This window comes from Labeo rohita, chromosome 6 (genome assembly GCF_022985175.1).
Source record: "Labeo rohita strain BAU-BD-2019 chromosome 6, IGBB_LRoh.1.0, whole genome shotgun sequence".
Lineage (NCBI taxonomy): Eukaryota > Metazoa > Chordata > Actinopteri > Cypriniformes > Cyprinidae > Labeo > Labeo rohita.
This window is the reverse complement of record NC_066874.1, coordinates 5,420,280-5,529,757: the sequence shown is the minus strand read 5'-3', so window position 1 is coordinate 5,529,757 and position 109,478 is coordinate 5,420,280. Positions and strand designations below refer to the sequence as shown.

The 109,478-nt window shown below is 36.5% G+C and overlaps 4 protein-coding genes across 7 annotated transcripts; 1 reads left to right on the top strand and 3 right to left on the bottom strand.

The window, feature by feature from the left end:
* Nucleotides 1-5,492: 5,492 nt before the first annotated feature.
* Nucleotides 5,493-34,078, bottom strand: rin2b (Ras and Rab interactor 2b). 3 transcript variants are annotated; one of them, XM_051111442.1, is made up of 13 exons: nucleotides 33,863-34,077; nucleotides 30,990-31,111; nucleotides 30,259-30,330; nucleotides 26,453-26,553; nucleotides 25,977-26,142; nucleotides 24,395-24,506; nucleotides 23,616-23,688; nucleotides 22,790-22,881; nucleotides 18,575-19,711; nucleotides 12,665-12,973; nucleotides 12,407-12,538; nucleotides 8,533-8,696; nucleotides 5,493-7,926 (listed from the first exon to the last, which is right to left on the bottom strand). In XM_051111442.1, the coding sequence occupies exons 3-13, from the start codon at nucleotides 30,316-30,318 to the stop codon at nucleotides 7,630-7,632; spliced, it is 2,643 nt and encodes an 880-aa protein (XP_050967399.1). In that variant the 5' UTR covers nucleotides 30,319-30,330; nucleotides 30,990-31,111; nucleotides 33,863-34,077; the 3' UTR covers nucleotides 5,493-7,629. The 3 variants fall into 3 exon arrangements, with proteins under 3 accessions (XP_050967399.1, XP_050967400.1, XP_050967401.1); XM_051111443.1 differs by lacking the exon at nucleotides 30,990-31,111 and having other exon boundaries at nucleotides 33,863-34,078; XM_051111444.1 differs by lacking the exons at nucleotides 26,453-26,553; nucleotides 30,259-30,330; nucleotides 30,990-31,111; nucleotides 33,863-34,077 and adding an exon at nucleotides 24,599-24,631 and having other exon boundaries at nucleotides 25,977-26,123.
* Nucleotides 34,079-35,512: 1,434 nt separating this feature from the next.
* dtd1 (D-aminoacyl-tRNA deacylase 1) lies at nucleotides 35,513-41,057 on the bottom strand. Its single transcript, XM_051111448.1, has 6 exons — nucleotides 40,923-41,057; nucleotides 40,501-40,591; nucleotides 38,996-39,231; nucleotides 37,443-37,540; nucleotides 37,122-37,289; nucleotides 35,513-35,823 (listed from the first exon to the last, which is right to left on the bottom strand). The coding sequence occupies exons 1-5, from the start codon at nucleotides 40,963-40,965 to the stop codon at nucleotides 37,134-37,136; spliced, it is 624 nt and encodes a 207-aa protein (XP_050967405.1). The 5' UTR covers nucleotides 40,966-41,057; the 3' UTR covers nucleotides 35,513-35,823; nucleotides 37,122-37,133.
* Nucleotides 41,058-45,369: 4,312 nt separating this feature from the next.
* Nucleotides 45,370-54,340, bottom strand: sec23b (SEC23 homolog B, coat complex II component). Its single transcript, XM_051111445.1, has 19 exons — nucleotides 54,175-54,340; nucleotides 52,841-53,072; nucleotides 52,249-52,306; nucleotides 52,059-52,145; nucleotides 51,235-51,471; nucleotides 51,036-51,118; nucleotides 50,771-50,915; nucleotides 50,060-50,218; nucleotides 49,825-49,940; nucleotides 49,548-49,671; nucleotides 48,939-49,019; nucleotides 48,742-48,831; nucleotides 48,529-48,635; nucleotides 48,049-48,202; nucleotides 47,818-47,895; nucleotides 46,785-46,946; nucleotides 46,609-46,695; nucleotides 46,273-46,494; nucleotides 45,370-46,179 (listed from the first exon to the last, which is right to left on the bottom strand). Exons 2-19 carry the CDS (start codon nucleotides 53,059-53,061, stop codon nucleotides 46,090-46,092), a joined length of 2,301 nt encoding a protein of 766 aa, XP_050967402.1. The 5' UTR covers nucleotides 53,062-53,072; nucleotides 54,175-54,340; the 3' UTR covers nucleotides 45,370-46,089.
* A 2,676-nt stretch (nucleotides 54,341-57,016) lies between these two features.
* ccdc85al (coiled-coil domain containing 85A, like) lies at nucleotides 57,017-87,137 on the top strand. Of its 2 annotated transcripts, XM_051111446.1 has the most exons (5): nucleotides 57,017-57,692; nucleotides 58,849-59,851; nucleotides 80,580-80,637; nucleotides 82,763-82,799; nucleotides 86,194-87,137. In XM_051111446.1, the coding sequence occupies exons 1-5, from the start codon at nucleotides 57,456-57,458 to the stop codon at nucleotides 86,197-86,199; spliced, it is 1,341 nt and encodes a 446-aa protein (XP_050967403.1). In that variant the 5' UTR covers nucleotides 57,017-57,455; the 3' UTR covers nucleotides 86,200-87,137. The 2 variants fall into 2 exon arrangements, with proteins under 2 accessions (XP_050967403.1, XP_050967404.1); XM_051111447.1 differs by lacking the exon at nucleotides 82,763-82,799.
* Nucleotides 87,138-109,478: the final 22,341 nt, after the last annotated feature.

Here is a 109,478-nt window from a genome sequence, read left to right as displayed (position 1 = left end):
AAGGCCATGTAGTTTAATTGATTCGGTCATGTCAAATAATAATAAAAGATATTTTTTGCAATAATAATATTTAATTAGTCCATAAAAATAAATGGATAAATAATATTTATTTAAAATATTAATATAAAATAATATTTTACTTATAAACAGCTATATTAATATAATTATTATTTATTACTATATAAAATGGTAATAAATGATCGTGTAACGTCATGCAGTTTCATTGATTCATGTTAAATATTTTTTGCAATAATAATATTGAGTTAATCAATAATAATTAATATAAAGCAATAAATAGATGTAAAACATTTATTTTTAACACTAACATTAAATAATATTTTACCCAAATAGAAATATTAAGACCTTACAAATGTACCTAATATATTACAATATATAATTAATTACTAAATAAAAGATAAATTAACAAATAAATAATTAATTACTATATAAAATGGTAATACATTTTGGTGTAACGCCATGAAGTTTAATCGATTTAGTCATGTTAAATGATATTAAAGAATATTTTTTGCAATAATTATATTTAATTAATCCATAAAAATAAATATTTATTTAAAATACAAATATTAAATAATATTTTACCTATACACAGCTATATTTGTCAGGTGTCGTGTGCGGGAAGGAGGAGTAGGGACGAGGAAGTCATGAACACGCACTTTATTAATATAATCCAAACAAGGGAACAGGAACGAACAGGAGCAGCAGGGAAAGCACACGCTAACACAACGAAAACTAACATTAAGAACCGACAAGGAACGAGGAACTGAATTAAACTTATATAACCAGACTAATGAGACAAGGTGAAAGTGATTAACCAATGACATAATAACTAGAAACGGAATGGGCAAAACAGTCCACAGGGGTGTGACTATTAATATAATTTACCTAATATATAATCAATATTAATATAATTAATGAATAAATGCAACATAAGGCACTGCACAGGTCTGGCTGCGTTGCAGATAAGGGAGTGGACTGGCTAGGCGGTACAGAGGGAAGGGAGAGGCGGGCAGGAACCGAACCAAGCAGACAGTTCATGGCTGACCAGGGAGGAGTTGGTCTAGGGAGACCAAAATTAGGAGACACAGAGGGTGGGAATGGAGGGAAGGGAACTTGACTGGGTGTTCCCATAGGAGCAGGGACTGGTCTTACTGGTCTGGACCTCCAACTGGGCTTAGTGACAGTGGCAGAATCTGAGGGAACAGGTTGCGAGACAGATTCTGGGGTGTCCTTAAGGGTAGCTGGATCAAGCTTTGACAGACTTAGTAAGTTCTTCAGGGGCCAAAGCCAACATTAGGCTGGGCACTGGAGCCAGAGCCGCCACTGGAGCGGCCTCAGGGGCTGGGGCCGCCACTGGAGCGGCCTCAGGGGCTGGGGCCGCCACTGGAGCGGCCTCAGGGGCTGGGGCCGCCACTGGAGCGGCCTCAGGGGCTGGGGCCGCCACTGGAGCCTTCGTGGCCTTAACAGGCTGGGTTAGAGCCTCTGGAATGGCCTCCATGGCCAAGACACTAAGAGCAGGCCGCTCAGGAGCAGCCTCTGGGGACACAACAGCAACCGCAGGAGTCTCCGACATGGCCTCTTTGACCATAACGGGCTGTATGGGAGATGCTTGCTGACCTTCGTGGATAACACCGTGTGAGTGGGCCGTTCAGGAAGGTCTTCTGTGGACATTACTTGATTATCAGTAACTTCTGTTGACTTTTCTTGACTTGCAGGAGCATTCTTAGACTTGACATGACTGGTGAGAATGGCATCCTTGGAAGTTACTGGAAGAATAGGCTGCTTGGAACTGGCCTCCATGGCCGGGACAGGCAAGATGAAAGCCTCTACATCGGCCTCCATGGCCATGACAGGACTGTCAGCCTGCTTAGGAAGAGATTTTGTGGACGTGACAAGATTGTGTTCCTGCCAGTCATTAGACAAGACCAGATTCATTAACATGGCTTCTGTGGACAAAACAGGAAGGGTATTAGATTGCACGGTATGGGCCATCCTCCTCTACTTCTGACGGATTGAAGCTGCATGCTTTACCGCCTTCGTAGTAGCTGTCGCTACCTTGGCCAACACAGGCAGGGAGGCAGCGACCCTGGTTGTCTCAGCAGAGATAGGAATTGATCCGGCCAATCTTGACAAGTAGGAAGCAGACCTAATAGACTGAGGGACGACATTAGACTTGACTGATGCTTGAATAACTGGAGGGCACTTAGTTGATTCCTTGAAGACAGAGGTTGACTTGGCACTCAGAAATGTCTGGTGTAACCATCATTGACCGCGTGATGACTGTGGAGAACAGTAGTGGAGGTGACCAATTCAGGGATTAAAGAGATAGACCCTGGCTTAGAATTGACTGGAACTGATCCAATAACTGCCAACCTGGCCATCTTGGAAGTGATTTGAGCAGGGTTGGCTCAACTGGGCTGGAACAAGCTTACTTGACTGAGGGATAACACTTGACTTGTCTGGCTCAGACATAGGTTTATTCATGGCCGACACTGGGGAAACAGAGGTTAATTTAACAGATTCAGAAGGGACTGGAGCATACTTGATAGGGTGAGACTTGACAGAAGTTGACTTGACTGGCTTAGGGGGAAAATGAGTGATCTCAGTAGACTCTGGGGTGACAGAATCATCAACAGGTGCAATAGACTGAAGAGCCCTCTTCCTTCTTGCCCTTCGCTTCTGAGTAGGAGTCAGAAGAGGATCTTTGTCTTGACTTGACAAGGGAATTGGGGCAGAGTGGTTGCTGCTAGCTGGCTTAGGTGGTGGAGGAGGCATACCCCACTGGATACGATGACCGACATACCTTGAGAAGTCCCAGGAATTCAAAATCTTGAGATTCTTCATCTCCCACTTAGGCACAGGGTCATCCAAGCAAGCATTAAAGATGTCCTTGAGGGTGGTGTCATCATAATAAATAAAATGCACCTATATCCCAGCCCTGTTGACGAAGTGCTGCTAGCCCCCACTGGCCAGCCAGTCTCTCCTGGGCATTAGTGGATGGCTGGATTCTGATGCTCATTCTGCTGAGTCCAGCGCTGGCCAGTTCATTCTGCCATGATATCTGAAGGAGGACTCAAATGCAGAATGAGTTGTGACAGTTTATTAACAGAATGACTGACAGGACAAAAGAGAAGGTGAGCAGTGCACAGTCCAAACAATAGGCGATGACGAGAGACAAGGGCAACAGCAAGAGCGAGAGTGGCTGCTGGGTCCAACTCAGGATGGCAAAGGGCTAGAGAAATGAGAAGGCAGCACAGGTGGAGGCTAGATGTTAGCAATGGCAACACAGGATATAGCCACTCAGGTCTAACTGCACAGGTCTGGTTGCGTTGCAGATAAGGGAGCAAACCTGCAGGACAAGACAGGACTAGATAGGACTAAAGACAGACAAGAGACAGTATTTAGTGAATAACTTGGCGAGGAACAAACAGTATCACAAACGGGAAGACAAGCTAGCAAACATAGACTATAGCACAACAAAGTAGAACAATGAACTGGCAAAACATAAGGGAAAGGGAGAACAATATAAAGGAGCAGAGAACATGAGGAACAGGTGAGAACACTCAGACAAACGAGAGAGGAACACAAGGACCAGGTGACGACACTCAGACAAACTAGAGCTAAACAAGGGGGTGTGGCAACGGGTAACAAGGAGACAGGACAAGGGGAGCACATGGCAGACAACAACAAAGACGGAGCCATGTGCTCAGACACAACATAGAAACATGAAACAAAGACAACACAGACAGAGGTGGGTAATCCAAGTGCCATGAGTAAAAGTCCTCCCCAGTATTTTGTTCCAATCACCTGGATTTGCTAATTAGCACAGTTTTTCAGCCAGGAGGTCTGAGATTGGACCAAGTCATTCCTTTTGAGTCTCAAGCAAGTCTCAAGTAAAATCCCAAGCCCCTAAAGAGTTAAAGTTAATGAGATAATTGAATGATGATTGTGCATTAGTGATGAACACCTGCTGTTAACAAGCAGCATCATTGAAGAAAAGACAAACACAAGAACTACAACTGACTTGAATCAACTGAACAAAACATTTCATCTCTCAAAATCTGATTAAACATCTCCACAAACAGCATCACCAGCTTCACTCATTACTAACCAAACTGACTTTATTTCATATCTGCAGAATCTCTTATTGAGAATTAACAGAGGTTTAGATGTTGATTTTTTATTGGTCAAGAAAAGAAAAGAAAAAAAAAACACAGTGCCACCATAATTGTGGTCAAGGGTTGCTTTAGTTTGTCTCTTGACTCTTGGAATAATTTAAAGTAATTTCAATACTGTTTTATGGCAAGCATTTGTGCATTGCTGACTCAAAAGTTTGCAGCAGCAGATTAGTTCACACTCTCTCCATAGAACTAATTTGGATGAGCATCATGAAGAGGTCTCTCTCTTTGATTTGCTGAATGACAAGTAGCTATTGTAGAACTGCAATAAAAAAATCCTATTAAACAAATGTCACTGTAATGATTAAATATTGGAAGAAAAAAATTGCATTAGCTCAGGCTTTAAGACATGAACACTTATCATATGCTCCTCAACAGTGGTGACAAGTGGAGTTTTTACTATGCTGTTACCCAGCATGAAGTGTTTTGTTGATTGGCACCATTGTTGTGATTCATATGCTGGTTCTTGATGTCTGTGTGTGTCAAAGTTGTACAGATGTTAAAAATGTTTATATGCATTACACAGGTTTTAATTGAATTCACTGTAACTGTTAGAAGAACACTATGCTTGCATGCTGTAGTTTTGCAGATTTGATAGTGCAAAATCTAAATAAATAAGAAGAAAATGAAGTTATTTTGGGCGTGTCCAGGTATGCTCATGATGACCATCTCACCATATAAAAACAGCTATTAGCTGCTAAAGGTACAGCTCTGATCTCACTACTTTACAAAACCTTGTGCATCGTAACAGCAAGATCTAACCCAGGAGACAATGGTCAAGAGCCCAACTAAAGCAAATACTGATCTTCCCAATGGTGACATCATTTTAACCAATAAAACAACAACATCTGATCTGTAATAACAGCAGATGTTCATCACTAATGCTCAATCATCATTCAATTATCTCATTAACTTTAACTCTTTAGGGGCTTGAGACTTGCTTGAGACTCAAAAGGAATGACTTGGTCCAATCTCGGACCTCCTGGCTGAAAAACTGTGCTAATTAGCAAATCCAGGTGATTGGAACAAAATACTGGGGAGGACTTTTACTCATGGCACTTGGATTACCCACCTCTGAACACAGACAAGACAAGTCAGGGGAAAACCCTGACATAAAAGGTTAAAAATGAATAAATAGTTAATTAAAAAGTAATATTAAATAATATTTTACCTATATAATAATAACAATAATAATAACTACATGAAGTACATTCAACAAGTAATTTTATTTTATTTTTTTAACATTTTAAACTATTTGAGATAATAAAAAGAATAAAAAGATAAAAAGATAAATAATAAAAAGAATAAAACACTTTTTATTTCCTGCAGTGCAAATAATAACAAAGTAAATAAAATATGCACAAGTTCAGTGTTTAAATCATCATTGACAGTTCAGGAGACTAGTAAAAATCACATTCTCAACACTAAGTGCGTTGTACATATTATGGGACACAAATATATTACACATTTACAGTGTAGCACATTCAGACATTGGCAGAAGTATAGACAGCAAAGTGTTCCCATTTCACAAGAACAAAGTGAAAAAAAGCTCCTTTTGCAAGATCACACTGACACATCTCTGTGTGCTAAAGAAAAAGCAAAAACATGATCGAGCATGATTTCTAAACACTCCAACACTCACTCGACCTGAATGCAGAAATATCTGACTATATACAACACTCTGTGGTTCGACTAGGGAGAATCCCTGATACCTTTGAATATACAGAACAACGGCACAATATGGCTTTCATTCCAGTCCTGGCATTTTTAGGGACCGATGCTACATTGAGTTCACAATGAATCAAAAGATGAAAAAAAAACATACTCACAGGTTCAAAACCACTGACACTAATACCCAATAAATGTCTTTTATATTAAACATTTCTATTCAAAACATAATGCGAATAAACACCATTTTTTACATGTTGTTTCTACAAATAACTGCAATTATATTAGCATATAAAATGATGAATTATCACATTACAGTTTTAATCTGTGGAACTGATAAATATACAAATATTTGTCTTTTTTTAAACCAAAAATATATATTTAGCATAATTAGCAGTCTTCTGCACTTTTGTATGCAAGCCTTTTACATCATTTTCCAACATTACTGCTCAAAATTGTGATGCCCAAGAAATAACATCATTTAGATCCCTTTAGTAGGAAATACAAGTAAAGTAAAAATAATTATTGTACATTTTCATTTTTTTTTACAGAAATTGGCAGCAATCAACAAGCGTAACTATTCAACCCAGTGACCAAACTAATCTTGGTATCACTTTACAGTAAGGTCTCATTTGTCACCATCAGTTAATGCATTAACTAACATGAACTATCAATTATCAGCTAGCTGAGTCAAGTTTGAGAACAAACTTTAAGTTGGCTTGAGAAAGCCTAGCCTGAAAGTTTAAAGCAAATGTAAAAGTATGAAAGCAGCTAGCATGATTTAACACATTGCTTACATGATTTAACATGTTGTTAACATGTTTTAGCAAGATTAGCTTGTTGCTTGTATTTTAAATGCTGATTACAATGTTGTTACCATTATTAGCATGCTGTTAGCATAATTTGCAGGTTACTAGAATGTTGTTAGCATGATTAGCAAGTTACTAGCATGTTGCTAGCATGATTTAGATAGCTAGATCGATTAGAAATATTAGAGTGGAAGCTTAAATGAGTCTAAATTGATTAGAAATAGTACATAGAAGGGAAGCTTGACTGAGCCTCAAGGAATTCTGGGAATTTAGATTTGAATTTTGTCATTTGGAGTTTGAAGAGTGTTGGCTCATTTGAACATTCCGTCAATGTAAATCTATGGGATTTTTGGTGGTTTTGATAGTCTGGTTTATGAAAACCATAAGCTGGATCAGGCTGAAAAGATACAGCACACGAATCAGACCAGTCTGAAGGTCTGGGCCGAGTTTGGTGGTTCTAGCTTGAAAGCTCTAGGAGAAGATAGATACCGAAATTTGGCTCAGAAGAAGAATAATAATAATAATCTTAAATAGTAGATCAGTAAGTTGGCTTTCTCAAATGTTAGTTATTTCACAGTGCATTAATAAATGGTAACAGACACAACTCTTAAAATTGTAGTAGTACACATTGAGATTATTATTAACCATATTGCAAAGTCTTACCCTAATAATCTACTTAAATTTTGTAAGTTATATCTATAAATATAAATGAGCATTTGGTCCCAGACTAGCTAGTCCCTACTTCACAGAGGCTAAATTTACAACCCTGTGACCCAAGTCTCATTTTAACAACCCAAATGTACTTTCCTCTTGTAAAGTGACAATTACAGAATTCTTTTGTTTGCGCCACTGTGTCTGTGAGACCTTTTCATTTTGCGGTCTTTATACACATTCCCTAAAGTTACACCCTCATTAAACACTTTCCGTCTATTGAGTGTTCAGGAAATGTCCTGCTTTCAAGACGAAGGAGTGGAACAGTTCTTGTTAAGTACTGACTTGTAGACAAAGTAAAAGTGTTGACGGTTCGGTCGACTGTGTAACTCTGCCTTTATCCACTGTGGGTGTGTGTCTGCGGCCAACTGCTGGCTGCTGTCGTCCGTGTAAAGAAACAGGCCGTAGTTTTCTGGGTCAGACACACGGAATTTGACCGCACAAAGGCGGCACACCTCTTCCGTCGTGGCGTAGGGCTGCACCTGAAGGGTTTTAGCCGTGCAGCCGCTGTCTTTCTTTTGCAGAGCCACTCGCATGTAGTTCTTCACATAAAGAAAAAGATATTAGAGTGAGTTTATGGAATGAAAATAGTCCATATCTATAAAACGCAGTTAAAGGGGACATCGGATGCCTGTTTTTCACAAGTTGGTATGATTCTTTAGGGTCTTGGAACATACTTTGTTTGTGAAAAACAACACCTTTTTACCTTGTCAAAAACAGTTCTGTTCACAGTGACTCGTTTTGGTGCATGTCTCTTTAAATGATAATGAGCTCACCCCGCCCCCTCTTCCATTTTTTTGTATTTGGTGTCACGTTACCATCAAAAACAAACCCAATCCATTGCGTCCTGAGTGGCTCTGATGTCGGGAGAAAATCAAGTTATAATATGGGACTGTCTATCAGCTGTTGAGGGCGGGGCTTGAGCAGTATGATGTCACACTGCTCAGTAAATCAAAATAGCTTGATAATTGAGACTGTTTAAGTTTTTGGGGGGTTAAAAAAAAGAAGCGAATGGATTTTTATGATTGTAAGGTTGTGTCCACACACTGCTAAGACATATTTATGTGCAAACAGCAAGTAAAAGCATTCGATGTCCCATTTAACTATGGAAATGTTGACCACAAACTGTTGGGAGGTCAGGATCTTACCTGGAAGTCGTCCACTGAGGGTACGTCTCTCTGCAGCGTGCGACGCTGGTGCCACTGGTGGAGCGTGTCGCGTGTTGTGGAGCTGAGTGCTCGTGCAGCTTGCTCTTCCTGGAAATTCTTAATCAGTGACATTGCTCCGTATGCACTGGTAAGATAATAGCCTCCTGGACAGGATCAAGAGAATAGGGGCATTTTAATATACAGTTCAAAAACCTAGTGAATGTTCCAAAACCTGAAAAAAAAATTGAATAAATAAAAAAAAAAACTTTTAGAAAAAAAGTACTTGAAAATGTATTATTTTATTCAAATGTTTGTGGTCAGTAAGATTTTTTCATTTAAGTTAACGTATTTTAAAATGTAATTTTTATGTATATATTATTATGTTTATATATATATATATATATATATATATATATATATTGTCGTTCAAAAGTTTGAGTTCAGTGGAATTTTTTATGTTTTTTAAATAAGTCTTCTGCTCATCAAGGCTGCATTTATTTCATTAAAAATACAGAAAAAAACTGTAATACTGTGAAATATTATAGTAATTTAAAAAGTGGTTTTCTATTTTAATGTACTTTAAAGTAGAATTTATTCAACGATGTGTTAAACTGATAAAAATGATACTAAAGACTGACATTGTTAGGAAATGTTTCTATTTTGAATAAATACTGTTCTTTTAAACTTTTTATTCAGCAAAACTGTTTCCAACAATGACCATAAATTCAGCTTTGCATCACAAAAATAAATTATATTTTAAAGTGTATTAAAATGGACAACTGTTATTTTAAATGGCAATAATATTTCATAATATTATTTTTTTCTGTATTTTTGATCAAATAAATAGAATTTTAATGAGCAATATATCTAAATTTTAAAATGTATATATATATATATATATATATACAGTGGGTATGGAAAGTATTCAGACCCTCCTAAATTTTTCACTCTTTGTTATATTGCAGCCATTTGCTAAAATCATTTAAGTTCATTTTTTTTTCCTCATTAATGTACACACAGCACCCCATATTGACAGAAAAACACAGAATTGTTGCCATTTTTGCAGATTTATTAAAAAAGAAAAACTGAAATATCACATGGTCCTAAGTACTCAGACCCTTTGCTGTGACACTCATATATTTAACTCAGGTGCCGTCCATTTCTTCTGATCATCCTTGAAATGGTTCTACACCTTCATTTGAGTCCAGCTGTGTTTGATTATACTGATTGGACTTGATCAGGAAAGCCACACACCTGTCTATATAAGACCTTACAGCTCACAGTGCATGTCAGAGCAAATGAGAATCATGAGGTCAAAGGAACTGCCTGAAGAGCTCAGAGACAGAATTGTGGCAAGGCACAGATCTGGCCAAGGTTACAAAAAAATTTCTGCTGCACTTAAGGTTCCTAAGAGCACAGTGGCCTCCATAATCCTTAAATGGAAGACGTTTGGGACGACCAGAACCCTTCCTAGAGCTGGCCGCCCGGCCAAACTGAGCTATCGGGGGAGAAGAGCCTTGGTGAGAGAGGTAAAGAAGAACCCAAAGATCACTGTGGCTGAGCTCCAGAGATGCAGTCGGGAGATGGGAGAAAGTTGTAGAAAGTCAACCATCACTGCAGCCCTCCAGCAGTCGGGGCTTTATGGCAGAGTGGCCCGACGGAAGCCTCTCCTCAGTGCAAGACACATGAAAGCCCGAATGGAGTTTGCTAAAAAACACCTGAAGGACTCCAAGATGGTGAGAAATAAGATTCTCTGGTCTGATGAGACCAGGATAGAACTTTTTGGCCTTAATTCTAAGCGGAATGTGTGGAGAAAACCAGGCACTGCTCATCACCTGTCCAATACAGTCCCAACAGTGAAGCATGGTGGTGGCAGCATCATGCTGTGGGGGTGTTTTTCAGCTGCAGGGAAAGGACGACTGGTTGCAATCGAGGGAAAGATGAATGCGGCCAAGTACAGGGATATCCTGGACGAAAACCTTCTCCAGAGTGCTCAGGACCTCAGACTGGGCCGAAGGTTTACCTTCCAACAAGATAATGACCCTAAGCACACAGCTAAAATAACAAAGGAGTGGCTTCACAACAACTCCGTGACTGTTCTTGAATGGCCCAGCCAGAGCCCTGACTTAAACCTGACTTGAGCATCTCTGGAGAGACCTAAAAATGGCTGTCCACCAACGTTTACCATCCAACCTGACAGAACTGGAGAGGATCTGCAAGGAGGAATGGCAGAGGATCCCCAAATCCAGGTGTGAAAAACTTGTTGCATGTTTCCCAAAAAGACTCATGGCTGTATTAGATCAAAAGGGTGCTTCTACTAAATACTGAGCAAAGGGTCTGAATACTTAGGACCATGTGATATTTGAGTTTTTCTTTTTTAATAAATCTGCAAAAATGTCAACAATTCTGTGTTTTTCTGTCAATATGGGGTGCTGTGTGTACATTAATGAGGAAAAAAATGAACTTAAATGATTTTAGCAAATGGCTGCAATATAACAAAGAGTGAAAAATTTAAGGGGGTCTGAATACTTTCCGTACCCACTGTATATATATATATATATTGGAAACCTGTCATTTTTGGTAATTGCTGAATAAAATATTAATTTCTTTCATATTTGTGTGTGCTATGAAACTATGAAATTTGCATAATTAGTTTAGCAATATTCTAACATTATGTATTTGAATCAATTCACCTGTAAAAACTGCTATTTGTTTGGCGTGATGTTGTTGCCCATGAGGAGAATTTCAAAACAGCCACTTTTGAGGTTCTGTTCTGGTTTGAATGCTGCCTATTATTAGTTATTATTATTATTAGTGCATGCTCACTTTTTCAACAGTGCTGTTTTTGGAAATATTTTCTCTTGCATTATTCCCATAGGGATTTCAGAAAAGTCTTTGTTAAGCCATGAACCAAACCAGCCAACTGAGAATCACAACATTACAAACTTTGATTTGAAGCAAAAAAGTATTTGATAATCAGACAAAAAAAAACTGTGTACTTAACAGCTTTAATGAGGACAAGAACTACAATCCCATGACGCATTGCAAATGACATAATCGAATTAAAACAACTAAGAAATAAAAAACTATTTACTTAAAGGTGTTGGTTGTATCTATAGAAACTAAATATTATATTTTCATGGTCGTGGGCGGAGCTAAAGATCTCTTTTGGTGCGCTTTTCTCACTGCTATACAGCATCGTCCTATATAGCATCGTGGGTATTGTATTTTCCACCACAAATTTTGCTATTAAACATGATTTTAAAAGTTGGATTAACAGAAACAGATGGATTTAATAAAAGGATATGCAATCAATTACAACCTCTGAGCTCATAACAGATCTCTTTTAAAGGTTTATCAATTCAGTTTCCCTAATGAGAAAATAAATGCCACTTTTACTTCTGGAAACAACTGTTGTGCTCTATAGCCAACAACAGACAGCAAGAAATTTTACCAGGTTTTGGAAACAGAAGTGGCCAGTGGGGTTTTCAAAACATGCATTATTCACTGACCAGACTGGAACATAATTACAAGCGGAAATGATTACTATAATTATAATGAGGACGGATCATCCTATCTGTCACATTAGATCATCAGGTTTGTGACCTGAGTGTGTACATACAACACAATAAATCTTTTCCATAAATGGCTGCCACACTGAGCTCAGTACAAACAAGAGGCACACACCCAGGAGGAAATTACTCTGTGGGGAACAGAACTTAGGAAGTTCGTCACACGTGGAAAAAGCTTGCCTGTTCTGAAACTCCTCCTACAGTTTGGATACCAGAATATTGCACAATATCGCAATCACCTTTCTAAAAGAATTCATGTTTATATAACAGTATTACACAAGAATGAGAACATGTTAACGCACCTTCTCCGTGCAGTAATGGGGGATCTATCAGCTCCATCATATACAGGATCTCAGTGTCTAACTGAGGCATCTCACATTGGACCAACACATATGTCAACATGGGCAGGAAATCATCCGCTCCAAACATCCGCACTGGCACACAGAGGAAACATTTATTAGTGACCTTTACACAAACTACTCATTTCATACACACCTAAAACATACATACTTTTAATGCCTTTAAACAAACCCTTGAGACATAACTCCACCCGTACACACCTTCATGGTCTTGCATAATATTGTAGATGAGTTTGCAGACTTTTAACAGCACCATAATCTTTCTCTCAGGTGAGTACACCCGGCACATGGCTCGGAGCTTTCGGCGGATCCTCTGGATAGCGTGGGCGTCTGGTGGCCGGGCTCCATTCACGCCAAGCTCGTGAGGCTGTTTGGTCTTGGCCAGGGCCTGATTCTCCTGCAGCCTCTGCCACACTCCACCAGCCACCTGGAAGTCATGCAGCATTGACTGCAAGCAGCCAAACAGAGGTTTCAGCACACACTTATGCATGGCCTTCTCCAACACTGGATCTGTGAAAGAGATGGAGTTTCAGTTAAAGGAAAAAAGAATAAATAAAAATTTCCTGATAATTTACTCACTCCCATGTCATCCAGGATGTATGTTTTTGAAATAAGGTTTTTGAGGAAGACATTCCAGGATTTTTCTCCATATAGTGGACTTCAATGGTGGCCAATGGGTTGAAGGTCCAAATAGCAGTTTCAATGCAGCTTCAAACGGCTCTACACAATCCCAGCTGAGGAATAAGGGTCTTATCTAGCAAAATGATCAATCATTTTCTAAAAACACACAATGCTTTCCACAAATGCTTGTCCTGCAGTAGCTTTGCAATGAGCATGCACATCTTCACAGATTGCATAATCACGTTGGAAAAGTCACATATGGTTACTTCTTCATTTGTGTACTTCATTTTAAAAGGCAGGTTAGGGCAAAAAACTCCATCTCATTTTCTCCTCCGACTTCAAAATCGTCCAACATCTTGTTTTGCCTTTTTGGTAAAGGGCGTTTGACTTTCTTTGCATGTTCGCTTTGTAAACACTGGGTCGAGGTTGAACTAGTGCAACATGAGCATTTATGGTTAAAAAGTATATATATTTTTTAGAAAATGGCAGATCGAGATAGATAGAGCCTTTTGAAGCTACGATTTGGACAATCAACCCACTGGCCACTGAAGTCCACTATATGGAGAAAAACCGTGGAATGTTAATTTCTTTTCGACTGAAGAAAGAAAGACATACATCTAAGATGACATGGGTGTCAGTAAATTATCAGGAAATTTTTATTCTGAAAGTGAACTTATCTTTAAAGACTTGGAATATATTACATTTAAAAAAATGTAAACTGCAGCAAATGGAAAACAGCAGCTTAGAAGATCAGTCATGGAGCAACATGAGCATTAACAACAAATTATGACAGAATTGTCATTTTTGGGGGGTGAACTATTTCTTTTGATCTCTAGAGTGTAAATGAATTTGTGGTGCATTTTCATTAAACAGCCAGAGCACTTTACGGTGCGGACTCACATAAACTTTAATGCATTTGTAGCTTTGGTGTGTCAGTTACCCAACGGATAGTCTCGCGTAGGCTGACATTCAGACTGACGGCAGAAGGTCTGGGAACTTTGGCCGCTTTAAATGGCCAATGCATGCCCAAGAGGCCATGTGACTGACAGGTACAGCAACCAATCACATTTCGTTTTGTGCCATGTGATGTTTAGGGGGCGTGGAAATGTCGACACAACAACCGACCGGTGTGTAAAACTCTCGGACATACAGTATTCTAAAGATTCTATGCTGCAAACGTTACATTTTTCACATACTTTTAAAAAATCCAGCGTTAGTTGATCATGATAAGCGTTCATCGTCACAGTTGTAAACACGTCAGCTTCTTCTGTGAAGGAGTTTGGGGCCATGGCATTTTTGTTTCCAGGTGGAACGTTAAAAAACACGACACACACATCTTCCGCAAATCCTGTCAATCTAACCAATCCGATGATGACTTCGAAACTCCTACAGTATAGTGTTTCCACTTTTGTGTGACGTAAGCATCAGACGTTCAGCCAACAGTCCATGGGTGTGCCATAAGTAGATGGAAACATTTTGCAGTTCTGACTAAAACTCCTTTTAATCTAAACTGACATTTTTATCCAAAATGAGGAATAGCACAAAATATCTGTTCTGCACTGGCAAAAAACCAAAACACCCAAAATGCTTAGAGAGCGTACAGTGTCTGCTGAGTTTATGGAAAATCTGACACAAGCATTACAAGATATATTAGACCTAAGCTCTTGGTTATCAATTCCCCCAGTGAAATAAGGCTGAGCGCTGCCTGAGATGCAAAGGGCAAGTCAAATGAGGCCAAAAGCAGGCCTCACTTCAGTTTTCTGCACAACATTAAGTTATTAAACAAGCAATTACACTCTATGACAATAACATTTCTATAATGAAACTCTATTGCTCACAGTATACACAAAAGCTATAAATATTAGAAGCTACAGTTACCTGTATATCTGAGATTTATATTGAAATTAATGGCTAGACATGATGATTTGCAAGAAACATTAAATAATCAACTCATCAAATGCACCAAAATCTTATAAACCTGCAGAAATCACCTACAAACACACAAATCACTCAATTCCTGCCACAGTATTTTGTCTCTGAAGCTCATATTCCCAGTGACATAGACATATAAAACTGAGAGCATGAAAAATATAAATATATTAGTCTTTTTTTAAATCTGTAACAACTGCGCAATTTTAATTGTGCAACAAGTTCTTAAGCTAAGTGGTAGACGTCACGCTAGGGACATGTTCCTACCAATATCCAGGGACTACTAATGCCCCTAGCAATACTTTTAAACAATTACATTTCATGTATATGTATACACTGTTGTTGTATCTTGGCCGCATCTTAAATGAGTCATACCACTGACGTTACCTGAGATGTTTAAGTAAATATGCATTCAGACACAGTAAGAATATGAGGTGTTTAAAACATACATGCACATTAAAGCTGAATGCTAAAGTTTATTCTTTACCTCTTTAACTTTGTCCTAATGTTGTTAATTGAACATAGTAAACTGTTAGATGAAATATCCACAAAATTAGAAACAACTTAAACTTAAATTAAAAAGTGTGGGGTTTATCTATCAATTGAATAATTTATATGTTATCAGCAATGTCAAACTCAAACTTACGCTCTTGTTCTAATGTACTTTGACTCCACTAAAAATTACATTGGTTGCTGTACATTAAATATCATAATATTCTTTGATATATAATGAGGATAATCAATCAGTACCATGGTATAAATCAAAGTAACATAGTATTTTCATCTAATTCACTATTTTGTATCCTCAGATAAATATATAAAATATCCTAAACATTTGAAACATACAAATGTGTATGAATTAGGGATCCTTATTTTATTTACTGAGGTTTATTTTTATGACCTTATGTAGTATGTAACCATGGTATCACAACAGAGCTTCAAAACTAACATTACAGTTTAAGAAACAAAGAAATGTCTGGCCTTTGGAAAACATTAATCATTAATGCTGAAAGCATTAGCCTATCTTTAAGCTAAACCAACAATATTGCTGGAATAAATTACAAAAATGTAAGTGTTCTACTCATGAAGAACGTATACTTTAAACACTTTCTTACTTGCCTTAGGATTATTATCCAAGCATTATTTTTGGTATGATTAAAGTAAGTATTCATGCAGAGTCATATCATTTCTGCCTTCAAGCTCTCTTCATTGGTCCTAAACCACCAAACACAAGACTCATTTTTAACTAAAGACACAAGGCTTTTTAAACTTTTTTTTAAAATATTCTTAATATATTAGGGGCTAAAAAACAGCATTATAACATATTTGTCTTAAATGCACTTACTCAATATGTAATCTACTTTCAAAACAACTGCTACTCTGTGTAAATTGTGAAATGTGCACCTCATTTCATTTCTATTTCCATAGCAGTCTAGTCTGAAGCCGTCTTTTTTATGCAAACCAGACTAGTTAATATTATCTTGTTGACCTCACACTTACCTCAAACTCTCAAAATATTTTCATACACTTTTCAATGCAACTGCAACGAGGACAGCTGAACTTGAAAGTTATTTCAGATATCTGCATGCAGATTTAGTGCTTGTGTTTCACTGCTCAGATGCTTTCTATTTTTGCTATTCCTGCCACACTATCAACAACCTTTTACCCTGCATTTTTCACTGTAGCTAAAGGAAATGTAACAAAAGCAGCTCTGTACTGATAAGGGTAGTCTCAAATTCAAAACAAAACATATTTTGATGTCAGGTATATGGCATGATTTCCTAACAAAATATAGCACTTCTTTTCGGAGTATACATAATATATGATTGAACTGTCAGGTGAGTCAAAAGTAATCAGACCTTGAATTAAACTCTGTGTTTGTTTGCAAACTGCACAGACAATGAAACAAAAAGGCAAGCTGAGGATACATATTTAAGACAAAGAAGCTAACATTTCAGAATGCCACAACTAAGGCTGATGATTCACAGGGCATGTTGAGCATTGTTGCCAAACGATGTTGCTTAGGCACTTTCACATTGAGAACGGGCAACAAATTTTTTAAATCTGAACACTTTAGTTTGATCATGGGCCCTGTGTCTCACCTGGTTGCCCACTGACAGCAACATTGCCTAAAAAGTTGCCCCGTGTATCATCAGCCTAAGGCCCTGTTTACACTAGTGCATTTTCGTTTTAAAATTAAAACAAAACCGAAAATGACGGTTTTCAAGTGGCAGTCTACAGAGCCATGGAATAAAAGAATAATAAAAAAAAAAAAGGTAAATTTGATTTCATATTTCAAAATTCTGACTTTATTCTTGCATTTCCAAGATTATATCTCACAATTCTAATAAGGAAAAACAACTTGTCATTCTCTCTTTTCCCCTCAGCTCAGAAAAGGAGTTTATATCCCACACTTCAGTTTTTTTTTCCCCCCCAAATAATTGACAAACTTACTATTTTTTAGTTAAATCAAGTTATACAGTCTGAATTATGAAATATAAACTTGCATTTGCAAGAAAAAGTTGTGAGATAAAATAAATACATGTTATGTAAAAATGTTAATAGTAATAGGTTTAAATATTTCATGCTGTAATGGTAGGGCTAATACAGTGCGTCCCCTACGAACAGCATATGTGAGTATTATGTAGACCTATTATTTAAATCAAATTTATGATTTAAAAATAGAGTATCATAGCAGTTTTCATCCATAGTATGTATGTTTAAACGTATGCGTTTAGCTTCAAATGGTGTCTTTGACGACAGCATTCTATAAAAATCATTTGCATTCTGATTTTGGCAAAGGCACAGTTTTTTTCTCTTATTCCATGGATTTTACCCATTTACCTCCACTTGAGTTTTTCTGCAACCACTATGCACGCACAGCTGCAAGTGACATAACTGTGACATCTACTCCAAATTGTTCTATAGGTAGATGCCTTATTATTTAGATGGCGGATGTGTCCACATGCTTGGAGTGGTTGAATGGGGAATCTACCTTTATTTATCTATGGGCACAACAATGCATGATGTTATCGTTTACACGGTCATCAGGGATATGCAGAGCGAATGTAGGCAGCCATGCCATCGTTTTCAAAAGTCTCAGTTTTAGTCTGTTTACACTGAAACACAACCCTGGAGTTTTCAAACTAAAAAAGGGTCTGCAGCATTTTCAAACGTCTCAGTTTTTGAGAGTCAAAAATGCCAGAGTAGTGTAAACAACAGGCATAATCATAACAAAAAGTTATGCGTTTAAAAACAGCGGATAAAACTATATTATAAGTAAACCAGGGGTGTCAAATCCTCCTCCTGGAAAGCCACCAGTAGAGTTTAGCTCTGTACTTAATTAAACAGAACCAAACCAGCCTAATTAAAGTCTTTAGGATTGCTAGAAGCTTCCAGGCTGAAACTAAACTCTGCAGGAAAGTGGCCCTCTAGGAATAGGATTAGACATGCTTGAAAGTAAGCCATTCGTAGGTAGATCACCCAGAAATGTGCTTTAAAAATCACTCTGGTTCAACACGACTCAAAAAAAAGTGGAACTAAAAACTGAAATCTACTCACCAATCTGGTCCTCAGGTATGTAAGACTCTATAGGTGGGTTCATCTCCGAGCTCTGTTTGAGGTAAGCTTTCATCTGGGTCATGAATTGCCGGATTGTCTGCAAAAGATCCTGGCCGGACGAGTGGCAGTTTTTATTCTCCTGCACAAAGCTCACATAGTCCTGCACTAGACACCCAAAGTAGGATGTTTTGTCTTGGGACAACTCAATGATCCGAAGCAAGATGCGTTTTTCAGGTGTAGCCAGTACACTGAAAACACCTCGGACCTTATGGAAGTGTCCCCTTAGCACTCGTGGGACATCGAGCGATCTCGAACGAGCTCCCACTAGCTCGACCGAAAGGAGTTTCTTTGACTTGCGGGAAGCACGAAGGCGAAGATGCAGATCCCTTTCAAGTCCCACACCGTAGTCATCCTCCTCCTGATCATACTCATCGCTGCTGTCATCCGTGGAGAGGCCTTTGCCTATACTTTGGGACAATCGCAATGGGATAGGATGCGGAGGACAATCCATAGAGTCCAATGAGGAAGCAGACAAGCTTCGGCCACTTGAGGTTCGCCCTTTTTCTTCGGGTCCAGTCCATTGCTGCAGGATGGTGTTGGTGGTCGGGTTTAAAGGAGATGTATGGTTTCGATTTACTTGAGAAAGGGCTCTAGAGATGGTTTCATCATCCAACGCAATGGTGCAGCGGTAGCTGTCAATGTCTGGCGGTTGTGGAGGTTTTGGTGGAGGATTGTGTTTCTGACTTGCTCCGGCAATGCCAGCACTCAAAGGCATCGTCGTCGAGGGTTCACTAGGGCTACGAACCAAAATGCGAGGAGGAGGTGGCCTTGGTGGAGGAGGGGGACGAGATTTTCCGTTTTCTGCGGTTGGGTCCTTTGCGATCACCGTTTCTGAATTTCCAGTGACATCTTGCTTGAGAAAGACAGGGTTGATAAAAGACAAAGCACTGCTTGAGCAATTTCTTTCACCTTCTGAGGTATTACAACAGGTGTCGGGCAAAGGTAGCGCAATGTTTAGCTTCCCAGTTGGGGTGCAGGTTTGATGTAAGACATTAGTGCAGCCGCTATGCAAAGAGATCGAACTGTCCTTGGCAGAAAATGTCCCTTGTTGTTTGTTGAGAGAAGATTCCCAGAACGCTGGAATAAAAGAGAGAATCTGATTAATGGTTAACAACACACACACACACCATCTTTATGCAAACACACCCTCTCCTGCTTCCTACCATAGACCACCACACGTTGTCAACACCAAGTGAATGTCAGTGTGCGCGGCTATATCCAGTTACAGCCAGGCTAATGCGTCTGCTCACTTCTGTTGTCCTCAGGCCCACTGAAGATCTCGGAGAAATTTAGCGAGCTCAGTCGTGCCTTTCAGAAAGCTGATTCACAAACGCCGTACAAACACACCCAACACAGAGCCGGCCAAAAACTGAGTCATTAAACTAAACAGACAGTGTGTATGGGGAGACTGACTTCACAGAGCACACCAAACCCCTCCTCTTTCTCCTCCCCATGCTGTCTGTCTCTCCCCACCCATTTCAGTATGGTTTCTCCTTATGTTGGTTTGATGGGCCATTTGCTATTAGGAATAGAGTTATTCGACAGTCAGCCTCTTTCAAATGAGACTTCAAATTACTGAATCAAACATAAAATTGTTCTGTGGCAACTTTACTGTACATTTTAAGGGTGTTGTGAATGGGTGTTGCTAAGGTGATACGAGTGTTTTGGTTTGTTTTGTTGCTAGCTTCTCAAAAATGCTGAATGGAACTATCACTATTAAGGAAATAAGGAAGTCCTGTATCTGTTTTCTTTTTAGGTGAATATGACTGTGTCTGCACTCACACGCACACACACACACAATAAATGTGGACATTGCACAGACTTTTACTGTTTTATGTACAGCTAGTTATAAATATTGCAACTAAATCCATACCCAAACCTTAACAGAAAACTTTCTGGATTTTTACAATTAAAAAAGGTATCTGTTTTATTTAATTTTAAAACCATGTAAAATGAGGACATCCCCAAAATAACATTTTGACATATTCTGTTCATTTTAACCTCACTTCTGGGTACAAATTTGTCTCCAAAATATGGCTACATACACACACAAACACACTTACTCTTTTCCTCAGTAACCTCTATGCTCTGATTAGCTCACATACTCTCACACACTATCTGGAATGTCAGCTGGACTAATAATAACATGGAACTGAATAGCAGGCCATCACGTTCACAGCTGTGGTGGACTGAGAGATTCAAACACGTAGTTACTCACAAGACAGGCATGGCAAAGGTTCCTTCCTCTCTATGAACATTGCAATATTTCTTCATTATCTGACAAATAATATTTGACACTGGTTCAAAACAGTGTGAGGCATGTAAGAACATACAAACATACTGCATTACTAGTTATTACTTGTACATGCAACATGCTTGAGTATACTGGAAAAAAAAAAACACTTTCGAAAACACTTGGCATCACATCACTCCTGTTTTTTAAGGGAGCACCAGTGGCAGACCTGACTCACTTGGTGCTCTAGGTCAGAGACATGAGCAAAAAAGGCATTTTTACAAATGTAAGATGTGTTTGTCTGTTTGTGCTAGTGCCGTTTTCATTTAGTGTGCAACCAGGGTTCTAATTCTGAAACTATTGTGATTTTTAAAAACAAAATGGAGCAATTCTGTGTTCCAAATTCCACTTGGCCCCAAAATCGTGGAGTGAATGACCCCTGAATTTGAGCGGACATTGGACCACTACTATTTACCACTGAGATACTAATAGTTTAAAAAAAAAAAAATACTTTTAGTAAAATAGTTGAGTGTTTTTGTCTTTTTTTGTAAATGGCTATATAAGGCTATATAATTTTTATTTATCTTATTTCAGTTTTAATTTAGTTCTCTTTTTTTGTATATGACGTTAGACTAAATGAGAATGAGAAATATTGATATATGTATATATTTTATTTCAGTTAATGTTTATTTTATTTCAAGGAACAAAAATATGTTTTAATTGTTTCAGTTTAAGTTACCCTGCCCTGCATTGGACATTTCCCGTCTGATCTATTCTGAGTACATTCGCAATTCATTTGTCACAAATATTACACATAACCACAAGATACAGTTGAGGTCAAAAGTTTACATACATCTTGCAGAATCTGCAAAATGTTAAGTATTCTACCAAAATAAGAGAGTTCATATGAAATGCATGTTATTTTTTTATTTAGTACGGACCTGAATAAGACATTTCACACAAAAGATGTCACACTGAGGCAACTGAGGGACTCAAATGCAACTATTACAGAAGGTTCAAACACTCACTGATGCTTCAGAAGGAAAAACAATGCATTAAGAGCTGGGGGGGTGAAAACTTTTTGAATTTGAAGATCAGGGTAAATTTAACTTATTTTGTCTTCTGGGAAACATGTAAGTATCTTCTGTAGCTTCTGAAGGGTAGATATGAAATTAGGGCAAAATAAGAAACGTACACATCTTCATTGTGTTCAAAAGTTTACACCCTCAGCTCTCAATGCATCGTTTTTCCTTTTGGATTAATAGTTGCATATGAGTCTCTCAGTTGTCCTCTATATGATTTTGAGATCCATCTTTTCACACTGTCATTGTTGGAAAGGGTTCAAATACACAAAAATGCTAAAAAACCAAAGAATATGGAGGACTTTCGTTTTAGTGAACTATCACTAAACAAAAAGAAAAAACAGCTGTGGATCATTCAGGTAACAACACAGTATTAACAATCAAGCATATGTAAACTTTTGAACGGGTTCATTTTAATAAATTCAGCTATTATTTTCTCTTATCTTTTATGTGAAATGCATTTTGTATGATCCCTCTTATTTTGGTAAAATAATTCACATTTTGCAGATTCTGCAAGGTGTATGTAAACTTTTGACCTCAACTGTATCAACATTAATCCAGTCCATCTGACATTTTTCTTTAAAATAAGCATTTTTATCAGGCTACTATGTACAAGTTTCTACCTAAGTACCGGTACTTCTGATTGGGCTGAAGCTGGGATTTAGCAAGTTTAAAGTAAAAGTATTTGATGGACATATACTATGTGTTGAAAGCATTCACTCAGTATCATTATCTATTTTTTGACCGAGGTGGCTTTTAGAGGGTTTTGCATCTGACCTCTTCAATTGTATCTGTACTAAATGCGATATTTTAAGTGGGTTAGATGAGCTTGGTCAGTACCTGCTCCTTGCTGGACCAATTCATGTAGATCTGACAGTGTCTCAGCTGAGTGGATGGCCTCAGGAAGCTTCAGGGTAAACGGCAGAATGTCTCTAATATGAAACAAAGAGAGTCAGACAGACAAATAGTGCGTGAATAAGGGTAAAAAATAAACAATGGGAGAAAACCAATGAGGGGAGAGAATATGCACACAATCCTTCACTCTTTTCCTACATTAATGGTGGCAGGTCAAATGATACATATACATCACATTCAGAAAATGTAATAATTCTGCTATTACTGGGTGGGAAATTGGTATCGATCAAAGAGGTATTGATCAGAGAGAAGGCAGACTTTTAAGTTTCTAGGAGTGGCTTGAAAAAACAAACATCACATGGAGAACTGTTGCAATCTTGTGATTTATGAATGATTTCAAATAAATCATTAGTACTTAGGGCCATTTATAGCTTTATCCTGTTGCTGATAAGGTAATGAATATCATTGGGTTTTATGAGCAGTGGGTTCATACAAAAACACTCACAGATTCTTTCCTCATAAATCTTTCATGTTCTGGCTTTTATGCTCTTAGCACACTTTAGCACTGCATTGCAGGTAAAGACGGCAAGATAGCAATAAAACATTTCATCCATTCCAATATAATAAAATTGTTCATAGTGGATTTTTTATATGCTATAAAGAAAATGTGAGTGGTTGAGTTACATTCACAAAGTATAGCGCTTAAGGTTAAGGATTTGTTCAACTTCCTTTTCATATGTATTAGAAGCCTACTCTTTGCAGTTCAATAACTGTCAAGTTTAATACTTATCAGACATTGAAAAAATTTTACCTGCTGATACAATAAAAGGCCACAAGACGAAAGAGGTCAGCAAAACTGATTCCTGAGCCCTCCAAAGAAAATGCTAGGAAAAAGGAGCAACACACAACAATAAGGATATACAATAAGCATTTTCACAATTTTATCCATCATAACAGCCCCGGGGCATTGGGTGTTGCACTAGAGTCTTCATTTTTGGGAATTTTCTGAAAATGTTTTGGGAAATTTCTGAACTGATTCTGAACTTGGCAGGTAAAACGCCCATAAGCTTCCAGCTCCTCTCAGAACACATCCATTTCCAAGGCACAGAGGAAATTCACAGCTGGATTGTGCCCAGGCCAGAAAACACTAGGGTGTGTCTGATATTTCACATGGAGAACTTCTTGGAACAGCACTGCTGTAAATATCTGAAATGGTGCCAGGCTACTATTGTGACGTTTAGCTGCAAATATGATGCCTCAAACCAAGCCAGTTTCAAATAGCTGTTCAGGTTATTATCACTGATTAACTACGTGTGAAACAAGAGGGGAAAATTCTCCATTTTGACACAAAACAGAGATTTATAAAGTGATAGACAAAGTGCATGTGTGCCGAGCAATCTGTGACCTCATTACTGTGTGCACGTGAAAGTAACACGCCGCTCAGTATCAACAAACAATAAAAAATATACCATAAACTGACATAGACAAACATCCTGATGGTGACACTGTACACAGAAGTAGATACGACTAGATGCAAGCATAGTGTCAACAACAGTTATGGCTTAGTTTGATATATGAGATCTGACATACTGTACTGGCTCTCCTTTACAGGGATGTGAATGACAGAGGAGTCTGAGGTACCATACATGTGGAATGACAGGATCTTCTTTTGCAGGACAGATGACTTCCACACTAAAAACACCTAGACAGAAAAAAAATGTTGTTTCTATGTCTCTAACGCAGTAGTTCTTAAAAGTTTACCCACAAATGAAAAGTCTGTCATCATTTACTCACCCTCATGTCCTTCCAAACCTGTATGAATTACTTCTGTTGAGTACAAAAGAAGATATTTTGAAGAATGTTGGTAAGAAAAAAAGTGTACGGTAGCCATTGACTTCCATAGTATGGCTACAATCAACTGGTTGGTTAACAACATTTTTCAAAATGGAACAATATGAAGGTGAGTAAATGATGACAGAATTTTCACGTTTGGGTAAACTATACCTTTTTAATCTTTTTTAACCTGCCATTTCTAAAATAAAAGTATGACATTAAATTAATTTACCATGATTCATTTTTTGATTGCAAAAGTTTCAAGAGCTGTATGCTTTTCAGTAAAACAGTAACTACTGAGGGGGTGAAAAGTAATGTGATTCCAGTTTACGTCTTGATTTTATGTGCTTTTAAGCATTTTAATTTAGATTGGAATTAGATTATTTTGATTTATTAATAAGAATGCACTGATTACATAGTCATTTTGAGGCCCCCTACTGGTTGGGACGACAGCTATAATGGCAATGAATTTGCTCTTTGAAAGTTTAGAATGTATGAAAGCCCATTACCTCCACTGAATAAAAAAGATCATTGTGACTTTTTATTTCACAATTCTGACATTCTTCCTCAGAACTGTGTGATGCAAACTCACAATTCTGACTTTTTTTCTCAGAATTGTGAGATATAAACAGAATTGCATGATATAAATTTGCAGTTTTGAGTTATAAAGTCAGAACTGCAAGACATAAACTCACAATTCTGACTTTTCCTCAAAATTCTGAGTTTCTGACTTTATTCTTAGAATTGCTCATTTATTTCTTGCATTTCTGACTCCATCATGCAATTCTGAGAAAAAAAGTCAAATTGTGAGATACATTTTTTTTATTTTTTATTCAGTGACGGAAAACAGGTTTCCATAATAATGTGTCTTGAAAAGAATTTAACAAAAACCTCAATTAAAGTCTCTAGTTCAAATTTTCCTGTACCAAACATTTTACTGATTATGAAATTCTGTTGTAAATGCAAATAATTTTTTTAGAATAAATTAATTCTTAACTTTAATCTCTTACATTTTTCCTCTTTATGGAATAATCAATATTCTGTCGTCATTTATTCACCCTTGTGTAGCCACACGGCTGCATGGCTTTCTTTCTTCTGAGGAACATGAAAGAAGAAGTTCAGATGAATGTTCACGCTATTCTTTTTTAGATATCATTAGAATAGTCATATAAATCTATTACAAAATCAGTGGACACCTTTTTTTGTGTTTCACAAAAGTCCAATGGGGTTGGAATGCAACAAGGGTGGGAAAATGATGACAGATGAATAGTTCTATAAACTATTTCTTAAAAAAAATCTGTCTGGTGTGTTTGTGTTCACTCCTTCTAACATCTTTTACCCCAGCTGGTTGCTGCAGTAGGATGCCAGTGGCTTCTTGCTGGTCGATGGTAAGCAGAAGCCAGATGGGGTGTGTGTGTATCAGTTTGTCCAACACACTCACACTTACTCTTGTACCATCAACTGCAGGATACTGCAGACACACAGGGCTCATCTCTCCCTCTATCCTACAGAGAACAAAACAAGGCATGGGTGTAGTGGGCTGTCTTTGTTTTGATAGGAATGTCTTTTATGTCCTTTAAAGGAAGAAATGGCAGTAAAAAAACAGACTAGACACTGGCGCCCTCTACTGTAAAACATAGAGGTTCTTTGTAAATGCAATGCCATAAAACAGATGTGCATGCAATGCATGCATTAAAGGTGCAGATAATAGATTCATTATTTCATTTAAATGCACTGCTATTTTACTGTTATTTGCTTTCTGTACAATGATGGTTTTAACGCATTTTTGATTTGTGTAAAGTAGTGCATACTCACTCTACAAGCATAGAAATGTCTGGATCTCTGTTTTTTTCCTCCGTGGCATGAACCATTTGCTGCTCCAATGCACCCAGTGACAATGCAAATGCATCGACAAGCTGCACAAGTATAGAAAAAGTAAAATCTTACTTGTCCAAGCAGAAAACATTTCAGTGAATTAATAAAGCACCCTTTTTAAACCCACGTTGGCAAGTTCCCCTTTGCTAACAAAGAATCTGAAAAAGACAGAAACTGCCAGGAAACCTGCAGAGAACAGAGAAGGCAAAAACGAAAGCTGGAAACCAAAAAAAACAAGCCGAAAGAGGCTTTTTTGTGACCAAAACAAGAGAAACAGCTTAAGCCTTGCTGGACATCTGTCCATGAGCAGGAAGCAAGTTAGTCACTTTCCTTTGTTCTTAATCTATTTTTCCCGACAGGAAATGGGATTTGTCATGGAAACGCAACCCAACGATCACAGCATTATGCAAGTAATTACTTGTGATTCAGTAGATATGCAAATAAACTCCAATCCAAACAAAAAGCATGTTTAAAATCCGTTTAAGTGCAAGTTATAAACTCATAACTGTGAGTTTATGTTTCGCAATTCTGACTTTTTTCCTGGGAATTCTAAGTCTACACTTTGCAATTGTGCTTTTTTCTTTCCATCATGGAGTAAACATGTTCTTTTAATCCAAACATTACAAAAACGTGTTTAAATTGTGTTTAATTGCAAGTTATAAACTCATAACTGTGAGTTTATGTCTTGCGATTATGACTTTTTTCCTGGGAATTCTAAGTTTACACATTGCAATTTTTTTCATCATGGAGTAAAAAATAAAAAGGTAATTGCTACTTTTTGTCTCACAATTCCAACTTTCTTGCAATTGTGAGTCTCATTCTGAAAAAATCTGAATATATATTTTGCATATTTTAGCACATTTTATTGTCCATCAGGCTATTAAAAAGTAATAGCACATCTCTTTTCAACAAAGTGCATGATTTATTTACTTACGTAACATTTATGTCCATTGCACATATGAACCAGGCCTAATTTGATATGGATTACCAAACCCTCTATATTACATACAGTACATTTACATTTTCTGCATAGAATGAACAACAGTGTAGTTTGTAGATAAAAAAGCAGTGCCTGGCAGGCTCTTAGTGGGATTCTGACCAAAACTACTTTTAAAATGAAGTAATGTTTCCAATATGGCACTATGGTGACTGCACTATGTTGACTCCATGTAAATATTTTGAATCAGTGTGCCAGTTTCCTGTGCTTTTAATGCTGACCTATAATTATAGACTATTTTGGATTAATTTGCAGGCCATTAAATGCAAATAAAAACAGAATCAAAACACAACAGTTCTTTCAGATCTCTATTGTAATTCCTAGCACTAGTGATAAATTCCTGGAGCAAATGTCATAACATACAACATAAACTAGGCAAGATAAAAGATGAGGATGGAACAGACAGAGCAATTGTTTAGACTGAATGATAAAATTATAAAAAGCCCCGGAGAAGAAGAAGAGATGAAGGACTAATTAAGGAGTGAGAGAGAGAGAGAGAAAGAGAGAGAGATACGCTGCAATAAAAAGACACATCCATTGAATGGTCCTGTCTGGGCAGCATGCCCTGCTGCAGTCACACACACACTTTCTGTCCATTGATTTTTACAAGGAACACCAGACAGCCAGTGAATGTACGCAGTGGAACAGAAAATGTTCTGTAGGAGAATGGGGTATTTATACTTATCCAAAAACAGTCCCTGCATGAGTGCATTGGCTAACAAGACTCTGTAGCACCATTTGCGTGTCCTTCTCTTATTAAATTGTTACACAAATGTTTGAGACACAAACTGTTTTAAGCACACAGGCAGCTTAGATTAAAAGAAGATTTACACTACCAGTCAAACGTTTTTGAACAGTAAGATTTTTAATCTTCTCCTCACCAAACCTGCAACTATTTAATCTAAAGTACAGCAAAAACAGTACATTTTAGATTACATTTTTTTTTTTATCATTTAAAATAACTGTTGTCTATTTGAATATATTTTAACATGTAATTTATTCCTGTGATCACATCTAAATTTTCAGCATCATAGTGTCACATGATCCTACAGAAATCATTCTAATATGCTGATTTGCTGTTCAAGAAACATTTTTTATTATCAATATTTAAAACAATTGAGTACATGTTTGTCAGGATTCTTTGATGAATAGAAAGATCCAAAGATCAGCATTTATCTGAAGTAAGCTTTTATAACATTATACACTATGGACCAATTTCGAGTAGACGTCACAGTGACGTCACTTGCAGCTGTGCGCACATAGTGGTTGCAGAAAAACACTGGTAGCAAGTGGAGGTAAACGGGTAAAATCCATGGAATAAGAGAAAACAAAAATTCTCTTATTCCATATAATATCCATCTTATTCCATATAATAATATCTCACCAGAAGTGTGAGATATAAACTCTGAGCGGAGGGGAAAAGAGAGAATGACGAGTTGTTTTCCCTCTGGAGTTGTGGGATATAATCTCTGAATTGCGAAAATAAAGTCAGAATTTTGAAATATAAAATCAAATTTACCTTTTTTATTCTTTTATTCCATGGCTCCACAGAATTGAACCGTGCATAAAAAAAACGTCATCCCTGTTTCGGATCTGTAAGACTATCCCACTATCTAACGTCAGTTTCGTTGAATAACAGTGCTTATCACTGGGTGACAAGCTCCTGTAATATGCAAATAATATTTTGAAAATGACATCTAATCAATATAATCTATACTCTTTTTAAATCTAAGTATTTTGTACCGTATCCTTGTAATTCTCTAGCCGTAAAGGCTATCTCTCCCGGGTTTTCTGCAACCATACTGTGCGCACATCCCGAGTGTTTACAAACAGATAATTGGTCTTGGGTAAAGAAATTATAGAAATTAATACTTTTATTTAGCAAGGATGCTTTAAATTCATCAAAAGCGATGATAAAGACATTTATAATGTTACAAAAGATTTCTATTTCAGATAAATGCTGTTCTTCTGTACATTCTATTCATCAAAGAAACCTGAATAAAATTCTACTCAGCTGTTTTCAAAATAATAATAATAAAAAATGTTTTCTGAGCAGCAAATCAGAATATTAGAATTATCTCTGAAGGATCATGTGACTGGAGTAGTGATGCTAAAAATTCAGCTTTAAAAAAAAAATCACAGGAATAAATTACATTTTAAAATATATTTGTTAATATAAATATATTTAATAATATATTTTTTAAAATATAGTTTTTGTTGTACTTCAAATAAATGCAGGCTTGGTGAGCAGAAGAGACTTTAAAATACATAAAAAATCTTACTGTTCAAAAACTTTTGACTGGTAGTGTATAAATACAAAAACAATAATTTGGAACTAAATATTATGCATGAATTAAAAAAAAACATCCAATGGAAATAACCTTCATTTATTGCCACCTAGAATTCACAACTATGTACATCTATCCATATTACTTTGTCCCACATCATGTATGCTATGAACATGAATGAAGCCTCAAATCATGCAGTTTGTTCAAGAGAAGTGTACTTTTATTCCATTAGATCAGATTTAATAATAGTAATAATATTTTTAAGTAGTTTATAAAAATCCCTAAAGGTCCAGAATAAGCTGACTTGGGAGTGAGTACTTCTTACAAGTTAGGCCAGTAAAAAACTCCTGGTCACAGCCACGAAAAAACACCCAAACATTTTCTTTAAAATATGCAAAAGATTTGTCAGGGTCCTGCTCAATTAAGTGCCGATCTAGAAATGTACAAATAAATCATCCTACCTGAAGAAAACTACCACTTCTGTCCAAGTGGCTGGGTTGCAAAACCGAGTCCATTGCCATGTTGCTCAAATTCTGCAAGTCAAAATAGGCATTAGGATCACTAAATAAAGTGACTCTGATATGAAATATGTTTTTAGTATGACTGATGCATACATTCATAATGTATTTGCCACGCTCTTGTCTCCTTTCACATTCAATCATACTTTGGGCATGTCTGTGGCGTATTATTATGATTACAGATGAAAGATTTTGTCTGTGAGCCTGAGATTAGAGTCTAGAAGCTGTAATCATTTCCTCAAGGAGACAATTACACACTAACGGCGCTGTCTGCCTGACAGTTCTTGAATCTATTAAACAGATATTTTCTAAAGCGATATTTGTTTAATTACTATACACAGCACGGAGAAGTCACACGCACATACAGACAGATGCAAGCATAAGATCTTAAACAGATAATTTCCTCAAAACTGTTTAAAGCACAAATTGCAGAAGTTATTCAAAAGAACATACAGTGAAGTCAGTGGTCAGATCAGTTACACAGCTCAGTTTAAGCTTGTGCAACATTGTGTGGTTAGTATGGGTACCAGATACAGAATGACAGTATAATGAGAGAAATGAAATTATACAAACTCCAGGTCACCTGCAAAATAGTATCAATGAACAGACTGGACTATTAATTACAGCTCTGGGAAGTTATCTTGTTTATGAAAGCTGCGGGTGTTAAATCATACCTCTCGGTTTCTGAATTGCAGTATCAATGGAGCATTGTTGAGTTCTTCACACTATTGATTCTGTCTTTGGGGACAGCCGTAGTCTGAAGTGAAACTAGTTTGTATGTGAGTGTGCAACACAGCTGCAATCAAATAAAGACACATTGGACCAATACATTAAGACTACAAAAAGAGCCAGAGGTTTTTTTTTAAAGGGTGCATAAAATATTCTATGTCACATACATAAGTGGACATTCTCTCAATAAACTTCATGATTTTTAAAAACACTGAAAGAGTTGCCATGTATGCTGCCGGACACAGTACATGCCGGACATATGTACACAGTACATACACTAAAAAAGAAAGACTGTATGTTAATATATAACAGAATTTAAAATGATAAATTATTATAATTTATGTAATCTATAAACATATGTTTAGAAATATTTACGTTTATTACTTTTTTTTGTATATCCTAATGGCTTTGAAACTTGACACAAAGGCCTTGAAAAATAAATAATAATTCACATAACTGATAAATATATTTTTTGGAAATATTCATGTATATATAATTACATTTTAATTTATTGTTATATATACAAATGGCTTTGAGACTTGGCAAAAACGCCTTAAAATAAATAAATAAATAAATAATTTACATAACTCACACACACACACACATAAATATATATATACATAGACATATATATATATATATATATATATGTATGAAGATTTCAGATGCAAAACCAGCTAAAAAAACCGTCTTGGTCAAAAATGAGATAACTGAGTGAATGCTCTCGACACATATCACACGTCCATCAAATACTTTTTCTTCAGACTTGCTAATATACCAGCATCAGCCCAATCAGAAGTACCGGTACTTACATAGAAACCTATACATCTGAGCCTGATAAAAACGCATTTTTAAACGTTTTTAAAGAAAGACGTCAGATGGATTTAGCTGGTTTTGCATCTGAACTCTTCATATATATAATGATAATAGTAATAAAAATATAACAAAAATAAAATACATCCAGTTGAAGTCAAAAGTTTACATACACCTTGCAGAATCTGCAAAATATTAATTATTCAAACGCTCACTGATGCTTCAGAAGAAAAAACAGTGCATTAAGAGCCAGCGGTGTAAACTTTTAAACAAAATGAGGATGTTTACATTTTTCTTATTTTGTCTAAATATCATATTTTTTCATTTAGTACTGCCCTTCAGAAGCTACAGAAGATAGTTACATGTTCCCCAAAAGACAAAACAAGTTAAATTCACCCTGATTTGCAAATTCAAAAAGTTTTCACTACCTAGCTCTTAATTCATACTTTTTTCTTCTGAAGCATCAGTGAGCATTTGAACCTTCTGTAATAACTGCAGTGCCCCTCAGTTGTCCTCAGTGTGAAAAGATAGATCTCAAAATCATACAGTCATTGTTGGAAAAGGTTCAAATACACAAAAATGCTGAAAAACAAATAATTTGTGGGATCTGAAGAGCTTTTCTGAAGAACAGTGGATAGTTTAACTCTTCAGAACAAAGACAAAAAAAAAGTTAGCAACACAGTATTAAGTATCAAGCGTATGTAAACTTTCGAACGGGGTCATTTTTATAAATTCATCTATTATTTTCTCTTGTGGACTATATGTAAACGTATTTTAAGTGAAATATCTTATTCAGGTCAGTACTAAACAAAAAATAACATGCATTTTATATGAAACCTCTTATTTTGTTAAAATTAACATTTTGCAGATTTTGCATGGTGTATGTAAACTTTTGACTTCAACTGTATATACCCCCCCACACACCAACACACAGGAAAAAGGAAGCACATCTTACTCCGTTTCACACACCAGTGACATTTGCACAAAAGGAATCTAAATAAGTTCCCTTATCCATTGTAAGACCATAATTCTTAGTAACACAAACCACAAAAAAGCATGCATACTTCACGAAAACATTTATCAACAGGCAACAAGGTCTAAGGCTAAAAGTCTGTTTTCTGCACAGGAGGGTGAATGCTCTACAGCTCCCTACCCTCTTTCTGTGCACAAACACATTTCTTCCTGTTTGTTCCAGTCACTACAGTGCATGGAAGCAATTTGATGTGATATATGCTCAAAAACTTCCTGGCAAAGATGAACCACATCACTGCACCAGCCCACCAATGCAAAAAAAGTGCATGCTGGCGCCATCAGCGCTGGAGATCCACAAACTAGGACCATGATTACACTTACTGTAACTTTGTGGTGGACCTGGTAAACATTAAAATGCTCAAATGATTTTGAAATAGTTGAATGTAAAGCATTCTTGCAAAGATTACACTACATTGTTTATTTAATGCACTTTATTTTACAATGCCCTCTACATAAATATGATATATAGGCATTACATATGCATATATTCATATGCATGTAAAAAAGTAATATAATCTATCTATCATCTATCTTGCAATGTAGATAGATAGATAGATAGATAGATGCGTGTCTTGTGTTTTGCCCCAGGTAGCTCTGAATAGTTTTACTTTTTTTCTGACAAGTAATTAGCATTATTTATTTCCCTTAATAACACAATTATCATCCGGCACATCCCAAGCTAAATATGGCCAGTAAAAAATAAATATGTTACAATTTGCTACAATTCTCCAACTTTCCGTAATGTTTGACTGTATATCGTTTGCATGTAAACTATAAACACTAGTTTATGAATAAGAAATAAATTAAAGTGTTGACAAACAGGATTATTGCGTAAAAAAACACAGAAAAACAGAACAGCGATTAGAGAAAACAAACAAGCCCAATGGGAACTGAAACAATTTCACTTTTAACGCATTTAATAACTAACTACGCAACACTATTATATAATAAAATGTATATCATATAGGCCTACCTATGAGTGTTCCTCTCCAGCAGACGAAATTGGCTGTAGTTAAAGCGAGTCTCGCCAGCGCATGCTTTTATAATAACTCCAGTCCAGTGATTCTGCTACTATCCGTCAGTTTGACAAACGCGCGTCACCTCAAAAGCGTTGCGGTCACATGATCACATGACTGACGCCGCACGTCATTGTTGGTATAGGGATGTAAATAATTTGATAAGTAATTGATAAATATGGTACATAAATTGTGAGGAAAGTTGAAAAGAATGAAAGGAAGGGGTTAAACTTCTGGCGACTTCCTCAGTTGCTTAATACGCCAACACTGACTGATGATGAAATAGCCTCAGTCTCAGACTGCAACGTTAATGTTCTTAAAATTTGCTAGACATTTTTTTTTTTATTATTTGTAAGAAAAGGAACATAATTAATTAATATAATGAAGAATGACATTAAAGTTTTGTCTTTAGCATGTGTTTATAATGATCTATATTTAAAATATAATTAATTTTTAGGAATGTTATTATTCAGCATTAAAGAAGGGGACAGAAAAAAACCCAAGTCATCTAAAGTATGTAAGAAAAATGACTACTCTATTCAAACTACTCTTACTTCTCATATTTGACAACATCCTCTACGAGTGTAAGATAACCATTATGCTTTTTTTTAAAATTAACTTGGGCAACTACACATCCTTCCTTCACATTTACACTACCGGTCAAAAGTATTTGAACCGTTAAACTTTAAATGTTTTTTAAAGAAGTCTCTTCTGCTTAGCAGGCCTGCATTTATTTGATCCAAAGCACAGCAAAACATTGAAATATTTTTACTATTTAAAATAACTGCTTTCTATATGAATATATTTTGAAATGTAATTTATTCCTGTGATCAAAGCTAAATTTTCAGCATTGTTACGTGTCACATGATCCTTTCATGTAATTAATTAATACTATATTTATAGTATATTAATACTATAATTATAGTAATTCATACTTTTAATTAGCAAGTATGCTTTAAATTGCTCAAAAGTGATGATAAATAAATTTGTTACAAAAGATTTCTACTGCAAGTTCTGTTTTCAACATAATAATAATAATAATAATAATAAAAATAATGTTTTTAAGCAGAAAATTGGAATGATTTATGAAGGATCAAGTGACTGGAATAATGATGATAAAATTCAGCTTTGAAATTCACATGAATAAATTACATTTTGAAATATATTCAAACAGAAAATAATTACTTTAATTAGTAAAAAATATTTTTAAATTATACTGCTTTTGCTGTAATTTGGAGAAAATAAATGCAGGCTTGGTGAGCAGAAGAGACTTCTTTAGAAAACATTAAAAAATCTTTAAAAAAAAAAAAAAAAATTCTGACTGATCCTTAAAGTCCTTTGCAGTAAAGCTGGTTTCCTCACAAAAGCGCCTTTGTCCTTTTGTTGGTTGGTCACACTGTATTGTGGATCATAAACTCAAGTGTGACTTAAATTTCAAATTAGGTCTCTAATGACTGGCACTAGCTCTGTAGTACTAGAAAACATATTTATGAATACTGATTCAGATTTGTATATCTAAACAAGATATTCAAATATGACGGCATTATGTAAAAAACAATACTACTGATCAGCTATGGAATAAGAAATAATAACACAAAATGTTCTGTTCCCTTTTTAATAAAACACATCACAGAGATGTATACATTTAAATAAATTAGATGGCATAGTAAATATTCAGATATTGTGTTTGAAATACCACTGATGTGTGCCTGAGTCTTTTTTCTACTGGTAAATGTGGAGCTGCCACTTGTTCTTGTGTTTATATACAATCAGAAGAAAATCAGACTGGGCACTACATTGGACATTTGATAGGGACAGAAATAAGACAGAGAGTCAGTGGTATGAGCTGTACTGAGAGACGTCCCTGAAGACAGCAGCATTCCACTGGAAGATGGAGTGATCTGCAAGTTGCAGAAACCTTAAAAAAAACAACAAAGAAATACAATAAGCAGTCTGTGCTATTTGGTGTCAGTCTCCAAAGAATAGCCCCTGAGGCTTGATTCAATTCAATGATAACAAAAAACATCTTAAATAAATGTACAGTTGAAGTCAAACGATTACATACACCTTGCAGAATCTAAAACATGTTATGAGGGTTCATATACAATTTTGTCTTCTGGGAAACATGCAAGTATCTTCTGTAGCTTCTGAAGTATAGTACTAAATGAAAATAAATATGATATTTTGGCAAAATAAGAAAAATGCACTCATCTTCACTTCAATGTTCAAATGTTTTCACCCTCAGCTCTTAATGCATCCTGTTTCCTTCAGAGCCCCTTAGTTGTCCTCAGTGTGAAAAGATGGATCTCAAAATCATACAGTCATTATTGGAAAAGGTTCAAATACACAAAAATGCTGAAAGACAAAGAATTTGCGGGACCTGAGGGTTTTTTTTTTGAAGAACAGCAGACAGTTTAACCGTTCAGGACAAACAAGGGACTCATGAACACTGTCACTAAACAAAAAAAAACACAGCTGTGGATCATTCAGGTAACAACACAGTATTAAGAATCAAGTGTATGTAAACTTCTGAACGGGGTAATTTTTTTTTTTACTGAACTATTATTTTCTCTTGTGGACTATATTTGACCCTGGACCACAAAACCAGTCATAAGGGTCAATTTTTTGAAAATGAGATTTATACAACTTCTGAAAGCTGAATAAATAAGCTTTCCATTGATGTATGGTTTGTTAAGACAGGACAATATTTGTTCAAGATATAACTATTTGAAAATCTGCAAGCTGAGGGTCCAAAAGAAAAAAAAAAAAAAATGGCCTCAAATTGGCCAAATGAAGTTCTTAGCAATTATTATTAATCAAAAATTAGGTTTTGATACATTTACGGTAAGAAAGTTACAAAATATCTTCATGGAACATGACCTTTACTTAATATCCTAATGATTCTGGCATAAAAGAAAAATCGATAATTTTGACCCACACAGTGTATTTTGGCTATCGCTATAAATACACCCATGCGACTTACTGGTTTTGTGGTCCAGGGTCACATATGTGAACATCTTTTATGTGAAATATCTTATTCAGGTCAGTACTAAATAAAAAAATAACATGCATTTTGTATGATCCCTCTCTTTTTGGTAAAAAAATCAACATTTTGCAGATTCTGCAAGGTGTATGTAAACTTTTGACTTCAACTATATCAACAGCTGAATTATGATAAATATTAGACTAGAGATATGACTCTGGCTGTAAGTGTACCTGTGAGGTACTCTATGGTTCCCGTTCAGAGGACACGTCTCCCTCTGCTCCGCTGCTGGCGTTGGGGTCCGCTTTCGAACGCTGCATGGCCTTCTCTCTGCTGGACTCGGAGGGGCCTTTTGGCCTTGTTTTTTCTTTCCGCTGCTGTTGCTTCTCTTGTTTGGACAGCTGAAGTATGAAAAAAAAGAAGAGAGGCAAACTGGTTTGTGGGTTATACAGTCCCAAAACAATTCATGCAGCAATCAGAACTAAAGAATTTCAGTTTCTGTAGAAGATCATATTATTAAGGCATGTATTTCATTGCAAATCAAAGCTGGATACCTGTTTTGGGTCTGTGGGGGCAGCAGGAGACTCCAACTGAATGGTCACAGGTCCATCATTTTGAATGTGTACCTGCATTTTTGCACCAAACTTCCCATCTACAACATAATACAAGCTGTGTGAGTTAAAACCAACACTATAGCCTGGTGAAAATATATATATGTGACCCTCGACCACAAAACCAGTCATGAGTCGCAGGGGTATTATTGTAGCAATAGCCAACAATACACTGTTTCAAAAATCATTAAGATATTAAGTAAAGATCATGTTCCAAGATGATATTTTGTAAATTTTCTTTCGTAAATGTATCAAAACTTAATTTTTGATTAGTAATATGCATTGCTAAGAACTTCATTTGGACAACTATAAAGGTGATTTTCTCAATATTGTGATTTTTCTCTTTCAGATTCCAGACTTTCCAATAGTTGTATCTCGGCCAAATATTTCAGTTGCTGTTTATGAAGGGTGAGAAAATTCTCAGATTTCATCAAAAATATCTTAATTTGTGTTCCGAAGATGAAGCCTTGCGGGTTTGGAATGACATGCAGGTGAGTAATTAATGACACATACACCTTTAATTCACAAAAAAAAAAAAAAAAAAAAAACATTGGAAACATGTCTCCTTTTGTGTTCTACAGGTTTGGAACAACATGCATTAAACATCCATTTAATGCAGCAAATACCTTAAAGGGGTCATCGGATGCTAAGTGCACAAATGCTATGTACAAATCTACCTTATAATGATAAAAATCCATGCAGTGGTTTTTAATTAATCTGTAAAAATAAAATCCCCTTTTTCAAATCGAGCCTTTCTCAGATGCCTGTTGTTGTGGCGTCACACCGACAGAGGCCGCTCCCACGATAGTTGATTGACATGAGCGTCTTACCTCAGACCCGCCCTAAATCAGCTGTAACAGTCCGACCTCCATTGTTTCGATGCCGGAGCAGGGATGTAAGTTAGACAAGAATATCTCCGACTGAGTGATTGAGGTGTTGTGTTGCTGGATGTAATAATGAACAGAGTGGTCGTCATTTACACCCGACATCTGAGCCGCTGAAGATGCAGTAGATTACGTTTGTTTGTGAAGGGAATGTGCCTCCTGATATCCGTCTATGTTCACGCAAATCGTTCGTGATCCAGCTTCACTTACAGCAGAAGTGAGTATAAGGGTTTTTTAATGAATCTTTGCGATCACCTTTCCTAATAATGTGCTAGTTAGCAATTTTAGTGGCTAAATGCAGCTAAAGTAAACAGGCTCATCACTCCACAGAGAGAAGAGAGGGGCGGGGCGAGCAGAGCTCATTTGCATTTAAAGGAACAATCCCTCAGAATGGGATGATTTTTGCAGAGCTCATTTTGACAAGGTAAAAAGGGTGTTGTTTTACAAAACCATTGAGAATTTTTAACCAAAGTATATTATATTAAATTAAATTACTTTTCATTAAGACCCTAAAGAATCATATCAACTTGGACATCCGATGACCCCTTTAAGTGACGAGCAAATCCTAATCAGAAGAATAAAATCTTCAACAGTCGGCTGGTCTGCCCTCACCTTTGATGAGATGTGGTTTATATGTTTCCCTCATTTGCTCTAGCATGTTGTTGTAGAAGGGCTGGGACAGTTCAGCTGGCATGGCAGAGTGGTAATCAGGCTTATTTCCCTTGAGGATACACTGCAGAGTGAACTGACTCACACACAACACCTCCAGCTCATTGTCCATCACGCTGCGGCTCCAGGCGCGGCCGTTCTCATCCTCAAACAGACGCAAGTTAAGAATCTTCCGTACCCTGAGAAACAACACCACACAGATCAGACATACAACTTGATATGGCCACTGTAAGCATGCACATTCTTCAAAATATCTTATTTAGTGTTCCATTAAATAAGGAAATACAATAAAAAAACAGGAGAAAATTGAAAGAGTCCTTTTTATGTAAAAGAAATCTAATCAGCATATCAGAATGATTTCCGAAGGATCATGTGACACTGAAGACTTGAGTACTGATGCTGAAAATTCAGCTTCGCCATCACAAATAATTTACATTTTAAAATACATTTAATGTTATTTTAAATTGTATTAATAGTTCCTATTAAATTTTTGATCAAATAAATGTAGCTTTGATGAGCATAAGAGACTTCTTAGACAAATACTCAGAAGTACTTTCTTTCAGACTTTCAAATCTTGATTTTTTTCTCTTTTGAACTTACACTACCAGTCAAAAGTTTCTGAACAGTAAGATTTTTAATGTTTTCTGAAGAAGTCTCTGCTCACCAAGCTTGCATTTATTTGAAGTACAGCAAGAACAGTAAAATAAAAAAAATGAAAACTTATTTAAAATAATGTTTTCTAGTTGAATACATTTTAAAATGTAATTTATTTCTGTGATTTCAAAGCTGAAATTTTAGCATCATTACTGCAGTCACATGATCCATCAGAAATCATTCTAATATTGATTTGCTGCTAAAATAAAAAAACTTTTGATAAAAGTACTAATTTATATATAGACCATTTTGCTAGATGTCAACAACACTGGTCCAGAAGCGCTTCCTGTTTTTTTTTTTTTTTTTAATTCACATATACAAATACATCTTAAAGGTGCTAATGTAACATTTTCATCCAGTCAAATGTTATGTTGGTTGTATTTTTTGTGATGTTTGTGTAAAGTAAAAAAAAAAAAGAAACAGGAAGTGTATCGGGACCAGTATGTTTACATCTAGTGAAATGGTCTATATAAAATATATAAAACACACACACACACACACACACACACATATTTTTACATTTTAAAATAGAACACAGTTATTTTAAATAGTACAAATATTTAAAATGTTATTGCTATTGCTGTACTACAAATAAAATAAATGCAGGCTTGATGAGCAGAAGAGACTTTGAAAAAAAAAAATCTTACTGTTCAAAAACTTTTGACTGGGAGTGTACATGCAGATCAAATTGCACTCCCTTCAGAATATTCACATTCAAATAATTAATAATAATAAATATTACATATGAACTCTGCCAAAACTGCCAAAACTTTTGGCAAGCCATCAGCACTTACATGTAGTCAACATCCTTCTGTGTGTCCTCTACTGAGATGCCAAGTAAGACGCAGAGTCCTCTGCCTATGGAACTGATCTGCTCCTCCCCAACTGTTTCAGAAAGTGCATGAATGACGTCACCGTACAGTAAAGTGAGCGTAACATGAGCTGCGTACGTAACATGATACTTAGTGCTGATCTCAACAGTTAGATCTAATGCATAGTCTTAAACATCTGTACATATTTTAAAACGCACATTTCAAATGTGGTTAATAAGTCAGTAATGTGAAGGTGTTAAACCATGGAGCGCGCATGGCAGCAGTGCATAAAGCCTGTATGCCGCTTTCACTATCATTTTAACAAATTAACCGACAGTATTACAAAGAGTGTCCAGCTGACAACAACATTCACTGTGAAATGAGGAGCTTAGTTTGTGCCATACCTGTTACGCTTGCCTTTGTTACTCTTTGAATGATCGCCTTCATTGTTTTGGTCTCCAGTCATGTGTAGTACTCAACCACTTTGATCTTCCGGGTTTTACGAAGCTCCGCCCCTCTGAGCGGCAGCGCGCACTGACGCTTCCGCCCTCTTGTGAATGAAATGCGCAATGCCGTGAATAATTTCAGATGTTTAGGTAAAATAAAGCATTTTTTTTTTTTAATTTATGATTTTTAATTCCCTTGAAATATATTCCATGACTCTAAGTAGTTTAACTGGATACTGAAAAAGCATTCAAAGTTTGTATTAAATTTAAGTTTATAATTTTAAGGACCTTACTAAAGTAGAAATAGTATGTGTGGGTGCAGTCAAGCATTTGACTGGTAGTGTAATTCACAGCTATGTTAAAACTACAACACCACCCTATCTATAAGCCTGTTCTGGCTCTTTGCTAGTCAAACAAAATTCCAATAATAATGCATAAACATAAAAAAATAATTTTAATAAACACAACAACAGAAGTTTAGAGTTTTCCCATATGTTGTATTTTCCATTTTCTATACCTTTCCCCCACAAAAATTGTATTCTTTTATTTTTTAAATAAAAGAATAGTATTTAGGGTGGTATAGTTACAAATAATTTATTACAAACACACAGCTTTTCATTTTACATGACATTAATTGATGGACGGAGTCGTTTGGATTAATTGTGGATTATTGTGATGTTTTTATCAGCTGTTTGGACTCTCATTCTGATGGCACCCATTCACTGCAGATGATCCATTGGAGAGCAAGTGATGTAATGCTAAATTTGCAGTGAAGAAACAAAATCATCTACATCTTGGATGTCCTTAAGGCAAGTAAACCTTTCAGCACATGTTCTTTTTTGGGTGAACACAATATTCCCTTTTAAACATGTTTCTCAACTCAAAAGACAATTATCAAAATATTTCATTTGTTGCCAGGCAGCTTAATTGCCTTATTTAGACTGCAGTTGAGTTCAGTGTCCCATCACATTCATTTCGCTTTGCAATTTTATTTTAAAATACCACAGTCAGCTCATTTCTCTTCTTCTTGTTTTTGATTCTCTGAAGAACTTCCATATGTAGATTTGAAGAAGTTTAAAAGCATTGTGGTATATGGCACAGAATCCTCCTTGTAGATTACTGTGGTTCGAGTGTGTTTCGTTTCATATATCTTCACATTAGGTTTGTTCTCTTCTTCGACGACCTTTTTTTCAACTAAAAACAAAACAAAACAGTACATTATATGCAACAACACATTACATGCAGTTTTGATGACACAACATTGTCATTTATTTGTTTGTTTTTTCCACACAGTGTTTTTTTTAAGATGCTAGGATTATTTTAAGTCAAAATGTTTGTACATTAATTAAACACTTTTGATGCAAATGCCGGCTGAACATATATTAATAACCTTTTTCGTCTCCGAGCGTGTATTTGTAATATGCGTAACCAAGCATGGTCCAAACTCCAACAGCATAGACCAGTGACGCATTCCGATTCCATTTGGTAGGATCAATCTTCATATCTGCAATATAATGTCAAAAATGTAGGATATTAAGTTAGGAAGATGGCACTGTCCACAAGGACGCTACTCGTGTTGACACTTCCTTCTTCTTCCTTTTTAACAGGATCCAGCTTGGCACATTACCGCCACCTTCTGTTCCGGAGGGTGGGTTCAAACAGTAGGTTCACAATCTAATTCTATACAATGAGAATAGTTCATTCAAATAAATTCAAATATTAAAAAATAATAATTATTATTATTCAGATGAAAATTATTGACCAGGCCTGTGACTGGGTTGAAAATAGAAGCGCGGTCACTTGGTATCTGTTACTTTTCTCAGCGCTGGCCAGAATGAACCAATCGCAGCTGTTGGTGATTACTAGATGAGTGGATGTTATTTAAACATTTCAGAAAGATTTGTTTGCATGTCTTTTAACAATCATTGCTATTAATACTTTTAAAAGAACGTAGAGTTTAGTCACCAAAACGTCCTTAGATTAGAATACGAGTACAATATTCTGTTGTACAAATGCCCAAATATTGTATCCCGTCAGAGTTTCTGTTAATGTCCACTAGAGGACACCAGATTCCATTAAACTAAAGTGTTTGATAAATAGCAAAGAATGTTCCCTGTCCATTTTGTGCTTTCTTCTCTTTAGTTTGAAGACTTTAATTTTGTTATTAAGTTGGCTTGAGAAAGCCAACTTATTGATATGTTATTTTCGTCTGAGACTAAATCTGTCGACACTAACTCCTCCTACCTAGAGCTTCAACTCTACAAACTCCAAACTCAGCCCAGATCTTCAGACTGATCCGACCGAGTGTGCTATATCTTTTCTAACTGATCGGACTTATGATTTTCCTAAAAATGATGATTAAATTTGGGAAAATCCCATAGACTTACATTGACGGAATGTTCAAGTGAGCCAACACTTTTCAAATTTCAACTGTCAAAACTCCCAGAATCCTTTGAGACTCAATCAAACTTCCCTTCTGTGTATGTTTTTCTAATCCATTCAAACTCATTCAAACTCTTTCCATCTATCTATCTATGCCTAGCAACCAGAATCATGCTAGTAATTTGCTAATCATGCTAGAAAAATGCTAGTAACTTGTTAATCATGCTAGAAACATGCTAGTAACTTGCTAGTCATGCTAGAAACATGCTAGCAACATGCTAGTAACTTGTTAATCATGCTAATAACATGCTAACGACATGCTAATCATCCTACAATCATGCTAGCAACATGCTACTTGTTAATCTTGCTAGAAACATGTTAGCAGCTTGCTAATCATGCTAGAAACATGCTAGCGACTTGCTAATCATGCTAGTAACTTGCTAATCATGCTAACAATATGCTAGTAGCTTGTTAATTATGTTAGCACCATGTTAGTAAAATGCTAGTAACTTGCTAATCATGCTAACAACATGCTAGTAACTTGCTAGTCATGCTAGAAACATGCTACCAACTTGCTAGTAACTTGCTAATCGTGCTAATAACATGCTAACAACATGCTAATCATCCTACAATCATGCTAGCAACATGCTAATCATGCTAACAACATGCTAGTAGCTTGTTAATTATGTTAGCACCATGCTAGTAACTTGCTAATCATGCTAACAACATGCTAGTAACTTGCTAACATGCTTTGAAACATGCTACCAACATGCTAGTAACTTGCTAATCATGCTAATAACATGCTAACAACATGCTAATCATCCTACAATCATGCTAATAATATGCTAACAACATGCTAATCTTGTTGGAATCATGCTAGTAACATGTTAATTATGCTAACAACATGCTAGTAGGTTGTTAATTATGTTAGCACCATGTTAGTAAAATCTAGTAACTTGCTAATCATGCTAACAACATGCTAGTAATTTGCAAGTCATGCTAGAAACATGTTACCAACATGTTAGTAAATTGTTAATCATGCTAATAACATGTTAACAACATGCTAATCATCCTACAATCATGTTAGCAATATGCTACTAACTTGCTAATCTTGTTGGAAGCATGCTAGTAACTTGCTAATTATGCTAACAACATGCTAGTAGCTTGTTAATTATGTTAGCACCATGTTAGTAAAATCCTAGTAACTTGCTAATCATGCTAACAACATGCTAGTAATTTGCAAGTCATGCTAGAAACATGTTACCAACGTGTTAGTAAATTGTTAATCATGCTAATAACATGCTAACGGCATGCTAATCATCCTACAATCATGCTAATCTTGTTAGAAACATGCTAACAACATGCTAATCATCCTACAATCATACTAATCTTGTTAGAAACATGCTAGCAACTTGCTAATCATGCTAGTAACTTGCTAATCATGTTAACAACATGCCTAGTAACTTGCTAATTATGTTAGCACCATGCTAGTAAAAAAAAACAACATTCCGTCTATCTGTCTCTGACTGTATTGCCTTCAAAACATCCAAACGTTAACCTTTTAAAACTACTTTAGAATTCAAACTATTTCAGACTGAAAACCATCAAACTTTTTAAAACTTCTTAAACTTCGTAAACTTTATAAACTTTTTAAAACGTTCTGTTCCGGCTTTCTCAAGCCAACTTAAAGTTTGTCTTGACAAACTTTTTTATCTAGTTTTAATTCATATCTAATGATACTGCAATGACGTTGAATTGTAGTTATTAAATGTAATAAATGGAATCATGAGAAAGATAGACAGATAAAATAAGAAGTTTAAAAAAGAAACTAAATTACCCACAAATGTGTTCTCATATATATTTTATACATTTGAAAAATCATTATATGGTACTCAAATAACAAATTCTGAACGTTACAGGTAAAATAATAATGTGCATACGTACAAAATGTTGTCTTTTTAATTTTAATGTTTTCACATTTCATTAGACAAAATCCTGATATAAATAGGTACAAAAGCCTCAGTCGTGTTGATTTCTAATGTTTTATTTTCGATCAAGACCAGAGTTTGCACATTCAAGGTGCTCAACTTCGTCTTTACCTTTGAAATGAAGTAAACCTACTGGAGAATTTCACTATAAATATTATGCATAGCATTAGTTCATAATTGTCGATCAAGATAAAACTGGAATGTGGGTCACAAGTCACATTTAAATTCTTTACACACAGCATTCATTTAAATTACAGGTGTGGAGCAACAGGATTATAATATACTGTTTCTCCCTGCAAATGAGCAGATCACAGGTACAGTTCAAGAGAGTGAGAAGACTGTCGATCTGTGCAATACAAAAAAAGAACAAACAGACAAGAGGATTCTTGGAGACAAGCATTAACAGGAATTTCAGTCTAAACATGCCTGGGAAAGAGCGACAAAAGGCATTTTCTCTTTGGGAAATCAGACGTTATTAAAGTTCAACATGTAACACTTTCTGTTAGACACAAACTAAACTAAATTAATTAAATAAGCAAACAAACATAACAGACAAATCATAATTACTTGTGTAAATGAGAATTAGAAAACATCTAACAACCGTTTCTCTGGAGGACCTCCTAAACAAACACAGAGATGCATTTTGTCGTGTCAAAGTTGGATACGGAAGAAAATTTATCCAGAAAATTAGGTCAAAAGTTCGTTCTTCTTAAACACTCTAAATGTACATCCTTCATTGATCTTCTGCATAAAGTTTATGCTGAACTCGAAACAGCCAGTTTCTTGAGATGGTCCATAAAAACTTGCAGGCTGACGTCGTCTGTGAGAATTGGTGCTCCGGATTCCTACAGGGAGGAAATGTGATATTAAAGATCAGACTTGTCAACACATTTCATGCATTTTAATCATAACACTCTGTCAGAGCTAAAGGTGTGTACCTGGCCCCAGGCGTAGAGATTGTTGTGGGTCTGGGAGGGGTTGACTTTAGAGAGGAGGAAGCGGGCCTGTGAACCTCCGTGCTCGGTGTCGATGTATCTGGGCATGGGGAAGCGTGTCTGCAAGATCTCCTGAGCATCGTCCAGAGGAGCCTGAAGGAGCTGCTTGAAGTTCTCATACTCTGCCATTTCCTGGTATCCAGCCTTCCTCCATTGAGCGATAGTCTGAAGATGAGAATAACACCATCACTAAACTGAACTCTGATAAACTCCATTTAACATTTGAGGAAATTAACTCAACAGTTCTGAACCTGCTGCAACAAAGCATTTGATTCGTACCTCTCCGTGGTAAATGACCAGCTGGAAGAAGGTGTCCATCAACAGAATGCGATCAGGAAGGATGCTGCTGCTGTCCAAAAGAACGGGCTACAAAACCAGACAAATGCAACGTGAGTACAGAGCTAAATTACACAGGATTCTGCACTATAATGCTGCGTGGATGGGTTTCAAATCACCTCTGGTGGGCCGTAGAAAGAGTAGGAGTAGAGGATGGGCTGGATCATTATGAGCGACTGTGTCAGATCCTGACGCACAAAATGATGCCTGTAGTAGGACGACTCATCCGGACTGTTATTGAACACCTGCAGGAATGGGGATCTCCTCAAGTGGAACATGAACTGTTAAGGAAATAGACAAGTTTTAATATTAGAAATATGATATTTCTCAAACAGGGTATTTGCAGAATTTTTAAAATCAATACATGCACAAATTAATATTCTATGTCCATTCTATGTTTAAAACTGCAAGTTGATAAAGCTATAAAACAGGTGTTTAAAGAAAGGTGTTTGAATTAAATGTCACATATTAATGCATAATTTATGTTATATTTGTATATAATGTGGGACACCTAAAGTGGGACTCTTTACTTGAAACGTCTATTGTTTTAGTACTTCCAGGTGCTTCTTTAAAAGGTGAGCAAAATAAAATATGCACTTTTCAACCATCTAAAACATATTGGAATATAAACACCATAATGTAAACATTCATTGTTTCATTTAAGAAACTGAAAACTTTAGGACTTGAACGGAAGACTTTTTAAGGACTCTAACCACAAATCCTGGACCACAAAACCAATTATAAGAGTATTTTTTTTTTTTAATTGAGTTTTATACATAATCTGAAAGCTAAAATAAAAATAAATAAGCTATTTGTTAGGATAGGACAATATTTGGCCAAGATACAAAATCTGGAGGTGCAAAAAAAAAAAATCAAAATATTGTGAAAATAGTCTTTAAAGTTTTAAAATTAAGTTTTTAGCAATGTTTATTACTAATCAAAAGTTAAGTTTTGATATATTTACGGTAGGAAATTTACAAAACAGCTTCATGGAACATGATCTTAACATCCTAATGATTTTTGACAAAAGAAAAATCGATAATTTTGACCCATACAATGCATTGTTGGCTATTGCTACAAATATATCCGTACTACGTATGACTGGGTTTGTGGTCACATATAAGAGTTCATCTGAAGGAGTCTGTGTTTTACCTGTGGGTACAGCGAGAGAGATTCAGACAGTCTGAAGGAGTTTGGATCATCTTTATTAAACTGGCCAAACTTCTGGCACTGAAACCAAACAGCAAACAAAAGTTGAGTGTGATTCAACTTCTTCATTCATTATAATAATAACGGCTCAATGATTATATAGGTCATATCGCCTCTTATGAGGAGAATAAAAGCGTTGACCTACATTTCCATGTACATAGCTGTGATACTCACCAAGCGAATGAGCTGCCTGTCTAGCCAGCGGAGAACATCAGGCCCCTCCTCTGACTCCGCCCTGAAGACGCCAAGCCGGGCCATGAGAACAGCAGAGGCTTCCTGATCAAATGACGATTCAATATGCTGGATCTGAGACTGTGCGTCAGCCCAACTAGGTGTGACAACAGAAAGAACCGGTTTGTAGAGAACGATTGACGCACACACAAGAATTTGAGCTGCCGAAGAGCTATTCAGGGTTTAAACTGCGCAAATTTACGCAGCTAAATCTATTCTGAGCTACAGCAAACACAAATAGCACATGGAAACTTGAGATATGTTGACTTTAGATAACTCCAAGGCCTTTTTGTACCACATCTAAGTTGGTATCAATGAAAGGAATGAGTTATAAATGAAAAGGATCAACAATGACCTCGACTTTAATATGCCATCGACTGATAACAGAATTTCATGAGGTTAAAAGCTGAAACTAAGACTTACTTCCTGGCAATGGTGGTGACACGGATCCGCCGCTGCGTGTTCGAATGCTGGTATTGTGTAACAAACTGAATAGCTCCTCTCCCACCCTGAGGAATCGGGGCGTTGTGCTGCAAAAATATATAACATACCAGTGTTATTGATATAACATTGTAAACATAAGCTCTCACACCCTACTGTACGTACAATAGATCAGATAATTATATAACAATATACCTGATTTACTACTTCAAAGTACAGTGCCAGGGTGGTAGCAGGTGTGAGACTACAAATCTTCCACTGACATGTTCCTCCAACACCCATTTCCTGCAAAAAAACCAAAATGTTTTCACTTATTTGTACACGTGTGAAGTCCTATTGAAATCCAATGCAAAAGCTGGTAATAAATAAGAAGTCACATGCATGGGACTTACATTGTCTGAAACACAGGGTCCTTTGGTGTTAAGGGAAACACATGGCCCGATCGCACCAGACACCTTCAGCTCTCTTGAAGTCTGATAAGATAAAGGCAAATGAGTTTAGAGGGTTGATTATAACTCTGGGTTAATGTTATAACTTACACTAGTATTGAAAAGTTTGACGTTGGCAAGATTTTTCATTGTTTTTGAAAGAATTGATTTGATCCAAAATACAATAATTATTATTAATATATTATTACAATTTTTAATAAATATTTTCTTTTTAAATATATTTTAAAATGTAATTAATTCCAGTGATGCAAAGCTGAATTTTCAGTGTCACACGATTCTTCAGAAATCATTCTAATATGCTGATTTGCTGATTAATAAACATTTCTTATTATGATCAAAGTTGAAAAAGTTTTTTCCCAGGATTCTTAGAAAGTCCAAAAGAAGCAGCATATATTCAGTACAGAATTATTCTGTAACATTATCATGTATTTACTTTCACTTTTAATAACGTTAATGCCTCCTTCCTGAATAACACTATTAATTTATTTCAGGAAAAAAAAAAAATCTCCCAACCTCAAACTTTAAATGGTATTTTTAATCCAAATATTTTACCTTCACTTCCAAGGTACCACCAAAAGCCATACGAAACTCTCCATTGTAGTCTTTGCTGAAGACTCTTTGGAAGGTCTGCTTGAACAGAGAGGTGTTGAAGGAATCACCCATGACAATATGGCCCCTAAAACAAATCAAGAAATAATTTTAACCATACATAATCACCACTGTCATTTCACTTGAATTATTTAGCCTCAATGAAACAATATGTTGATTTTGAAGACATTAAATAGCATGTAAGCTGTATTAAGATCAACAATCTTCAATCAGTGCTCACCCTGTGAGGTTGGACAGACATTTCATCTCTAGCAATCCCGTCTGATCCAGCGCACAGGCGTAGATGTCAACGCTGTGTCCGTTTACTGCTGCCCGGTTTGCCAGAGCCTCGTAATACTAATTAGACGTCAACAGAAACTTAATTAGCTTTTTTTTTAAGGAAAGGAACAGAATTTTTATGCAAAGCCATAAACAGGCGCTCATCACAAGATCATTTAACTAAAATTTGTAATCACCTTAGTTGCTTTCTTCAAATGGCGAGCGTTGTCTTTCTGGATGTCATGCCAGGAGCGGATGGGGGTCTTTAGTTCATCTCCCACCACCATGCCGGGCCCCTGTGTTGGGGGACCACCGGTGAACAGCATCACACGGGCGCCTGTGTTCGGGAAAGTGCCCTACAAATAGAATGACAGAGAATTTGTATTTAATGTTTTCAAAACTGAATCTAAGTGGATTTAGTTCATTGTCACAGTGTATAAACAATATTAGGAAGGTTTTTCCACATATCATGACTTTATTGGTGTCTTTTAAAGGGTATAATGCGTGCTAAAGTTAAATCAGTCATGCTAGACTTATTATCAAACAACTCCAGAGCACAATAGGTAGTCTGACTCTTATCTTGAGAGTTATGTAAGAAAAATGACTGGGTTGAGTACTAGGTACAACTATTCTGATATGACATGACAGCTGAAGTGGACTTTGAATCTCACAACCAGCGTTGCTGACACGTTGCCAATGTGAACTCACAGTTGGACCAGAGATATAATATATATAATGAAAAATCTCTGCAGGAATTCTCTCCCACAGTGTAGTGAACACTGGTTCACTGATGTATTTCTGAATATAATCACCTAAACCTGAGCTTTACTACATCCAGCTTTGGACAAATACAGATTTTATTATGTCATACAAGATGAACTTTTAAATGCACAATGTCCTGGCTGTACCTCCAGCAGTCCAATAGCAATGGAAAGGGCAATGCCTGTGGAACGGAGAGGTCTCTTCCCCTGAGGAACAGGCCAGGGGTCTCTCTGCAACTCCCCTAGAAGGTCAGTCAGGTTCATGTCTACTGCTTGCACAGGCTGCAGAAATCTAAAACAGGTGCAGAGAAAATGAGCACAACTGCCTTCATGTACATAATTTTTTTGCGACTCTTATGTAAAAGCTTGTTTACTTCTAATGTGCATGCTTAGAAAGTCATGGATCTCATACCTGCAGGAAGCAGCAGCGTCATGAGGGGCCAGTGGTTTGCCTTGCTGTCCAGACGTGGCTGGCTTCATCAGTCCCAGCATCTCCTGCAAAAAAATGACGCACGTCGTAAACTTAACTGTCAGTTCGAGATTTATTAGCTATTAGCTGTTTTATAGTTCGAGGAATGGCAAATCAAACACAATAAAAAAAGATCACTGACCTGTATCTGTTTGGGCGTGAGGTCTTTTGTGCCACGGAAGACGTAGCTCTTGGCGATACCTTCGCAGCTGAGTTCATGGACCTGAATCATGCGGCCGAAGGTGATGAGGCCCACCAGGGCATTGGGCGGCAAGAGACTCAAAGACATCTGAAGGGATTCTTTTAGGGCCTGGAGGTCTTCCTCCTCTAGACATGTGTCCACCACATACAGGAAGATGAGAGGGGTTGGAGGTCCACGCTGAAGATAAATACATCAGGTTACATAATGGTACTTTGATTTAATTCATTTATTTACTCTTATTTATTCTAATCTATTTTAATACTAATATTTACATTATGGTTTAAAAGTTTGTTTTTTTAAAGAAATGCTTTTATTCAGCAAGGACGAATTAAAATGATGAAAAGTGTCAGTAAAGACATTCATAATTTTATAAAATGTGTTGTATTTCAAATAAATTCTGTTCTTTTGTTCCTTTTATTCATCAAAGTATATTGGAAAAATATAAGTATAATAATAAGAAATGTTTATTGAGCACCAAATCATGTGACAATGAAGACTGGAGTAATGGTGCTGAAAATTCATCTTTAATATATTAAAAACAAATATTTCACAATACTGCTATTTTACTGTATTCCTAATCCTTCTTTTGAATGTGTCAATCGTCAAAACACACTGAACACTAGTTTCATAGAAACACAGAATGGCAACGTGGCATTTGACAAGCAGCTATCTGTGAGCCAAAGGAGTTGTAGTTGCTCTATATGTTTGTACAATAAAGTATGCCTATGTGCAGTGCAGAGTACACAGAGTAAATGTAAATTTACCTGCACTATGTACTCAATTGTGGAGAACTGAGGCATTAATTCTGCGGGCTGATTCACTTCTGAAATGCCTGCGTATGATGGAGGAAACTGTGAAGAAATAGATTAATATTTACTCACAGTGACAGGTGTGATTGACATTAGACAGCAAAGCCAAAAATAAACATGAGTTTATTTAGTTATGTTTACTCACAGAGTTCCTCTGGAAGCAAAAGTTGCAAGCCCATATCTTAGCTCTGAAGTCCACTTGACTACAAAAGAAAATCAAACATTAAAGGTGCTAAACTAGTCTATGACGAAGCCTTTCTAATGTATGCCATTAGCACATGAGAATCAATTGTCTTCCTTTAGTCGTAGCGTTTAAAGGAAACAATTAGCAGTTAACTAACCTGATCCAATTAACATACACAATGACAATGCTGGGAAATAACGCTCTATAGACTCTTTTAACATTTAAAAAGCTCTGAAATAATGTAATTAACAAGTCTGTGAAGGCTTAGAGAAAAAGACCAAACCTCTACTTGAGGACAACATTATTTTACTAACCCTAAAATTAAAGGTCAACATCTGAGGATATCGGATCCAGGCAAAATCAGGCTCACCATGAGCATTATTGTGTTTTTGATAAAGAGAGCAAAGTTTAATTCCATTAACCGTATGCAGTTACTCAAAATCCATTCCAATTCCAGTCCAACAACTAATCAATAATACAAATACCGTAATCAAATGTCATAATCAAACAAAACACAACTCAACGCTGCTTGGAAAAGTGATTCAGTCCTTACCAGAGTGGGTTGAGTACGGCTTTGCAGTTGGCCCGGCTGCATAGTACCGGCTCGTACTGGACCGGAGGCAGGTCCGGTCTCTCTTTGAGAGGAGTGTAGAGGCAGGAAACAGGAACCACTAGCCGTGTGGCCTCCAGGCGACTAGAAGGCCAGAGGTTCCAACTGCAGCGTATTCCATCACGATCTTCATTCTGTTGGATGAACTCTTGGAAGGTCGCCATGACAGTGTGAACTGTGAACGACCAGAAACAGCCAAATGAGTAAACTGTGAACTGCAAGTCTTTTTAACTCTAAACCACACCTAATGGGTTGTGTCTCCAAAACTGGACAAGCAGCATAGCAGAGCCTAAAATTAACAGCAAATACCTGAGTGACAAGGAATATTTCGCCCATGTCAGCAATGTGAACGGAAATTGCATTCTTTTATGTTTGTTCGTGAGGAGTTCTTTCACGCAACTGTCATCTTTGAACAAAGACACTTGACATGAGTGGATGCCCTCACCAAGCCCAAAACGTCAGTAAGAACTTGTTGATCAAAGGTATGCGTAGATGTGTCGAGGAGATGCTAAAACCAGATGCTATTTTTGAGCTGAATGTACTACTGCTGGGACACACCTGTCGTAGAATACCTACACAACTCCTCCAGGCACAGGTTTGCTGACTAAACACAAAGCACTTCAAAGTATTTAGTCCAGACTTTGACCACTGATAACCCTAAATCAGAGAGTTCCCTAGAAAAATGCCTGTCCTAAACACTAAATCATGGACCAATACCTGTATTGACTGTTTGGTTACATAATGATAGAGTTTCCAGACTGGCACGAAATCACTTTCCCAAACGACACTAGACATGGCAAAAGCCACAAAATAAGAAAAACCTAATACAAAATATTACATGAGCGAGCAAACAAATTATTAAGATATGGTCAGCACAATAGACAACTTAATAACAACTGATGGAAGTTCTTAAATATATTATATTGGTATTAACATGTTGGTATTAATACATTACAGTAACTAAGAACATCGTCGTGACGTCACGCGTATAGCTACATTTCAGTGAGCAAGATTGCGCTAGCTAATTCCATTACACCCTCATTATACCACAGATAAATAAAGCAGGGATGTGAGGCAGTTATATTATTTAAAAATACAGAATATCCCGAGCATTAATGTCAAAACATACTGCTAAACACACCCGTGTAATCCGTACACTCACAGTAACATTTCTGACTTCCGCCGACCTAATCCGGGGTCTGCGGGTTTAAATCTACCACATCGACGAACCCCGATTTCATTAACGTTACTAGAATACAACGATAGACGTACCGTACCTTGTTAATCGATGAGGCTTCAATAAATTAAATATTATAACCGCGGTCACACGACCATTGAAAAGTGAAAATGACTTCGTCGAGCAGGATTCGCCCCCAGCCGGTTCCTGGAGCTCCGAAGAGTGACGTGTTACTACACACTCCGTGCGCCACGATTGGCTGCTTGCGTCTGACGTCAAAGGAACGTTTCGCCGCAGTGTCGAATTTCTGTGCGTAGATGCGCTGAGGAGTTTCTATAGCAGCGTCTGATGCAAATGAGTTCTGCGTAGACACCTGTGACTACAAATTTTTGACATACTTTTAATAGCCGGCTAAACAATGCTTTGACGGGTTGTGAGTCGTAACAATGCTTACACAAGAACGTATTATATTACATTATATCATATCATATTATATTATATTATATTATATTATATTATATTCTATATTTAATAATCAAGTTAATGTAGGCTACATGTAAAGTAAGTTATGCATATTTTGACCAAGCAATATTTTAATTGTGAGTCATAAGACACACTCTCACACACACAGGCTTGTTTTTGTGAATTGTGGGGACATTTCATATGCATAATGGTTTTTATATTATACAAACCGTATTTTCTATCGCCCTACACTCTTAAAAATTTAAGAGGTTCTTCACAGCGATGTCTTAGAAGAACCATTGTTGGTTTCACAAAGAACCATCTCTTTCTTACCTTGTTATAATCTAAAGAAACTTCTTTGGCCACAAATAACCTTTTGTAAAACAGAAAGGTTTTTCAGATGTTAAAGGTTTTTTATGGAACCATTTAGACAAAAAAGGTTCTTTTATGGCATCATGAAGTACCTTTATTTTTAGGAGTGTACACCAACCCTACACATAAACCTAGCTCTTTCTTAAAAAAGACTCATTCTGTATGATTTATAAGCCTTTTGAAAAATGGGACATGGGGTAACGTCCTCATAAGTCACCTATGTCACACCCATGTCATTATGCAAATTTGTGCCCTGATATGTCACAACAACACGCACACACACGTTTACGTAGCTAAATGCAGATATTACGTATCTATTATTTTTATATATAGATAGTTATACATTTTCTAACCTAAACCTACCTCTAACCCTACTATTACAGAAGACTTTCAACAGTTTCAAAAAAAAACTTTGTTTACTTTATTTTTTGAATTTTAAAGTGAGTTTTTGCTTACTTTTGAGTACAAATGTGTCCCCAAAATAGTTAGGTAGGCACACACACACAATATATAGCATATTTATACACACAATATAGTTGATCTAAGGTAATGTATTATATTATATTATTATAAGATAACAAATAAAAATATACATGTAAAATAGTTGTTGCATTAAATTATCACTAAAATCAGTTTAAAAATATTTATAAAATTTCTATAGATAATATTAAAAAGAATGGATGAATGGATAAAGTCTCGATACAAAAAAATTTTGGTTTAATATGTAATTTAATATGGTTTCATTCAGGGTCCAAAATTAGCCAGGTCAAAAAAAAAAAAAGTAATTGATTGTGACAAAATTGTAATTTTAAATGTTTAAAAACATGTTATTTGTAAGTTAATGTATTTATTTTTTTCTATTTCAGAGTGGTTTTGTATTTGCTGTCTCAGAGGCATGAACTGTTGATGAACTGTTTTTTAATGAAAAATTACATACAAATACGTAACTTCTCTAAAATATGAAAGGGTTACATCAAAATGTACAATGAAGGTAGAATACTATAATAATGGCATAAATTATGCTCTACATCTAAATCCTTACCTTAATCGTAACAATGCTTACATAAGAACGAATTATTTAATATTATATTATATATGCTTTAATAATCAAATATAGTAAACATAAATTAAAGTAGGCTATGTATATTTTGACCAAGCAATATTTTGATTGTGAGTCATAACACACACACACGTTTGTTTTTGTGAATTGTGGGGACTTTCCATAGACTAAACGATATTGTCTATCCCCTAACCCAACCCCTCACAGAAAACATGTTTGCATTGTTACACTTTCAGATAAACATCATTTACTATTTTTAATAATTTTTTAACATTGTGGGGACCGCAGGCCCCAAATTTCAGGTTTTACTATCCTTGTGGGGAAATTTGGTCCCCACTACGTAGCAAAAACAAGTACACACACACACATACACTATAACAATATAGTACACCTACACACACACAATGTCTGAGTGGCCTATTAAATTATTAGAAGACAACAAATAATAAATATACAAATATACATGTAAAATAGGCTATGCATTAAATTAATACTGAATTCTGTTTAAGAATATTGATGAAATTTATCTAGATACTATGAAAAAGAATGCATGAATGGATGAAGTCACAATACAAATATTCTTGTTTAATATGGTTTCATTAAGGGTCAAAAATTAGCCAGGTCAAACGACAAAAAGTTAAATTGTAATTTTTAAAAACATGTCTCAGTGGCTAATATGAACTGGTTTTAATGAATAATTACATTTAAACAAATAACACCTCTAAAATCTGAAAGAGGGTTTACATCAATATGTGCATTGAATCAATGAATATGTATGCAGTGAATGGCTTACATTATGCCTTAATTACACAATTACCTTACCTTAAGTTAATGTTTGACACACATTGTTTCAACAGCAGGAAAAATGTTAGCCTATTTATCTGTAGTACCTCAATGTTTCCATGGATGGCGCTCGATACAAATTTACATGCAACTTTGTGCACAGCATCACCTCTTGGCAACTCACACACACAAACATGCACGACACGCAAGCATAGAGAGAGAGAGAGAGAGAGAGAGAGAGAGAGGGGGGGGAGAGAGAGAATTTACTCAGTCGCTGCAGTCACGCTCATTTCTCCGGAGCTGTGGCTGAGGATGCTGCTGTCTCTACTCCTCCATCTCCATGAGGATGCTGGAGCGCGCAGAGGCGGACGGAGGCGAGCGCATCGGGCCGCCTGAAACCACCCATATCTCACCGGCTACCCGTTACCGTCACTTTTCCAAACTTGCAAGAACTATGAATGGGAGTCGATGCTAAATAACCTGGGCGGACTTGTTCTGTATGCCGCCCTTCCTTCTACTCGTCAGCTGCATCAGCTGTTGCTTTGGGAAAAGTCGAGGCGACTCCCACTCTAAGGGCATCGGATACGGGCATCACTTCACGATGCGTCCTCTGTCTCCCTGACTCCTCCTAACACAGCGGATGCTGCCTGCCTCATTAATATTTGATCAGCACCTGGTATCACAGCAGCAGCTCGCCTCTTCTCATGGAGAAAGCGCAATCTCTACAAGCACAGCCTGGATCCAAGGCGCCAGAAAGTCCAGCAGAAGACATCTCCAACCTCACCGATGAAGAGCTCCTCCAATGGAGCAAAGAGGAGCTGGTGCAGCGACTCCGAAAGTCTGAAGCCGATAAAATGAGCGTCATTTTGGATCACAGCAATCTGATTCGGGAGGTGAACCGCAGCCTCCAGCTGCATCTGAACGAGATCCGGGGGCTGAAGGTGAGCAGATGAGATCATGGGTGTCTGGAGCACACCTGCGCTCTCTGAGGATGCACCAGAAGCACCTAGGTGCACATCATTTATCCTGTAGGAATAACGCCTTGAATATTTTCTTGCTGCATTATTTTTTATTAAAACATAAAGCCTCTGAAAAAAGAAAAAACTTAACAAAAAAGCAATTAGTACCTTATTAGGGTTGTTTTTATTCCAGACCAGAATCATATTTTTTCTAATTTAACTGTAATGTTAAAACACCTGTTGTGTGTGAATGTGAGCATTTCCCAATTTTTAACCATGAATGTTGCGTATAAAAAACAATAACGTAAAAATGCACAGATTATCAAAAAAAAAAAAAAAAAAAAAAAAAAATGCAATAACGTAAAAATGCACAGATTATCAAAAAATCTGAGTTCAAGTTCAATCATCATGCATTATGTCAAGTTTGGTAACATTGATGCCAGATGCAATTTCTTTCACTCTAAAAAATGCTGGGTTAAATGCAACCCACCGCTGGGTAAAATATGGACAAACCCAGCGACTGGGTTGTTTCGACCCAGCGGTTGGGTTAAATGTTTAACCAAACCTTCTGGGTAGTGTTATTCAACTCAACTATTGTTTAAAAATTACTGTATGGCTGGCTTAAAATGAACCCCAAATAGGTTGTGAATTAAAAATTCAGACACATAATTACTAAAGGCATTAGCAATAATCAAAAGTTGAACATTTATAGTAATATAGAAATATATATTATATATACTATGTAGAAATATAGTAATTTTTAAGCAACAGTTGAGTTAAATAAAACTACTAAAAAAGAAGGTTGGGTTAAACGTACAATCCAGCCGCTGGGTCAAAACAACCCAGAAGTTGGGTTTGTCCATATTTCACCCAGCACTGGGTGATTTGTTGCTTTAATTGACAGGCAGATGTTTGTCAAATCTGGCACCTATTAAGATCATACATTTAGATTGTTCTGTCTTAAATGAATGACAGAAATACATGAGAGATCTTTAGTCTCATAATGAATTATTAAATCAAAAAAAGATATAGCCTGTGTGGCCTCAAAATGTCTGTCTTTTATTCTTTGTCCTTGAATAGCAACATTTAAAAACATGGAAATACTTTTTTGTAAACATTATTTTTTTGTATGTTGAAGGAGGTCAATCAGAAGCTACAGGATGACAATCGGGAACTGCGAGACCTATGCTGTTTTCTGGATGATGACCGGCAAAAAGGCAAACGAGTGTCGCGTGAGTGGCAGCGTCTGGGTCGCTTCAGTGCCAGCGTTATGCGTAAGGAGGTGACACTGTACCTTCAGAAGCTGACAGAATTGGAGCGCAAGCAGGAGGAGGTCATTCGGGAGAACCTGGAGCTTAGGGAAATTTGTCTGCTGATAGACGAGGAGAAAGCAGGCAGCGGAGGGGAAGGAAGCCAAGGTGTGACAGGGTCCGCTGGATGTCGCAATTCCATTGACAGCCAGAGTGGGCTCCTGGTACCTGGCTTGATGCGGGACGTGGGGGACGGAAGCAGCACTTCCAGCGCGGGAAGCGCTGATAGCTCTGAGCATGCACACCATAAGCAGCCACAACAGCCGCTTTCTAGCGGAGGAACTGGGAGTAAAAGCCCAGAGATCCAAAAGGCTCGTCCTGGGAAAAGAGCGGAAGGAGATCGGGTGGAGATCTCCAGCCCTGACCCTCCCGTCCGGCATAGAAGCACCAGCCTGGAGTATCCCTTCGTACTGCCCCAGCCCTGCCGACCACGCTGTGGCTCCATATCCGTGCCTGACCATCGGCTGATAAGAGGGCTGAGCCCAGAAAAGTATGGGCGATCCCTGGGCCACCGGAGTCCGGAGACTCATCCGAAGCACCATTTGGCTCCAGGACAGCCTATGAGTCCTGAGCTCTACATCCAAAGGCATAGGGGCAGCTTAGGAAGTGGGCCTGGGAGTCCAGAAGCTAGACACCTACTGCTAGGAACGTCAGAGCTCCATCATGACAAAAGCAAGCTGGGAGGGAGTAGTCCTGAGATGTTGAGGCACCAGTACAGCATGAGCCCTGAACATGGGAAGTTTGGCAGCCCTGGTAGAGAGACGTCACCACGGAGACTGGCAGGAGACGAGCTGTCGCCACATCATCGGAGCCTTTACAATGGCGTGAATGGTGGGTCTGACTTGCAAAATGACACATATATGAAAACATTGAAAGTGCGATTTTATGCCTGAGAAATATTTATTTTCTATTTTTATCCCACTTTCAAAGGTTTAGTATTAGGTAATAAGCCATATACTGTATATGATCTGATAAATGGTAAAACGAGAAACAGAACATTAAGAGGTCTGATCAAAAAATAGTATTAGCCACATGACAGCATGTTGTAGTAATTGCTTAAGATTTTATCACGGTATTATCACAACATTGAAATAAAGTATTTAAGTATCCAGTGCTGTGGTGAACACCATAATGAAAAAATGTGAATCAATCTGAATTGCTGTTTAAAGGGAACCCTGGGTATTAAGTTGTTAACTTGTATGGCTTAATATAACGCAAATTATGTAGTAGAAAACCCATGAAAGACTTACGTTATTTTAAAAAATCCACATCTTTTTCTACATATTTTGGACTGTGGTGGTGGTGGGGGGGGCATTATTTCAATGATGTGAAATGCTTGATTTCTGTGAGCTACTGGCGCCTACTGGCGCTACCTGTTGCTATTTTTCCCACAACATAACTGGCATCAATACTGATATGGTGCGTTTAGACTCCTTGGGGGGAAAATTGATGGTATGTCATTTGGTTTAAACCTGTATGTCTATATCCATTGCCACCTGTAAGCTCTTTTAGTAGCTGTGTTTATTGTATCAGTGTTTTGTTTTCTGAGTTGTGTTGTGGTAAAAATAGCAACAGGAAGCGCCGGTAGCTCACAGATTACAACCATTTCATATCATTGAAATAATGGCACCCCCCCATATTCCAAAATATGTATAAAACGATGTGGATTTTTTAAAATAACGTAAATCTTTAATGGGTTTTCTACTTCATATTGCAGTATGAGACATCATGTACGTTATAAGTCATACAAGTCTTAATTCCCAAGATTCATTTAAAAAACAAAAAGTAGCAGCTGCTTTGTTTACAGGGCTACCGGCGTAATAGCTGCATTTCTTCTGTTAAATCAGCGCCATCTGCTGTCAGAGAGTGAACGTGCATTTTCATTCAGCGCGTCTCTGTCACTCGTTCCACCACACTTCTCATTAACACATGCGTCTTTGAAGCAGCATATAGTGGTGTTGTGTATTTTAACTAGCTGATGGGAAAAGTATTGTTAAAATGCATTAAAAATCTGAATAGTTTGTAACAAATAATTATTCAAGGTGTTTTGAAGTGCCCACAATAACACTATCATTTATGTTCATTATCAAATACTGGCACATGTCTAATATCCAACAGATTTTGAATAAAATGTAGCATCCGATTAATTGGCAACCATATAAACATTGCCTGCACTCTAGATGAGAGGTGTCCAGTCTTGTTACTGGCACCGTTCTGCAGAGTATACCTCCGAAACAGCCTGAAACAGCTTACAAAATTAGCAAAATTACTAGATATATCCGAGAGAGTATGTTTTGACAGGTTACAGCTAAACTCTGCAGGACATTTGACCTCCAAAAGCAGGATTAGACACTATGATCATGTATGTTATGTATGTTATGTTATTTAAAAATCCACATTGTTTTATACATATTTCGGATTATGGGGGCACTATTAATTCAATGATGTAAAATGGTTGCACCCAGTGAGCAACTGGCGCTACATTTTGCTATTTTTACTGCAACACAACTCAGAAAATAAAATACTGATAAACCAAATGCCATACCATCAATTTTCCCCACAAGGAGTCTAAACCATCCATGCTGAGAATTTCCTTCAGTGGCTGCAGTGACAAGCGTTGGCATGTTCACATCCTGCCAGGATGGCATCTAGCGTTTCTTGTCTCTGCCATTTGTAAGATCTTTCAGTAGCTGTGGTCTACTAAAAGCCTCAAAGACATCAGGGCTGAAGTGAAGAGAACAAAGACACGGGTCTTCAGGAACTTTTATTCGTCCACAGGCATCTTCCCATTCTTTTCTCCTCTTCTTATTGCTAGGAAAGCAGTGAAGACGTACATCGCTTCTCTTGTTGCCCTTCAACTGAAAATTACAACCAGAAGCCGCACAATGTGGCATCGTATCAGTATTTTATTTTCTGAGTTGTGTTGTGGTAAAAATAGCAACATGTAGTGCCAGTAGCTCACAGAGTGGAACCATCTGACACCATCGAAATAATGGCACCCCCCCATTGTCCAAAAAAAAAAAAGGTTTTAAAAATATGTGGATTTTTAAAAAAACATAAATCTTTCATAGGTTTTCTACTACATATTTCCGTAAAAGGCACAAGTTACATTATATTAAGCCATACAAGTCTTGAAGTTCTGGCTTCTGAGGCCACTCATGTGCAATTTTATAACTCGTATTTGTGATACAATAGCATGTGAAGGCAGCATAAGACATGTGAAATCAACCTTTTTGTCACTTGTTGCTGTTGTCAAGGTCTTTGCAGTTTCCTTCAGACTAGCCTGCCACCCACAGTCAGATTGCCATGGACTCTGCTGAAGTTACTCATGATTGGCTCATCCTTGAAACACAGTTAATTATTTCTCCAGAGACACCAGACCTATGCCTGGCATTATTGAGAATCAAACTGAAGCGACTGGACTCTGTGTTAGACTTTCCCATTCAGACAGTGTCCTATTTTGTCTCATTTATGACATGAATAATTTTTTGTGCAAAATAACGAAGGCATATAGCATCATAGTACAGAATAGTACAGAAGAGCATGCACAGAAATAATATATATGCTTAAGTTAAAATGCTAAAAACCTAAATGATGAATTAAATGTTGCATTAAAAATTGCATACTGTCTGATGAAGATGAAGAACTTTCTTTGCGTCTGTTAAAAAGTATTGTTTGTAATTTAGTGTTTCTGTAAAAAAAAAGGGAAAAAGCTAAAAATAATACTGATAAGATAACAAAACCACTACGAATTCTACTAATAATAACAATATAAAACGCACTAAGTATTAATGAGCTGCTGGGTTCATGAATATTAATCACGTTGTCTGTGTTTACTTGAACTCATTTGCTGAAATCAGAACAGGGATGATAATAGATGAGCGCCAGCCAACGAGATTGCTGTTTGCACATTAATTCCGCCTACTGCTGGAGCAACCGGCAGTTCTTAAAAGCTGAAGAATTCCAAAGGAGCTCCGTTATTTTGACAGAAAAATGTAACAAATAATATCGTTTACATGTAGCGTGCCAATTCTGCATGGTATATAAGACGTATATAATATAAGACTCTCTGCTTTGTATCTTTATTTGCGTGTGTGTGAGTCAAAGTGACGGCTAGTCGTGTGCCTTCACAATAGCGTTTATGACTCGTCAAATACAGGTACACCGCGCATCCATTTCAGATGAACTGAAAAATCTAATTATAATAATATTATAGTAAATTATTGTAATGCCGCATTTTATTGTCAGAAATAGTAATGGTGTTGTAACAGGGGAAATGGTAATTCATTTGATTACTTGTTACTGAAAAAAATAACGCTGTTACTAATGCCGTTTATTTATAACGCCGTTATTCCCATCACTGGTCCTATGTAGTCTATATGTGTGCACTATGAATGTAATTGGGACATGCTACATCTACTATATTGGCTTTGTCATGTGACCTAACGCATCATTTGCATCGCTTCACTGCCATTCACAGCTCATCTCCCATGGCCACATGGGATAGTAAAGTCCATGAAATCTCACAGTTGTCACACTATATAGCAGGGAAGTATTTTCAGATACAACTCAACTTACTTAAAGGAGAAGTCCACTTCCAGAACCAAAATTTACAGATAATGTACTCACCCCCTTGTCATGTTCATGTCATTCTTCAGTCAATAAGAAATTATGTCTGTTGAGGAAAACATTTCAGGAATTTTCTCCATTTAGTGGACTTGAGTGGTGTCCCCAAGTTTGAACTTCCAAAATGCAGTTTAAATGCAGCTTTAAAGGGCTCTAAACAACCCCAGCCGAGGAAGAAAGGTCTTACCTAAAGAAACGATAGATCATTTCTGAAAAAAAACTGACAATTTATATATTTTTTAACCTCAAATGCTTGTCTTGTCTTGTCTCGTCTCTGCGATGCGCATGCGTAGTGTGTGTAATCAGGGTCAATACAGTTAGGGTATTTCAAAAAAACTCCCGTCTTGTTTACTTCTTCAACGTCAAAATCGTCCTACATTGCTGTTTTACCATTTTTTGTAAAGGGCGTTTAATCTGCATGTTCACTTTGAACACTGGGTTAGTGGGTAAAAAGTATATAAATTGTCAATTTATTTTGAAAATGACAGATCGTTTCGCTAGATAAGACCCTTCTTCCTCAGCTGGGATCGTTTCGAGCCATTTGAAGCTGCATTTAAACTACATTTTGGCAGTTCAAACTTGGGGGCACCACTGAAGTCCATTACATGGAGATAAATCCTGAATTTTTTCCCTCAAGAAACATAATTTCTAATCGACTGAAGAAAGAAAGACACAAACATCTTGAATGACACGGGGGTGAGTAAATTATCTGTAAATTTTTGTTCTGGAAGTGAGCTTCTCCTAAGTTCTTTACAAAATTGCTAGTTTATGAGATAAAAGATGTGCTGACTGTACAGAATCCTATGATTTTACATAAACACGCACAAACACACATTACTTCGTTTATGAGAAATGGTGCAAATCAAAGGCGGTAGGCAGCTGTGTGCGTATCCCACAGCTGCAGATAACGATTTCTACAGGAGAACATGCTGAGTAGCCTATAGTTCACACCACCCATAAAACACTCACCTCAAGGTGAAAGATGTGACTCACTTTGCATTCATTAGCTTCAAGAAATGCCCCCTTTAAGATGATATAAGAACCAAGAAAGATCAGACTGATGTCCTCATTTGAATAACTCAAAATACGAAAGTTCTTTAGCTGACTCTTGACGGTTGAATTAGCATCCCTCATTTTTCAGAAAAGATTTAAGCCTATTTGTTACATTTAAGGTGGCACCTGGTGATGAACTAATGTTTTCTCACTTGACAAGGTCAAAATGAAATCGATAATAGTTGTTAAAAAATACTAGCTTTACAAATGGCAAAGAGCCTTAAAAATGGCTTTCAGCTAAGCACTAACAATAAAAGGTAATTGCTAACAAGATGACTTTTGTTGTTGGATGCTGTGGTTTCAGCATTGTCCTACGTGTCTGTAATGCTGCTGTAGACATTTGTCACTGTCACAGCCTGTTCTGGTGTTGGTCCCAAAGGGAAAACCACACGTCCACTGACCCTGTACTCTTCCAGATCATCCATATCTTCCCCTGAACGACCCTAATGCTGCTCTGAAATGCTTTGCGGTGTTGATGAACTAATAGAGTATTGGGTTTTAAAGGGGTAGTACACTCCAAAAATGAAATCTATAAACATTTACTCAGTTAAAACCTTCTGTAGAACACAAAAGAAGACATTTTTTTGTCCATACAATAAAGTCAATGAGGTCCAATGTAAACATGAGGGTTCATTTTTAACGAACTATCCCTTTAAAATTAATCAGTTTACTTTAGCATTTGTGTTTATTGCCTAGATAACAGTTGTTCTGACATCTGTATTTGTTGATGTTCCTGTCAGTGACCGCTTTTATAGAGAATCTATAGCATTGTCCCCATGTACTGTTGAAGTCACGGTGCCCCGACAGCCAGTGTTATTTATTTATTTTGTTCACTCGACTGTAGTGAATTCAAACTGAATTTTGAAGTTATATCACAGTTATATCACAGTTTAACCGGGATTATATCACAATTGGTGACATAAGAGCTTTAGCTGTCTATTTGCTGACTGGCCTGATGGAAGTCATTACCATATTGACATTGCATTGTGTAGTTATTAAAAAATTCATTCAAATGGAGTGCATTGAAGTGTGTGCAGTCACTACAAATCATAAATGTAGTATTTGTTGTGGGAATTAAACTTGTGCGTCGATGTAGGGATGTAGTGATGGATAATCCTGTAAGAGGTTTTCAGAGAATTATTATTATTTTTCTGCTTTCTTAGCGTGTGGCTCTTATTCAAAAAGCCAAATCACATGATTATAAACATCGCAGTGGCTTTAGCCAACAAAGTTCAGATAAATGAGCATCTAAATAACAGCGTCACAAGACAATCCCTCTGCATTTTTCGCCGAAATCCTGCATGAAAACAAGCACCTCTTGACCTCCTCAAAACTAATCTTTATGCCATCATGCTGCTAGCTGTTTTTTCTCCTCTGGTTAAGATGCAGGGCGGCTTTATTTGGACTTTGCATGAGAATCACGTTGTACAGTATAGCTAATGCTGTCAGCTCATGCCGGAAATTTGGTTGGTGGTTTTAGATTTCACATGAAAGCTGTTTTCATACAGGCAGTACAGTATATGGCTACACTGAGCTGACAACATCTGTCAATATCCAGCTTTGTGCTGAAGAAAACGTGTCTTGAAAAGTATGTTCACGTCTGAACGTTAAAATGAGGGCATTGTTTTATAGGCAGAGAAAAATGAGTGCTCTATTCTTTGTTTCTCTCTTTATCTCTTGGCTCAGATTTGTATTTTTTTATTTTTTGCTGACCCCGCACTATGAGCAGATGGAGGGACCAAAGTGTTTTTTTGTTTTTTTTTTCCACAAGGACAAGGTTAAAGGTGCAGTTCACCCAAAACTGAAAGTTCTGTTATCATTTACTCACCAACATGTCATGCTAAACCCATACATCCTGTTTCTTCTGTGGAACATGAAAGACATTTTTAATAATACACAGTCAATCTTTTCCATCCAACTGAAATGAGCTTTCAAACTTCAAATGGACACTAAGCAGCATAAAAAATCATAAAAGTAGTCTATGTGACTCAAGAGCTATATTAGAAGTCTTCTGAAGACATAAAATTATCGAAGCGATTTTCCACCACTGAATACAAAAAAAAAAAAAATTTTTTTGGTTGGTTTTCTCACACTTCTGACTTTTTTCTCAGAATTTTGAGATATAAACTCAATTGCAAGTTATAAAGTCAAAATTGGAAGACATAAACTGGCAGTTCTGAGAATTTCTGACTTCAAACTCACAATTCAGATGTTTTTCTGAGAATTGTGTAAAATAATCTCGCAATTGTGAATTATAACATCAGAAGTGCAAGATAAAACCTTTTGTTCTCAAATGGTAAGTTTATATCTCGCAATTCTGACTTTTTCTGTCAGTGTTGCATTATATAAAATCTAGCAATTGCAAGTTATAAAGTCAGAATTACAAGATATAAACTCACAATTCTGACTTTTTCTGAGAATTGCATGATATAAACTCACAATTGCGAGTTGTCAGAATTACGAGATAACTTTTTTCTTGCAGTTGCAAGTTTAAAGTCAGAATTGCAAGATATAAACTCACAATTCTGACCTTTTCTGAGATTAGTATGATATAAACTCGTAATTGTGAGTTATGTCAGAATTGCAAGATAAAAACTTTTTTCTCACAGTTACGAGTTTAAATCTTGCAATTCTGACTTTTTTCTTGCACTTCTGACTTTTTTCTAAGTATTGCATGATATAAGCTCGCAATTGTAAGTTATAAGGTCAGAATTGCAAGATATAAACTCACAATTCTCACTTTTTTCTGAGAATTGCGTGATATGTCAGAATTACGAGATAAAAAAAAATCTCGCAGTTGCGAATTTATATCTTGCAATTCTGACTTTTTTCTTGCACTTCTGACTTTTTTCTCAGTATTGCATGATATAAACTCGCAATTTTGAGTTATAATGTCAGAATTTCAAGATAAAACCTTTTTTCTTGCAAATGCAAGTTTCAATCTCACAATTTTAACTTTTTTTCTCACACTTCTGACTTTTTTCTAAGTATTGCATGATATAAGCTCGCAATTGCAAGTTATAAAGTCAGAATTGCAAGATATAAACTCACAATTCTGACTTTTTTCGGAGAATTGCGTGATATAAACTCGTAATTGTGAGTTATAATGTCAATTTCGAGATAAAACCTTTTTTCTCGCAAATGCAAGTTTCAATCTCGCAATTCTTACTTTTTTTCTCACACTTCTGACTTTTTTCTCAGTGTTGCATGATATAAACTCACAATTGCAAGTTATAAAGTAAGAATTGCAAGATATAAACTCACAATTCTGACTTTTTTCTGAGAATTGCGTGATATGTCAGAATTACGAGATAAAAAAATTCTCGTAGTTGCAAATTTATATCTTGCAATTCTGACTTTTTTCTCAGTATTGCATGATGTAAACTCGCAATTGTGAGTTATAAGTTCAGAATTGCAAGATATAAACTTTTTTCTCACAAATGCAAGTTTCAATCTCGCAATTCTAACTTTTTTCTCGCAATTGCGAGTTTATCTCACAATTTGGACGTTTTTTCTCGCACTTCTAAATTGCGAGATATAAACCCACAATTCTGACTTTTTTCCTGAGAACTGCATGATATTAACTTAGAATTGCGAGTTATAATGTCAGCATTATCGGTGCTGATAGCCTTGTGGGCAACGCGCCGACATACAGCACCGTTGCGTCCCGAGTTCGAATTCTGGCTCGAGGACCTTTCCCGCTCCCGCTCCCGCTCCCTTCTCTCTCTTCCACTTTGCTTCCTGTCAGCTATGATCTGTCCTATCATAATAAAAGCAAAAATACCATAAAAAAGCATTGTGAGACTTGCAAATGCAAGTTTGTATCTAACAACCCTGACTCTTTTCTTGCAATTGCGAGTTTATAACTTGCAATTCTGACTTTTTTTTGGGGAAGTGTGATATACATGTGCTATTGTGAGTTATAAACTCAGAATTGTGTGAAATAAACTCAGTTTATACTCGCAATTCTGACTTCATATAAACTCGCAGTTCTGACTTTATGACTCCACCAGTCATGAATTAGAAGTACAAAATGAGGATTTGTAAAGAAAGGTTTTCCTTTGTTGTAAACAAAACTTGGTTCTCTCGAGACTAGCATATTCTCACTGGAGCTTATGCTACGCTTACATCCTACATCATCCACTAGAACGCCACTCTCTCATGTACACGTGTACGACAGTTAGTAGCAGCTAGAGACTATGGATTATAAAGTTTTAAATATGGATATTTTTCTTACACAAACACATTGATTCGCTTCAGAGGACTGTGTAGAGTACTTTTTATAATTGGATAGATACAATTTATTTTGCTTCAAAATCTTGACCACCATTCACTACCGTTATAAAGCTTGGAAGAGCCAGGATTTTTTAATATAACTCCAACTGAATTCATTTGAAAGAAGAAAGTCAGTGAGCTTATGAGCCAAATCAGTTAAAGACTGATTTCATGAAGTGATACGATTTGACTTTGGGGTTGACATCGCTACTTCTCTTAGAAACTTAGAGACATGATCATGTTTTCTAGCCTGTTAAATTACATCAGTGTGCTCGTCTAAGCTTTTCTGCTTAAAAACTCTTGAAACTCGTATGCATGTGAGATTTCTTTCTCAGCTACTTTCACTTCAGTTTAAGCCGTGGCGAATCTGAGACCTTCCTAATGCCACAGATAAGAGCGAGGCTTTTAAAGAGGAGACAAAGCGGCCATTACACAACTCCTGGAAAAAAAGCCATTTCCTGATAATACAGAAGTCAGACCTCTTCAGACTCAAACTCTCTGGTCCCCAGGGAAGCCTGTGGTTTAGGCAGACCTGTATCTCAATTGCTCTGTGTGTGTGTGTGTGTGTGTTAGTTTGATTGTGAACGCTGTGTTGTGTGCACTCCTCCGTGACCTTGGGAGATACCCCCCTCTGACTCCAGCTCTAAATTTAGCCCTGAAGCCGATGGCTTTCTCAGTGTTTACCTCTGTACATACAGTAGGCAAAGACCTTTCCCCCACTTCCATTAACACACTGTCTTACAGGTGTCTTGCTGAATAATCAAGTAAAAACTCAAGCCCCTGCTCAATTTCTTTTAATTGAATTTTAGTTTAGTTTAGTAACATTATACTCTTTAATAAATTATTGTATAGTGACATTTATATTTTAGATTTTGTATTTTATCTTATTTTATGGTAAAATTTACAAAATGTTTGAAAAGTAAAGGTTATATTTTAGTTTTTTATTTTATTACATTTTTATTGTATTATTTTATTTTAGTAACGTTTAAACAATGTAACACATTATTGTATCAAGAAGGGTACAATTTATTTTATTTTACATTTTATTTTATTCTATAGTAATGTTTACAAAGTTATTATAAAGTGAACTGAAGTGTAAAGTGATTTAATTAAAAATGTAATAAAGTTTAAACTCTTCCAGAAATAATTGTATGGTAAAGCTTATTTTATTTTATTTTATTTTATTTTATTAAAAGTTACATTTTATTTTATTTTATTTTATTTTATTTTATTTTATTTTAATACAGTTTACACTCCTTAGCAAATTATTGTATAGTCAAGATTATATTTTAGGTTTTTATTTTATTTTATTTTATTTCATTTTATTTTATAGTAAAGTTTACAAAATTATTGTTAAGTGAAGGTTACATTTTAGTTTTTTATTGTTTTATTTTATTAAATATGTACAGATGTTTAAACTCTTTCAGAAATTCTTGTATAGTAAAAGTATTATTTTATTTTAGTAAATTTTTCATTTTATTTTATTTTATTTTTTTGTACAGTGTACATCCCTCAACAAATTATTGTATAGTGAAGGCTACATTTTATTTTTTGTTGTTTTATTTTATATTTTATTTTATTTTATTTCAGTATTTAGTATACACTTTTTAACAAATTATTGTATAGTAAAGGTTGCGATTTATTTTATTTTATTTTTATTTTTTTAAATATTTTTTTAATTCAACTGACCACACTGACTTATAGTTATAAAAATCTAAAAATAATTACGCAATATTAAATCAACTGTGTACAACAGAAATATAGTTTACAAATAAGTATATGCATATGTATATGTATATGCAAAAATATGTAAGCAATATTTACAAAGGGGAAAAAACATTTTATTTTATTTTTAGTAAAGTTTACAAAATTATTGTATAGTGAAGGCTACATTTTAGTTAATTTATTTAATTTAATTTTATAATTTACGGATTTTTTTTGTTCAGCTGACCACATTGACTTCAGTTATAAAAATATAAACGATATATGTGGCCCCCTTGTCTTTAGCAGTGTTTAACTGACGCACAAAAATTCTATAGTGAGTAATAGGCTTACATTTCTGCTTTAAGCAGATAAAGTGAACAAAAACAGGATCTGGAAAGTGAGAAAACATCCTATAATTCTTGCCCTTTGGACCATATTTGAGTATTTTTGTTTCCCCAGGAAAGAATATTACAGTGAGCTCTTAGTCACGGGCCCCTAATGGATTGTCACGGCAGGCTCAGCTCAGATTGTTGAGTCATGGCTTTGTGTGAGGATTGTACATTTCAAAAAAAAAAAAAACTCCATCCACATGTGTTTTTGCATCACTAGCATTACTAAATGTAACTGCAAAAACAACCGTTTTCTGACAGTTTTCCAAAACACTGCACCTACAACACTGCAGTGAGAATGTGAAATATTTAGATTGTATTTCCATGTATTTCATCAGTAGCACACAGCAAAATCCAGTTGTGTTTGTGTTTAATATGAAAATTAGTTGTGTGTGATTAAAGGAGAAGTCCACTTCCAGAACAACAATTCACATATAATGTACTCACCCCCTTGTCATCCAAGATGTTCATGTCTTTCTGTCTTCAGTAGTGAAGAAATTATGGTTTTTGAGGAAAACATTTCAGGACTTTTCTCCATATAATGGACTTCAGTGGTGCCCGGATTTTGAACTTCCAAAATGTAGTTTAAATGCAGCTTCAAAGGGCTCTAAACGATCCCAGCCGAGGGAGAAGGGACTTATCTAGCGATTAAACATTTGTATACTTTTTAAGCACAAAAGCTTGTGTAGCACAGGCTCTGGTATGCATGTTGACGTACTATTGAATCACATCGAAAGCTCATGTAATAAATTAAGAAAGTGCAAGTAAGTCAAATGCTGTTTACAAATAAAAAGGTACAACGATGTCGGACGATTCTGAAGTTGTAGGAGAAAATAACATGGATTTTTTTGACATACTCTAGCTTTTTGAGCCGGAGTACACAGACGATGAACTTGTGGTGATTCGAAGACGTGATTCGTAGTAGTGATGGGAAGTTCGGATCATTTTACAGAGACCTTTAAGTCTCGTTCAGCAAAATGAACAAATCTTTTTTCGAGTCATTTCGTTCATTTTAGCAAAATCAGCATCAAGTGACAGCCCCATAAGATGAACGATCGACTCGAAAGACCCGAAGACTCAAAATAACTATGAACTAATTCCAGTACAGAACCTAATAGGATGTTGCGCATGTGCGACTGAACGAATCAGTTCCCGAGTCACATTAAAGATTCGTTCAAAATGAACGAATCTTGAACGAATCGTTCAAAATGAACGAATCTTGAACGAAACGTTCAAAATGAACGAATCGTTCAAGAACGACCCGTGGACGCGCATCCCAGAGCCTGTGCTACACAAGCTTTTGTGCTTAAAAAGTATACAAATTTTTATTTTTCGAAAACAATGATCGATCATTTGTTAGATAAGACCCTTCTTCCTTGACTGGGATCATTTAGAGTCCTTTGAAGCTGCATTTTGAAAGTTCAAATTTGGGGCACCAGTGAAGTCCGTTATATGCAGAAAAATCCTGAAATGCTTACCTCAAAAACCATAATTTCTGCATGACTGAAGACAGAAAGACATGAACATCTTGGATGACAAGGGGGCGAGTAAATTATTTGTAAATTGTTGTTCTGGAAGTGGACTTCTCCTTTAATACAACAAAATCTGCACCACAGTGGAGCCAGCAGCAGGCTGAACTGAACGTGACTCTGCCTGAAGGGATATGGTTTAACACAGTCATGAGATGCATAAATGTGCAGTGAGCTTCATTAGGCGATGACCTTCAGTTTGCATGCTCTGTCAGGGGCATTGTGGGTATTCTTTGGATGATACAGTATGACATTGTTTTAGCAGTTCTAACTTCAATCACACACAACCAGCAAACCAGAACAGACAAAATGATTGACATTCAGATGAAATTTCCGATTGGCTGTTTTTCATGGGTGGTGAATTTTGAGTTTTGCTGTTTTTTGCTGTTTACAGAAGCTAAGGCGCTGTTCAGACTGGCAGCAAAAATGAGATTAGACAAATTAGATTCGAAAATTAGATTTCGGTTAATCTCAGTCTGATTTGAAAGATTTTTGTGTTTTTTTTTTTGTTTTTTTTTATCCTGCACAGTTGTGTTGCGACAAGAAATGAAAGCATATGCCACCTACATTTTTATTGTATTTTTTTAATTTTTAAAATATTATTTACATTTGGGGCAGGGCTAAGCTGTATTTTTTTAGTACATGCAGAATCTACTATGATCATTAGGAGTGCAGATGTGTGAAAATGATGAACTAAGACAACATCTGTGTTTTAATAGACAAGTATTTATGAAAGTACTTGGAATTATGCCTTTGAATGATGAAATTACACTACAAATATGATGCAGGCAGATGTCCTTGTGTAACAGTGGTGATCAAAACAATAATCTGTTAAAAAACGTTTTAACCTTACGATGCTTGCATCTATTTATTTATTTTAGGTGTTCATTCTAAACTATTGAGAGAAGAGGGAGTAGCTGCTCTTCTCAGTGAAAAGTGAATTTTGTGATCCCCCTCCCGCTGTCAGAGCTTAAGCGTTCCCATGATCTCTAAAAATATAGGACATTCTCCCATAATCCCTGTTTTACGATGATGGAAATGTGTAAGTCTGTCTGTATTTGTGGTAGCAGTCTGTTTGTGTGTATGTGTGTGTGTGTCTGTTTAAGAGATATTCATCTTGACAGAAGTTTTGAACTTGTACAAATATGAAATCGCACATCTTGACCTTCTGCGGCGCCTCTCAGGATAGACTCTATCTGACAGATCGGAGTCGCCCCACATGGCATAAATATCAGACCATGAGCTCTCAGGACAAATTGAACGTTATAAGCTACCAGCCAAAAAGCGCAGTGACATTATAAAAGCCCACACGATGCACTTTCAATATTCAAGCTCAAGAGCTAAACGCATGCTTAGGGCATTATTATAATGTAAAGCCTAGTATAATGATTGTTAATGTTAATGGTGGGATGCAGAATTCAATAACCCAAATGAAAGAAGTCATACTATTTATACTGCTCATACTTTTTAAGCAAGTAAAATGGCCTTTCACTATAATCGTAAAAGTGCTGACCTTCAGGTTGTAGTACACTTGTGTTTTCACTGTGAAATCTTTACTGATCTTTTTTTTTTTTTTTTTTTTTTTTTTAGAAAAATCATGTATTTGATCAGTGTTTAAACTCACAATTAATTGAGCAATTGAGGTGTTGTGTTGCTGGATGTGATAATGAACATAGTGGTCGTCATTTACTCCCGACATCTGAGCCGCTGAAGATGCAGTGGATTACATTTGTTAGTGAAGGGAATGCACCTCCCGATCTACATAAATGCGTCTATGTTTGCGCAAATCATTCGTGATCCAGCTTAAAGTATAAGGGTTTTTTTATGAATCTCTGCAATCACCTTTCCTAATAACGTGATAGTTAGCAAGTTTCGCGGCTAAATGCACTAAATACAGCTAAAGTAAACAATATCTCTGAGCAGCTGGTCTCTCCACAGAGAGAAGAGAGGGGCGGGGCGAGCAGAGCTCATTTGCATTTAAAGGAACAATCCCTCAGAATGGGATGATTTTTGCAGAGCTGATTTTGGCAAGGTAAAAAGGTTGTTGTTTTACACAACCATTGAGAATTTTTAACCAAAGTATATTAGAGACTTTTCATTAAGACCCTAAAGAATCATATCAACTTGTGGAAAATGGGCATCCGATGACCCCTTTAATGTCAGAATAAAATGGAAATAGCAACATATCTTTTGTCCCATATTTTCTCTCATCTGTTGTAAGATTGTTCAGTCAACATTGATCATGATTTGTTGTGTACTGTGCAATAGTGTTATAAGTGTTTTAATTGTTGGGAGAAGCCCTGCATGTGTTACCACTGTTGTTTTCTCTGGAAGGCCCAGTTATGATATTTTGATTAATAATTATGAGGCCAAAACAAAATTTAAATATAGCTCCAAGCAGCAATTACTGGGATTCAAGTGCTTTAGGGCATTTAAGCACATATGAAAAAAGACATTATTAAGCAAGCCTGTAAGCACCAAAATCATTGATTTTGTCATTTTTGGCAAATCCAGGTAATTTACCATAGAAATATTATGTTTTTTAATGTTTATGACTGTTATAGCGCCAGCTGTGGTCCAATCTCCTTAAAACTTTGCATGCTTGTTTAGAATCACCTGTCGCATGAAGTTTTCCTTTAGGTTTTTTAGGATTTTGGGTAAATTTGAACAGGTCTCTTTTCTAAACGACCCCATCATAGCATCATAGATAATTATTGAGAGAGTCAGTTGACCTAGAGAGTCAATTGTAGAGAATTGTACCGCAGTGTTTTGAGCGAAAACCGAGGACTGGTTTGCAAAACTAAGTTTTTAACATCGTTTCAGTCATTTAAAGGGGTCATGGGATGCCAATTTTCCACAAGTTGATATGATTCTTCAGGGTCTTAATGAAAAGTCTATAATATACTTTGGTTAAAAATTCTCAGTGGTTGTGTAAAACAACACCCTTTTTACCTTGCCAAAATCAGCTCTGCAAAAATCATCTCATTCTGGTTGAGGCTGCTTTAAATGCAAATGAGCTCTGCTCGCCCCGCCCCTCTCTTCTCTCTGTGGAGTGACGAGCCTGTTTACTTTAGCCGTGTTTAGCCGCTAAACTTGCTAACTAGCACATTATTAGGAAAGGCGATCGCAAAGATTCATAAAAAAAACCTTATACTCACTTCTGCTGTAAGTGAAGCTGGATTAGGGCTGCACGATTAATCGAACGATGTCGTGAGGCGCGTTTAGTCAATGAAGCCGGTACTTTGATTAGTAGTAAAGCTCCATCACGTGCGTTCAGTACACAGAGCAAGTAATACACAGAGCCGTAAAGCATTGACAAGCTACGCCAAAATCGCGCTCAAAAGCGAATTCGATTTTGCGCGCGATTTGGCGTAGCTTGTCAGTGCTTTACGGCTCTGTGTATTACTTGCCGCTCCAGCTGAACACACGTGATGGAGCTTTACTACTAATCAAAGTACCGGCTTCATTGACTAAACGCGCCTCACGACATCGTTCGATTAATCGTGCAGCCCTAAGCTGGATCATGAATGATTTGCGCGAACATAGATGGATATATGTAGATCAGGAGGCGCATTCCCTTCACAAACAAATGTAATCTACTGCATCTTCAGCTGCTCAGATGTCAGGAGTACATGACGACCACTATGTTCATTATTACATCCAGCAACACAACACCTCAGTCACTCTATCGGAGATATTCTTGTCTAACTTACATCCCTGCTTCGGCATCGAAACAAAGAGGGCGGACTGTTGCAGCTGATCTGAGGTAAAACGCTCATGTCAATCAACTATCGTGGGAGCGTAAAAGTGAACTTTGGATCCGATGACCCCTTTAACAAACAGTTTGATTGACAGCAGTGGTTCTAGAGGCAAAGTTATCTGGAATGAGGAGTTCTATCATATGATATGAATACTTGTTGTATTTGCAAAAAATCCAAAAAAAAACACACAATGTAAAATTGTTTATGCCCTTGACCTTTTGGGGCCATGAGTCACTCTCGATCGGCCTCCGTTAACCTTGTCTAATAGGTGCTCAAATTTCATTGGCCAACGGCGTTTTTTTTATATGCAAATATATGTATAGGCACTTTGGACCATGACCATGCACAGTGATTTTCATGTTGATAGGAGAAATGTTTGCATCATTCTAGCTATTTTTAAGGTTTTTCCCTTTAATAGCGCCACCAAGTGGCCAAGCTCCACGATTTGTTTCCCTGTAACCTCGGATTGAGCTCTTACATACGTGTTCTGAGTTTGGTGAAGATACCTCATTCTGTTCAGGTATTATAGACATTTTTTTGACTCTCCTTTGCGTCGGAGAGTCGAAAGTTCACCTTTTTTTTGATAATTATTGATATTGACTCTCCAGAGAATCTTTCCACACTGGTTTGATTCCAATCAGGTGAAAAACCTAGGACATAGTTTTTCAAAAAATCCAAAATACCCAAAAATTTCACCAGGCTTATGATCAAATTGGCCGATTGGGGTGAGACTTGGTGACGTTGTCGGTGATGTGAGTACTAAAATCCCTCCAAGTTTTGAGACTTACAGTTTGGTATGCATGATCAGTTTTACGTGGAGAAGGCTGAACCTTGGCCATTCTAACAATTACAGTAGGGTTTCAGCGCTACGCGGTTGAACCCCTAAGAGTATGCCTGGGTGAATCATAATCACAATAAGTTCTCTAACATGCATTTAGAAAATGGATATGATGAATTTTTATTTCATTCGCAACAACAAAGCCTGATGATCATGTTATCCAGCATGTTTTGAGAACATTGTGCTTCAATGGAGGGACATCTCTATCTTGATTATGTGATACTGGGAATCCTTGCTTTTGATGTGTTTCATCACCAAATATTGATTGGATGCTTATCCTTTGAGCATTTGTAGAGCAGAGTCCTAAACCTCTTTGTCATTCTTATTATCTGCTGTTTGATCAAAGCACAGGGCCTATCTCTCTCCGGGACATTAGGTTTGGTTTGCGTTCCCGGTTGTTCTTGCACTTTATCTCCTTTCACGTTGTGAATGTTAGCGGATAGACCGGCCAGGATGTCTGCTAAAGCCTCCTAAAGTGTTTCTTAGAAGTCCACAGACCGGCATGAATCTTTAATGGCCGACTGCGCGCGCAAGCCTGAAGCAAATATGATAACGAGATGAAAAAACAGAAGTGGTGAATGAAACCTAGAGCACTATTGATGCCGGCTTAATGGAGGCGAGCTCGGTCAGAATGGATGTGCCATCACTCCATCTGAATGAATATCGAATGACTTTGAACAGAGTGCAGGAAAAGCTGTCTAACCTCAGATTAGCCTGCCATTGAAAGGTGTGCTTGTAAATTTCAGTTTGTACTCATAAGCGCAATATAAGTGCAGAAGTGACATTGCAAATAGTATCTTACCATATGCTCTTACACGGGTAAATTACAACCGCCAACAGAGTGAGGTTTCTCAGCCCAAAGGACTGTCGCTATGTCTGCCTGCGTATGTGTGTTTGACAGGGTGGCATATGGGAAAAGCAGACAGGTTCACAGTTGGTTTAGTCTGGGCAGACATGCAGGAGAAAATGCTGTCGCCAGGCACAGTAAAGGAGGTAAACAAGAGGGGTTGTCTATAGTCTCCAGTGTGCAACTAAAACTTAAAAAGAGAAAATAACTGCTCAGGCGCTGTGAGGGCAGCAAATTATGTCGGGAGCCTCTTATTTCCTACAGACCACCCTCGATGTCAACCTTAATGTGCACAAGCCACATCGAAATTTACCAGCACCTCTGTGGAAAAGCCAAATCCAAAAGCTTTACCTTCTGTGTCCGCTGGTGAGGATTGCATTATGATAGAAAGCTGCTATAATTCATCTCAAGGACAACATCAATCACCCACTATTTCAGTGGCTTTGGTTCCAGAAGTATTATTTCCCTCTCATTTTCTTAATAAACTCTTAAAAATAAATCAGCATCTATGGTTCCATGACATCTACGGCAACTTTCCATTGATCAAAAGGTTCTTTATAGAGGAATTATTAATCTAGGATTATTAAACTTCACACTATAGGAAAAAATGGTCTTTTAAGAACTGTTCACTGAAAGATTCTTTGGGGACCTAAAATGGTTCTTTAATAGCATTACTGGAGAGAAAAAAAGCAAAAAACATTACAAATTTTGATTTATGGCAAAAAAGTAGGCTTATGAACACTGAATATTAAAAGCTTGTTTGAAAAAGTCTTATGTAGGAATTTGCTTATGATGGAACTGCACCAAAAATGCAAACAAACACAAACAAAAAACTAATATATATATATATATATAGGAATCAGTAAGATAAATGTTTTTTAAAGAACTCTCTTATGCTCATGAAGGCTGCATTTACTTACAAAAATACAGAACATAGCAGTAATATTGTTGTCACGGTTGTGTGCGGAAGGAGATGTAGGAAGATGACATATAACAAAAAGTCTTTATTAACATCCACAAACAGTAACTCCAGACAGGAACAGCAGGGGAAACACACACCAACATAACTTTAAGATTTGACGAACAACACAAAGCTGAATCCAACTTATATAGGGGTGTTAACGATACAAGGACAGGTGAGGGTGATTAACCAATAAAGACTTGACAAGGAACAGAACAGGAAAGACCATATATGGGCACAGGAGGGAGAAACCAACAAAACAGTCCACGGGGTGTGACATATCATTACAGTTTAAAATAATGGTTTTCTATATTAATATATTTTAAAATGTAATTTATTTCTGTTATGCAAAGCTGAATTTTCATCAGCCATTATTCCAGTCTTCAGTGTCACATGACCCTTCAGAAATCATTCTAATATGCTGATTTGCTACTTTTATTACCAGTGTTGGAAACAGTTGTGCTGCTTAATATTTTTTTGAAACCTGTGATGCTTTTTTCAGGATTCTTTGATGAATAAGATGTTAAAAAGAACAGCATTTATTCAAAATAGAAATCTTTTCTAACATTTTAAGTCTTTCACTTTTTAGCAATTTAACACATCCTTGGTGAATAAAAGTATTAATTAATGAAAAAAATTTTAGTTTATATTGTTACAAAAGATTTCTATTTTAAGTAAATGCTTTTTTTTTTAAAAAAAACTTTATTTAATAAAGACTCCTAAAAAGGTTTCACAGGTTCCAAAAAAATATTAAGCAGCACAACTGTTTCCAACATTGATAATAAATCAGCATATTAGAATGATTTCTGAAGAATCATGTGACACTAAAAACTGGTGAAAAATAAATACAATAAAATGTATCTAAAATATATTTATTTCAAGTACACTACAAATACATTTACATATTATTTACTTAATGAAAAAACCCTGCATTTGTACTTTTAGTATAGTAACTGGTATATTTAAAGTCTGCTAAATTGGAACAACTAATTTTGTACTTATTGCACTTTAATTATGCAGAAGTAGTGCTGAAATCCAACTAAAGATATACTGAAGATTATTTGATTGTGCTAAAGTGTAGCTATTGCAAGTATACTTTAGGTACACTTTTTCACATTTCGCATTTAAATAACGATATTATTAAAAAATAATACAGTCCTCATCAATAGTGACATTAAAACATATTTTAGGCTTAATATTAAAAAATGTGTATTTCTGTAGTAAGACATGTGCATTGTGCACAGGTAGTAATTTTTATATCAGTCTCAAGCGATATGTCAGTAAATACATTAATAGACTTGAGCTATACTTAGTATAAATTAAATGCATTTTAAACCTATTACTTTTTTACTAGACTGATGATGCTGAAAATTCAGCTTTTTAATGGTAACAGTGTGGCTTCTACAGAAGCATATATCACTGCTTAACAATCTCTTGAGCTTTTGGTAGCTCTGTCGTGGATTTACATGATATCATTAAAAATGTATTCCTCTATGGAGAAAATTAATGGACTTTGTTCTTCCAGATCTGACTGCTGTGCACAAAATCCTCACAAAAGTCTTTTTTATCTTCACAGCTTTGATATCAGCAGGATGTTGCAGCAACAACTGCAGGAACGTGAAGCTCTGGGACAGGTGAGTTCTGCTCAAAAGACTTCGGCTCTGTTCCAAACCCTAGTGAGCTGCCTATATAGACATAGCATTTTTAGGGATCACTGGTGTGGTCTTGATGTGAAGACTATTCCAAAACAGTAGGCAGCAAAATTATGCTGCCTTTTAAGAGAGACCAACATCTAAGGCAGCATTGTATATTTGCTGATGCATCACGACAAACCATTTATTCAACAAAAACAATAGACAAAAAGTGCTAAGTGATACCAAAGTGCTATTCTACCAAATATTTGTTCGCTGTATGTATTTTTTGTGCTTATTAGAGTACTGAATTGTTAATTTATTTGGGTCAATGTTCTTGTTAACTAAACTGTATTTATGTCAATTGAAATAATAAATATTAAATGAAAAACTAAACTTGAAAAACGTTGAATATTAGAAACTTTGCTTTGAAGGTTTAATTTGAAATACACTGTAAAAAACAATTTGTTGAATCAACTTAAAATAATTTGTTACCTGCCTGCCTTAAAATTTTAAGTTCAATCAACTCAAGTGACAACTTAAATATTTGAGTTGATTAAACTTAAAATGTAACAAACCCAGTTTTTAAGTTTGACAAACCATTTTTTTGCTTTGTCAACTCATATATTTAAGTTGTCACTTAGTACAACTGAACATTTCAAGCTGACTAAACTTATTTGAGTTAACTGAACTTAATATTTTTAATTATTTTAAGTTGACGCAACAAACTGTTTTTTTTTTTACGGTGTACTAAAATGACTACAACTGAAAAAATGACAAAGACAAAAAAAAAGACAAATCAATATAATAAAGAAAATACTGTAATAGTATATAAATAACATTAAAATATCATTCGGATCCATTTTGCAGCTTATTGTGGCCAAGAACCAAGAAAATGTCTGACAGGCATATAAAATGACCAGCCACATCAGTTGGCAAATAAGATCAATGTTGCCACAATGACAGACCAACAAACCCATTTAAATCATCCTACATGTCTACAAATAACATCAGGGTGCAGAGAAAGAGAATCTGTCAAAAACCTGATACTACAAACCTAACAAACTGAATAAATCCAGAGACTAGTTCTTCCATCAGAGTGCTCATTATATTAACCAGGTTCCTTTTAAACATGATTTCATCTCCTGCCAGACTGACCTGTTCACCCAGACTCCCGGAAACTGTAAAGCAGTCAGAGTTCTGTCTGATCTGATTTTCACAAGTGCTTTCCAGTTTTGTGTGCTGTATGCATGAACAGTCTGTACCGTCTGAGGCTGAGACTAATGGGGTTTCTGCCCGTACAGAGCATTTCAATTTTCATTTCAGGTAGGGGACTGTCAAAGAAGAGAGCTGCCAATGTAGATGTTACACAGCGAGGCTGCTCACTATAGTTGCAACAGAGCCAAAATGTCCCCATGATCCATGCATGTATGCGCTCATATGTGTACAGTATGAATAAAATGGTAGAGGTGACCCTGTCCATCCTTGATCTCGTAAAGCTGCCCAGCAGGGGCAGAAAATGGCTTTGTTAATATTTAATAGCTCAAAGAAAGACGTTTATCCTTAGGGATTACAAACCAGTCCCATCAAGATTTCACACGAATGCTGGTTTTTGTCTTGATTTTCAATTCCTTGTTGTTTGTGGTAATTAAAGACACCAATTTCCATGCCATACATGGATGATTTCTGTAATCCTCTTGAGAAACCTGCCATTAAAGAAACAGTTTTGTCATTTTGTAAGTGAAAATGTTGTCATCATTTACTCACCCTCATGTTCTGACCCCTGTGTTATTTCCTTTCCTTTTTAAAACAAACAACAAAAAAAAAAAAAAAAACATGATATATACTGCCAAGCTCCCAAAAAACCCTTTGCTGGAGTTCTCAAATTTTATTTACAGTATGCTTGCGTTCAGTCAACACAAGCAAGTTTGAAAAACGCCACACATGATATGTGTTTGAAATATAGCAAGAAAACTTGAAATATAGCGCACAAGCCATTTGGACTACATGTATGGTGCTTTATTTTGGAGCTTGACAGTATAAATCACCATCCATTTTACTTGAATGAATAACTAAAGCCTTCCTGAAGATATCTTTTTGTTGTTGTTGTTGTTGTTTTGTTTCACAGAAGAAAGAAACTAATACAGGGTTGGAACAAAACAGAGGTTAGTAAATGATGACACATTTATGTGTTTAAAGACCACATTAAATCGCTTGACAGGCAGTTTTCTGTCCAGTGTTAAAGGAGAAGTCCACTTCCAGAACAAAAATGTACAGATAATTAACTCACTCCCTTGTCATCCAAGATGTTCATGTCTTTCTTTCTTCAGCTGTAAAGAAATTATGTTTTTTGAGGGAAACATTTCAGGATTTTCCTCCAAATAATGGACTGCTATGGTGCCCCAAGTTTCAACTTCCAAAAGGCAGTTTAAATGTGGCTTCAAATGGTCCCAAATGCAGTTGTAAACAATCCCAACCGAGAAAGAAGGGTCTTATCTAGCGAAATGATCGGTTATTTTCATTAAAAAAATAAAATTTAAATACTTTTTCATCTCAAACGCTCGTCTTATCTTGCTCTCCCTGAACTCTGTGTATTCTAGTTCAAGAGAGTTAGAGTATGTCGAAAAACTCGATAAACAGCGATATAGGAAAGTTTTGAAGTTGAGGGAGAACATCAGATGGGAGTTTTTCGACATTCCCTAACTGTCATGACAAGACAAGCGTTTGACATTAAAAAGTATATAAATTGTATTATTTCAATTAAAATAACTGATCGTTTCGCTAGATAAGACTGTACTTTCTCGGCTGGGATCGTTTACAACTGCATTTGTGATCGTTTGAAGCAGCATTTAAACTGCATTTTGGAAGTTCAAACTCGGGGCACCTTAGAAGTCCATTATATGAAAAAAAAAGCTGAAATGTTTTCTTCAAAAAACATAATTTCTTCACGACTGAAGAAAGAAAAACATGAACATCTTGGATGAACATCTTCTGGAAGTGGACTTCTCCTTTAACATAGATTGAATTTGAAATAGAAAACTCACCCTCGTTCCAAACCAGTAAGAACACAAATTAAGATATTTTTGATGAAATCCGAGAGCTCTCTGTCCCTGCATAGATAGCAAGGGTACGTTCAAGGCCCTGAAAGGTACCAAGAACATCGACAAAATAGTGACAAGCTATGAGAATACTTTTTGTTGCCCAAAAAAGAAGGTGCAGCACATGCATCGACGCTCCAGAATGGCACTAGGGTGGTGCTGTGGAGAAGAATTGTTGAATAAAGTTGTTATTTTAGTTTTTTTGCGTAAACAAAAAGTATTCTCATAGCTTCATAAAATTACAGTTGAACCACTGATGTTACATGGACTACTTTAACAATGTTCTTGGTACCTTTCGGGACCTTGATCGTGGTAAGACCCTTGCTGTCTATGGAGGGTCAGAAAGCTCGGATTTCATCAAAAATATCTTAATTTGTGCTCCGAAGACGAACAAAGGTCTTACGGGTTTAGAACAACGTGAGGGTAATTAATGAGAGAATTTTCATTTTTAGGTCACTGCATTTTTGTGACAGTTTCTTAACACACTTAAGTACACACTTAAGTAATTACATTGATGTGTTGACTAAAGCACATTTAAAGTACTTAATTATGGTTAGAATTTGATTATTAGTTATTATTTTAGGTGTAGTAAATAAGAACCAACACGGAAAAGCTCAAAATTCAAACCTATTCTACAAAAGTAACAAACTTTGGTGTATTAATAGTTAGTTTTTCCAACAAAGTGCTTATAATATTAACCAGATTACGGGTAAAGTATATTTTAGTTACCGTAAATGCTTTCGACTGTGGATGCGTATTGCAAAGACAATAGAAATAATTATGAAAAAGTAGTGTACTTAATGTACTTACTGAAGTGGGTGAAAAAACACTCAAGTGTTTGAACACTTAAGTTCAAATAATCACACTTAATATACATGTAAATTATAATACAATTTAATTTAATTGTAAGTCACATAGTTAAAGAGATAGTTCACCCAAAAATGGCATTCTGAAACCTGTAAGACTTTAGTTCTTCTTCAGATCATAAATTAAGATATTTTTGATTAAATCCAAGAGCTTTCTGACCCTGCATAGACAGCAACACATCCTACCACGTTCAAGGCCCAGAAAGGTAGTAAGGACATTGTTAAAATAATCCATGTGACATCAGTAATCAGACATCAACGATAATGTTATGAACTGTTCATAATGTTCACAAAATGCATATGTGTGGTGCTGCTGAAACAGGAGAATTCATTTAATAAAGTCGTTATTTTTTGTTTTCTTTGTGCACATAATCTATTCTCGTGGCTGCATAACATTACAGTTAAACCATTGATGTTCTTACTACCTTTCTGGGCCTTGAACGTGGTAGATCTAAGCAGAGTCAAAAGTCCTCAGATGTGTTCTAAAATGAAAAAAATGAAATGAACAAAAATGAACAAAGGTCTTATGGGTTTGGAATGACATGAGGGTGAGTAATTAATGACAGAATTTAAATTTTTTGGTGAACTGTCCCTTTAAAGGATTAGTTCACTTCCAGAACAAAAATTTACAGATAATGTACTCACCCCCTTGTCATCCAAGATATTTTACTGAGGAAAACATTTCAGGATTTCTCTCCATGTAATGGACTTCTATGGTGCCCCCAAATTTGAACTTCCAAAATGCAGTTTAAAAGCAGCTTCAAAGGACTCTAAACAATTCCAGCTGAGGAAAAAGTGTCTTATCTAGTGAAACGATCCGTTTCTTTGCATGTTTACTTTGTAAACTCTTTGTTGGTACTTCTGCAGCGATGTAGGACAATTTTAAGATTGGAGGAGAAAATGAGATGGGAGTTTTTGCATGTACCCTAACAAAAAAAAAAAACGATCGTCTCGCTAGATAACACCCTTTTTCCTCGAATGGGATCATTTTGAGCCCTTTTAAAGCTGCATTTAAACTGCATTATGGAAGTTCAAATTTGGGGGCACCATAGAAGTTCATTACATGGAGAGAAATCCTAAAATGTTTTCCTCAAAAAACATTATTTCTTTATGACTGAAGAAAGACATGAACATCTTGGATGACAAGGGGGTAAGTACATTATCTGTCAATTTTTGTTCAAGTGTCTGAAAATGTTATACAATTAAGTATATTCTTTTAAGGCTAATTCACACTGACAGATGCAGACAACACCGACAACCAACCCAACAAACCTCCAAATTAACATGTTCAGTCGGCTAAAACAAGTGCCGACCAACACCAACAGGGGTAACACACTGATCAGACAAAACCTGACAAACATGACTGTTGCTGTTTGTCGGCATCTGTCAGTGCAGTGTGAATTGACCTTAAATTTGACCTTTTTATCTGGGGGACATCAATATTTTAATGAAGGTCTGTACATTTTAAATGCATATATGGGCAAAATTTGCATTACATTAGCATGAAGATAGTTCTGCAAAACTACAAAAACTTTGGGGTCTTTTAACATTGCTTTAAATTGTCACAGCTTAAAGCGAAAATTCTGTCTCCGCAGTTTTGATGGCTCCTCTTGACCACGCTGTTGCTTGGAGGTTTGGGTTGACGCAGGCGCCCCTGGAGTCCAGCTCTCACCAGGCAGAAATTCCATCCCTTCACCTTGTACGTGATGGGCCGAGCAGTCAGGCCCCATTTGAGTTGTCATAACAGCAGTTCGCTTTGTGGACCCTCTGGTGCAATCATTTCAACGGGGACTAGAGCGAGACGAAGGATGTTTTCCCCACCCGTCGGGGTGAAAGAAGACGCTCCCGCACAAACCACAGAAACAGACACACCCACACACGGTTATGAGAATCTAAATGTCTCCGGTGGTTTACAGATGTTTAACAGTACTGCATTTGGGTAATCAAACACTCGAGCCGTCCCTCTCTCTATATCGGTGTCTCTCTGTATCATTCTGAGTAGCAATAGGACACATGAAACACGATGCTGTGGCTTCTCTGAAGGTGCTTCCCTGCCCTTGATGTTTGTTTATGCAGTTTCTTTTCAACCAAAGCTGTTTGAAATATCTCTATCGTTCATTTTTCATCCAGGCGTCTATGATGGAGTATCAGTATCATGTTTGCTAGTTTTTTTCCATATCTTGGATTGTTTTTTACATGACTGACACCAGTGCAAGTTGTTTATGAACACCGACGAAAGCAGAATTGACTCTTTACATGTTGTCAGTGACTGAATAACCTCATCAGTGTTTTCACTGATTCTGTGTGTGTATGTGTGTGTGTTTATTGGCTTTATTATTCCTTCCCTCCAAGCTCCTGTATATAAGCTAATGAGGTGTTTCTTCATGTTGTTTTATATACAGAAATACAGCATAGTACATATAGCAAATTAATGGATTAGTTTTCTATGCATATAATGACTATTATTTTTGACTTACAGTTATTATAACAATAATAATATGAATATATCTATGTGCAAAATATTAAAGGATTTTCATTATGTACGCTTGCATGGCATTTATTATTTGTTTCACTAACACTAAAGCACAAAGCTTTGTCAGCAATGTGCAGGTGCAGCTAGAAATCCCAAGTTGCTAATTCAGTTTGTTTTCATGTAAATTAGATGTGTTCTGCCATTTCAGAATGATAGAAAATTACGGAAACCATCGGATTTGTTTTTAAATCAACATAACATCAGTGAGTTCTCACAAGGCTTTATTACTTTTTGGTGTCATGTATAAATTCAGATTTTCTCAACTGTTACACGCATGAAATCAGAAGCTTTTCGCTTTGGTTTTGGACTTCTGGGCCGACCTAAATCCGTTTCATCATTTCTCAAGCAGGGAGCCTCCGCTCGGATTTTAGTTTCTGAGCATTTGCCTGTGATGAAATCAATTGATCCTCTTATCGATGCTAGAAACACTGTTTAGATAAGAACTGTGCTGTGCTTTAAGATCCCTCTTAAAAAGGCCTTTTATCACAGAGCTGCATAGACCTTTATGTTCTTTGCAGGCGCTTTCTCTTAGTTTCTTTAAAGAGTTTATAGAGTTTGCAAATTCACAGTGGCTTGCACCCAAGTTGCAGCTGAAATCAAATCCCTTGTGGGTCTGTATGGCTACGTTTGAAATGCAAAATTAGTGTATTGTAGTGTAGTGTATGCCACAAGAAATATAAAGTCATGCACATTGCATTGTGGGATACAGTATTTCATACACTGAAGTACGTCATGTGGATCTCTATGCATACAGAAATTTTCCATCCTATGCACAGTACATACTATATACTGAGGAAACAGTTCATTTGTTTAATAATATATTTTTACAGAACCATACTAAGTTTAATTTGATAGAAGATTTCTTTCTACTGTTGTGAATAAGGATATGAACTGAAACATTATTTTTTAGAGCAACTGATTCGTATATATCTTTGAATCAATATCAGTTTCAGTTTCAAACAAACTGATCCAGTGTAGACCACATGCCTGATGTGGAGAGTAAAGGAAAGAGAGGCAGCGCAGTGTGATTAAGACGCATCCTTGCCAGTACAGGCGAGCTGACAGAGGGCTGCTCTCTCAGGTTCCCTGAGCTGCGCCCAGTTCCGCTCTGCTGCATTGCAGTACAGTAAAGGAAAGACGTGAATGGTAGAGAAGTGAGGAGAAGAGGAAGTAAGTAGAGATGGCAGAGATGAGCATAGGAATGGTGGAAAAAAAATGAATCAGAACGGGGAAGTTGGAGGCCAGTCTGTGATTAGAACTGTAGTGGGATAAGGAACAGAAAAATTATGATTAAAGGGAAGGAGGTGAAGTAAAGAAGTTATATTAGAGAGAAGGTGGTTCAGTGAAAAGAAAGTGGGGTAAAGAAATGTAGAGAGGAGAGGGGATTATATGATTATAAGAAAGAAAAATTATGATCAGATGGCAGAAGGTGAAATAGAGAAATTATGTTGTTATATGTAAATTCTATGTAAAGGGAAAGAGGATGCAGTAGAAAATTTAATTAGAAGGAAGGAGGTGCTGTGTAGGAGAGGATTTATGACAGCAGAGAAAGAAGTGCAGGAAAAGGCTTATAATATGACAAATGTGCAGTAGAGGAGGTATTATAAAAGAGGAGGAGGTGCAGTTGATGAGGTATGATACTAGAGAGTTATGTTTAAAGGGAAGGAGGTGCAATAGAGGAGTAACTGTTTGAAAGATGGAGATGCAGTAGGTGATTTTTGATCAAAGAGAAGGAGTTGCAGCCAAGAAGAGGAGTACATGATTATAAAAAAGTGAAATTGAGGAGCAATGGTTATAGATGAGGAGGAGCATAAGATTGTTCTATGTTTAGGAGGAAGGAGGTGCAATAGATCAGCTATGTTTAAAGGAAATACAATTACAGAGTTGTGGTTAAAGAGAAGGAGACACAATACAGAAGTTATGATTAGAGGGAGCACAATACAAGACATATGATTAGAGGGAAGGAGGTGCAGTAGAGGAGTAATTGTTTTAAGGAGGTGCAATAGCTGAAATATGACGAGAGAGAAGGTGCAGCAGAGGAGTTAATAATTATAAAGGAGGTGTAAATGAGGAGCAATACTATAGAGGAGGAACATAAGAGGAGTTATTAGAGGGAAGGAGGTGCAGTAGAGGAGTAATTGCTTTAAAGAAGGAGGTGCAGTAGTTGATTTTTGATCACATGAAGGTGAAGGTGGCACAGCAGAGGAGTTCATGATTATAAAAAAGGATGTGTAATTAAGGAGTAATGTCTTGAGGAGGAACATAAGAGGAGTTATGTTTAGAAAGAAGGAGTTGCAGTAGGGCAGCTAAGGACCTGTAGTTGAGGATTTGTGATAAAACAGAAGGCACGATACAGGAGATATGATTAGAGGGAAGGAGGTGCAGTAGAGGAGTAATTGTTTTAAAGAAGGAGGTGCAGTAGCTGATTTTTGATCAGAGAGAAGGTGGCACAGCAGAGGAGCTAAATATTATAAAAAAGGAGGTGCAACTGAAGAATAATGGCTATAGAGGAGAAGCATAAGAAGAGTTATGTTTAGAAGGAAGGAGATGCAGTAGAGCAGCTAAGGATGTGCAACTGATGAGTTGTGATAAAAGAGAAGGCACAATACAAGAGATATGATTAGAGAGAAGAAGGTGCAGTAGAGAAGTAATTGTTTTAAGAAAGGAGGTGCAATACCTGAAACATGATGAAAGAGAAGGAGGTGCAGTAGAGGAGTTAATAATTAAAAAAGGTGTAATTGAGGTGTAATGCTATAGAGGAGGAGGAGCATAAGAGGAGTTATGATTGAAGAAAGTACAGTTGAGGAGTTGTGATAAAAGAGAAGGCACAATACAAGAGATATGATAAGAGAGAAGAAGGTGCAGTAGAGGAGTAATTGTATTAAGGAAGGAGGTGCAATAGTTGAAATACAATGAGAAAGAAGGAGGTGCAACAGAGGAGTTAATGATTATAAAGAAGGAGGTGTAATTGAGGAATAATTCTATAGTGGAGGAGGAGCATAAGAGGAGTTATAAATAGTGGGAAGGAGGTGCAGTAGAGGAGTAATTGTTTTAAAGAAGGTGCAGTAGCTGATCTCTGATTAGAGAGAAGAAGGCACAACAGAAAAGAGGAGTTAATGATCAAAGGATGTGCAGTTGAGGAGTTGTGATAAAAGAAGGCACAATACAGGAGATATCATTAGAGAGAAGGAGGTGCAGCAAAGGAGTTAATGATTACAAAAAAGGAGTATATTTGAGGAGTAATGCTATAGATGAGGAGGAGCATAAGAGGAGTTATGATTAGAAGGAAAGGAGGTGCAGTAGAGGAGTAATTGTTTTAAAGGTGGTGCAGTAGCTGATTCCTAATTAGGGAGAAGGAGGCATAAGAGGAGCTATGATTACAAGGAAGGTGGTGCAGCAGAGCAGTTATGATTAAAGAAAGTGCAGTTGAGTTGTGATAAAAGAGAAGGAGGAGCAATACACAAGTTATGCTTAAAGAGAAGGCGGTGCAGTTGAAGAGTAATCATTCTAAAGAAGAAGGTGAAGCAGCAGAGATCTGATTAGAGAGAAGGAGGTGTAGTTGAAGAATAATGGCTATAGAGAAGGAGGTGGATTAGAGAGGAGGTGGTTACAATTATGATCAGAGGGAGTTATGAGTGAAGTTATGATTGTATAGGAAGTAAGGTGCAGAGGTGAGAGGGTTTAGAGGGTGAGGTGGAGTACAGGAGAGAGGTATGTTGAGAAGGCAGGAGGTGCGATAGAAGAATTATGGTGAGAGGGAAAGTTCAGTAGAAGAAATATGATTCGAATAAAAGAGGTGCAGTAAAGCAGAACCATTATAACTATACAGAAATAAGAGCAGCATAAGAATTAATAGGTCGTATGTGCAGTAGAGGAGGTTTGATAAAAGGGAAGGAGGTGTAATGGTTATAAAGACGAAAGTGAATGAGCGGAGTTATTATTAAAGGGAAGGTGGTGCAGTAGAGGAGCAATTTTTCTAAATAAGGAGGTGAAGCAGCTGAGTTACAGTTAGATAGAAAGGGATACAGCTGAGGAATAGAGATAATAAAAAGAAGGTGTAGTTGAGGAGTCATGACTATAGAGAAGGAGGTGCATAAATAAAGTTATAATTAGATGGAAGGGGGCGGAGTACAACTGTTCTGATTATCTGGAAGGCAGTGCAGTAGATGTGTCACAATTATAGAGAGAAGGAGTTGCAGCAGAGAAGAGATTTCAAAGAAGGAGGCTTTATAATTATAATTAAGAAGGTGCATAGTTACAGTTGAGTGGATTGATAAAGAAATAGAGAATCATGGAAACAGAGAATCAGAAGAGTGAAGGAACCTGTCATTGCTTCAGGGAAGGGCACGAGTGCAGTCTGGGCATCCCAACAAGGTCGGAACAGGTCAATTGCTCAATCTGCATATGGAGCCCAGCACAGAATCTATAAATACTGAGGTACAGCACATGATCTGCTTCTGATGAAGGTGGACTGACTGCTCAAGGTTTTATGACGTGATGGAGATGTCAGTCAGTGAGGAGCATCACATAGAGATCACTTACACTGTTACAATGATAGAGTTATATTCTACACTACAGACTGCAATATTTGTTACTTTAAATTGAAAGGTCAACGTTGGACATTTTTCCAAAGACAACAGATTGTGTTCTCTTGGTAATTTAATTTATACTTTAAAAGTTTCAGAAGATACAAAAGTTGGGACAAAACAATTTTTGGATCAAACCTTTTTTATCTTTTGAATCAAAGCTGAAGTCGATAAGGTCTGCCACTATAAATGACACAATTTCCAATAAAGAGGTTGAGGTTTTTTTTTTCTTTTTTTCAGAAGAAGATTTAAAGGTCAAATTTTATATAGCTGAGAGCTGATTTACATAAAATGTACACATGGTGGTTTATAAAAGTCTTTGTGAATGTCAGAATCAATTATCTGTGTCTATTTAAAATGCCACCAAAATATTAAAACTTTCTTCAGTTTGTTTGGAATTACTGTACATATCTGTACACTTAATCAAGTTATTGTGTTTTGAAATTTGACACTATGACCAATTGGAATGTCTTAGGGCATGCAATATGTCTGTCCAAATAAAAAAAAGCAAAACATTAACTGACAACCCCACCCTTATACTACTTACATAAAAGTTCAAATATGGAGCCAGATCGGTCTCAGTAATAATTTACACACAAGATATGATGCATGCATGCAAAGCCAAATACACATGCACATAAACAAGCAATGCATGCAAGGAAAAACATGATATATTAAAAAATAAATGTGCATGAGTACATATTAGTAAAATACATTGGACAAACACAAAACACCATATTTTTTATCAAATAAATGCAGCACTGTTGCAAGAGACATCTTTTCAAAAGCAATAAAAACTATAATGATTCCAACCTCTTGAGTATAATTTGAAAGCAGCCACACTCAAAGCCTGAAACTGTAGATCTGTTGGTGACTAAATACGTAAATTATGGTGAACGTTCAATGCAGGGGGTTGGTTGGATCCATCATAAATGTGAATGAGGAGACTAAAGGTCTCGATAGAGATCAAAGGCATAGATAATGCACTTAGGCGCTGTTCCATAAGCACTGTGTGAATGATAGTCTTTAGCCTGAATGAGGTCTAATTTACCAGCTCTAATTACTGACTGCTAGTTCTCAAAGTGCAGAGAGATAGCATCAGTCATTAGGCCTTTGCTAATTTCCCAGCCTGACCATTTTCTACCATGCCAGCCTTTACTTTATCTGCTCTGTGCAAGCAGCCAAGAATAGAACAGGGAAAGGGTGTTTTTGGCTTTGTGAATGCACTTGCATTCATCTGGCATGCTTCTCACAGATTCACGCATTGACATGGGTAGAAAACGGCAGGTTGCAGCAGATGAATGTTCAAGATTGTTTATTGCAAGTTCAAATCTTTCAGTATCCTGGGCAGGTAAAGTGAATTATTACATTGATGGCATGACTTTGGTGCGGGACTAAATCTGTTCACCCAGCATGAGCGATTACCCCAATGTCCACTGGGAAACGGAAGCTCTTTGTGAGGTTTAAGAGTAGTTTAGAGAATGTTTTTGAAGTGTTGTAGTGAGATAGATGTTGACAGCTATAAAGAAGTACAGCACAAAGCATTGCAGGTCACTGCACTGTCATGCAGTACCGAGACAAAATCTAAATGCAACTCACTCACAAACTAAAGGATAATACTAGATTCAAGAGCGTACCAAACCCAGTGTCTCACTGGCTGAATATTAATTGCACAATGGCAGTTTTTATTATAAATTATAATGTGCGATTTCCTTTACGTCAGTGAAGCGTTATGTGTGGAATTATTTAACCACACTGCTGTGCCTGTCTTTTCTCTGTAGCTGCTACCCGTGAGACCATAAAGCCTGACAGTGCATGAAAAAAAAGTTAAAATGAAGTAAATACCACCCAATTAGAAGCACTTTACCACATCTCAGACAAGACAGACTGTTGTAAATGAGAGAAATCTGTTCCAGGCAGTTTTCTGAGTGTCTTTCAGTAATGCAGAGTTTGCTAAAAATACCAGGTGCTGTGAGCTAACTCAGGGCTAGAAAAAATAAATAAATAAAATAAATGAAGAGAAAAAGCACTGTTCACACTGCAAATTAGATTGGACTCCATTGTCTGTTATGAGAATGGTTCTGAATATGAGGATTTTATGCTAATGTGATGGATGAATCCGTAGGGATTTCTTTGGCCAGTAATCCATATAATCAGACGGAATTAGTCACAGTAGTCACTGCCAAGCACACTTGAGTTCTAATGAGAAGAAAGAAACTTCTCTGGGTCCTTACTGCAAATACCTTTAACTAGTGCTGAGATGATTGTTAGTGGATGTGTGAAGTCAGTCCCTCTCAAGGTTTCCTTAATAAGGAGTCCTATAATATCTGAAAAAAGCTGGAAATTCCATTCATCTTAAAGAGGACCTATTATGCAAGAATCACTTTTCTAAGATGTTTGAACATAGTTGTGTGGCCACAGTGTGTGAAAACAACCAGACTAAAAAATCCACTCACAAATTTTTTTAGAATCCCAATAAATCATAAACAGTCTCTCAGAACACGTCATGGTAGGAAGAAATCCCACCCATTTGTGACGATCTCTGCCCTGTTAGCATAGACACAGCCCTGAGTGAGAAGCAGCAGTCTGCCATTATTGTTTTTGTGCATGAACATCAGCTCCAGACAAAGTAAGTATCATGTGTTTGTTTTCTAATTGCCTTTCTGAAAGTGCTTCTTGGCACTCTGTAAGGCTAATGTTGCTAAAGCTACCATTGTATCTGCCTGTTTTCACTGCCCTGTTAAAAAACAGCATATGCTGGTTAGGTAGTTTTTGATGCTGGGATGCTGGTTTTAGCTGGTTTATGCTGGTCCTTAAACCAGCTAAGAACCAGCAAGGAGCCAGCATAAACCAGCTAAGGACCAGCTAAAACCAGCAACCCAGCATCAAAACCTACCTAACCAGCATATGCTGTTTTTTTCAACAGGGTGATGCTGCTTTCACATGCTACCAGAATGACCATAAATAGGGGGGGTTAGATTGTGCCGTTTAGTTTTTGCCAGCTCTTGAAGCTCCGCCCTCTTTTGAAAAGGGGGCTGGGAGCACCAGCTCATTTGCATTTAAAGATGGCAAACACCAAAGCGGCACATTCCTTAAATGTGGCAATTTTAAAAAGCTATTAAAAAATGATCTGTCTGGTATTTTGAGCTAAAACTTCACATACACACTCATCAAAGACTAATTTTACATCTTATAAAAAAGGGGCATAATAGGTCACCTTTAATGGCCAATGTAATTGGTAAGCATTTGTACAAAAAGTGACAAAAATATTTAAACTTTACATTATTAACAGTACATTATTATTATTGTAAAAACAGTGAAATGTAAGTATTTACATTTAAGCAACTTTAGAGACATACAAATGTTTACAAATCCTTTCAGTTTTGAAGAATGTAACGTTTATGGATTCACTAGGTTGATTTCATTATTTAGTAAATATTTTTAATATCATCACATTTACCTTTTAGGATTCTAAGCCTAAATAACTAATAATTCTGTCATCATTACTTTTTATTTATTTGCAGTATGATACCTGTTGCTAAAAAGTCACCATTCGACTTCATTTTAACAGCCTTTTACATTTTATACTGTTGAGGAGTAAGTTCATGTTAGTTGACTAACAATATTGGAAAGTAATTAGTTAGATGTAACGGCATTACGTAATTTAATTACAGAATAATTGTAACTGTAACCTGTTACAGTTACTGAGAATTTAATACCTGAGTAATTAAATTACAGTTACTTATGAAAATGATTACATATGAATACTAAATACTAAATCATAACTTTCTTTTTATGATTCTAAATCTGTATTTAACCCCAGAACAATCTTAAAGTAAGAGAGTGCAAAAGCCTGATTTTGTGGTGGCTGTGCTATAAAATTAAATTATTACAATCTTAATTTCAGTGATGAAGGATTTTGAAAGGTTAACCCTGCCTGTAAATGTTTGATAAACAGTTGAAAACATTAGAAACGTTAGAAATTTTGAAACGTAATCAAAAAGTAATCAAATGTAATCCGTTACATTACTTTAATAAAGTAACTGAAATAGCTACACCACTTTTAAATAGGGTAACTTGTAATCTGTAACCTATTTCATTTCCAAAGTAACCTTCCCAACACAAATGGAGCCTTACTGTGATGTGTTACCATAAATGCGTGGTTTAATATCTTATGAATTCATATGCTGTATATGTAGTTTTATTCTCACTCTGACTCTCCTGACACACATAGTGTTCTTGCCAGTCTCTGCCTTCTCTCACTTTATTATTACTGTCAGTCAGGGGTATAAGATAGATATCATACAAAAGATTAATGGACCTTATCTTTTCACAAGCTCACTACATATATACCACTCACCGGCCGTCTGTTGTACAAATCCATCTTTCCATATTCTCCATAGACGTTCATGCACTCACTACAGCTTCCTGTTAAACAAACAGATCAGGGAGCCGGTGCTATCTTACAAAATTTATCATGAGTAACCGTTCACTCATCAAACATGCAGCTGCTCATTCTGTCTGCAGAGTGAAACGTGCATAATGCATAGAGACTCTGACTCACGGTGCTCTTTCATTGGCCGATCTGAATCAGGCTCACTGTCAGAGTGAATGATTGATTCTGTGTATGAGCGTTGTACTTCCTGAGTGCACAGCATTAGATGAACATCAGATGAGCTGAATCGCTGGCATGGCTGTGCAATGGAGCTGATTGACTGTGCCGTGGGGTTTGTCGGGAGTTTATTAAAGAATATTCTGAACCTGTCCTTCTAGGGCACATATACAGCATGTTGATTCTTTCTCAGTGTTCGTAAAGAAAGGCGAAATATGTTAAATATGAAACACAGTAATATATAATTATATATAAAGGGTATACTGACCTATTAAGATTTTGCTTACATCTTCTAAATACATATATATTTTGTATGTTATTAAAAAGTTTATAGAGGTAAATCAATAACAATTACAATTCTAACAATATTTCAAGTGTGATTTATGAGATTTATGGCATTTTGCATTCAATTGTTCTTTGTAAAAAGCAAAAAGTTGATACTGATTTCAGACTTAAGGATTCATTAGTCTGAATATACATTGAACCAAACACTATCATAACATCTTAGTTGATAATTCAATATACATTATGTTTAACAAAACATCCCACGTTTTGGTCGTGATAGCACATTTTAGGTAGTGAGAGTACTGTTTTGGTAGCGACTAACTACTACTAAAATACAATAAAATTGCATAACTGTACTAAAATTTTGTTTATTTCCCCCAAATAAAGGATTATTTGTTCCCTTTTGTCACTACTGAAACACTGATGACATGTTTCTGTTGTGACTGTTACGGTAGTGACAATTCTATGGGATAACACCTAAAAAAACAAAGATAAAGATTCATAATTTTACGAAGAAAATATGAAATAAATGTATTTTTGAACTTCACTTTAAAAAAATAAATCAAAAAGATCTTTTTAAAAACAACAACGGAATAACAAGCAAAAATTATTTCAATATCATTTTCTTTTGAAATTTAGGGGATAGGGTTCGGGACAGCCACCTCCCAACTGAAAGTACCCACTAAATCATGATTTTATATATATTAAGCTTACTGACATTTTAAATGTTATTGTGAGTTTCAATAAATAATAAAAGGATCTTGGTAAACATAAGATTTGAATATTTAAAGAGCATATTGCAGGTTAGAGACCCAGTGAGTCAATGTATACAAAAATAATGCCATTAAAAAAAACAAACAAAAAAAACCCATTGCAATCCATTTTTTTTTTCCTATTGTTTAAATTGACTGCACTCCCTCTCATTACGCCACTTCCGGTTTTGACCTCTTTTCAGATGCGGAAGTAAAATTTTCCTCACAAAAACGACTCCAGAAGCATTAGTAGTGTATAAGTATATTTCAAAGAAAAAATGGACTCATTGGGTCTCTAACCTGCAATATGCACTTTAAATGCTTTTTTAATGCGTTTTTTTGGATGTGGGACAGCAGTTTGCACCAATTATGTAGAATGGTCCATATATGTTAGAATACACAACTACTAAAATATAGTATAAACTTTTTGATGTGATTGTTTCTAAACAAGTATTATCTTAGACATTATGCAAAACATTACTTCAGCTAAAGTATTTTTTTTTTATCAATACTGTGGGTCTTTTGGCACAGGTTGGTGAGCTTTTTACTCCCTGCCACACATACATTTATGACATTTAAGCAAAAACATCTTTGCAAGACGTTAATTGATAAACTGGTGTGGTGTGGATTAATTGTGGATTATTATGATGTTTTTATCTACTGTTTGGACTCTTATTCTGACAGCACCCATTCACTGCAGAGGATCCATTGGTGAGCAAGTGATGACAGCTTGAATGTAACTCTACCCCCCTTGCCTCATTTACTATACCAGGATCTATGAATATGCAAATTAGCTCCGCCCCCACACAGTCGCACCAGCCAGAGGCCCCTGATCCACAAACTGTAGTAAGCGCGATATAATGGCGAAACACTGATAATGACTGATAAAACTATGTTTTTACTAGCGGACAGCTACAGTGGATACTGTAACATTTGTTAAAGTTAATTACTTGATGATGTTGTGCCCTCAAAATGGCTTAAAGGCTCGAATGCAGCCTAGTTTGTGATTCCAGTTCGCGCCTGTGAGTATAGTGCAGACGGGAATGCGGGAGAGGTGAGCCTGACTCCGGGCTACTTTTACACTGTTGCCGCGGGTTATTTTTCAAGTTACCGGTTAGCGTCTAGCGGTTGTGCTCTATTTAAGGCTCCATATGCTCTATTAAATGCTCTATTTAATATTTGGTTTTGTGCTGATAATCCTTTTGGTATATTTGCATGACAATGATAGGAATGTATCCTTTGACGTGATTGGTTACTGAAGTTTGACGTAGCAAAAAAGGGCTGTTTCAAACTGGGACAATCTTTGGGAAACTACAGTTTTAAGAAGAAAATACTCAGCAAATTTATTGATTAATGGACTGGCACATGGTTAGTCTAAAAGCATATTAAAAACACGACAGACAAATAAACAACATAAAAATCTTGATTTTCACTACAGGGGGATATTGCCCACAACACATATGTTTTATTTATTTATTTTTTTTAATGGAGCACTTTTGTCTTTTTTACTTGAAGAGAAGGTCAAAAATAAGTGCATGAATGTAAAAGGTAAGGTAATAAAATTAGCTCGATACTGTATATGTAAATCAATGGTAGACGGCGGGAGCTTTGTTTAGGAAGCTTCTGCACAAACAATTATTATTCTGCAATTCCCTCCAGTGATGTTCTTATACACTTCAGCATTAAATCTTATGATTTACCAGTATGATAGTGCTCTAGTTGCACGTTAAGTGTTTATTTGTGCCCATTTCGTTGGTAAGCTCCCATTATGAGTGTATTCCTGTAAACATGTTTCCTGTTTGCTAAGTCACAGGATGAGTCGATATTATTGCCTGTGCTAATCGACAGCAAGACACGGATGTGGTACACAGACATTAGATTGGAAATAACCCAGAATTGTTCTTTCCTCCTGCACAGTACGACTGCCTTATTAGACCCTCTGGAAAACTAGACCATTGTGATTTGCTTTCTAGACAAACTGCCGCCCGCCTCTGACCCACAACTCCCACAGTGAACGTAAGAATCAAAATGACCTTTCTCTCTGTCTTTCTGCCTCCTCATTTCCCCCTCCTTCTCTCTCTCTCACACACACATCTACAGTCACACACACATCTCTGGCTCTGATTTTTAATTACTTTGAGGTGCCTCCCTTGAGTGTGCTCCCCTTGGCTCAGGCTGTTCAGTGTTGACTCAAATCTGAGATCTGATCCCTCTCATCATCACACAAGACAGTCACATCGCACAGCGCCACTCCAGAGGCCGTCACACAATGTGCTGATTCATCCTCTCATCATTCTCAGCCACACAACTTTGTCTCACTGTTACCGCAGCCAACGCACGTCGGATTGAATCTGTAATGAATTTAAAATCTCCTAACGGGTGGAGCTGAGCAAGCGAAGAATATGAGACGATAAATATATCATTTTCGCCAAAGCAATCAACATCAGTGGCCGTAATGCCCATATATCCTTCCCGTTATGCACCGCCTTTCCACCTACTTTTCCTCCTCATCAGAATCAGGCTCTGAGGAGCTGTTTGCTATTATCTTTTTTTATGCTTCTCTGTGCTGCCAATTGATTCAGGTGTCTATATAAGTCAGTCAATAGAAAGGTAGGGGTGAGAGATATAGGAAAGAGAGAAAGAGAGAAACAGAATGAGACTGAGAGAAGTTAAATGGATAGTTCACCAAAAAATGAAAATTACCCCATGATTTACTCACCCTCAAGCCACCCTAGGTGTATATGACTTTCTATTTTCAGACAAATATAACTGGAGTTCTATTAAAAAATGTCCTGGCTCTTCCAAGTTTTATAATGGCAATGAATGGCTGTTAAGATTTTGAAGTCCAATAAAGTACATCCATCCATTATAAAGTATTCCACACGCTGGTGTTTTGTTTTGCTCTCTCCACTGTGCCTCCGCGTTCGTCACTTCTCACCAGAGCTTACACTGTGCCTATGTCCCACATCATTCGCCAGAAGGCCACTCTCTCGTGAATGTGCATACGACAGTTAGCAAAAACTATAGATTACTTTTATAGTTTTAAATATGGATATTTTTCTTACACAAACGCATTGCTTCACTTCGGAAGGCCTTATTAAACCCCGGAGCCATGTGGAGCACTTTTTATGATGGATGGATGCACTTTATTGGACTTCAAAATCTCAACACCCATTCACTGCCATTATAAAGGACATTTTTTATATATAATTCCAATTGTATTCATTTGAAAGAAAAAAGTCATATACGCATAGAATGGCTTGAGGGTGAGTAAATCGTCCAAAATGCAGTTTAAATGCAGCTTCAAAGGGCTCTAAATGATCCTAGCCGAGGAATAAGGGTCTTATCAAGTGAAATGATCAGTTGTTTTCTAAAAAAAAAAATTTTTTTACCTTAAAATGCTCGTCTTTCTTTGTCTGCCTGAACTCTGTTTTTTCCAGTTCATGACAGTTAGGGTATGTCTAAAAACTCTCCTCTCATTTTCTCCTCCAACTTTAATAACCAAACGTTTCGCTAGATAAGACCCTTTTTCCTCGGCTGGGATCATTTGGTGCTCTTTGAATCTGCATTTAAACTACATTTTGGACATTCAAAATCGGGGGCACCATTGATGTTCACTACATGGAGAAAAATCCTGAAAAATTTTCCTAAAAAAAAAAACAAAAACAAAAACATTTCTTTATGACTAAAAAGGGGGTAGGTACATTGTCTGTAAATTTTTGTTCTGGAAGTGAACTTCTCCTTTAATGTGAACAGGCCATTACTTTAATAGTGTTTTACACACATTGTGTGCTTTAAAAGGAAAGTTTCAACTTCTTACTTGGAAAAAGTGCAATAGAATGGGCACTTGAATCAGATGTAGCCTTGGAAACCCACGCAGAATTGTACTCAGGTTTCACTGATTTCACACAAACAGTTTTAAGGGAGATAACCTTTGTTTGCCATTTTTGAGCAAACAAAATGCAACAATTTCTATACTGCATGCTGGAATTTTGGATGCCAATTTTGGATGGACACCTAACGCTGGCAAATATAATTGTATAATCTTGTATAAAGACTTGGATAAAGCTTACTGCCATATGGTCATTACTTTCACAGTCACCACTGACTGATACCATACTTCTTGACTGTTAAAAGTGCTATGCTCAAGTTGAAAACTGCACCTTTTAGCAAATGTAGCTGGTCATCTCTACTGTGTTTTCTATCAACGCAGCCAAAAAGCTAAGAATATATTTAATGCTTTGAACTACATTTCACCGTCATTCAAGTCATTTCTGTTACAGTGTGCTTTGTAGGGAGGAGGGTGCCAACCTCCTGAGTGAGAACCGTCTCTTTTCTTCCAGGAGTGGAAATGCTTACCAGCGGGATGTAGAAAAAACAGGCCAAGCTGGCCTTAAAACCAGGGCCAGGAAAGAGATTGATTACATTTCACCTGCTTAGATAAAAACAGCACATTTATGCCTGAATTTTCAAATCGAGGAGCGCTATCTTATTTTAGCTAGGCTTGCATTCCAGGATGTCAGGATGTAGGCTACATCCCACAGATCAGCAGAGGAGTTTAGAAATAAACTATGCTTACTGTTCAGTGGGAAGTTGTTATGTTAGGCTGACAAAGCCAACTGATATTCCACTGAAGCTTATTACTATTATGTGAGCAAAGGCTCTAACAATAACTCGTTCAAACTACATCTACTGAATTCAGCACACACTATCCAATTACTGTCAATTAATTTGCTTTATCTTCTTTTACAAATAGCTTTCCCAGTACGATTTCTTTGGTCAGTTCAGTCATGCAGTACCCTGTTCAAAGCACAATGATACAATTATGACAGCAATGTTTCTACTACATCTAGCAGGAAGTGCTAGCAGTATTAAACTAAGGATAAGGTTAGGGTTTAGGGGTTGGGTGTATTTGTTTTCTGCATTGTGTATGCAACAACATAGGATTTCACCCCCAGAGCAGAACAGAGGGCAGTTTAACTGTTCAGGACAAACAAGGGACTCATGAACAACCATCACTAAAAAACAAAACACACAGCTGTGTATCATTCAGGTAACAACACAGTGTTACGAATCAGGCATAAGTAAACGTTTGAACGGTATCATTTTTATAAATTCAACTATTATTTTATGTGAATTATCTTATTCAGGTCAGTACTAAATAAAAAATAACATGCATTTTGTATGATCCCTCTTATTTTGGTAAAATTAACATTTTGCAGATTCTGCAAGGTGTATGTAAACTTTTGACCTCGGGTGTAGTACACAAAATTGCAAACACTTTCAAAGTCGTCAGCTGATTGGTTGAATTCTTTAGGATTACTGGGAGACATGTGTGCCGTGTTCTTTAACGTTCCACCTGGAAACAAACCCCCTCACGTTTACAGCTGTGACAAAGAGTGCTTATCAGGATCAGCTAAACACTGGATTTTCACATAGACTCTTTAAAATACATCCAAGAGTTTTACACACTGGTCTGTTATTGTGGGGACATTTCCACACCCCTAAACCTTAAATCTGGCCTCTCAATGGACATTTAATTTCCAAAATGTCACAATATGTACAACAACCACTAATAATAAAACTATACTATATACTATATAGATATACTATAGTATATTGATATTACACCAGTGGATAAAACTGAACATGCTTTTAGAGGCCCTAATTCATTTCACTTTTTTAAAAGCATCACAAAACGTTCACGTTCAAGCAACGTGATATAAAAATAATGCATCTCTTCTATCTTAAATTAGTAGTTTTTGTCCACCAAATAAGGAACATTTAAAATGCCTAATGTTTTGTAAAGGTTGAGTTTTGGGACAAGATTCTTAAACAATTTTAAAATTAGTGAAACTTCTATTATATTAACCGAAAAGGCACAGTTCATCCAAAAATGAAAACTGTGTCATCTCATTTATGCTTATTCCAAACCTGTAAGACTTTCTGTTGGGGAACATAAAAAGATATTTTTGTCCATTTTGCCCACTGATGAAAATCAATGGTATCCAATGGTCTGGTTATCAACATTCTTCAAAATATCTTTGTGATTCACAGAAAAATAAAGTCATACAAGTTTGGAATGACATAACGGTGACTAAATGACAGATGACAGAATTTTTGAGTCAACTATCTCTTTAAATAACATTCTAGTTTTATTAAAGAAATGAACTCTAAAAATATCACTGCAATCAAAATTATTCCAGGAATTTTAAGTAAAGAGGTAATATTTATCAGGAGGTAGTATTTATCAGTGTGCGTGTGGGCATTCTCCCTGTTCCTGTCTCAGATCAATGTTGTGATCGGATTTGGCTGGAGCTGTGTGTTCAGCGTTGTGTCTGTGATTGTCTCTGGCAGACAGAATTGGCTGGGAGGTGTGGGACAATCCATCTGCTGATCTGCATCCTCAAGTGCCTCCAGTACTGAGTTGCAAATTGGAGAAAGCACACAACACACACACTTTTTCCTCCAAGGGGATTCCAAACAGACCCCCGAGGTTGTTTAGACTTTTTTATTAGACTTCTAATAGAAGTCCTATGTGGAAATGGAATCCAAAAATATGATGAAACGTCATCGCTGGGCCACAAGTTACCCTAAGCATATATTTAAATAAATCTTAAATAAATCCTGAGAAGTGCAAACTGTGGATTAAATTATATGTCAGTCCTAATTCCCAAATGAACAAGCATAACATCAGTAAGGACACCTACATTCCGAGTCAGAATCACTCTGTCTGTCTATATTTCATTATTTGGTGCAGGGTATTTTTGTCTTCTTCTTGCGGGTATGTTTCTCTGAGGTGAGACAGTTTTATTCTCGTTTATACACAACTGCTCCAGATACTGAACTGAGGGGGGCTGAGAAGAGGAGAGAAGTGAGGAAGGAATTTTCTCGCTCTGTGACTTTGCACTTTTCTCCTCGTTAAAACAGCGATTTCCAGACTGTCTGAGGCAGCGCTCTTGGGAGTGTCTGGGGAATATATAATGAGATCTAAACTATGATAATTGATTGGCAGTTTTAATTGGCGCCTCACCAGTGAGGAATGATTGATAACCTTAATTTAAGACAAAGTGAAGGAAGTGATATTATAGATGAAATATATCAAGAAATAAAAGAGCAATATAAAAGACACTGCTAGCTGCATTCTTATGAAACAGCAGTTCTGCAGAGGACAGAGGGATGTCTCAGCATGTTACCTATTATGGGTGAATCTGAACAAACTTGTCCAAAACAGTCAAGGTCACATTTTCCACTAAAATCGAAAATTTTCACTACACTGCAAAGGTTTGGGGTCTGTAATTTTTTTAAATGTTAGAAGTGACTCCAAGGCTACATTTATTTGATCAAAACAAACAAACAAACAAAAAAAAAACCCCACTCTAAAACAGTAATATTGTGAAATATTATTGAAATTTTAAATAATGGTTTTCATATTTCAAATATATATTTAAAATGTCATTTATTTCTGTGATGCAAAGCTGAATTTCCAGCATCATTACTACAGTCTTCAGTGTCACAGGATCTTTCAGAAATCATTATTATTATCAAAGCTTAAAACTATAATACGCACTATAATATGTTTGTGGAAACTGATTGAATAGAAAGATCAAAAGAAAAATGTCCACAACTGAATGCATACCTAATGCATACCAAAAAACAAACAAACAAAAAAAAAAAATATATTAACCCCAACTGCTTTTTCATATCCCTGTCATATATGATGTAATACATTGAATAAAATATTGAAGTCATATAAAAAAAGCCAAAAAACATAGCCCTAAAATGATAATAATATAATATAATATAATATAATATAATATAATATAATATAATATAATATTGTTATTGAAAATAAATGCCTTTCTGATAGGACATGAGATATGAAAATGTAGAAGAACAAATTTGTCAAAAAGCAGATTTGAAGTAGGGTCCATCGCATTAAAAAGAGCGGGGTGGCACGACACTTGAACATAAAACTGACTGGTGTGTGTGTGTGCAAACATCACTGAAAAGAGTCTATGTTCTGCAGCAGGTGGGCATGTTAGGCCCTGGAGGAGGGTGATGGGAAAATATAGTCCCTGAGATACCCAAGTTCCCATGATGCACCTGGATGCAGAAGGACTTTTATATGACATCAGAGAGCAGCAGTGCAGAGTGCAATGGTAATGCAATGTAACCACACCCAACACACACAAACACAACCACATACAACAGTTCAGAGATACAAACCACGCACACACTTCCTGTTCAAGACTGTTAGGTTCCACCCAAATGAGGTCTCCTCATGGGAAATCTCATCCACACACAACAACTGCAATGAAAGCTCCAAGGTTACATGCACAAGGTCCTGCACGTCTTTGTCTTCAAGGAAGCCAGAAGCCTGTGTTTGTCCTCTGACCCTACTGTGATTGATTACACCATTTTATTGCTTTTTGATCTCTCCATATTTTTTTCACCAATAAAATTAATAAGGATAATAAAGACTGGCAGACTCTGGAAAACACCCAGATCCATAATGGACACCATTAAGCCTGTGGGTGTGGGTTTTATCCATACACAATTGGTCTGCCCATCAAACAAAACACTCCATCCACTGTCTCTCCTCTAAACACTGGGTAATTAAGACTTTGAGAGGCTCTCGGGCTTCCAAAAAACCCAGCTAGTACCATTAAATACCACAGGGCTCCAAACAGGGTGCTGTGCAGTGATTTGTTAGCCAGGAGAACTGCACTGAAAGACCTTAGTCTTGCGAGCCAGACTAAGAATAGGTGTAAAATGGACCACTTTACGGCTTATTCTGGCCAGGAGCCTACTTAGACAGGAAGAGTATGTCTGACCGACTTATACAGCACCTAACCACTCCATTTTTGTTGTTTGAGGTTGGCTAAATCTGAAATCAAATACACCACAATAGGAGACCTGCATGAAAAAGCCACTAATATTGCTTTCCACTGAATCATATAATTTAAAATCTATTAAATATGGTCAAAATAATTATCAATCTTTGTAGAGAAACAAAAATGGCATGGTTGGCCACTGTTGAAAAAAAACTGCACATGCTGGTTAGGTATGTTTTGAAGCATAGGAGATGGTGTGAGCTGGTTTAAGCTGGTCCTTAGTTGGTCCAGAGCTGGTTTAAGCTGATCATGTGCTGTAAATCGTGCAGTAAATTAATTCTTGACAGTTGAGGTCAATAGTCTTTGGTTTTTCAGCATTTTGTGTATTTGTTGGAAAGGGTTCAAATATACAAAATTGCTGAAAAAACAAATAATTTTTTGGACCTGAAGGGTTTTTTTCTGAAGAACAGCAGGCAGTTTAACTGTTCAGGACAAACAAAGGACTCATGAACAACTATCACTAAACAAATAAACACAGCTGTGGATCATTCAGGTAACAACGCAATATTAAGAATCAAGTGTATGTAAACTTTTGAACAGGGCCATTTTTATAAATTCAACTATTATTTTCTCTTGTGGACTATACGTCTTGTGAAATATGTTTTTGTGGTCAGTACTAAATAAAAAATTACATGCATTTTGTATGATCCCTCTTATTTTGGTACAATAATTAACATTTCGCAGATTCTGCAAGGTGTATGTAAACTTTTGACCTCAACTGTACTTTCGCGTCACATGATATTTTATACAAACATTTTTGTTTCTTCTTATTTTTGTTTTGGATAATGTACACTAGTGTGTTTTTATATACATTTAGTTAATGTTTTTTGCATTATTTTAGTGTTATGTGTGTTACCCAAATTTTTTGTCTTTGTATTTTGGCTTTATGACCCTATGCATCGTCTATACATTAGTATTGATTTCATGACCACTTACGATGAACTCTGATCAGTACGCTTTCAGGTAAAAAGCAGATTTTGGTAGTGCAAGTTGACTGGTATATTAACATTATATCTCTTTATGAAACATGGTTATTACAAATTATACAGGCGCCGTTATTCCTGGAACATTGCCATTTTTTATGGTGAATTTCTTGTAACACAGCTCACATAAATTGAACAGGATGCTTTTTACAAAAGGAAATATCTCTCACACCTGCATACTGCATTATGCAGAAGAAATACAGTTTGTTAAATTTCATTTGAGACTTATGCAATTGTAAGGATAAAAAATAATAAAATCTACTTGAAAATCACCTGGAAATTTTTAACCTAGCCGTTTGTCTCGGTTACTCTGTCTCTCTCTTTGGCTCCATAAGAGCCCAGTTTAGACTCAAGGAGAACAGATCAATATGTGTGAAAGCTTTTATGTGCATTATGGATTCATCTCCTCCAGTGCTGTATATGTATACATAAACTACTGTAGATGCTATTGGAAACACAGTTAGACATGCAGAAAGGCTGAATGAGCATCACGCCACAGGACATTGTTTGTTATCTTTTCAAACCCCTTTATATTAATTGGAACCTTTCCCAAGACTAATCACCAGCAGTACTAAGGCAAAATGATCACAAAACCACAAGCACACTGGTTGATATTTGGAGGAGCTGTGTTCATTATAATTCTTCTGATAGCAGTAAACAATTTGTTTTTAAGTGTCTGCAATAGAGATGTGCTCCCGGCTGCCTCTTGAAGAGGGGAAAGTTTAAAGCTAGCAGACAGAAGCCAAAAGGCTGACTCATACTGGCTGAATAAAAATACCACATTTTTCTGTTTTTCTGCATTACATTACTGCAGAAAATACTAGCATAGTTGGTCACCAGCATGTCTGTGTTGTGTTTTGCTTGCCCGTCCCCAGCATGAGAAGCTAGCATGCTGTTGTCCAAGCTGGTTGACTGGCGTTACCAGCTAAGATTTGGTGATAAACAACAAATAAAGGATCCAAAAGGTGGTTTTCTCAGTGATGGCATGGAAGACCCAATTTTGGTTTCCTAAAGAACCTTTCAGTGAAAAGTTCCTAAAAGAACTGCTTTTTTTGTGTGAAAAACATTTTAAAAATCTTAAGAATCTTTGCAAGGTTCTATGAATGTTAAAGGTTCTCATGGAAGCCCGTTTCCGCCACTGAATAAAAAAAATTAAAAAGGTAACTGCGACTTTTTATCTCACAATTCTAACTCTTTTTCTCCAAGTCTGACTGTTTTTCTCAGAATTGTGTGATATAAATCTGCAATTCTGGACGTTTGTTTCTCAGAACTGTGAGATATAAACGCACAATTGCGAGTTATAAAGTCAGAATTGCATGAAACTCACAATTGTGAGTGCATAAACACAATTGTGAGAAACAAATTCTTAAATATAGATTTCTCAGAATTGTCAGTTTATATCGCAATTCTGAGAAAAAAAAAAAAGTCAGAATTGCGGGTTTGTATCACGTCGCAATAACATTTATTTATTTATTTTTTTTGTTTAATTCAGTGGCAGAAATGGGTTTCCATAGGTTCTTCATGGAATAATGCGAATAAAGAACCTTTATTTTGAAGAATGTAGACCAGCACCAATCCAGAACTAATCAGCACGAACTAGCATGTAAATCTTCAGGGATGAATAAAAATGGAAGATGCAGGCTGGGAGGAAAAATGGTCGAGCCAAATCACACTGACACCTTGATTTAAGCAGCCACAACTGACACAAAAAGCTGATGCACAAGGTTAAGCGCATAATCATTTATACTGCATTCTGCACCGAGACCTTTTCATTTTTAAGTGCATATAGTCATGAAATATTCACAGATGTGTAAATACTAATTAAAAGGCCCTTTGTAAATCCAGGGAAGCATGCATGGACTGCATTTTTACATTTTCAGAAGAAAATGTGAGTGGTGGTTGCCTGTGAAAAACTCACCACAATGCTTAACACTTTTGGGCAGTTGCCAGGGCATTGCTGTTGCTCAGGTGCTTGGAGTAGTATAAATTTTACAACATTGTTTTCTTACTGTCCGAAAGAGTCCACATGCATTTCTATGACATTCTTGTCCCCAGATAAAGCTTAGGTCTCTTTTTCAACTTAGGTCTAAAATAATTCAGTAACACTTTACATTAGGGAACACTCTTCACTATTAACTAGATGCTTATTAGTGTGCATATTACTAGAATATTGGCTGTTTGTTAGTACTTATAAAGCACATATTAACAGCATATTCTGCATGACCATATTCT

Coding starts and splice junctions, on each gene's coding strand:
- rin2b (XM_051111443.1), bottom strand. CDS start 30,318: ATGGCAATGGACTCGGTTTTGCAACCCAGCCACTTGGACAGAAGTGGT. Junction 26,143..26,452: donor GACATTTCTATGCTTGTAGA/GTGAGTATGCAC, acceptor TGTTCTCTGTAG/GATAGAGGGAGAGATGAGCC. Junction 7,927..8,532: donor CCTCAGTGGACGACTTCCAG/GTAAGATCCTGA, acceptor CTTTATGTGAAG/AACTACATGCGAGTGGCTCT.
- dtd1 (XM_051111448.1), bottom strand. CDS start 40,965: ATGAAGGCGATCATTCAAAGAGTAACAAAGGCAAGCGTAACAG. Junction 39,232..40,500: donor CAGAAGGATGTTGACTACAT/GTAAGTGCTGAT, acceptor GTTGTTTCTCAG/GGTACGGAAGATTCTTAACT. Junction 37,541..38,995: donor TAAACCACATCTCATCAAAG/GTGAGGGCAGAC, acceptor ATTATGTTGTAG/ATGGGAAGTTTGGTGCAAAA.
- sec23b (XM_051111445.1), bottom strand. CDS start 53,061: ATGGCGACCTTCCAAGAGTTCATCCAACAGAATGAAGATCGTGATGGA. Junction 49,941..50,059: donor ATTTGAAGAAAGCAACTAAG/GTGATTACAAAT, acceptor ACGTCTAATTAG/TATTACGAGGCTCTGGCAAA. Junction 48,203..48,528: donor GTCACCACCATTGCCAGGAA/GTAAGTCTTAGT, acceptor TGTCACACCTAG/TTGGGCTGACGCACAGTCTC.
- ccdc85al (XM_051111446.1), top strand. CDS start 57,456: ATGGAGAAAGCGCAATCTCTACAAGCACAGCCTGGATCCAAGGCGCCA. Junction 57,693..58,848: donor ACGAGATCCGGGGGCTGAAG/GTGAGCAGATGA, acceptor TGTATGTTGAAG/GAGGTCAATCAGAAGCTACA. Junction 59,852..80,579: donor CCTTTACAATGGCGTGAATG/GTGGGTCTGACT, acceptor TTATCTTCACAG/CTTTGATATCAGCAGGATGT.